Below are 144,179 nucleotides of genomic sequence, written 5' to 3'. Positions count from 1 at the left end.
CTGAGCAGTACAATTCTTTTGTTTCCCTTAGAGGAGTCTGTTACCATGAGTTATGGGATTCTGTTTGAGTCCACAGGGACAGACCCGTTGTAGGGGACAGGGTTTATGGTTCACAGTTTCACTGCAGGCAGAAGAGAAGCATCACCAGAGCTCCCTGAAAACACAGCGAGAGCTTAGATTTAAACTGGGTCATAGGAACAAGGCACACATCTGTTTCACGGGCACGTTTCTTCTCCTGATTCTTAGATCCATAGTTTAAGGTATGCAGTTTTTCAGACAAGCTGATTTTCCCCCCAGGCCCAAATTGAGAAGAAATTAGAAATTGAGAAGAATGTGGAAATTGAGAAGAATGTGGTATTTGGAATCTCACACTTTTTGGATCCCAGCTTTACAATTTACTGGCTTAGACATACTTAAGCCTCCCTTTCCTCATATGTAAAAATAGGGATGTTTATTTCCCGAGGTTTATTGCGTTTTAAAGGACATCGTAAGTGTCGGGCACCATGTCTGGCGCTCAGTTTCCTCCTCCCTCAGCACAGCATGTTAGAAGGTGGGCTGAGAGTTTCAGTGCAGCTGAAATGGTCTTGGTGGGAGCCATGTGCCCAGTAGATTCTCAGTCGGTGTTCTCTGACTTGGCGTGCTCTAATTTATCCATGATCTAGGATGCCACAGTGAACCCTTACTGTCCAGGAAGCTACCCATTCACTCTTTTTTAAATTTTTATTTTTTGGCTGCGTTGGGTCTTCGTTGCTGAGCATGGGCTTTCTCTAGTTGCAGCGAGCGGGGGCTACTCTTCGTTGCAGTGTGCATGCTTCTCATTGCAGTGGCTTCTCGTTGCAGAGCACGGGCTCTAGTCATGCAGGCTTCCGTAGTTGTGGCATGAGGGCTCAGCAGTTGTGGCTCAGAGGCTCGAGCGCAGGCTCAGTAGTTGCGGCACACGGGCTTAGTTTCTCTGCGGCATGTGGGATCTTCCCAGACCAGGGCTCGAACCTGTGTCCCCTGCATTGGCAGGCGGATTCTTAACCACGGCGCCAACAGGGAAGTCCCAGCCCATTCATTCTTAGTCTGGATTTCCAAATGAGATGAATCGTCAGTGGAGGCCCTTGTGAGGAAGGTAGAGGAAAAAGCACCATTGATAGGGTTGTTTGACTTCCACTCTCCTCAAGCTTCCCGTGGACAAGTCTTATGCGCCAAACTTCTGATCTCGGGCCAAGGAGCGAAAAGGTGAGGCAGAACCTGGGCAGCATGCCTTGGGCCTGGGGCTGAGGCTGGAGTGGCTATCAGGAGATGGGGCCAGCAGGCCACCCCAGCCCACATGGCTGTTTGCTACTGTCCGCCAAAGCATCAGAAAACATCACTTTGCTGAGGTATCTCCAGGCAGCTCACAAGGTGACTTATCTGCAGGGCATGGTAATCACGGCTCACATCCATCAGCCTGTGCCCTGGTCACTCCCAGGCCCTGCTGTACCATTGAGTAAGGAGGGCTTAACAGCAATCCGATACATTAGAAAGGAAACTTTCCAAACAGGTCATTTAGATTTTGTGGGATAGACTAATTACTACATACAATTAGTGAGCTGAGTAGTGCCAGGGATACTGACCCACTGGCGCAGAGCGGGATACAGTGCCAGCTGGACACGCACTGTAAGGCACTGTCGCGACGTTTAATTATTGATATTTTATTGGTATTATAATGTTCTGACTGGGATGAATGCAGGCAGGTGACATAGGGGCCCAGGCCTGTCATGAGGTTAGCACCCAGCATGTCACACGTGGTTAAAATCCATGGTGGGAATAATCAGCCACGTTCTCATAAATTTAAGGAGGGAAATGTAAACAGCATAGGGTTGCTCGTCCTTCTAGCCGGAATGATGATTCCTACAGCTCCGTTCCTGGAGGGCGAACGAGGAACTGCAGACTCGCTGACCCTCATGGGGGAAGCACGCTCACACAGTAGAGGAAACCCTCCCAGGTCTGTTGCAAAACACCTGTGGTGCCGCGGCACCTGCATTTGTTGATTCTTGCTAAAAACGCTGTTGGCTAGGATTGCGACCCCATGGCCTTCGTGTGCTCTGTGCTGTGGTCAAAACTTGACCAGGGTTTGACTTGGTGGTCATCACCCAGTCGTATTGAGTGAACAGCAAATCTTTCATATAAGGGGCCTATATTTTCAAAAACTTGGAATGTGCTGCTTTAATTCCGTCTGGGAACTTTTTCAATGTTTAATTTAAATACCTAGTGTATTCTGGCTACAGGAGGGGACAGCAGAAGAGTTTTCTCTGGAGGGCAGCTGGCTTTCCAGTGCAGTGTCTGAGCATCGTTAGAAGCAGGCATCTCGTTAGCTAATACATTACACCAATCAAGGCGAGTTATCTTAAGCCACAATTAATCTGCTCCCTGGCATATGTTGATAGGAAAGCATCATGCTGTTTCTTAATTAAAAGCAAACGGATTAAAAATGATTAATAAGAGTATTAAATATTCTCTTAAACTAAAGGCTTTGGGATTCTTGGGTAAATCTAGTTTTTTTTCCCAAGAAGCACGCATTGTTTTCTTTTTTCCTCACCCCAAATCCTCATAGGTAAGGGCATGTGCAGAAGTCCAGATTACCATGATGGAGATGGAAATGTCGGCGTTCAGGGGCAGCGCTCGGGAGTGCAGGCGCACCCGTCCACATGTGGGGTGGGCAGGAGCTGGCACGCGGGAGCTAAGACAGCGAGCGCACTGTGGGAAACACCACCGCCCCACCCTGGTCAGTAGAGACGGATGTGCAAAACGCTTGCGCTCAGCCTCGAAGGTGCTGGGCAGGACGCGCAGCACGGAGAGGTGGGAAGGCCCCCTCAGCTTCGCACTGTCCGGGCCGCACCACCCTGACCAGGAGAGCTGATCTTTTTGTCAGTGATTACAAACAGATGGACAAATTTGGAGCAAGAAAAAGAACTGGACAAAAGAACTAGAAAAGGCACGTTGCTGATCCTTAATCCTGGGGCTCCTTAATCCTTCAACTGTGAAGGACTCCTTAAGGGTTGTTAGAAACGTGGACGTCAGTTACAGGACATGTAATAAACAAGCAGCCCCGGGAACTCGCTGGCCAAGGTGGAGATGGGGAAGTGAGAGTCTGAAAAGAAACCATTATTTTGAAAGGCCCGAAGTAGAACCTTAGGAAACAGCACAGCGCCCGGTCTCCTCCTGCGTGACGACTCTGGCGGGCACTGAGAACGCAGCTCCGTGCTTTGCAGGCCCTGGGGTCCCAGCCGTGGCTCGGGCGCCTCTGCTGGAATCCAGCCTTCCTGAGCCACCTGCCGAGCTCCCTAACGCACCCACCTATTAAATTACAGCGCCAAACTCATTGGCATTCTGACTTTGACTCGGTTAGTGATAACAGAGGAGGACAGCGCACCTTTAAATGACGAGCTTTGTGTTTAATTACCCAAACAAAATGACATAAATATGAATGAGCCCTAATGGCGGTACTTGGTTTTCCGGAAACCATTAACAAAACGATTCCTAAATGATTTGTAAAGAAAATGAGCGGAGACGAGAGCCAGGAGAAGGCTATTAGGTTTCTAACACACTCCTGAATTATTATGTAGTCAACTACCTGGGAAATGCTCAGCTAAATGATCTTGAAAGGAGGAGGTGAGAGGTGGTTTGTTGAGACTTTCAGGGTGATGGACATCCTGACCCTTCGGAAAACTCTCACAGAAAGCGAACTGGGGTTTAGGTTTCCGACCCGCGGCAGGACTCCCCTCACCTCTGGCCTCCTCCAGCTCTATGGCAGGAGGCCTCCACAGCCAGGCTGCTCACCTGCCACACACCCTGCTGGGACTACAGACTTAAATTTAGGAATCGTGACTCAGTTCCTCAAGAAGCACACATTTCATTTTAGAAACACCAGGTAAACAGCATTTCCCTCTCAGTCTGCACTTTACTAAACAATCGGTCAGGGGACTAAATTCCCGTAGCCTTTGTGGAACAGGTAGGGGGGACGGGACCAGCGTCCGTGTGAGCACGGATGCCTCTGGGGGGCCCAGGTGGACACTTCAAAAGCAGGGCAGGGAAGACGAGGAAGGCTCCTGCCTTGAGGCCTGCTTCCTCCTCCTGCAAAGCCAACAGTAATGGAGAGCTGGGAACGGCTTCTTTACGTTGAGTAAGCTTTTGCAGTGCACTTTCCAGATGTAGACTAGTCAGGGTGTCCAGCCTGGCCTGGGCCCTGGTGTCCAAGCAGGCGTCGTCTGTTGGCAGGCCTATGTTTGGGACAACAACAAGGATCTGGTGGAATGGCTGGAGAAGCAGCTGGCAGAGGAAGATGGCGCTCGCTCGGTAATAGAGGAGAACATCAAGTATATCAGCAGAGACTACGTCCTCAAGCAGATCCGCAGGTGAGAGCCGCGGGGGCAGGTGGGGGTGCTCCTGGGTAGAAGTGGGGCTCACTTCTCGGGGATGAGCGTCTCAAGGACAAACGGTGAGGTGATGATGCCTCATAGTCTTTGTGTCCCTTTCTGTTTGAGACGGCTGTGGTTGACCCACAGATCGGAGGAGCCCTGAAGCGCAGTTCTTGCTCAGCTGCTGGTCCCCAGGGGCACTTAGTAACGAAGGCTTAGTTCATTGTGCCCAGCTATTCGCTCCAAATGCAGATACTCAAACCGGATGAATGATTCTGTGAGGAAAAGCTGATTGCATCATAGTTTCCTGGGAAACTACCTCCTCCCCTCCCCCAGCCAAGAGTTAGTTGTGTTCTAGAGGCTTCCGTCTTCTCCACAGGCTGGGTGGTGGAGGCTGCTGGGGACATTTTTTAAACTTTTTATTTGGACACATTTCATTTACAGAAAAAACTGCAAAACTGAAAACAGTACAGAGAACAAATCTGTACCCAAATGTGCCTGGTATTTACATTTTACCCTTTTTGATATATCATTTGTGTGTGTGTGTGTGTGTGTGTGTGTGTGTGTGTGTGCGCGCGTGTGTGTATATATTTCTTTTTCTGAACCATTTAAGGGTAAGTTACATATGTCATGGCCCATCATGGCCCTTTACCCCCAAATAGTTCAGCATGCCTTTGCTAATAGGGATATTCTCTTACATAACCAGAGTAAAATGATTAATTTTTATAAGTTGAACATTTTATCTAAACCACCATTTGCAGACCATTGCTCCTTTTGAGTTTGTCTGATGTTACCTCACGATTAGATTCAGGCTGTGCGTTTGCAGCCAGAATATTACATCCGTGACGATCTGGCCTTCACAGGGTACCGTATCTGGAGGCACGTGATGTCATCTGCCTGTCCCAATGTTAGTTTCCATCACCTGACCAAGCTGTTACTCAACTTCTCCACTGTATAATTCCTGATTTTCCCATCCCCCTCGAACCTAATAAGCAGTCTGAGGAGAGACACTCCAAGGCCATGCAGATTCCTGCTCATCAGAATTTCCACCTAGATTTAGCATCCAGGGATGATTCTTGCCTGATCCAGTCTTTTTTTTTTAATTTATTAATTTATTTTTATTTTTGGTTGCGTTGGGTCTTCGTTGCTGCACGCAGGCTTTCTCTAGTTGTGGCGAGCAGGGGCTACTTTTGGTTGTGGTGCGCGGGCTTCTCGTTGCGGTGGCTTCTCTTGTGGAGCCCGGACTCTAGGCGCACGGGCTTCGGTAGTTGTGGCATGCGGACTCTAGAGCACAGGCTCAGTAGTTGTGGCGCACGGGCTTAGTTGCTCTGCGGCATGTGGGATCTTCCCGGACCAGGGCTCGAACCCGTGTCCCCCACGTTGGCAGGCAGATTCTCAGCTACTGTGCCACGAGGTAAGTCCCTGATCCAGTCTTTACAGTGAGGTTGCAAAATGACAGTGTTCCAACTCCTCTGCACAATCACATCTCACCACCCCAATTCTCCTGTAAGCAAAAGTCCTCTCTCCTCCTCCATTTATTATATATTCGTTATTGGTGTAGACTAGTGAATGTCTTTTTTCAATGATTTGTAATTCATTATTTTGATGCCTCACATGTCCCAGATTTAGCCAGTGGGAGCACCTTCAGGCTGGGTCCACTATCTTTGTGACATGACCCCATCGGGGTTTTGGGTTTTGCTTTTTGAGGTTACTTCCTCACTTTCTGACATAACAAAATGTTTTGGGTTCGTGTGGTATCTTGCTGCTGGGGACATTATTCACGTAGGAAAATGAATCAGGTGAGGCAGGGACTGCAGGGTCCGCAGTGGACTCTGGGAGCAGGTTTCTTGGGCAGTTCTGAAGCTACCCTGATCTAGGCACTGCTGCCTCTCTCTCATCCTCACTGTCCCGAATCTTCCCCTCCAGCTTGGTACAGGCCAATCCAGAGGTTGCCATGGATTCCATCGTCCACATGACCCAGCACATCTCGCCCACTCAGCGAGCAGAAGTCGTTCGGATCCTCTCCACAATGGACTCCCCGTCAACGTAGGAAGAGCTTCCTGCCCACCCCTGCCCTGCCTCCGGAGAAAAGGGCTAGAGCTGCCTTTCACACCTGAAGCCGCTGTAATTAGAAGGCACACGAGACCAGCACTGGAATCAAAGTGGCATTTTGCTTCCCCTCGATGTTTTCAGGTTACGCATGACATACCGGGACGTAGGGTCACAAGCCCCCACTCCAGCCCACCAGTCACACCTACCCCGTTCAGTATTTATTATTACCCTGGCTGTGACGGCAGTCCTCTCTCCCTGCCCAGGACCTAAGAAGGCAATGACGGGTACAAGCACCTACCAAGAGGTCTTACCACACGCCAGCAGGGCCACCCTCCCGTCCTGACCGCCCCTTGGTCTGGCCCCGGGAAGTGGGAGCTGTTGCCAGGCAGTCAGCAGCCCGCGCTCGCCCCTGGCCCTGTGAGCCTGCAGCCACCGGCAGCAGAGGAGGGCCAGGGCTGAGGCCATAGGCCCAGCACCAGGCGTGGGGAGAGGAGGAAGCCTCGGGTCTGTTGCTTCTTACCCCACACTCAGCCCGGTCCACACCAGGCACCCAGCTTGTGAAGAAAAATTAGAGCATGAACTCTGCAAGCTCCATGGAACTCAAAGATGAGGGCAAAACCACGACCCAAGAAGCAGAGAAAGCAGAGACCAAGTCACTGTCGTCGATTTAGGGGCCTCGCCCTGGGGCTCCCTTCTCAGAACAAGCGCAGAGACGGTTGACCTGCCACTGCCCCGTGTGCCGCTGCTCGGCTAGCTGAGATGCCCGGGGGTCCCACTGGCAGTACCGTAGCCCGAGTGGGCAGAGGAGGACCCAGGGGAGCTGCCCTTCCCGTCACTGATGGAAAGTAGTCACCATGCGACAGCGAGAGCGGGCCAGCCAGTCTCCCTTTTTAGGACGCGGGAGGTTGTTACTGTTAAGCCTGGAGCTTTGATAGTTACAGGAGGTTAACGGTGCCTACAGGGCCATCGTCTCTGTTTCTGGGGCCACTCTTCTAGCAGCTGACACTCTTACTTACTTTGGGTCTCGTCTCTTCCTTGAATGTACACAGGCACAGCCGGTCTCCCCACAGCCACGGAAAGGAGCCCTGGTGACATCAGTGCTCTCGGCGCTGGGAACTGGCCTTCCCCGCTTTGGGGAGGCTTCCAGGGAACACAGAATCCATGTGACCTTAAGGTTATCCACAACCCCATCATGGTGCTGCTGTCTTCCAGGCCCACGGGTCCCTCCCTGGCCTCCTCATGGGTGATGGAGAGTTTATTTTCAACAACCAGTTTATTCAAGGAGAGAGCTTACTGATCCCCCCCGTCGGTGTTCCTAAAGCAAGAGTGGCAGGTGATCAGGGCTGGGGTAGCATCCGGCTACCCCAGTGCAGCATCCGGTTCCTACAGTGCAGCTAATTGCATTTAGCAGCATTTGTCACTGATGACCAAGGGGGAAATCACTAAGACGTCTGAGAAGCAGCAGTATGAACACTTCCGTACGAGCTACGGTTTTGAGCCTTAACCCTACAGTTCACGCACAAGAAAGAGCTCCACTCCTCTCCTCGGGAACTGTTTGTGCAGATGGGCACCGTGCGGCTGGATGGGTTGCCACCTGCCCCCAGGAGCCTGGAGCCTCGGCCCGGCTGCCCTGCTGCGGGGGTTCGGCGCCATCCAAGCCAGGAAGGGCGGGAGAAGGTGGGGAACAATTTTCAGTCCAGGAAGCACGTCCACTGTTGCTGGTGTTCGCTTACCCAGCAAGCGTGGACTCACCTTTGACCAGATAATTGCTCTGCACTTTTTACAATAAATAAAATTCCACACACCTGCAGGTGGTGTGGAGTCCTGTGCTTGCCCTGGCATTCCTTCGGGGCAGAGGGCGGGTGACACTTGTTTACCTCCCCCCAGCCCCCAACAAAATTATGACACATCAAAGGAATACATTTAGTCTCTAGAACTTGGCCACGCTCACCACCCCCCCATCCCCAGGGCGCCTCACTTTAGGTCTTACCTGGACAGGGCCCTTTCCTATGGAGAAGTCAGGAAGAGACACGGCCCATCACACACACGAGGTCACCAAGGCAGGAGGAGGGTGAGCGATGTATCAGCTGAGACTCGCCTGAGCTAGGATCACCATGTTGTCCGCTCACTTCGGTCACAAAGCAGCCTTCACTTGTCTTACTGAGCATTCGATGTACGCACAGCCTGATGAGCAAGGAGCTTCAGTCAAATGTATCCGTTTCATGTTTTGTTGAAATAAACCTCCACATTTATAGATGAGTCACTGTGTGTCACTTCAGCCCACGCCCAGCACCTCACTCTGGTTCTACTCTGAGTAGGGGAGCTTTGTAAGGGTGAGACCTGCCCCTGCCGAAAGTAGAGCCAGTGTAAGGACCGTGGTGCACGGTGCTTCTGAAAACGATGCCATTCCCAGTTTTCGGGTCCACATACCCTTGATGGGCTGGGCAGTTTCATGGGTCTTGAAGTGAACAGGAAGGTATGAACCTCTGGGTTTGCATGATTCGTGGCATTTTCCGGGTCAAGTGAATAGCAAACCATTTTCAAAGACCACTTCGCGCCCCCTTTATGGAGAGGTTTTAGATCCTCTGAATAATTTAGCTACTTCATGGCTTTTGAATGCTAACTTTGGGCACAAAAAGGCACTAGGGGCAGGAAACTCAGGCTTGTGTGCTTTCAACCCTCTGCCTCAGTTTCTATGAATCCATGTGGTTGAAGCAGGAATAACATCTGCAAAGAAAGGCTCGGGCCACAAGAGAGGAGGGAGGGGAAGCACCGGCCTTTGCTGACTATTAAACTTGGTGCTGTGTCCGTCTCTCTCTTTTGGATGTACAGCAAAGCAAAGGGTGGCTTTTGGCAATTTACAAAATATTTATCAGTTTGAATCACCCTAAGCTAGATGTTCTAGAAAGGGGAGCAGGAAGGGAGATACAGGATCCAGGGGAAGGTGCCGCTTTTTGCCTCCAGCTGCTGCTCTCCATGGGCGGGGGATGCTGGGTGGCACAGAGGCCTTGGGCCTTCTCTCCCCGCTAAGCAGGCAGCCGAGAACCAGACCCCAAGTGTAAACTTGGCGCTATCCCTACTCTCAGCCAGCACCCGTTGGTGGTTCTCAGGAAGGTCAGCAGGATTAATGGGAAGATTCCACTGCTGCCTCTGGGAACTTGCCTGATACGTACAGTGCTTTCATCTGCTGTTGGGGAATGCCATTTCCTTCATCAGTCTTTTTAATAAAAGAAAGTTTAAAGCTTTCATTAGTATTACTTTGGGGTAATAAGGAAAAGATTGAACAGCGAGGGTTCAATCTTTTGGGAAATGGGATTCAAGCTGGGCCCACACATCTTTCCCCAACTGAAAAACAAGAACATAGTGACAAATGCCAGTGCCTCATGACCATCATAGGGAGGACCGTTCGCATGGTGAGAGGCCTGGAGAGGTGCTGAGCTGGAGGTGAACCTGCATTCAAATGCTGGCTCCTCAGCTTGGGCACAAGAAGGGTAAAGCCCAGGCCTGCCCTGATCCACATGGTGAGGCGGAGCGTGCTAAGGACCACACGAGTGTGCAGACAGTGAAGGGCTGAAGCCTGTGGGCAGAGAGGCTTCCAGCTGGGAGAGTAAGGCAGGTGCCCCCAGTCAAGCACTCGCATCTGCAGTTATTCAAGAGACACTAGGAATGGTGGCTAAGAGCACAGCAGTCATCTGGGAGAGGAGGGACAATGAAGCGTGAAAAGGCAAGTAGGCAACAGAGCATGATGAGCTTTAAGTGCTCGGCCAGGAGACAAGGTATGTTCCTGAAGAGAGTGGGTCACCTTTGATGGTTTGGGGGCATGGGAAGATTGGGTAAAAAGGTTTAGAAATCAGCCTAATTAAATGAAAAGAGCACAACCTTGGGTACCAAGAAGTCTGGCTCCAAGCTTAGCTCCACGTGTGTATGTCCCTGAGCTGCAGGGGTCACCCAGGAGAGTAAGCCCAGGCCACCCCAGGAAGCACAGAAATAGTAATGGGCGACTATCCACTATTTTCAATACTCCACAGATCCTACATATGCCTCAGTCAGGTGGCAAAGGCTCACCATGCTGTTGTTCTTCCGGTAACTGAGACATTTTCCTACCCAGGAGGTGGTACTGGCTTCCTCATGCTGGCCAAAAGCTCCAGTGGGCAGTTAATACTAATAAATAATGAAAACAGGACATCTTCATAAATGCGGTATTTCAGCAAGCAAAATCTTCCAAAACACAGGATTCCCTGTGGTTGGTGGAGGGGTGGAATAGTTACAGAGCCTCAGCTCTGAGGGGACTTGGACCCACCCAGTGGGCTCAGCCCATTAGGAACTGTAAGGAGATGAGAAAGATGGTCGGACGATGGGCCTAATCCCAGAATCCCCTGATTCTATGACTGGCCTTCTGGGGTGACCAGGAAGGATTGGGGTGAGGAGAGACGGAAACAAAGACATCCAGGCCCTGAATGAGGAAAAAGCTAACAGCATTTTTGCCCATACTAACAAGTACTTTTGTAGCCACGTGGGGATACAACAAGATGAACGCAACCTAGAAGAGAGCTTTCACCCTTGAAGACATTATGCAAGTGACACATTATGCCAGATACAAAATGGGAGATATTGGGCAATTCCACTTATATGAGGTATGGAGAATTATCAAATTCACAGAGACAGAAAGCAGAATAGGGGTTACTAGGGGCTGTAGGGAGGAGGAAATGGGGAGTTATTGTTTAATGGGTGTAGGGTTTCAGTTTGGGATGATGAAAAAGTTCTGGAGATGGACAGTGGTGATGGTTGCACAACGAAGTGTACTTAATACTACTGAACTGTGCACTTAAAAACTTAAAATGGTAAAGTTTATGTGTATTTTACCACAATGAAAAAAAAGAAATTCTGGAGTTGTAAAGTACAATAACAAATGAAAAATTAACTAGAGGGACTAAATAGTAGACTCAGGAAGGTAGAAGAAAGAATCTGTGAACTTGAAGATAGAGCAATAGAAAGTACCCAACATGAAGAACAGAAAGAAGAAAGAATGAAAAATGAACAGAGCCTCAGAGATCCATACAACATCAGGTATAACAATTGACGTGCAATGGGAATGCCAGAAGGAGAGTAGAGAAAGGGACAGGAAAAATATTTGAAGAAATCATGGCTGAAACCTTCCAAATATGATGGAAAACAACCTGTAGATCCAAGAAGCTCAACAGATGCCAAGGAGGATAAATACAAAAAGATCTATACCTAGACACTTCATAGCCAACCTGTTAAAAGACAAAGAAAGTCTTGAAAAAAGCTAGAGAAAAACAACTCATCATATATAGAGGAACAACAAAACAAATAATAAATAACAGATAACAGCAATGGAAGCCAGAAGGCAGTGGGCTGATATATTCAAAATTCTACAAGAATTTAAACAAACAACTGTCAACCAAAAATCCTACATCCAGCAAAACAAAGATGAAATAAAGATATGCCCCACCACCAACAACAAAGGGGAAGAATTCAGTGATAGAAAATTTGCTTTATAAGAATTAAAGGCAATCATTCAGATGATTCCAGATGGTAATTTGAATCTACACAAAGATATGGAGGCACTTGAAAAGGTAAATATATGAGTAAATATAAAAGACTGTGTGTGTGTGTTCTCTTTTAACTTTGTAAAAGAAATAAAATTATGTAAAACAATAATTATATTGCTATATTTTGGGGGTCTATAGCATATATAAATGTGATATGATAATTAGACAAAGGGGAAGAAAAATTGAGCTATATCAAAAACAAATTCCTATATTTTACCAGAAGTTAGTATTTATCTCAAATAGATTGTAATGTAACCCCTAGAACAACCACTAAGAAAATGACTTAAAAATATATAGTAAATGCAAATGATATATCTAATAGGGGGTTAATATGCAGAATATATAAAGAACTTCTACAATTCAACAACAGAAAAACCCAAATAACTTGATTTTAAAATGGGCATACAACTTGAATAGACATTTCTCTTAAGATTATATACAAATGGCCAAAAAGCACATGAAAAGATGCTCAGCATCACTAATCTTTAGAGAAATGCAAACCAATCACAATGAGATATCACCCCACACCCATCAGGATGGCTTCTATCAAAAAACCAGAAAATAGTGTTGGCAAAAATGTAGAGAAATTAGAACGCTTTGCACTGTTGGTGAAATTGTAAAATGGTGCAACCACTATGGAAAACAGTATGGAAATTCCTCAAAATAATTAAAAATAGAATTACCGTATGACCCAACAATCCCAATTCTAGATATATATCCAAAAGAATTGAAAGCAGAGAATATTATGCTTTGTGAAATAAGCCAGTCACAAAAAAGACAAATACAGTATGATTCCATTTATATGAGATATCTCAAGTAGTCAAGGGATTGCCCTGGTAGTCCAGTGGGTAACACTCTGCCCTTCCAATGTAGGGGTCATGGGCTCAATCCCTGGTCGGAGAACTAAGATCCTGCATGACGCATGGTGTGGCCAAAAATTTTTTTTAAATAAAAAATAAAGTAGTCAAAATGCATGAAAAAGAATGTACAATGGTGGTTACCAGGGGCTGAGGGAGAGGAAAATGGGGAGTTATTGCTTAATGGGTATAGAGTTTCAGTTTTTGCAAAATGAGTAAGTTCTGGAGATCTGTTGCACAACAATGGGAATATACTGAACATTACTGAACTGTACACTTTAAAATGGTTAAGATAGTAAATTTTAAGTATTTTACCACTATTTTTTAAAAGGAATACATAGTAAATACAACAATGGAATTAAAATGGCATACTACTTAACACAAAAGAAGGCAATAAAGGAGCAACAAATGGACAAAAAACTTATCAGTAACTAAACTAAGTTTGAAAGGACTAAACACTCCAATCAAAAGGCAGAGACTTAGGGCTTCCCTGGTGGCGCAGTGGTTGAGAGTCCTCCTGCCAATGCAGGGGACGCGGATTTGTGCCCCGGTCCGGGAGGTTCCCACATGCCGTGGAGCGGCTGGGTCCGTGAGCCATGGCCGCTGAGCCTGCGTGTCCGGAGCCTGTGCTCCACAACGGGAGAGGCCACAACAGTGAGAGGCCTGCGTACCGCAAAAAAAAAAAAAAAGGGCAGAGACTGTCAGACGAGATACAAAAAACTCAACTCTATGCTGTCTACAAGAAACACACTATAGATTCAAAGACAAAGTATAGAAAACCATATACCATATAAACAGTAACCATAGGAAAGCTGAAGTGACTACATTAACATTAGAGAAAATATACATTAAGATAAATATCACTACAGACAGGAAAAATTATAATGATTAAAGCATCGATTTGTTAGGAGCTACAACAATTATAAATGTATACACACCTAAAAACAGAGCCCCAAAATACATAAGGGAGAAATTAACAGAAGTAAATGAAAGAATAGGACTCCCCTGGTGGCGCAGTGGTTAAGAATCTGCCTGCCAATGCAGGGGACACAGGTTCGATCCCTGGTCCAGGAAGATCCCACATGCCACGGAGCAACTAAGCCCATGTGCCACAACTACTGAGCCTGCACTCCAGAGCCCGCGAGCCCCAACTATTGAGCCCGTGTACTGCAACTACTGAAGCCCGTGTGCCTAGAGCCCGTGCTCTGCAACAAGAAGCCACTGCAGTGAGAAGCCTGCACACCGCAACAAAGAGTAGCCCCCGCTCGCCACAACTAGAGAAAGCCCGCGCGCAGCAAGAAAGACCCAACGCAGCCAGAAAAAGAAAAAGGAATAAATAGACAATTCAATAATAACAGGCCTCTGGATCAATAACTTCCATCCTAAGAAACTGGAGGGAAAAAAAGAACAAACTTAACCCAAAGCGAGCAGAATTAATGAAAAAATAAGGACTAGAGTGGTAACGGATGAGATAGAAAAAAAATAGAGAAAAATTAATAAAACCAAAAGTCAGTGCTTTGAAAAGAATTTTTTTAATTGACAAGCAAGATGAAAAGAGAGAAGACAAAATTTCCAAAATCAGAAATGAAAGAGGAGACCCTACTATTGACCTTGTACTGAAATTAAAAGGATTATAAAGGAATTTTATAAGCCACTCTATGTCAACAAATTAGACAACTTAAATAAAATGTCCTAGAAAGACACAAATTTTCCAAAACTGACTTGAGAAAAAACAGAAAATCTGAATAGACCTTTAACGTTAAATTTTTTAAAAAAATTAGTAATTAAAAACCTTCTCACAGGGCTTCCTTGCTGGCGCAGTGGTTGAGAGTCCGCCTGCCGATGCAGGGGACACGGGCTCGTGCCCCGGTCCGGGAAGATCCCACATGCCGCGGAGTGGCTGGGCCCGTGAACCATGGCCGCTGAGCCTGTGCGTCCAGAGCCTGTGCTCCGCGACAGGAGAGGCCACAACAGTGAGAGGCCCGCGTACGGCAAAAACAAACAAACAAACAAACAAACAAAAAAAAACCTCACAAAGAAAAGCCCAGTCCTGGAAGATTTCACTGCTGAATTTGCTATCAAATATTTAAGGAAGAAATACCAATCTTTCACAAACTTTTTCGGAGAACAGAAAAGAACATTTTCCAATTCATTCTAGAGGCCAGTATTATCCTGATACCAAAGCCAACAAAGACATCGCAGAAAGGAAAACTATAGACCAATATCTCTCATGAAGATAGACAGAAAAATCCTTAGCAAATACTAGCAAATTGAACCCAGCAACATATTTTTAAAAAATTATACACCACAGCCAGGTGAGATTTGTCCCAGGACTGCAAAGTGTGTTAAAATATCCAAATGAATTAATGTAATACACCATATTAATAGAATAAAGGGCAAAAACCACATGATCATCTCCATAGATGCAGAAAAAGCATTTCGTAAAATCCAACAGCCATTCCAGATAAAAATTTTCTGGGCTTCCCTGGTGGCGCAGTGGTTGAGAATCTGCCTGCTAATGCAGGGGACATGGGTTCGAGCCCTGGTCTGGGAGGATCCCACATGCCGTGGAGCAACTAGGCCCGTGAGCCACAACTACTGAGCCTGCGCATCTGGAGCCTGTGCTCCGCAACAAGAGAGGCCACGATAGTGAGAGGCCCGCGCACCGCAATGAAGAGTGGCCCCCGCTTGCCACAACTGGAGAAAGCCCTCGCACAGAAACGAAGACCCAACACAGCAAAAATAAATAAATAAAATTAATTTTTAAAAGGGCAGAATAGGTGATAGTGTGCCCCAAGCACACTATTTAAAAAAAAAAAAATTTCTACAAACTGTGAAGAGAAAGGAATTTCCTCAACCTGACAAAGGGTATCTATGAAAAACCTCAACTAATGTCATACTTAATGGTGAAAGACTGAATGTTTTTCCTCTTAAGATCAGGAATAAGGCAAGAATATTAACCCTTGCCACTTCTACTCAGCATTGTATCAGAGGTTCTAGCCAGTGCAATAGGCTAAGCTAAATAAAAATTAAAGGCTTATATATTGGAAAGAAAGGATTAAAACTGTCTTTATTCACAGATGAAATGATCCTGTGGGAAGAATCCATTTTTTAAAACTAGAACCACCAAAAAAATCAACTGCATTTTATGTACTAGCAAGAAACAATCCAAAAATGAAATTAAGGAAAAACATTTCATTGACAATATCATCAAAAACAATAAAATACTTAGGAATAAATTTGACAAAAGTACTGCAAGATTTGTACACTGAAAATTATAAAACACTGCTGAGAGAAACTGATTATAAATAAATGAGGAGATATTCCATGTTCATGGATTGGAAGACAACATTGTTAAGATGGCAGTTCTCCTTAAATTGATCTATAGATTCAATGTAATCCCTATGAGAATCCCAGCCGGCATTGTTATAAAAATTAACAAATTTATCCCAAAATGTACATGGAAATACAGTGGACCCAGAATAGCCAAAATGATTTTGATAAAAATTTGGAGGACTGAAACTACCCAATTACGAAACTTTCGCTGGTGTAAAAACAGGCAAATGGAATCCTCACGTTTATGGTCAATTGATTTTCTACAGAGGAGTTAAGGCAGCTCAACAAGGGGAAAAATAGCCTTTCCAACAAATGATACTGGGACAATTTGATATGCACATGCAAAATTATATTTTTAGACCCTCACATCATATGCAAAAATTAACTCAAAATGGATTATAAACCTAAATGTAAGAGTTGAAACTATAAAACTTCTGAGGAAAACAGGAGAAAAATCTTTATGACCTTGGGTCACGCAAAGATTTTTTAGATCTGATACCAAAAACAATCCATAAAAGAAAAAACTGATAAATTAGAACATCAAAACTTTAAATGTTTGTGATTCAAAAGACAACATTAAGCAAATAAAAAGGCTCACTATAGACTGGGAGAAAATATTTGTAAATCATTTTCTGATAAGAAATCTGTATTTAGAATATATAAAGAATTCTTACGATGTAATAAGACAAGCAACTCAATTAAAAATGAGCCAAAGATCTGAAAAGACGTTTCACCAAAGAAAGCAGATACATGAATGGCTAATAAACACATGAAAAGCTGTTCCACATCACTAGCCATTAAGCAAATAGAAAAGCCACAATGAGAGCCCACTGCTCACTAGAATGGCTATAATCACAATACAGACAATAAGGAGTGAGGCTGTGAAGCAACTGGAACTCTCACATTGCTGGTGGGAGTGTAAAGTGGTGCAGCCACTGTGGAAAACATTTTGGCCGTTTCTCAAAAGCTTAAACATAAACTTACCATATGACCCAGCAATTCAGAAACAAACACAACACTGTAAAGCAACTATACCCCAATTAAAAAAAAAAAAATTCCACACCTAGGTATCCAGCCAAAAGAAATGAAAACATGTTCCACAAAGACTTGTGATTGTTTATATCAGCTTTATACACAATGGCCCAAATCTGGAAACAACCCAAATGGTCATCAATAGGCAAAGAGACAGATAAAATATGGTGTATCCATACACTGGGTGCCAGTCAGCAACAAAAAGAAACAAATTAACCACATATGCTCCGCCGGATGAGCCTTAAGCTCAGTGAAAGAAGCCGCACACAAAGACTACATATTGTACAATATGATCTTATTTAAATGAAACATCCAGAAAAGACAAATCTATAGCTACAGAAAGCAGATCAGCCATTGCCCTGGGGAGGGGATGGGATGGAGGATGGACTGCAAACCAGCACAAAGTTATTTGCTGGGGTGATGAAATGTTCTAAAAATGGAGTGTGTTGATGGTAGCACAGCTCTACAAACTTACTAAAAATCCTGGAATGGGGCTTCCCTGGTGGCGCTGTGGTTGAGAGTCTGCCTGCCGATGCAGGGGACACGGGTTCGAGCCCTGGTCTGGGAGGATCCCACATGCCACGGAGCAACTAAGCCCGTGCGCCACAACTACTGAGCCTGCGCGTCTGGAGCCTGTGCTCCGCAACAAGAGAGGCCGCAATAGTGAGAGGCCCGCGCACCGCGATGAAGAGTGGCCCCCGCTTGCCACAACTGGAGAAAGCCCTCGCACAGAAACGAGGACCCAACACAGCCATAAATAAATTAATTAAATTTAAAAAAAAATCCTGGAATTGTACATTTACAATGAGTGAATTTTATGTTAAGTGAATTACACCTCAATATCAAAGCTGCAAAAAACTGTAACCAGCAAGGAGTAGGAGTGCACTAACCTTACCACCAACACCCAACAGCCTGCCCTCCTGCCTCTGCTGCTGTTTCCACAAACCCCTCTTCCGACACCCACTGTTCTCTGTGCGGAGACCCTCGCGGACTCCCCAGGGAGTGGTTTATATTCAGCTCACAAAATCGCTTGTGCAATGACTGTCTTCCTGTCTACCCTCCCATAGGATGCAGATCCTCCTCCAGGTCCAGAGCTGTGCCCACTAGCTCTTCCCTCCCAGTTCCTTGAGAAAGTCTTGTTGAGAGAAAGCAAGACCCCTGGTGATCTCTCATGCAGGAATAAAGTTTAAACTTCTATTCAGCAGCTAAACACAGAGACTGACCCTGGTACCTTTCTAAGTTAATCGAGTTACAAAATGATCTTTTTAGGATCATTTTCCTTCTATGATCCATTTTATTACTACTTTTCCTCCAAATCCATCTGGTCTACCACCCTCTGCTCTCACCCAACCAAGCCCTGCCTGTGTCTGAGAAGGCCTTGCTGGGACCCGGCAGGGGCCCAGCAGGATGACACCGGGGGTGAGGGCTCCAGTCACCTGCAAGCAACTTGGCCGTCACAAAACCTGGTACTCACATGCACGTTTCACAATAACCAGGCAGAGTCCTGCACTTTGTTTCCGTAACCTCAAGTCCCAGCAGAGCCCTAGCTGATGCTCTTCCCTACAAGCCACAGCCCTGCTCCAGGCCCAGGCTGGATTGATTTACTCAGCACCCGACAGGCATGTAAACAGTATTACATCACAGGTACTCCTGCTGGTCCAGACGCTGGCTGAGTGGTGGGGAGACCCTGAAGAGGGAAATTCGGGCTTGGCCGGCCGTCAGGGAGCTCCGCCTGGCATCACAGCCAGCAGTGAGGGGACTTCACACCTAACCCTGGGTCACAAGCGCACAGGCTCAACTAACCACCAGCGGGGCCTACCTGGGGCAGAGCAGGTGCAAACACTGCCCGGGTCGCCGACCCCTGTGAGCGGCGCTGCCTGGAGGGAAGGTGCCTGCCTTCCCACAGGGTCTCCCAGCCGCAGGAGCTGGACTGATTTGGCCCTGGGTGCTGCAAACACTACCTCCACCGCCTGATACACGCGCATACAAAAGTCAGCCACCCAAACCACGTCTAGGCACACACAAAAGCGCAATTATGGGAGGCAGAAACCTCTCAACTCCAGCCTTGCGTCTGAAACTCCACCCTAAAATATCTGCATGTTAAACGACCAAGGACAGTTAAGCTTTCAAAGGGAGAAGATCAAAGTGCTGTCATCTTTTAATTTAATCCTTTTGTTGCATCAATGGTCTTAAGAGGATGAGAGCGATCAGAAAAAAAATGGAAACAAACGGTATCTTTGTGGGTGTTGTGTTTTAGGCTTTTTTTTCTCAGTTTGGGCCACAAAATAGGTCAGCTCCATTACTGATCAGCCTTCCCACAAATATTTAAAACAAATTGAATTGCACACCCAATACCCATCACAATTACACCAGGCACAATAACTAAATTAGCAATTCAACAAAATAATTGGAAATGCGATTCTCTCTATCCCACCAGTCTCCCTCGAGGGTTTAGCCGATCTATGGGGGAAAACTCAGCTTTCCTAATTCTGCAGCTAATTAGAGACACACTTGTAAATGAAGTTGTTTGTCTTAAAGTTGAAATTCTCTTCTGGGGGTGGGGGAGAGGGAAGGAGAGAGGAGGAGAGTCCTTCCAGTCCGGAGCAAGTAGATAAACAGGTATCAAGAGCGCACGCCTGGGTTCTCAGGAGCAGCCCCGTCTACAGTTAATAAAGCGTCACTGTTTCGCCGTCACTTATGTGGTAATGAACGACTTCGTAACAGCCGGCCTGGCCGACGGCCTCGCTGAGAGAGGCGTGCCTTTTAAAGGCCCTCGAGACCGGTCGGGGGGAGCTGCAAGGCACTGCTATTTAGGGACCCTCAGGGCGACAGGAGGGTCAGCGCCGAGCCCAGGCGGCATCAGCGCGGCCAGTTCCCGTGTGAACCTCCCCGTTGGGACCCGAGGAACCAAAAGCTCATCCTCCCAGCTAGCGGAGGCTCTGGTGCCAAGCGAACCCCGCCCCCCCCCGCGTGGACGGCACCTGCGGGGTCACGTGGCCCGCCAGCCAGACGGTGACAGTCGGCCTCGGCCCGCTTGCTCGGGCCACTCCTGGAGAAGCAATCTTAAGGTTTCAATTAAGCTGTCCTTGGCCTCTTTTTGTTCCTTCAGAAAGGCACATCTCGGTTTAATTACATAACTGAGAACTAGGCATTGCATTCGTCCCCTTACCCTCCTCCACGAAGACCAGGATGTGAGCTTCACACGCAGACTCTCCGCAAGGCTGCGCTCCCCTCCCCTCGCTTCGCCTACCCTCCCCTCCGGCAGGCGCACACCTGGGCCCGCGCTCCCGCCGCGAACAAAGGCCTGACCTTAGCAGCGAGGTCAGCAGATGAAAAGCCTCCGCTGCCTAGACCCTCCCGGAACATCACAGCGCCCAGGTGAGGGGCGAGGCGGCGCGGAGGCTGCGCGAACGCCGATAAGTGAATTCAAAAGCACCTGCTCCTACGGCTTATCTCCCCCAACAATATGAACTCGGAGTTATCACATGGAAAGTGTTCCGCATTAGCCTTACGTTTAGCTCTTGAAACCAAGTGCAGTGCGCTACAACTTTAAAGGACACAAGAGTCAAACTGGAAAATAATTTTATGGCCTCAGGGGGTCCGTTCCCGGCCTAAACCCTCAGGAGGAGAGCGGGGCGGGTTCGCTCCCAGGCTACCCTCGGCCACGCTGGGCACCGAGGCGGGAAACCCCTCGCTTCCTGCCCCCTCGTGAGCCCCAGGTCACACTCTCGGCCGCCGCCCGAGCCTGGAACAGGGCCCCCGACCCGGCTGGGCCCCTCGGCCTCGGGACAGCGGCAGCTCTCGCCGCCCCACCTGTTAGCACTTACCCGGCTCCAGCTCTGCCGTTTGCTGTGACTTGTGAAGGGCTAGGAAGTACCCGCATCGACCTCATCTAGCCAACCCGGTAGCCACCAGCCACGCTGCAAGGGCTCAAAAGCCATACGTGGCTGGTCAAATACTGACTAGACTGGGCTCCCATCATCCCCGGAAGTGCTACTGGACAGCTGTGGTCCTAGACCCTCTGGACGCGCGTGGGGTTAAAAGAGGCTACCCAGGAGGGTAAGAGGGGAAGGCAGCTGGCCACGAGGGCAGCCCTAGAGCCCGGAGCCGCCCTCGCCGTGGAGGCGCGGGAGCCACCGAGCAGCGGCCTAGGTGCGGGGCGCTCAGCGTCAGCCCCACCTGCGTACTAACGCCCCTGGCCATCCCGGGGTCGGCGGGCTCTTGGAAGCCCACGAGCACCAGGGCTGCTGCCCTCCTGCCAGGCCGAGCTCTCGCCCTGTAGAACCGGAGCCCTGGGAGAGTGATGCTGAGCCTGAAAAACGGCCACAGCCTGGGCTGCCAGCAGTCCCGCCAGGACTAACAGAGGCAACTCCAGCGCAGGTAATGGGCCTGATCAGACCGAAGTAAGAGGATTCAGGACTCACTAGACTGAAGAGGGGCACAGAGCCCCACTAGAGACCAGGTCACCTGCCCAAACAACCCTGTGCTCTGTAAACCTCCCCCAGAGCCTGCCACACAGCAGGAGGTCAACACATACCTGAATGAATGGATGGGAAAAACATTCCTGCATCGGTGCTAGACCCAAGCTGCCTTTCCATAGAAACAGCTGCTTTAGGACGAGGAGGTCCTCAGGAACCAGCGTGGCTGACCCTCACAGTACTGAGGAGGACCTCTGAGCCCCAGAGGTCAAGACTTCCTCAAGGTCACACACCCTGGCAGGTCTCATTTCTGATCCAAGGTTCTTGCCACTACGCCACCTTCTGTTCAAATCTGTCCTTGACTCATCAGCCCCCTCAAGGATGAATTCTGTGCCCCCAAGTCTCTGTGAGAGCCGGGTAACACACCCCTAAACACCTCGGGGAGGGTAGATGAGGGCGGCAGAAGCAGCCAGCACCACGTGGTGGGGAGCCTGCCGGCCCAGGGCAGCATGAGCTCATTTCCAGCCCAGCCATAAAGAGGAAGACAGGGATGGAGGAGGGTGGGCAGGAATCTTAATGTGTTACTGTCACCGTGCCTATTGGGGACCTTATATTCTTTTTCTACCCTATCTGTAATGTGGGATTGTTTTTTTTTTTTCCTCTACATTCTTTTAAATTCTCTTTTCTGAGAATTCAGTGTCCTTGACCTCAACAAATGAAATGAAAACCCTGAACCAAGGAAATAAACCAAGCAAACTTCTCAGGAATATAAATGCCGCTGAGGCGATGACCTTATTAACAGACCCCACACGATGGGCAAGGAAGGCCCGGTAAAGGAAATCTACAGATATGCAAGAAAAACGAAGTTAGATAAGGCATACTCACTCTGCATTTGCACCATTCCCCTCCTCTCCAGACAAGGAGCAGGTAACGAGGGCTTCATCAATACAGCTGTTGGACAAACTGCACATATGCAAATCAGCGGGGCGATATGGATCCCCTGGACGTAAGAATTAGTTAATGAACTTACCAAATTACTGGCAATTATTTTTGAAATGTTATGAAGAAAGACAAAGCAAAAAAAAAAAAGAAAGGAAATGAGGTAGATAAGATTTAAACAAACAAAAAATGAATGACCAAGGCAAACTCAACTTAATGCCTAGCACAACCGCCCCCCCACCCCGGTACACAAACACACACATAAATCAAAAAGTAAAAACACAAACTCAGATGCAGAAAACAAGGTTCATTCACTTTAGACAAGGCTCACTGCTTGTATTTGCCTTTCTTAAACGCCATGTGCACAGGGTAGCCTATCAGGGTATCAGCAGACCTGGCATAGAACACCCACATTTCTGCAGCCGCAGCCTCAGGCTTCTCCATGACACCCTTTACCTCCACTCTCTATATTTCTGCTGAGACGCAGCTGCCTCACCTGTGAGCCTGGCCCAGGGAGACACAGATCTTGGTGTCCCACATACACAGTGACCCCTCCGTGGTGGTGAAGGTTGACGAATGTCCCATTTGGATCCATTGAGCCTCAAACTCAGCTCCCTTCGGATGAAATGGTAAGAGATAAAGAGGCAATAACCTTGGAGAAGTCATATGCGGAGACCAGGAAAATCAACCACTGAGGAAACTACTTTTTCTAAACTGGAGGTGCAGTGTCTGTTGCTGAACTGGTCGGAGCTGGCTTTCCCTGGTGTTCTGTTGGCTCTCAGGGTTTCCAAATGATGCACAACAAGCGTTCTTGGTCAGTGACCTGGAAAGAATGGCTACGCACCAAAGACAATATGGGGAGAAACATAAACCCATACAAGGCAAGGAAAACCCACCGGAGAGATCCCCAGGATGAAGGCACGGAAAGCAGCAAGAGCATGAAAACCAGTGGGGAGGGTGGAGAGAAAATGATATGCGATCTAGCAGCCAGAAACCAGACAGGAGGGTCGGGGAGGGAGAGGATGGTGTCACTTCCTATTTGTCCACCACCTTTCATTGGAGCATCTCAAAGCACATTACAGGCAGCAGCTCTTTAATCCTCCCAGAGGAGGATGCTGATTTGAAGGGTTCCCTGGGGAGCAAGAAATAAACCACAGGATCAGACTCCAGGGCCAACCTCCTCTCTGCCTTTCAACACCCTTTGTTGCAGATGGTCCCGCCTAGGGCAGGTGAGAAGTGCACGGGCCCTAAAACAAGCCTCCGTCATAGGGACCAAGAGCCTTTGAAATATTTGGACTCTTTCACTCGGTTCACTTTACTCCCAAAAATCTATGCCAAAAAACCCAATAATTTTCAAAGACAACAAACAAGCTTTATGCACAAATATTTTCCTATAACATTATTCATAATAGCAAATAATTATAACAATTTAAGTGTTCAACAAGAGGGGATCTGGTTCAGTACTGAAGAGACACGCCCCCAATGGAATTATCAGTTAGCAGTTAAAATGCTTCAATGAGATCTGCAAAAACGTGGAAACAACCTTCCCCTCTACTATTAGTATTAAAATGCAGAATACAACGTACCACTGGTTCTCAACGGGTGGTATATGTGTGTTATGCGGAGGGGGACATGCTGCACGGACATTTTGTTTTTACTGTTTTAAAAAGGGTAACATTTCAAACAGTCCAGAAGGAAAAACGAAGTCTTCCACCTGCACTGCTCCCTGGGCCCTCCCCCCAGAGAGGAGTCTACTGGGTATCACAGCATCTACACTGAAGAGGGCTACGAAGGAATACAGGTTAACTACGAGAAGGGGATCTTTCTGAGTGGTGGAGTTACAGCCAAGTCTTATTTCCATTTGTTCCTTCCACTTTCCTGTAATTAATTTTTGACGTAAAATAAACTAAGATGAGAAACCAGCCTTAACTTCTCTATCCCGAAGGGCAAAGCCCACGGCCTGCTTCCGGCCCCGGGTGCACACCTGGGCTGGGTGGGCCCTGCGGTTTCCTCGCTGCTCTGATGGTGTCTTCAGGGGCTGTGGTTTAGGAGGGTCATGTGTGAAGGAGTCAACTGGACAAAAAGAAAATAAGCCAACTCCGCACAAAAGGGAGGAATGCTTCAGTCAACACTGAAAAAGGGCCCTGGATTGAAACTCTTGATAACAGTTCTCAACTCATTTCAAAATCAGCATTAGCCACCAAAATGTAAAGTATTCGTTTTATTAAAATGCAAATCAATCAACTAATCTGTCTTTCTAGTAACAGTTGAATTGCAGTATCCGTGTCAATTAAAATAGTTTCCAATTTACTCTTGGCTGGAAGGAGGGTGGTCCTCTGAATTTTAAAATGCAAGCCTCCCTTTACTGAAAATTCTATCCGTTCTTTCTCATCTCTCCTGATTTTAATTCATTTTAATTAAACATGATGGACTCCAAATATTTTGAAGTACCTGCTTAAATTTTTTCTTCATCAGGTAGAGAGTGACTGTGACAAAGGTTCCATCTCTTTAGGAATCGTGGGTCTGCATCATGCTCACGGGAAGTGCCGCGTTAAGAGGTTACTTACTTGCTGTTCTAACGTGGGTTTATCTGGGATCCTCAGGCTAGATGGATGGGGTTGGATGGTCTATATTCGAGTGACTGTAGGGGAAATCTTCTATTTCCGTTGAGTGATCTTTTAGGTAACTGGAGACACACTGAAAATTAAACGTTTCCCTGACAATCAAGCCCAAGAGGTTAACTTACCAAGACAAGAAAAACAGAGCAGGATGTACCAAGGTCCAATTAGTGTGAGATGGAGAAATCCTCCTCCCCCCATTTGCCCCGTCCGAGCCCAGCAGACACACTCAGATGTTAATACTAAACTGTGATGCAGATTACATTCCAGACTCACTTCGTTTGGAACCCAGCCTCTGGGCGCTGTGTCGCAGTCCACAGACACCACGTCAATGACACGTGGGATTCCTGGGCACAAAAATCTGTCACTTGGTTTTGACATTTTAAAACAATACCAAAACCTGACTCTAAAAACAATGACTAGTTATTAACTACAACTGCCCTCAGATGCCTGTACGCAACATTCCTTTAATTCCATAGCTCAAAATACAGATTTGGGCAAAGGACCCGGGAGACGGTCGGCCTTGAGTGCGGGCACGCACACATTACTTATGCAAGATCATCTCATTGCATACTGACCACAGCAGGCCAATAAATCCCCCTTATGGGGATTTAATTTCCAGCTTTTGACCTTTCGGATGAAAAACAAGTGAATCATTTCCCCCTGCTAGATTTACACCACAGCTAATCTCAATAAAGTGATTTAGGAATGGTGAGAATGGAAAAGGACTCTGGAAGAATCTTTATGGGTGAAAAGAGGAAACAAGAAGTCAGAGATCTGTATTTAGCAACAAGTAGGCAGATGCCTCCAAGCTCCAACGCCTCTGGGGCGCAGCTGACAGGTTTTGGGGGGCTCCCTGCTCCTCACAGCTGCGATCAGTCGCTAAACACGACTCACCCCGAAAGCCACATCTACCCTAGGATTATTCCTTCCATGAAGTATTTTATATTGTGAAAGAAGGCCATTTGGCTGGGAAAACAATGAAAACCCTCCCAAAGAACCTGTCACCCTGTGGGAACGCTATATCACTCACTCTGTGCTGCTTAAGGAATCGAGTGTGGCAGGGGCGGCGACAGTAAAAACACTCTTTATTTGTGGTGGTTCAAGGCCGTGGGGGGCGAGCCCTTTGCACACGGACGCACCGGTGACACAGATGCTGGATTCCAGGTTTCCGGGCACTCGTCAGGCCCGTGTTCTGAACAGCACACGTTCCCGGGATTTCCCGAGTTCCTCTATGTGGGGCTGGGTGTGCGGAGGTCCCGCCTCAGGCCCCGGGCCACAGGGAGATGGGCGCCGTCAGTCCCCGTGGCCTTCGTCGGGGGGTTGAGTTGGCCAAAAAGAGATCGATACAGCTCTGTCCTGGAAGACAAACAAAACAAACTGGTTAACACGTTGGTTAACTTTTCAAGGTTAAAAAAGGGGCTTCCCTGGTGGCGCAGTGGTTGAGAGTCCGCCTGCCGATGCAGGGGACACGGGTTCGTGCCCCGGTCTGGGAAGATCCCACATGCCGCGGAGCGGCTGGGCCCGTGAGCCATGGTCGCTGAGCCTGCGCATCCGGAGCCTGTTGCTCCGCAACGGGAGAGGCCACAACAGTGAGAGGCCCGCGTACCGCAAGCAAACAAACAAACAAACAAAATAAAGAACCAAGAAGCTGGGAAATACCCCAGTCTGATTCTTCAATTGGAAACACAGCCACATAATTAAAAATGCATCCCACAGCTCTTATTCGCAAATACGAAGGAGGGCAGGAACCTAGAAGCGGCCAAACAGCAGAATATGTAAATAGTCCAGAGTGGCTGGATACCCTGTCTCCAGGGAACGAGTTTTCTATAAGTTTGCCCTTTACACACAGGCTCTTCAAGTAAGAAAACAAGATTGAATATTTTAATAGGATGTATGAGACTGCCACATGAGGAGGATTCAATCAGACATGGGATGTAGGGGATATAATTCAGTTTTCATACATTTTCTTGCACTTGGCAGTACTTGAAAAACAATGAAAATGACCCAGCAACAAGATTCCAATTACCAGCACACGTGCAGCTGCTCGGGCGCCAAGGGTCTTCCCCACGCCCCGGCCCTTCCACTATTCTCCATCTAATAAATAATTCGATTGGCTAATTTATTTCTAAAGCTGGGTCTGACATTAAAAAAAAAAAAAACCCTAACATGCCAGGGTCTTGCGTCCCTGAAAATGAAGTAAATGACCACCTGCCGCCTCTGTTTCCACCACCACCTGGCCAAAGGCACCTGTCGGGGCGGGCGAGGCCCTCCCAGCACCAGCACCGAGCCCACAGCTCCAGAGCACTTCTCTGGATGGAGGGCAGTCTCCCTGCAGAGATGCCAGGAGCCAGGAGGGTCCAAGCAGGTCAAACCCACAGGGAGGCGGGGACCACGCCCGTGCCCTCGGGGAAGGAGGGCAGGCACCTGGGCGAAGGCCATGGACCAGCGAGTAAACGACCTCCTCGGAGAAAGCTGTGCCTGCTCTGCTTATGTTTTCAAGGTCTACAGCCTGCCCTCCTTGTTAGGGAAACAGGCCTTTCCTAACAGAACCGCTCTCATCATCTGAGAGTCATCATCAGCAAATCTGATTTTCAAAACAAAACAGAAGACAAAAAAAACCCCACCTTCAAACAGCTATTTTTGGTCCAGCCAGACTCGAACACAAACACTTACAAGTCTGTTTTTGAAGTCACCTTACTACAGTGGTGTGTACCAAAAGAGACATTATAATTAGAAAACCCAGCAATAGGAATAGCATATTAAAACTTTTTGAAAGGGAAAAGTCTTAAAGAAGGAACCGCAAAAGCCATGGATATAAACAAATCTTATCATGCTGGGTCTCCTGTATTATTACAGGAATTTTATTGCAAGAATTTGCTGGTGCCCTCAGCCGACCACGGTGCCCCTGGACCTATAAACAAAGGATGCAGGTTCACCCGGAGCCCCAGGGTCTCTTTTGTTCCCGAGCTGTACACATCTGCCTGGCTCGGCCTTGGCCAGGCCCCGGACACGCGCGTACTAAGGCGGAAGGCAGCTTCAGACCACATGCAAATGAGAGGCAGGCAGCCTCCCTTCCAGAGGCAGTGGCTGCCAAATCACCAGCCCCATCACATAAAGGACTTTATCACGCGATGGCCCGCCTACTTGCCAAAGAGTACAAGTCTCTCTAGCCACTTCCACAAAGAAATTAAATGGTGTTAAGGGGAGAGTCGCCATGACAAAGAGGACAGTGTGGCTTCAAGGCTGCGACATCTGATGAGAGGGAGCTGCAGAGGCACCATGCCATTTAGCCCTTCACAATCATCCCTTCCCAGCCTCGCCGTGCTCGCCTGCACCAGAGCCCATCATTACCACTGAGCAAATGCTTCCTCTCCGCGCGGTGACATCAGCAAACCGCCTGGGCTAAGGCGGCAGTTACTGCCCGCAGCAGGGTTCACGTGTCGGGAGCAGAGAGGGAAATGCTGAAACCCATGTTTTGATAGAACATCATTTCACACTCAGGTGGGCAAAGCTGACAAAGATGCAGCTGTTCATGGCAAAGCAACCTGGAAAGCCGAGTGGTCTGCGTTCTTAAAGTAGCTTTACAGAAGAGAGAGAATATGAGTAAGGGATTATTCCAATCTAAGAATCCCCAAGCAATTTCAACTTGAAGTCTTCCTCACCCATGACCACCAATCAGTGACCATTTTTACCTTCAAAGTATCTCAAACTTGCCTGCTCCTCCAGGCTCCATTATTTCAGATCTTACCATCTCTCACCCAGAATGCAGTGCCAGCCTCCTAAGCGACTTTTCTGTTCCCGTCCCCTCTTCCCCCGCCTCCATCCCCCTCAGCCCCAACTCTAAGGACTCTAGAGATGGACAAAGCAGACCCTCCTGGGGTCCAGGAGCACCACCAGGATGAAGACCCCCAGACTCCGGCTGCTCAGCTAGGCCCCAGCCCCTCTTTTTCCCTGCGGAGGACCCGCCGGGGACAGAGCTGGGAAAACCACGGCCACGAAGGGTGGGGTCCAGGGTCTGGTCCTCGAGCCTCTCTGCGTACCCCCTAACAGAACTCTACAAAATCCCGCAGCCCCTGCACACATTTTTAAGTTGATATATGAAATTTTTCTTGATGAAGTTAATAGTCACAAAGGATATAATTACCACAAATCTGTGAATACCAGCTTTTAAAATAACTCTTACATCCCTTTTGTAATACACCCAATGGAATCTATATGCCAATACTGATCTGATACCCATCATCACTCACTTAACACATAAACAAACTCTTTAATTTGGAAAATTTATAGCATCTTTCTCTTTTTAAACTTGTATTTCCATTTGATTTTTCCCTACAGATTTTTGTCCTAATATAATTGTTTTATGCTTGAAAGTTTTTATTGATCACACACTTCTTGGCCACAAAAATAAGTATGCAAATTGAAACACTTTTTGAAATTTGAAAAGTTGAAATATTTTAATTTCTTGGGACCATAAGGCTCTAAGTAATTTTTAAAAATTACTTCTGGACTGTGTTATCATTACAATTATTATTAGGATACAACTGATATATACAATAACAATATAATAAAGTGTAGTATAATTTTGGTAAAATTTTAATATACATGAATATGTAAAATGTTACTGGAAATGATCTCTCAATGATATGGATGCGGCTTTCCCCTCCATTCCCATTCCATGGATGAATATAATTTATTGCTAGAATGAAAGAGGGTTCAGCACCAATTCTATTCCTATTTTTTAGTTCTTGTAGACAGAAGTGATGAGAAACCTTGCCACACAAACAAGCAGACGTGGGAATGGGAGAGTTTTGTTATAGCAATGATACTCAATTCTTTTAATTCCTTCTGAATTAACCCCCCCCCCAATCACAGAGTGATCTACCACCAAAACTTAGTTTTAATGATCTACCAGGCTTACAACTCAATTAGGTTCTCCTGCAATTTTGCTGAGAATAAAGACCTGGAAGCCACCTGACCGGCAGGGCTCTGTTACCCAGTCCTGGGTCACAGCCGGTCGCAATCCCTACACCGTATTTTGACCGGTCCTTCTGTGAGGTTCCCCACTCCAGAGTAACGTCCCATGTCAGGGTAAGGAGGGGCTTCGTGTCTGGAAAGGACAACCTGAAAGGCGAGGGAGAAGGAGAGCTGGCAGCTCCAGCTCGGGCAGGCTCTCAGGCAGGGATGCTGAGAGCCTCTCAGCAAAGAGCTGGAAATTTGATTCCTGCCGCCTCTCTGTGTCTCCTTTCCGGTAGGAAGATCTCTGCACGGCCCAGGAGAAAGACTGAGGCGGAGGGCGTCCTGAGCGTTGCCCCAAACCCAGACAGATGCTAGACCTGGGGTCAGTGCTCAGGGGAGAGGGAGGCACCTGGAAAGAAACAGGATGCGTCCATATCCCTATCCCATCCCAAGGCAGGAATACAAAACTAAAAACAGAACTAGGTAATGAGAAGCCACCATGGGACAGAGGGTCGGATGCCTTCTGCTGCACAAAGCATTCTCCCCTGCAGCACCCTTCCTAACCGGGATCGAGCCACCCAGAGAAGCTAAACTATCAGTCCTTCAGGTTAACCTCATCTCCATCCGATTCTCCAGGGTAAGTGTACAGTTTAATACCTGAGGTGCCCTTAAGGCTATGCATAATGAAGTTGGTTTTCTAAATATATAATTCCTGCTCCCTATCACATTAAGAATCAAGATTTGAATCACTGAGCTGAAAGGCCTTCCCCCCCACCCGTCACCCTCCCCCCACACTCCTGGCCTCAATGTAGAAAATGTATTAATGTGGGTATCATGCGGGAGAATAACCTACAGAGTAATTAACAGGACTTGGACCTAAGGTAGAAGGTCGATAGCAGGGGCTCTTCCTTGAATTAAAATTTAACTTACCCTTTATTGCAACCTACAAAAGCAAGTAATGAGCACTAACATTTTTATTTCTTTTAAACTGTCATTTAGGCTATAGAGGGGATAATTACCTATCTCTAATGTAGTAAGGTTTTATAACCCTTAGTGAGGCATTTTCTAATTTAATATTTTTACTATATTATCATAAAACCTGTTTCTGGAAAAAAATGATCATGGATTAGCAGCCATCTTCCATAAAGACAGAGAGTGTGTGTGTGTGTGTGTGTGTGTGTGTGTGTGTGCGCGCGTGCGTGTGCGTGTGTGTGTGTGTGTGTGTGTGTACTGGGATTCAGCTTATTTATTATGTGACTCTTGTGAAGAGACTTAAGCGCGCCCAGTAGAGCTGGCTGTGAGATGCCATCACTTGAGTGGTGGGCGAGGTTTGAAGCAGCCCTAAACGAAACGCGGTGGACGTGTGTCACGGTGCCGTCCAGCCATGCGCACTCCTCACTGACCGCGACACAGACCAGGGGCTTTCACGCCATCATCGGGGCAGACACTACAAAGCAGCACCTGAACCCTGCAGAGGACCTGTGCGGGGGGCGTGGGACTGAAGGAGCCGCGCAGGCCTCGCCCCAGACACCCCACTCCTCCTCCCCCTCCTCTGGCTCGGACACCCCCACACTGCACCCACCTGGCCCTGTGGCCAAAGGCGAGCAGACAGCAGGGAGAAAGCAGCCAGGCCACCGCTCCCTAAAGAAACCTGCACAGCCTCCAAAAGTACATCCCATTCTCCAAGCAAGTACGATATGCAGGGATTTCAGCGTGTGCCCGTAGAAACAATATCGCTGCTTTCCTGATTAAAACTATACACAGAATTTGTCCTTGATTAATTTGAGATTGTTCATTAGTTGCTTCACTGGGGGGGTGGTTGTCCTCCCTAAATATACAAGACGCATCCCAGAGTGTGCGGGGGGAGGGGCCTCCCTCCCCCATAATCCCCTTCCCTTCCCTGCACACCTGAGGGCCCTGTGCTGCGTGCTTCTGCGGAACTTGATGTCTTAGACATACATTTGAGAATCCAAGGGTGACGAAACACACAAAGGGAAAGTGAGACTAAGGGCTCCAATTCCAGCAGCACTCGTGTCCAGCAGAACCTTGACGAAACCCGAATACCTGGGAGTCAGTACAGACACAGCAAGAACAGAAACTCACACTGACCACTGTGGTTGCCGACTGCAGATGTACTTTTGTTTTTTGGGTTTTTTTCCGGTACGTGGGCCTCTCACTATCGTGGCCTCTCCCGTTGCAGAGCACAGGCTCCGGACGCGCAGGCTCAGTGGCCATGGCTCACGGGCCCAGCCGCTCCGCTGCATGTGGGATCTTCCCGGACTGGGGCACGAACCCGTGTCCCCTGCATCGGCAAGTGGACTCTCAACCACTGCGCCACCAGGGAAGCCCTGCAGATGGACTTTTAAAAATCAATGGCAATGTTACTGATGCATGCTTTTTTTCACGTTCGTGTTTGGAAAACATTTTACTTAGTAGTGCTGTAGAAGCTTATATATGTGTATTAGGTGAGGATGGTCTCTGGCCTCAAAGTATAACACAAAGGTATAATAAATTCATAAAATACACAGGACTGCCTATTTGCTGTGCTAGGTTTTCGTAGGATTACAGAGACAAGAATGACGCGGCAGAACCTGCGTGGGGAAGGTGAACGTTATCAGTTAACTCTGTCTGGACAGCCCCCTCTGCTCGGAGAGGTGGCAGTGTCCTCCCTCTCGCCGGGCACCCCTCTGCTGCTCTGGGACCCCTCCCACAGCCCAGTCCTCCAGAGTTAGGACGGACAGCTCCTTGATCCTCCCCGTGGCAGCGTTTCAACCACTGCTGCCTTCCCCTGACTAAATCTGGTCTCTTCTGGGTGAAAAGAAACAGTTCACTCCATTCCCGCTATGACAGAGCTGGAGTTCTCCTGCTGGCCCAGTGGAACCCCTCGGAGCCCTCCAGGTTGCCGAAGAGCTGACGGGGAGGCCCTCGCTCTCCGAGCCCACACCCACGTGTCTGGACGGTCCAGGCGGTCCAGGTGCATGGGGCGAGCTCTACCACCTCCTCTGTTCTCAGCCCGTCCTTTCCTGCCCTCACAGAGCTTCCAGTCTCTCTGTTCTGCCTGCCAACGTGCCCAGGGCATCCCAAGTGCCAACTGAAAAAGATATCTTGCCAGTCATCACCTGGCACCAAACCAAGGGGTCCTCCCAACCTAACCTTCTGGCTGCTTTGAGGTCCGCTCCCCAAATACCAGAGATGAGACAGCACCTCCCTTAATCTTTCATTCCTTCTGCTTCCTCTGACCCCAATCCATTCTACTCTGTATCAGAGACTTTACAGGCGAGACAAAGATGCCTGAGAACTGTTTCTATGACCTAAGAGGGGAACTACATTGGTCCAGGTGGCAGGAGGCTGCCCTGCGCTCCTGGCGGCCGCATGCACATCACAGCAGCGGATCAGAGGCAGGGCCCCCCACTCCGGGCCTTCATCTCTCAGGAAGCCTGCGTTGTGAGGAAGACAATGCAGGCGAAGGGACAGAAGTACGTCCTGTAAGGAGGGAGCATCACATAGGATGACGTAAAAAAAAAAAAACTACGAGTAGAAGACTCAGAATTCTTGAATGCAGCCGAAAGGCCAGCACTTAACAATAAGTGGGTCTCGGGCTTCTCTCCCGAAACGCCGGCACAACTGCATACCAAAAAATCACACACACACACAACACCAAGAAACGTGAAAAGAGAAGAAAGCGACCTTCTCTTACTGAGGTCTTATTTCTTAACAGGATCAAGTTAGCAAAGTAACAGTGACTCAGAGAATGCCCTCACCTATCACTAATTACCTAAATCTGGACGCAAGGCAAATCTCCCATCAGAACCAGGCTCAACTCTTCACAAGCTCCAAGGCAGCCCACCGCAGCTGCCCAAATCTGCCACAAGGTGGCAGCACACGATGCATTTCTCAGTGGACCAGGCAACTAGCAAGGCTCCCAGCAAACTGTGGCCATAAATTACCTAGAGTGTCTGCTCTCCTTGCCATCCTCCCCAGTGCTTGAAGGAGACTCGGGAGGGTCTGTTCCATTTCGCTCCTTCGGTCAGGTCAGAATCAGGTCCTTCAAACCTCTGCAAATGCTTTTAGCCCTACAGCTTTAAATTACAGATGATGACACGGCCTCTGGCCCATCTCCTAAAGATCAGACCGACTCAAGATTTATAAATGTTCAAAGATGCAGGTTCAGGCCCCAAACAAAGGAACTGAACGGCTGGGAGGAGGAAGGAGAGGTGAGAGGGAGCGAGGGGTGAATCTGTAAAGGTTTGCTCCCCACTTGCGCTCCCTCCTTGCTCCCAAGCCAGTTAACAAATTCACTCCACTTACACAAGGAAGAAAAACACTTGAAACTTCCATCATCCCTACCACTAGTTTCAAGTCTTTCAAATTCTTTTAAAGAAAAATAATTTACCTTGGTGGGACTTGCAAAAAAGTGGAGGGGGGTGGGAGGGACTACTGACAAAAGGGATGTCGCCTCCTCTCCTGTGCATTAATAGTCCATATTCCTGGGATGATTTCCACTTTCACAGTTTGACTGTTTTATAACAGATTTGACGCGAGAGAAGACAAATGGCCTCACAAAGGAAAGACGACAAATCATCTCACCGCTTTTAGCAGGGTCTTCTCTTTACTTTTATTTATTTTTATTCTGTGGCTGGGCTGCGGAGCTCTCTGCCTTGCTGGCGATGTTTAATATTAACGCCAAGCCCCCGCGATGCTGGCAATAGAGTTGGCCCGTGTTGTGTTTGTGGCTTTGTGACTGCTGGCTTCAGGAAGATGAAGCTCCTTGTCCAAACAGCAGCCCCTCTAACAGCTCCTGTTAAAAGCCAGGGGATGCTTCGCTGCTTAGACGTGAATCACTTCCTTCAACCCCAGGGAAAGGGAGGCTGACACTGAGTTACATTTGTATCCTTATCAGGACCTCTGCCCAACGACGCAGGGCCGGGCGGGAGCGGGCGTATGACGCTTCTCTCAGCTCCAGTTTAAGGCTACTCCGAGGGGGTCAAAACACACAGAAATCAACAAGGATATCTGTCCTCAACCCACAGAGTTTCAGCAAGGCATTCCATTACTTCTGGTGATATATTGGAGGACTAACTTTACCAAAAATACCCAGTCCTAATCCGAACATAAAAGCAGCAACTACCGAGCACACAAACACTGGCAGTACCTCTGGGCGGCCGCGCCCCGGGCTGGGCTCAGCCTGCAGGACACAAAGGCCACCATCCACACGCTCCCCCCAGGGTGCGACCGCCCCTGTTCTGTTTCTGTTCTGCCCTCTTGGTCTTTTTTATCTTCCTCCCATAGCCCTTGTCCTGGGTTCTGTTCTAGGCCCTCCTCCCTTCTCTCTCGACCCCTCCCCTGGCCAACTCATCCACGCTCTCAGCCCTGCCCGTCTCCTGGGTGCAAAAGCCGCCTACAGCCAGAGTGCCCACGTCCCACCTTGGCACTGCGTCCAACTCCAGTAAACTGGCCGCTGACAGCACTAGGCCCTGCAGGGCGATTCTGCCGCCTAAACTACCTTTGTTAATCATGGCAGCAGATTCTCTGTCTTCCATATGTCCAACACTTAACTGTTTAATGGCAGGAAGCTACAAAGTTATAGGTACCAACATCACATTTTCTGATTAAAAAATAAAATCCTCCCTGAGATAGGGATCTTGTTTGGACAGTTCACTTACATTAATTGACAGAATGCAAACTGGTGCCCTCCATCTGTCACTCTTTCTTGGTTTTTAATGGTTTCCTTCAAAGAACTTCCTCCTCTCCACCGTAAATCAGAGGAGAGAAATTTGGAAAAAAGGTTTCTCCCAGACACCTGCCAGGGCACCTGTCCCCAGGAGGAGTGCCCAGGAGCCCTCAGCTTCCGGGTGTCTGCAACAGGGCCACCCCCCACCCACGCACCTCGGTTCACCAGAGTCGCTTCAGTCAGCAATCTGATGACCTCGGCCAGTTATGGGACTGGTTTTTAAAAGCCTGGCTGCTCTGTGCAAAACGAGTGGTTTGCGTTTCTGCCCCTGGAAGCTGGTGACTCTGTTTTGCTGCCCGGCTATGTGCCTCCCCTGCAGGATGGAGAGCTGGGCGAGGACAAGGAGGCTGAGCGCCGCCAGCGCCGGCAGGAGAAAATGTGTATTGATTTGTCCCTCCTTTTAGAGGAGCACGGAGCGTTGAAGAACAGCTGCTCCTCTCTGCAGCCTTTCACATTACACGCGCCACAGAAGGCCCAACCCCCACCCGCCTCCGGGAAGCAGAAAGGGGTGGCTCCTGGGTGCCAGCGGCCACTGGGCTGCCTGGTCCACGGTGCGGACTCCCAACACCCCAGGCCAGAACGCCTCCCCTTCCTCGGATCCAGTAACTTCCCTCTCTGGGCTGACGTTTCCTCATCTATATTGGAGAAGAAAGAGCCTTCAGTCTTATTTACCTTTTAAGTGGAGGTACCCAGAGGGTAAAACAGTTAATGTTTACAAAGTGTTCTGCTCCCCAGAGGAAGACAATGGATAAAACACAAGGTGTGGTTGGCTCATTCAAGACCTCATTTCCAGGGTAGTTAGTAACAGCTTCCCATTACAAATGCCCCGCTTCCTAGCACCTGGAACTCAAAGTACACTCAGGCAATGCCCTTTATCTAAATATCCTTTTTTGCTGTGACACTTAATACCAACACTAAAAATAACAAAAGGAAATCAAGGACTATTATGCCTTGTTAATGCACATACAGGAGCCATTCCAGAAATTTCTTCTTCTTAAACCAAACAAATCCTGAGAGCATTCCAAAAATGCTGACCTACAATGAGAACTGGTCATCACAGAGCCCTGTCTGAACACTCCATGTTTCCACAGTAACTAAAAATTTGTAGAAGGGCCACCAGAAACCAAACCCGGTATGGTTATCACAGCCAAGATGGGCAGGAGAAAACCGACAGTATGATACAAGTTTGTGGTGTACACTCTTGGGAGCAACTGCAAGAGTGTTCTTGAAAGACCTTTTCCCAGGGTTCATCCTAAGTTAAAAGACCTCCAAAACTCTCTAAGTAAAGGATTGGGCATGACAAGTCCCGGAGCTGGACTCTCCTTATTTCTAGGGCTTTTCCAACGTGGCCAGGAGCGAAGAACAAACTATGGCGCCGGCTCTCAGGCGGTGCGACATCCTCGCGGGGAGACAGAGCCCGCAGAGTAATCGATTAGGGTCTGCACTGCCGGTGAAGTAACGTGTACAGGGTGCCGTGGGAACAGAGGAAAGTGCGGACGGCCCCTGACTTACACCAGCTCGACTCAAGATGTTTCCACTTTACGATGGTGCAAAAGCAATGTGCACTTATTAGAAACTGTACTTCCAGTTTTGAACTGTGACCTCTCTCTTCCCGGGCCGGGGATGTGCGGCAGATCCCCTCTTGTGATGCTGGGCAGGGCAGCCCCCGGTCAGCCACACGATCACAGGGGTGATCACAGGGTGATCACAGGGGTGGCCACTCTGTGCCCAGACAGCCCTCCTGTTGTTCACTCTCAGTACAGTATTCGATCAATGACATGAGACACTCAACACTTTATTATGAAATAGGCTTTGTGTTGGATGATTCTGCCCAACTGTAGGCTAATGTGAGTGTTCTGAGCACGGTTAAGGTGGGCGAGGGTCAGGCGTGATGTCAGTAGCTTAGGTGTATTTAATGCATTTTCGACTTACGTTATTTTCAACCTGCAATGGGTTTATCGAGATGTAACCCCACTGTAAATCGATGAAGATCTGTATATTAGAGTTAGATGACTTGGAGAGATTTTAGTAAAAGAGGCAAGAAGCCTTTGTTCATTCATCTTATAGGAATTGTTTGCAAAAATAATCTTACCAGCAAATTGCTTACAAGCAACAGACTCATAAGCTGAAGGCCTTTAAAGGCACTTCAGACAGGAGACCTACAGCCAACTCTTCTCAGGTTTGCACAGAAATGGGTATGTCTGCGTTGCAGGCAAAGGGACAATGACATAATATGTACACATGGGAAAATGTAAATTTTGTTTATTTACCTATTTGTACAGATATCATTAAAACAGTCCTTCTCAGAAACAAAAAAATTACAAAGAACATTTCATTCTCAAGAATCTAATGAGCAAGAAGAACTATTTTCACTTTATAAAGAAGGAAACCAAGGCCCAGAGACAAGATTTCTCCAAGGTCACATTGTCTGTGAGCTGGGGCAGAACAGGTGCTCAAGGATCCCGAGTCAGTTCTCTAGCCCAGAGAAGGCTGACATCAACTGGGAAAAGACTTAAATTGTTTTGCAAATAAAACTTCTGCTACAAAAATGCTATACAGTAAGTAAGGTAGGATTCAATTGGAATCAAAATATATTATTGCAAATGTATGAGTATAATACCATACATTTTTACTAAAATCTCTCCAAGTCATCTAACTCGATAATACCAAACACAGGATTATAGTAAACATACGCATACTATTGTACTTTGACATATAAATGAAGCATTCTTAGCAAGAAAAAAACCCGAATAAGTGTTTTTGTGAATCATAATAAGTACTGTTAGAGAGTAACAAATAAAACAGGGGTTCCCTGGTGGCGCAGTGGTTGAGAGTCCGCCTGCCGATGCAGGGGACACGGGTTCGTGCCCCGGTCCGGGAAGACCCCACATGCTGCGGAGCGGCTGGGCCCGTGAGCCATGGCTGCTGAGCCTGCCCGTCTGGAGCCTGTGCTCCGCAACAGGAGAGGTCACAACAGTGAGAGGCCCGTGTACCGCAAAAAAAAAAAAAGGGGGGGGGTTCAAGGACAAAAGAACCACACCTCAGTCGGGGGTAGGGAACCATTAAAGGCTCTCTGAAAAGGCTGATGTGTACCAAGGACTACAAACCCTGCAACAGGAAAGGATACAGACAGGGCAGGGGTGAGGAGATGCTCCAGTTCCCATGAGCAGAATTAAGAGACACAAGAGGGAGGAGGAGGGAGTGTGTCCTGGGACCTCAAGGGCCGGCAGGACAGCACAAAGAAAGTGCACACCAAACCAGGTGATGAGGAGAGAAAGGTATCAGGGTGACAAATCACTGCAGGCCTTGAGTGGCAGGTTCGAGTATGGCTTTTACGCTGTAGGCGACAAGGAATGGCATTTCCTAAGTGGTATTTTAGGAAGGTGCAATCTGGCAATGATGCACAGAACTAATTAAATCAGACGGGGGGGTCAAGAGGCTGTTTGTGTTAACAGTCTATGTGGGAAGAAAAAAAATCTGGGCTCACAAAGAAGCCGTAGGACTGGAGAGTAGAGACCACTGAATGATATACGAAAATAAAGTGCCAAGCAGACCAAAAGTAAGAAATCAGAAAAAAGTAGGAGAAAGTATCAGCGAACAGCTCATCCTGGGATCCAGGAGGGAGTGCCTAAGCATAAAAGCAATGAAAAACACTCCTAAGAAACAGGTGTTATATATTAGATCACATAAAAAGTAAAACTTACATATGACCAATAAAGATCGTTAATACCAACAGGTGAGCAAACGGGGAGAGCTACAAAAATAGGAAATATGGTATATAATCATAATATGTAAAATTCACACAAACTGCAAAGAAAAATTAAACCCAAAGAAAAAATGGGACAAAGGATAAAAACAGCAATACAAATGACTAATAAATATACAGACTCTTCAAGGCTATGATTAAATGCGAAAATAAACATTAGATACTTAGCCCAGTGCCTAGCACACTGCAGGGCCTCAATAAAGGGTCACTGTTATTGAACTCTCCATATCAGCAAAGGTAAATGACATGAGCCTCAGGTGGGGGGAGGGGGGATGTTAATCAGTACAACCTATCACGAACCACTGAAAGTACATATATAACTGAATCACTTTGCTATACACCAGAAACTAACACGACATTGTAAAACAACTATACTGCAATAAAAAAAATTTTTTTTTAAGTTTTTGCCTTTGACCCAGGATTACCCTTCTACTCCTTAGAACCTATTCTAAAGATACAAGCAAAACCTAAAACATGGATTTCTATACAAATATGTTCACTGCAGCATTCCTTAAAGAGAAATAAAAACAATCAGAAATAACCTAAACGTCCAAGAATAAATATTCCATAACTGAATATTATAAAGTCATTAAGATGTCTTTAAAATATTTAATGGTATTAAAATGCTTATAATATAAAGTTAACTGGAAAAAGGGATTCAAACATATATGAATCTATCTTTAAAAAATATACACATAAAAAGTTCTGTAAGAAAATATATTAGTAGTAGTAATAATATTCAATTCCCAGTAGCAGATAACATGAATTTCCTTTGCGCTTTCAGTATTTTCCAAATTTTCTTCCATAAGAATCTGTTTTTGTTTTTAAGATTTTTTTTAAATACATTTATTTATTTATTCATTTTTCGCTGCATTGGGTCTTTGTTGCTGCACGCGGGCTTTCTCTAGTCGCGGAGAGCACGGGCTACTCTCTTCGTTGTGGTGTGTAGGCTTCTCATTGCGGTGGCTTCTGTTGTTGCTGAGTACGGGCTCTAGGAGCATGGGCTCAGTAGTTGTGGCTTGCGGCTCTAGAGCGCAGGCTCAGTAGTTGTGGCGCACGGGCTTAGTTGCTCTGCAGCATGTGGGATCTTCCCGGACCAGGGCTCGAACCCGTGTCCCCTGCATTGGCAGGTGGATTCTTAACCACTGCGCCACCAGGGAAGCCCAAGATTTTTTTTTTCTTTTTTTTCATGTGGACCATTTTAAAGTCTTTATCGAATTTGTTACAATATTGCTTCTGATTTATGCTTTGGTTTTTTGGCCTTGAGGTAATGTGGGATCTTAGCTCCCCAACCAAGGATCGAACCCACATCCCCTGCAATGGAAGGCGAAGTCTTAACCCCTGGACTGCCAGGGAAGTCCCTTTTGTTTCTATTGTACGGGAAAAATGTAGTCTCTAAGGAAAGAAGGTGACAGACACCTGAACCTGGAAGAAAGAGAACTGTCAAGAGCAAATGGACTGAATACACTGGACCAGGTTTCAAAGCTAATTATGAGGTTTAGGGTCTTTGGAATCAAAGAATGGTGTAACCATAAGAGCAGGCCTGGAAATTCAGTGATTCACACTAGCCCCGTGCTCCACAACTACAAAGCCTGCGCTCTAGAGCCCGCGAGCCACAACTACTGAGCCTGCGAGCCACAACTACTGAGCCCGCGAGCCACAACTACTGAAGCCTGCGAGCCTAGAGCCCGTGCTCCGCAACAAGAGAAGCCACCACAATGAGAAGCCCGCGCACCGCAACAAAGAGTAGCTCCCGCTCAGCACAACTAGAGAAAGCCCGCGCGCAGCGACGAAGACTCAACACAGCCAAAAATAAATAGAATAAATAAGCTTGCTGATTTCTTGAAAACAGAGGCAGGGGTCAGAAGCCACACTCCCAGATGCATAAACCGGCTCCCCTACAAACTTGCTGTTTGTCTTGGGCAAATTACTCAATTGCTCTCTGCCTCAGTATTCTTATCATAGAACACAGATAATGTCAACCACTTTAGTGGTTTCTCATAGGACCGAATGAAAATACATATGAAGAGTTTAGAACACTGCCTGACGTACAGTAAACGTTCAGTAAGTGGAATGGGAGGGAGTTCCCTGGTGGCCTAGTAGTCAGGATTCTGGGCTTTCACTGCTGTGGCCCGAGTTCAATCCCTGGTCAAGGAACTGAGATCCAAAAAAATAATAATAGGGCTTCCCTGGTGGCGCAGTGGTTGAGAGTCCGCCTGCCGATGCAGGGGACACGGGTTCGTGCCCCGGTCCGGGAAGATCCCACATGCTGCGGAGCGGCTGGGCCCGTGAGCCATGGCTGCTGAGCCTGCACGTCTGGAGCCTGTGCTCCGCAGCGGGAGAGGCCACAACAGTGAGAGGCCCGCGTACCGCAAAAATAAATAAATAAATAATAATAATAATAATAAGTGGAATATGAAGTTATCATTCCATGCCATTTCACTGCCAATCAGAAATAGGGTGGCAGACTTAGGGTGGATAAATCAGAGCAAAGGATGAACACAAAAACTGAGATGATCTGCACATCTTAGCAACCCAAGCTGCTCAGGTGGCTCAGTGAGCACTGTGGGAAATGTATTCATAATATGAATGGACAACTAATCTAAATTTAGGTGAAAAACATTAGCTGCTGCCTACCTCCTTGCAATTTACTTCACTGTGACTAATACAGTATAAGATATTACATTTCAAAAGACAATAATAATAGAATACAAAAACTTAAAAATAATAATTCCTTAAGAGAAACATTTACACTCACTTTAATGAATGTGAAATATCCCTTTGGGAGAAGAATAAGATTCACAATCTTTTGAAGAAATGATGGGAATTTGCCTGCAGAAATGAGCACTATAGTTAAGAAACCCTATTCTGAGGAAAGATTTATCTGTTCAGCATCTACAATCTCTTTCTAGAAAATGTGCTTTTCTCTCTCTACAACCTGCTTGGAACCAAGCCTTGAATTTGAGAATGCAAATTCTTCAGAACTGTGTGAGGACTGCAAACCAGCGAACCAGGAAATATGGAAGAAACGAGAGCAGTGCTTTCTTTGCAATCAAATTTTAAAACTCTGGCCCAAGTGTCAGGTTTGAACTTGAGAACGTTCTCTTTGTCCTTTCTGACGTTTCTGGAGGAGGAAGGTCCCAGGCCCCCTCGCTCCGTGCTGGACGCCATCTTTAATGATGATATATGGGGTCCTTTCCCTTCAGCACTGCTGGGGGGTCAAACGTGGGATGCCGCCCTCCCGAGCATCAACAAGCAAATTATAAACTGTGTCAATCCGAGTTAATGCAAAGCTGTAATCCTCTTTAACAAGAGATCAAATCACTGCCATGAGTTATGTTCATTCTGTAATCTGATAAGGAAGAGAGGGAACCTCTAATAAAAGAGTAATGGGAGCCTTTAATGACGCTGGGGAAAGACAGCACCAGTGCAAGTTTCCAGCTCGTTCCTGCTGATTAGATCAATGTTGCATATTTGCTCGGGCTTGTTTCACCTGTCAGAACAACCTAACCTGTGTCTTTTTAGGAGATAAGAAGCCTCAGAGAAAACATCTATATCTTAACCATTCTTGCTCTCAAGTTTTTAACCAACGAAAAATGCTCTGTGGAGGGTAGTTCTGGGGTTATTAGCTGATGTGTTCTCAAATGCTGAGCAAACTTCCTCAGAATATTTCACCACGATTCAGTGCATTATGGTTAATAAAAAAGGGTTTGTGTGGGGGGGCGGTAAAGTAGGTAACGGGGAATCAAAAATGGTCTAAGTAACCTCTGGATTACCAATTAGGGAGAACAGAACACCGTCAGGAGAGTGGTAGAATGTGCCCATACTTAGGGTACAGACCCACACACAAAAATGGCACGCGGAAGATAAATTGCCTGTACAAATTCTATTATACCGCGGCACCTCAAGAACAACGTGGCAGTGATGTTGACAAAGCACTTTACAAGGCTGGATTACATTTGTACATTTCTAAAACTCCAGATGTAAAACAATAATGTATTTGGTGCTTAGCAGTTATCATTAAAGGATTCTCTCCTTGTTCTTTCTAAAGCCAGTAGCTTTACAAAAGGAGAGGGGAAAGTGGTTTTTTATCTGGGGGCAGAGAGTGGGGGTTAAAATGAAAATTTTTGCTGTTCCTACTGAGAATTTAAGTTCTTTGCAAAGGAATGGAGTACCTACAAAATGTTGATATTGCTATCATTTTTGTAATAAGAAAAAAAGCTTCTTAGGAAAGAAAATACAATAACCTACCCTTTCAATGAACAGTACCAGAACTGGGTTTATCTAATAAATGCTCTCTGAAGCAGCAGTAAATGCAAGGCAAACACCAATTTTCTTAGGCACCAGGCTGACTGCTGCCACTTAGACCTGTTCTGTGCTGACTACAAAACCCACGCTGACAGAGTAAGCACTCCCCATCCCAAATCTGGGGTGGTGGCCAGTTTTGAGGAACACATCTCGACCTGTCTCAGAGTCTTACTCAGAATTTACTTCTCCTACTTGTCACACTAGCATTTTATTATCTGACCTACATCTACCCAGCAAACGAAAAAGAACGAACTTCTTTAAAAGTCTGCCTCAGAGGGTCTTTCAAAAACAGAGGCAAAACCCCAGATGATTATTTCCACAACCGACAAATTCATTTTGTTAGAACCATAATAAAAGATCACCTGGATTTTCACTTTACCCTCCCTCTAGTCTAACAGCACTCCAGGGCTTTCACACCATGTAAAGTGAGCTCTGCTTCTAAAATGTCCTTGGTAAGCTTAGAATAACTTCAATAGTCAGAGAAGTGAACAGCAATCCTGTAAATCACGCAAGTAACACACTGACCTGTTCTCAGTGGTGACAATATGCTTAGAGGGATTCTCTGCCAATGAGACATCAAGCCCTTTGTCCTCCTCAGCCCACTGATAACTCTGCCTCTACAGCATCACATGACACTTCTGCCCTCTTCGCACAGATGACTCTGAAGGGCAAACAGGAGCTGCTCTGGGAGATGATGTGCTGCCCCGTGCCAAGAGTACCTGAGGGTCCAGCAAAGCCAGCAATCCTTTGTAGACTCGTGGTAACCCCTCTCTCGCACGCAACACATGATACAGGGGCAAAGTTGAATTTCTTTTCTTTCCTCCCAGTACTGAAAGGCAGCTATGCTAACCACCATACCACCAACCCCTCTCCTCCCAGTACTGGGAGTGTTCATCAGGCCTGCAATAGAAACCACCTGCCTACCTCCTAATACCAGACCAGCAAAAGTGTCAGGGGTCACATGAGACTTTCACTAGCAAAGGAAACCTGAGGGCCTGTAAAGGCATTTAAATCCGTATGCAAAGCTTACCTAGAGACGCCCCAAAGGGAAATCTGTAATACAGGAGCAAACTGGGCTACTCTGCATTTAAAAAGACTTTTTAAAACATAGATTGCTTGAAGAGAAAATTTCCTAGCATGAGAAAAGAATATGTATCAGCAGAAATATGAAGATGCCACTACCTTTCTAAAGATCCTTTTACAGACAGTACTTCTTCCTCCACTAAGGGTATTTTAATACCCTGTGTTAAAGACCTCTGCTCTCTCTCCCTTAATGAGAGCTATGTTCCAGTCTCAATTCAATTTGACCAAGTCCAAATTTGAGCTCAAACTGGACAATGGACATGGGGGATTCAAGGATGAGTAACCATACTGGGATTCCCCCCTTCTCCTCTCTTTATTAATACTGGGTATTAATCCAACTTAGGCACATGCGTGGAACAACAAATTGGACCCAAGACACAGAAAGAGAAGGGCTTCTCTCTCTAGACCTGGGTATGTTAGGAACCACAGGTAGAGTGGCCTCTGAGAATAAGAAATCAAAAGGGCTGGAGGGGCTTCCCTGGTGGCGCAGTGGTTGAGAGTCCGCCTGCTGATGCAGGGGACACAGGTCCGTGCCCCATCAGGGGAGATCCCACATGCCGTGGAGTGGCTTGGCCCGTGAGTCATGGCTGCTGAGCCTGCATGTCCGGAGCCTGTGCTCCGCAACGGGAGAGGCCACAGCAGTGACAGGCCCACGTACCGGAAAAAAAAAAAAAAAAAGGGCTGGAAATTTTGTTATGTAATTTTTCACCATGATTAAAAAAGGGGAGGGGTGGGCTGGGACAGAAGCTACTTGGGTATTCAAAAGCCAGTTTTATCCAAATGGCTCACAGGGCAGAAGCCTTAAGGCAAAGAAGCTCTTTCATTTATGTAATACTTCAATAGAGAAAATCAGGACCTTCCCACCTCCTCTTTATATTATAGATATAATTTTCAAAATGAACATGTCCTATTCTGTTGATAAAAAGCAATACAAATTTATTGTAAAAAAAAAATCAAATACTACAGAAATAATAGACTAGAAAATAAAATGTGTCTTCTACTCCACCCTGCCCAGCAATAAACATGTGAAGAGTTTGGTGTACACTGTTTTCAGAGTTTCTTATTTTTTTTAGTGACACTTAATATGAATGCATCCTCATGGCAGGAAATTAGAGCAAAACAGAAGTATGAGAAACAAAAAAAGGTGGAAATCTCCCTTTGCCCCTTCCTCCTCCCAGTCCCTTCCCTGTAGGTAAACATTTTAAATATTACTGATGTGTAACATATCCATACATACGTATACATACACAGCTGTTTAATATTTATTTTAAAAACATAAATGGATATTACATAAATGGATGTTTCTTTTTCTAGTTAACAAAATAACCTGGAGATCTTGCCATGACAGTATAATATATTTTTTTGTAAGGCACCACTTTTTCTTCAATCGTACACATTTATTTACTCAAAAGTAGGATTATGATATAGTATTCTGTAGTCTACTTATTACATTAAACATTATATTAATATGTACAGCTCCACTTCCTCCTTTAACAGTTGCTTATAACTTCAATGAATGATTTTCTGTGATTTTATTTTAACTAGTTCCCTATTGATGGTCATCTGGATTGTTTCTTATTTTTCCCCATTATAAACAATGTTGCAATAAAGATCCTTGATACAAAAATATTTGCTAACTTGCTATTTCCTTAGGTCTCCTTAGGTCAATTCCTAAAAGTGAGATTTCTCTGGGTCAACAGATACATTTACATTTAAAATTTTGAAAAACATTGCCAAATAGCCCTCCAAAATGATTTTGCCATTTTACATTCCTAACAACAGTAAATGAAAGCGTCTGTTTCCTCACACCATCGACATTAGTGATTATCACTCTTTTAATGTTTTCCAATTTAATAAGAAAAAAATGAAATCTCATTATTTTAATATCCATTTATTTGATTAATGAGATTGACAGTCTTTATATTTTTTGGCCATTTGCGATTTTTCTTTTACGATCTCTAAGTTTGCTTGTTGACACGCTTTACCCATTATTTTTATTGGGATATTCTTAGAGATCTGTAAAAACTCTTTCCATAGCATTCTTACACAGTAATGTTACATTGAACTTTTTCTTCCCAGTTTGTCATTTACTTATAACTTTGTTTTTGGTATCTTTTTCACTGTGACTCTTATGTAGTCATAGCTACTAGTACTTTCCCCGTGGTTTCTGGCCTTCGTGTCATGCGTACAAAGCCTTTCTCTACTTCAAAATCATAAAGAATTCTCTATTCATACATGCACACCAAGAATGACATATCTGTAACTTTGTTCTACTCTACCATAGATACAACTATAAAAATGGGTTGAATTTTCCCAGAAGTTTACCTTCAATAAATCTATATCATTGTTTAAAAAAAAAAAAAAAACAGAATGATATATCTGTAACTTATCAAAACCAGAACTATTCACTTGGAGAAAAGTATCAATAGTATGCACTGATGCTGAAATGAAAGTTTCCCATTCCTCAATATTTTGTGGCGTACAAAGTGAGAAACCAAATAGAACAGTGCTAGATTATTCCCAGTTATGGAATTACCTAAACAAAAAACAAAACAGGCCAAGCTATGACGGGCTCCTTCTTAAGATATAGTTTTAAAAAAAAGGATACTACCTAACACTACCTATGGGCCCTGGAATATTTGATACCAGAAGCAGAAAGAGCTAATACTCACTTACTCTGTCTATAGTTAGTCTGGCCTATTCAGACTCTGGAGCACAAGCAGTAACGTGGATGTCTGCCTCTGTGTCCTTAAGAAACACAATGCAAAGGGAGCGTACTTGGTAAAAACAAATGCTCAGTTCTCCAGCTGTAACACTCTTATTAAATTCCTTGTTACAAAGTGGCTAAACCAGCGGGAGAACAATGCTGATAATTAGCAGCGTCTACAAGGGATAGCTTTTCCCCCCACTAACACCAAATGCCACACAGTTACCCAGCAAACACATTCCCAACCCCTCCTCCCTTGCCTGCTCTACCTGAAGTGGCAACATAACAGAGTTATGACCAATGAGATATGAGAAGTTGTTTTTGGAGGGCATTCTGATAAAAGAAAATCAGTATGGCTGACACCACTCCTTTCCTCTTCTTCCTGCCTGGAATGCATACTTGATGGCTAAAGCTGCAGCAACCACCTTGCAACCACAGGGGGAAGACCAAGGTATGTTGGCCTTAATACTACTGAGAAGGGAAAAGCCACTGCCAGTAATTACCTGCCACCCCTAGGAATATTCTGTTAGAAAAATAAACTCCCATTTGCTTATACCTCTGTAGTCATATTTTATGTTTCTTGCAGACCAAGCCCAACATAATCCTAAATAATAAAGTCGTTTTCAAATAAACTTTATGTCTAGCATATAGTAGACCCTTAAAAACTATGAGTGAATAAACAAGATTCTGGGAAACTAAGTGTCCGGGGGTATCAGGTGATTCAAGAAAAATCCCAGCTAGGAATGACAATCGATTTCTAAATGATCTAGTAGTACTATATTCAAAAGATGCCACCAATACTTAAACTAGATTTCACTTTATGCCTGGGATAATAATGTTACCTTAATGGATTTTAGTTTTTAAGTGCCTAGTTTTCCTTTTCTATTGAAGTAATTTTTTCATGTCATCCTGACAGAGAACCTAAGAAGCATTCATTTTACTCTATTATTTTTTTAATTTGTTTTTTCTCTTGCTTTTATTTATATATTTATTTACTTATTTATTGGCTGTGTTGGGTCTTCGTCGCTGCACGGGCTTTCTCTAGTTGCGGCAAGCGGGGGCTACTCTTCGTTGCGGTGCACGGGCCTCTCGTGGTGGTGGCTTCTCGGTGGCTTCTCTTGTTGCAGAGCATGTGCTCTAGGCGCACAAGCCTCAGTAGTTGCAGTATGCGGGCTCAGTAGTTGTGGCACGTGGGCCCTAGAGGGCATGGGCTTCAGTAGTTGTGGCGCGTGGGCTCAGTAGTTGCGGCGTGTGGGCTCAGTAGTTGAGGTGCATGGGCTCTAGGACCCACAGGCTTCAGTAGTTGTGGAGCGGGGGCTCAGCAGTTGTGGCTCTTGGGCTCTAGAGCACAGGCTCAGTAGCTGTGGTACACGGGCTTAGTTGCTCTGGCATGTAGGATCTTCCTGGACCAGGGCTCGAACCTGTGTCCCCTGCATTGGCAGGCGGATTCTTAACCACTGCACCAGCAGGGAAGTCCCTCACTCTATTATTTTTAAAAACAGATCAGACCCAGAAATAAATGGAAAAACAAACAAACAAAACCCAGCCAGACAAAGGCATTCATTTGCAAAGCACAGGAGAGTGCAGGAAGTCACAAAGATGTGCGTATAAATGGACTCAGCGCCACCCGTAAGCTATTTTGTACTCAAAGCACTGAACAAATGCAAACAAAAAATTGATCATCGTGTTCAACTAAACTTGCACATCTACTACTTTTCAAGCAAGGGGGGAAATCTGATGGGGTTTATTAGCAAACTAAATACTCTCAAATAAAAAGGTTGAATGTAGCTTGAGGGATAAAGCTGGCAAAACCCACCATATGCCTACATTATGACCAATAATTTCACTTGGTGAAGACTTATGTTTTAAAATGTCTATCACAGCATTACAACAATGATAATTAAAAACAATTTAAATTTCCAAAAATTAGTGAATGGCTCAATAGGTAATATTATAAAAATATTACACAGTCACTTAAATTTTTGAATAATTTTAATGACATGAAATGGTCACAGTATACAAAATATTTAAAGAAAAAATCACAATACAGAATATAATTCTGTATTGTTGAATATAATTTTAATTATATAAAAATAAAAACAAGAACATACTAAAAGGGGACTCAAAGACTGAAAGGAAATATTCTGAGATACTAAAAGTGGTTGTCTCCTATGTATGGGTATGTGTGTACACACACATTTCCTACCTCCTTCCTATACGCTGAGAGAGCCTATGAACAATGACACCCAGAACAATGAGCACCCCAGCACCCAGACCTTAGGTTCTAAAAACCACAGTTCACTAAAAAGAGTGAGAACTCCCTGGAGAAAGACTGACTCCAGGGCTGGAACAGAGAAAATATAAGATGAGCCTAGAACACCTAACTGTGGTGGAAAGTAAGGAAGCACTCAAGGAATAACTAGGGACATCTCACCAAGATGCAAGCCAGCTTGAAGGGGCTTCTGTTAACCTGAGATAATTTTAAATCAAAATAAATAATGACAGTAACAGATCATAATTAACTTGAATAAAATAGGAGAGCATGAATCCATACTGATATAAATGAATAAATAAATGCTAAATAAATCAAGGAGAAGGAATATAGATAGATAAATAATATTATAAAAATATTATGATGTAGTAGAATGCCAACTAATAAATACAAAAGGAATGATTCTTTAAAAAGTGGTTATCTCCGAATTGAGTACACGTATACATTTTCTTCTGTACACATTTCTAGTTTCAGCTTTGTAAAATGAGCACGTACTTCTTTTGTAAAAATACTCAAAATAAAAAAAAACCTCAACAGCAGCCTGAACAAACACAACATAATGCACACCTCTAGAGCAATCTCTAGACCCATTTTTAAAAGGAGAACATATGCATAAAACCCCCAAACACATGAAGCAAGTGTGTGTGCTGTCCTAACCCATCTGTCTAGAGAAGAGCTCCGATGTCCTAGGCAGGTGGCTAAAGTTAAAAACAAAACAAAACAGCAAAAACAAACAAAAAACCCACCAGAGGCAGCACTGAGATTTACGGGAATTTTGTTTTGGTCTTACAGTAATGATGGGAATGAAGAGATGTGACGAGGACCCTTGCTATGATGCCAATGACAAATGGTTCACTGATAAGAAGAAATGGAGAGGGCGACAGGCTGTAGAACAGGTCAATATCAGGCTGTCATGAAGCCATTTGAGACATATAATTAAATCTATTACTCACCTGGCATCATCATTCATTGTGGTATGGTCAATAGGTGCCATGAAGCTCAGAAGCCTGCTAAGGACGTGAAACCTAATAAAGTAGGAAACAAACAGGCAGCAACATTAGTAACTATTAACCTAGAAAAGGAAATACACCCTACCAAGTAACAAACTCCAGAACTGATCACAGGTATACCTGGCTCCAGAGTGCAACAGGGAACAATTCATAGGCACGAACCACTCACGACCATAAAAACACTTTTTCCTTAAGACTACAGGAGAAAAGTGTGATAAAAGCACATTGTGAATGACAGTAGCTCAACAGAGCTCCAACGCCCAAAAAATGAGTAGATAGACCCGTGCCCTTGAGCAATCTACTAGCCCTTAAACATCACTCCAGACAAAGACAATGAAGAGATGACTACCTCATCTTCCCTCCTCTACACACATCTTAATCATTTTTCAGTGTCATTAAAGCTACCTACTGGCAGTAGCACAGGTAGTGGCATAACATTCAAATGGAACACCTCACCACCACCATCACTCACTAGCTCCCTGAGTCAGAAAAGGCTTCTAGAATCACCTTCACTCACTAGCTCCACCAGGTCTTTCATTTCACCCTTTTTTTTTTTTGGCTGCATTGGGTCTTCGTTGCTGCACGCGGGCTTTCTCTAGTTGTGGCGAGCGGGGGCTACTCTTCACTGCGGTGCGCAGGCTTCTCACTGCAGTGGCTTCTCTTGTTGCGGAGCACGGGCTCTAGGCGCGCGGGCTTCAGTAGTTGCAGCACACGGGCTCAGTAGTTGTGGCTCACGGGCTCTAGAGCGCAGGCTCAGTAGTCGTGGCACACGGGCTTAGTTGCTCCGCGGCACGTGGGATCTTCCCGGAGCAGGGCTCGAACACGTGTCCCCTGCATTGGCAGGTGGATTCCTAACCACTGCGCCACCGGGGAAGCCCCTCACCCATCTTCAAATGACACGTGCAACTGAGTACATAAGAAGTCTGATCCTTAGATCTTCAGTCAAGGTGTTACAGAAATTTAAGTTATGTCACCTCCATCTCCCACCAATAGAAAAAAAGGGTATTTTTGTACAAAGTGCTTTGAGATCCTCTGGTGAAGGGGGGCTGAACAAATATTTGACCTTATACAGAAGAAATTACACCAAAGAGAATTCAAAGAAGGTATCCCTTTCTGTTCATTATAAAAGGAGAAGCTGAAGGACAATATGCACAGTATATTTGTTGGCCAAAAAGTTCATTTGGGTTTTTCCATGTTACGGAAAACCCAAATGAACTTTTAGCCCAGCCCAATAAAATTCTAACCAGAAAAACTTGTTCTTGGGCAAAACACTATCCACAAAAAAATATGATATAAATATTTTCACATGTGTAATGTTTTACAGTTTTAAAAACATTTTTACACACATCAAAGAATTTGATTCTCTACTACACCACCAATAGCCAAGCCTCCCAAATTTCATTCATTTTTTTAACAAATGAATTTAAAAGAATAATAGTGATGAGATTTTTCCCATTATAAGAGTAATACAAAAAGCATTAATTCATTACAGAAAATTTAGAAAACAAACCAACTGAGCACACACAAAAATACATACATAGGGGCTTCCCTGGTGGCGCAGTGGTTGGGAGTCCTCCTGCCGATGCAGGGGACACGGGTTCGTGCCCCGGTCTGGGAGGATCCCGCGTGCCGTGGAGCGGCTGGGCCCGTGAGCCATGGCCGCTGGGCCTGCGCGTCCGGGGCCTGTGCTCCACAACGGGAGAGGCCACAGCAGGGAGAGGCCCGCATACAGCAAAAAAAAATAAAAAATAACATACATAGTTCTTCCACCCAGAGAAGAACTGTTATTAATATTTATTATTAGTAGTAGTTTAATATTTTGGTTAATTATGTTCATTTTATTTAATTAATTAATTAATTTTTTTTTTTTTTTTTTTTTTTGCGGTACACGGGCCTCTCACTGTTGTGGCCTCTCCCATTGTGGAGTACAGGCTCTGGACGCGCAGGCTCAGCGGCCATGGCTGACGGGCCCAGCCGCTCCGCGGCATGTGGGATCTTCCCAGACCGGGGCATGAACCTGTGTCCCCTGCATCGGCAGGTGGACTCTCAACCACTGCGCCACCAGGGAAGCCCAATTATGTTCATTTTATATAGAAATCCATACACACACATAATTTCATATCTTTTTTTTTCACTTAGCATTGTATCTCAAAGTTATATACAAAATTCCAGGAATGGAAGTACCATAACTATATTTTCATATACTTGAACATTCATATTGCTTCCAATTCTTCACTTTTTATAAGATGCAACAAAATATCTGTTCACTGTACATTTTTTAATGTCCCTATCTCCTAATTATAAAAAATAATATATAATTTCAAATTCCAAAATGTATAGAGAGCTGACAAGTTCCCTGTAGTCCTATACCCCAGAAATAATCACTGTTAATTAAATCACTGTTAATCATTGTTAAGTTTGTCTGTGGCATTCTCCATTTATAAGACAAATATAAACTTTATATATTTTCACATAAAAATGAGACTGTAAGATACTTAATATTCTGCATTATGCTTTTTTCCACTTTGTCATATTCTATTCTTTTTCATAGTTACAGGATATTCTGTCGTGTCAATATAATTTATTAAACCTCCTACTGATAGGCATTATACAGCCTATCTCCTTTAAAAACCATATTAAACAGTGCGAAAGTGAAGACTTTTTAAAACTTTTAGAAATTTATTTTATTGACACATAGTTGATTTACAAAACTGTGTTAATTTCTGCTGCATAGCAAAGTGATTCAGTTACACACACACACACACACACACATTCCTATTCATATTCTTTTCCATTATGGTTTATCGCAGGATATTGAATATAATTCCCTGTGTTATACAGTAGGACCTTGTTGTTTATGCATTCTATATATACTAGTCTGCAACTGCTAATCCCAAACTCCCAGTCCATCCCTCCCCCACTGCCCCCCATTTGGCAACCACAAGTCTGTTCTCTATGTCTGTGTCTGTTTTGTAGTTCATTTGTGTCATATTTTACATTCCACATATAAGAGATATCACATGGTATTTGTCTTTCTCTTTCTGACTTAGCTAAAGTGAAGATTCTTTTCTTTTTTTTTGTGGTACGCGGGCCTCTCACTGCTGTGGCCTCTCCCGTTGTGGAGCACAGGCTCCGGATGAGCAGGCTCAGCGGCCATGGCTCACGGGCCCAGCCGCTCCACGGCATGTGGGATCTTCCCGGACCGGGGCACGAACCCGTGTCCCCTACTTCGGCAGGCGGACTCTCAACCACTACGCCACCAGGGGAGCCCGAAGATTCTTATATATAAATTATTGCATGTTTGTTCACACATTTCTATGGGATAAATTTTGAGATGTGGAATTGCTTTGCTGGTGAATCGAAAAGTATGCATATTTAAAATTGAAAAAGTAAGCTAAATGCCCTCCCAAAGGTTACGTTAATGTACAAGAATATAATTATTTACATAACCTTTTCATTTAAGTATAAAGTGTAAGTACAATTAATAAATATATTTTAATGTCTTTAGGCTTCACCAAACTTCACTGTTCATCTGAAAAAATGAAAACTGTTCTTGGCTGTGTCCAAAAACAGGTTTAATTTACTGTCTAGACAAAGACTATGAACTATACCTTATAGTTGTGTTGTCCAATCCGGGAGTCACTGGCCACACGTGGCTACTGAGCACCTGAAATGTGCCAAACTGAGATGTGCTCCAGATTTTGAAAACTTGAGATGCAAAAAATGTAAAATATATCACTAATAATTTTTAAAACAATAAATTGTTGAAATAATATTTTTTATATATTGGGTTACGTGAAATATTAAGTTCACTTGTTTCATTTTTTCCCCTTTTCAATTGTGGCTACTAGAACATTTAAAATTACGCAGGTAAAGACATTTTTATTGGATGGCACTGCTCTGTGGAATACCTTTACACTTTAGTAAAATATATTCAATAACTATTAGCTGCATGATGAAAGACAGGCTTTAAGAAGTAATCAGATTTAGTAATGTGTACTTAATACAATGCATTTTACCTAATCTCAGTGCTACTGAGGATGGATGCATGTTTTAGTATTAAAATACCTTTTACCAACCATACTAAGAAGAGATAAATATAATTTTGTTGCAGAAGAATAGACAAACACAAAACACAGTATGACACCTCATTATTAAAGACCCGAGAGCTTCATTCATTTACATTATGAATTCTGCTTAAATCATGATCAAATCCACTTACAGATAATGCTGAGTAAAAGACTGATAATCAATAATTATAATTACTTCCCAAAACCAAAACATTTCTTTTTTTTATAAGTTATTTTCCAGCATCCAACTAGCAAATTGCCACACCCAGTCTGACCAGGATGATGCCACTGACCTGCTACCATTTAAACTAAGGTTTCCACAAGGTGATGTTCATCTTTGCTAGGACATTTCTTCTCTCTCCAACCATATCACACAGAGCAAAGCTTGCTCACTGGTGGAATCTAGTACCAGTGATGACAGTTGGCACATCCCACCAGCTCTTCTGGGGGTCTAATTTAAGGAAGTTATTTATGCTATTCTCATCTAGCCTGGGCCCCTTGTTAAATCCATCATGGCAGAATTCTAATGTAGCCAAGGTACTATTTTGGTGTCTGCAAAGGTCCTGGCCAGAGAAACAACTCAATAGCCACAGGTTAGAAGCATGGGCTCTGGAATCAGACCAATTAGCTCAAATCCAAGTTTGTGCTTGCTAGTTCTGTAACCTGGGCGAGCTACTTACCTTCCGAACTACTTTACATGAATTAGCTAATTCAATCTGCATAACAATCCTATGAGATGTGCCTTTTATCATCATGCTAGGTTGACAGATGAGGAAACTGAAGCACAAAGATGTAAAGTATCTTGCCCAAGGTCTAAAGGCCAGTAAGTGAAGTGTCAGATTTCAAACCCAGACAGTTTAGCATTAGAGCCTATGCCTTTTCTACCTCGGCATGTAAATTGCTTTGCAGTGCCCAACAGAGTTTTATAAATGTTAGTTGTTGCTATTGCTAACAAGATCACTCTGATTCTGACCACATCCCGCACACTGATGTTCACAAAGAGAGCCAGGTGAATACTGATGATAAAACTGCAAAACAATTCAAAGCACATGACCTTATTTATTACTTTTCTTTTTACCTCTTATTTGGCAGTAATTTTAGGCTTATAGAAAAGTTGCAAAAATAGTGCAGAGAACTCATGTATATCCTCACCTAGCTTCCTCTAACGTTAACAGCTTACACAAGTATAGTGTAATTATCAAAATTAGGAAATTAACATTGGTACAATACTATTAACTAAACCATAGACCTTATTCAAACTTCACCCATTTTTACCCTAGTGTCCTTTTTCTTTTCCAGGATCCAACCTAGGACCCCACATTGCACCTAACTGTGGTGTCTCCTTAAGTCTCCTCCAATCTGTGACAGGTGCTCAGGCTTCCTTATTTTTCAATGACTTGCTACAGTCTATAAAGTCTGAATTCTGAGCTTGACCACAATCTAGCGCTCACTTATTCATACAGCCTCATCTCCTGCTATTCCCCCATACTCAGTTTAAGTCTCTGCCAAAACAAATGCAGTTCCCAAAACGGACGTGTACACTCTCAAGTCTGTGTTTTGGCAAACATTATTCTTTGTGGCCTTTCCCTAGGCTAACTCTTCCTAGTCTGCTCACTTCACACTGTGAAGTGTGGATGCTGCATCTTACAGAAAGTCTTACCTGACAAGCGTGTTAATTTTACTGTTATAATCATCCAAAAACATGTCTATGAGGCACTACGGTAGACGGTTAAGGTTGGAACTGTCTTGAAAAAACAGTGCAATACTTGCCCTCAAGGGACACACGATTATAGCTACTTGCCCTAATAGTTTTAAAACTCATAAACATATGATAATGTAAAAAAGGCATTTTTGGCCACTCTCAGTTCTTTTGAAGAGCGTATATTTGCAACAGCAACGTCAACAGATAAACACAAGAAACCAAAGAAACTAATATTTTCGAATGCTTCCTACTTACCAGACATATTCACCTTGTTTTAATCCTCAAACCAAATCTATAAAGTAGGGATTAGTATCTCCACTTATTAAATGAGAAAAGTGAGGCTCAGAGAATAAAGAGCAACCAAAATCATAGAGCCGGACAGAGCCAGTCTCCTGATCTGAAATCTTGGGCTCCTCCCTCTAGAGAGCATTTAAAGCCTCACAAAGCTATTAATTAATTAGAAGTACAGTTGATCTACAATATTATTAGTTTCAGGTGTACAACACAGTGATTCAATATTTTTATAGATTATACTCCATCTAAAGTTATTATAAAATAATGGCTATATTCCTTGTGCTGTATAATATATGCTTGCTCCTTATTTATTTTATACACAGTAGTTTGTGTCTCTTAATCCCATACCCTTATCTCGCCCCTCCCTCCTTCCCTCTCCCCACTGGTAAGCACTGGTTTGTTCTCTGTATCTGTGAGCCTGTTTCTGTTGTGTTAGGTACATTCGTTTGTTTCATTTTTTAGATTCCACACGCAAGTGATAACATAGAGTATTTGTCTTTCTCAAAGCTATAATTTTAAAAGCACCGTACTGAAGAAAAGTCTAATCTCAAAATTAAAGAGTAGGTATTTAATCAGCCTGGTCAATTACAAAGTACTAGTAATAACATTCTTCTTTAAATCCTTCCAGGCCGAGGCGGGGTGGGGGGGTGGGGGTGGGTGTACAGAAGAGACAGGTACAAAAGAGGCATGTATGTGAGTGAGTAAGTAAATGAACGTTCCAGGAGGAGACTGATCCAGTCTTGGAATAATAACAGCAATAATAATGATAGGAATGATGGCAACAGACACGTATATAGTGCTTGCTGTGTCTCTGGCACTGTTCTAAAAGCTGTATATATACTTACTCATTTAAACCTCACAGCAACCCTACAAGTCTCGTACTATTATCATCCCCATTCTACAGATGAAGAAACTAGCACAGAGAGTTTAAGGGTCTTGCTCGGAGTAACTACTAGAGTGTCATATCCCACACTGTCAAAGCTGGGATTCAAACTCAGGCAGTCAGGCTCTTGAGACCATGCTCTTAACCAGTACACTGAAAACAAACTTGGAGAAGTATGAAGACTTGGAAACTTCAACATATGAAAAAACATAAACAAATTATAACAATTTAACCTGAGATTTAAGAAAGTGACTTTCAATCACAAGATGATGAAAAGCTACTTTGCACTTCTGCAAAGTTTAAGAAAAATAAGCATTTCCTGATGAGTTTTGTTAAATACTAAAACAGGTTAATTGAAGTAGTGAAATCTGCTTCTCTGAATATATTTAAAAATGAGACAGATCCACATTTGTCTAAAGGGAATTTAATGACAGGCAGGCTCTAATAAGGATGTGGGATTAGCTATCTGCCTAAAACTGTCCTAACACAATGAGTTTAACATTTTTTTTTCAGTGTGCACCTGAATTACAAGTAGTTTCTTTGACACTGAGGCCCTGTGAGAGTGGTATTATGTAATATATAAAAATAGTTACAAGGAATCTAAGTCTGAAAGCATAGCAATGTCAATTCTACTCTTGCCCCATCTTTTGTCTCCATACTTTTAAGACTCCTTCAAGGGCTCACAGGGTTGAGGGCTTTCCTACACTCAGAAATGTCTCTCTGTTCTCATACAAATTATATTCCTCATCTCATTTAAGCACAGTGTTAACATTCTCTGGAATCCTTCATTTTTACCTTTTTAGCATATTGCGTACATGTATGGCATCATGAAAATGGACCAATATAATTCTATGTCTAAACGACTCCAAAGTACAATTTTTATATTGTTCTAAAGAAATCATTTTTTAAAACTAAGGCAATTTCAACGATCTTGTCTTATTTCCTTATTATTTCTCTTTCAGGGAAATGCAAATATCATTTAACCCATCCATTCACAACAGTAGAACAAGAAGTAACTGAAACTCTTTCCATTACAGAGTAAAAACAAAACCGGAGTCTCAAAAAAAGCCTCAAATATTGCTTTAGTTATTTTTCTGCTCCTGAAAAACAGAATCATCAAAAGAAATAGAAAAATGATGTAATAGCCAACATGCAAGAGAAGAGATATGGATAACAACACACAAGATTAACAGTTTTTCTAAAAAGTAACTCACCGAAGTTTCCTTCCTTTGCTGGCTTTCCTATCTACTTTCTTGTGGATTTTGCTTCTTAACTTCTGGATTGCAAGCCACTGCCTAGGAAATTCACAAGCGATGTTATGCATCATCACTAATGGAAATAGTTACATGTATCGACAAATCGGAATTTTTCTCACTAACAACACTGCAGAAAGAAATCATCAACCTACATCAACTTCCTCAAGACAGTCTGGGGCCACAGAGACTAATCAACAGACGAGGATTTGTGCAATGGCTTAAAGAAACAAAAACAAAAACAAATGGCAGCTGGGAAATTCTACAGCAAATTTGGTTAACAATGCTCCTTAGTATTTGGAGTTACTGTGACAAGCACTAAATCTACCAGTCTGCAGGAAAACCCATCAAACTGAGTATAGCTGCTTGGGTTTGCTTTTAATGTTTTAGCTGCGCGGCCTGTTCTATGACTAATATTGCAGCTGCTGTTTGGTTTGAGCACGTGAATTCTTTAAATCTAATTTTCCCATTGTTAATGCCCAACTGCTTTTTCCTGTGCTTTCCACTTTTCTAAGTGTTAAGAATTATCCACTATTGATACTAGTTTTACAGTCATTTTATTTATTTAATTTTCATTTCAGCTATAATATTTCAGAATGTGTTGTTCAAAGGTAAGGGCTTTTTTTCCCGCAATATAATCTCAATACCAAGAGCCCCAATATAATCTCAATACCACTGTCACACCTAAAAAAAGTTGACAATAATTCTTTACTATCAAATATTCACTCTAAATTTACGAGGTCGTCTCAATTTTACAGTTAGTTTGCTTGAATCAGGATCCAAACAAGATTCATATATTCTGCAGTCATTTTATTTTACTTTTATTTTTTTAACATCTTTATTGGAGTATAATTGCTTTACAATGTTGTGTTAGTTTCTGCTGTATAACAAAGTGAATCAGCTATATGTATACATATATCCCCATATCCTCCCCTCTTGAGTCTCCCTCCCACCCTCCCTATCCCACCCCTCTGGGTGATCACAAAGCACCGAGTTGATCTCCCTGTGCTATGCAGCCGCTTCCCACTAGCTATCTATTTTACATTTGGTAGTCTGCAGTCGTTTTAGATTAAAAGAAATTAATTTTTCAAATAAAAGATACTGGGCTAAGAAAATCTTCATATATTGCTCATATGAACAAATGTGGGGGGAAAAAAGGAAAAACAGCAGCAGCTACTCATCTTACCTGATTTACACAATGAAAATTTAACATCAAAAAAAAAAAAATCCAGGGAAATCCAATTACTGTAATCTTAATATAATCTTAATTACCATAATCTATTTTATTGTAAAGTCAGATAAATGTACAATATAATCATCACTTAAATGCAATTTGCTCTATCACATTAAATTTATGGTGAACAGCTCTCTATAGCATTCCAGAGATATACAAAATATCAACATCCTACCCTAAAATTCATGTTTTACTCACATAAAATTATTTCATCAACACAAATTTTTCATTGTGATCTCAAAATGCTGCTCTGCCCCAGAATCCCATTCTGATACTTGCAGCTTTTGTTTCCTTTCATGCTTTTGCAAATTATGGCTCATGGCTATTTAAATGTACACTATTCATTAGGTAGCACTCTCAATGTCCTTTTTATTTTCCAGCCACAGGATGAAGCATACACAAGGGCCTTCCTTCACTACTTTCCATTCTACCCTGACATCTGGGTAATGCCGCCACGTTCCATTTCTAATTGTGCCACAGCTTTCACTGAAGGGGTGGAGGTCTAAATTAGGGCACACTCTCCCAGAGCAAGGAACCTGTTGTGCACAGTGCCACGTCCTGACAGCGGAGAGCATGCATCTGGGTGGATGCTTTTTACCCACTGGTCAGAGATTGATACAGATAAAATCACAGCCCAATCCAGAGAGCAAAGAGATTAAGAAGGACTTTGTGAAACAAACCCTAAAATAAACACCTATAGGCGTTTTATAATCTCTTATTCAAACTGCACTTAAGGCAATGTAGGTAGGGTAAACAATTTCCATCACTCTGTCTGTCTAGTTCTTGTTATCTTGCTTAACTTTTTTTTTTTAATTTGGCTGTGCGGCATGACTTGTGGGATCTCAGTTCCCTGACTAGGGACTGAACCCGGTCCACAGCAGTGAAAGCCCGGAATCCTAACCACTAGGCCACCAGGGAACTCTCAACTTTTATAATTATAGGACCAATCGTTGCCTTGGAGGCTGAATTAAGGAGACTCAGAGGGTGAAACTATTACACAGGCTACTTGCATGAATAGAAAGCCATATCTAAATTACCTTCCCATGGCCACCTGATCGTTGGGATCCAAGGAGCTGGTCTTCCGTTCTATGAGTTCTCGAAGGAGCTGGGGAAAAAGGAAAGCAAGTGATTTATTTATCATCTCCCAGCACCAACTGACTTTAAAAGGGCACAGGAGGAATTCTGAATGGCATAGTGACAGCTCTAAACTACAATCAATAAGGGACAACTCAGTGGCAAGAGCATGACTGAATTCCCATTAACCCTTTCATATTTATATATCTTTAAAAAGAGCTATAAGCAATAGCTGAGAACAAAGTCCATTTGAAAGACTTATTGTACTGCAGTTCATTTCAAATGGATCAATGAGTATGCAACATTCCCTTCATTGTTTTTATGATTAGTTTTGTCCACCTCATCGATATCAGTGGAGAATCTATAAAAGGTCAGGTGGGAAGGGCTGGGTGGCAAAGAGGAACACGCATCAGCTTCTCACCAACAGGATAATGGTACATGGTTAACTTCTGACCTATAACCTCCGGCAGTCAGGAAGGTCTTCCTTAGGCAAAAAGCCTTTATTAGATATAACTAAAAGTGTGGACTTCACTCTCTTGCTTTCCACAGCTGGTACCCTAGCATGCTTACTGATAAATAACTTAACCATATATGACACCAACACATTCACAGCCACAACAACTTTAATAAGGAACCTAAAGAAAGTCGTATGTGCATACTGGAAACACAACACAGACAGCCAGTCTCTCAGCCCCACAATTAACTCCAGGGGAACTCTAAATCACTCTCCTACTCTCCTCTTAATACTGGGTATCCCACCGCATGCAATCAAAGCCTAAATCTGTATCTTACACACAGACTGAAGAATTTGCATTGGATCTTAAAGTCCCACGTGAGAAGAAGCAATGGATTTAAAAGTTAAACACTAAAGAAGGAGAATTTTAAATTACAATAATAAACTAGATATCATCTCTCCTACACAAGTGCTATATACAGGGAAATAGCAACAGAGATTAAAATTCCAAAAATCTTCTGAGAGGGACTTCCCTGGTGGCACAGTGGTTAAGAATCCATCTGCCAATGCAGGGGACACGGGTTCAAGCCCTGGTCTGGGAAGATCCCACATGCCTCAGAGCAGCTAAGCCTGTGCGCCACAACTACTGAGCCTGCGCTCTAGATCCTGCGAGCCACAGCTACTGAGCCCTCGTGCCACAACTACTGAAGCCCACGCGTCTAGAGCCCACGCTCCACAAGAGAAGCCACTGCAATGAGAAGCCCGCGCACCGCAATGAAGAGCAGCCCCCCTCGCTGCAACTAGAGAAAGCATGCGCACAGCAACGAAGACCCAACGCAGCCAAAAATAAATAAATAAATAAATAAAAAATCTTCTGAGAGAAATCCAAGAGAAGACACTAAAATAAACTCCTTCCTGCTTATCACCTGTCAATAACACAGGTTTGACTTTAAAACTTGTTTCTTCACAAAAATAAGTAATTATTTTGTAGGTAAGGCATGGGAGCAATATAGATAGTTCATCAAGTTAAACAGCCAAAGTCTGTGGGAGGATAACGAAGGAGGGATAAATTCCTACGAAAGTAGTTCACTCTCTAATTGTCATTTGTTTATGTAAATAGGCACTGGAAGAAGCAAAACAAATTTGTAAAAATACTCATTTCCATATAGGACAAAACTTTATTGCAAAAGGGAAAAGGATATCTCAATCGCAAATAAAAAACCTCCTGTGATGTTTTCTCATTTGCTTATTTTAGACATTATTACTACAATGGCAATTACATTTAAAAATGCGGGGACCAGAGGCCTCTGGTTTATTATCACTAGAAAACAGCAAGCTATTTCTCTGCCCTGTTTATCTGATTGACTCCCAACATCTTTCTGACAGCCAATCTATCAGTTTATCTCCCCTACTTCATCACAGTCACTTCTGGCAGCTAAATACAAGATCCAAATCCAGTGTTACACAGACATACGACACAGGAACCCTATGTAACACCGCTACTCTGTAAACAGCTGCCCTTAAGGCTAAGCCAAAATGGGCTCTGGTTCCTAGCCAACATCCTGTCAAAAGCAAGGTTAGGGGAGGCGGGAGGGGGGGATGGAGAGGTTAACAAAAAGAATCGTTTTTTCTTTTAATAAAAAAGAAGAGAAAACAAAATAAAAAAGAAGGAAAATAATGGGATCACTACATCTCATTGCCCTTACCTTGTTCCAGCCACATAAGAGATAACAGCCACGATTCCTGGTTTTCCTAATGATCTCTGATGCCTTGAGACTGGGGCCATCACGGCCACTGGGAAGGAGCGCTCAGGGAAGGCTGCCCCAGCACAACGTGGGAGGCTGGAAACGGAAGCCGCATGACCGCAGTGGGTCTGTTACACTCGCGTGGTCTCTGCAGTTCCAACACCAAGCTGGTGCAGCGTTTAGTCTCAAGCACCCTGTGTACTTTACATATTCTGGGTTGCATTTTCACTACCCAAGTGTCTCACAGCTATTCTTAGTCATTCATGGTTAGGAAGAGAGTTTTATTCGTCTATCTGGCCGAGTCTAGTTTATTCAGTCCAATGTTTCAGAAGACCCTGTTGTGTGCAAGGCAAGAATAAGAAAGTAGCACGAAAATAAGTAAACAAATGCTTCTCGTGGCTATTGCTATTTCCCACAGCTCTATCACTGGGCTTAAATTTAATTAGGAAAAATGCTTTCAAAAAAGTTGCCGAATAATGAAGTTTTAGGGATACTGCTGAAGAACTTAGCTTTGCTTCTCAGTTCAATTTTCAAAGCTTAACTTTATGACCAAACTTTTCCATTAAAATTCCAGTTTCTGTTAGTTACTGGAGCTTTTTATTTCAACAATAATGATACAATAGTCCTAATTTTCTATGTGATTTGGAAAATGGAGAGATATATGAAATATTTTTGTTCCAGCCTGTTATAATTCCTCCAGAGAGTCAATTCAGAAAGGCTTGATTGTTTCTCTAGTTCTAGGGGAAAATCATAGATGTAGTTGGGTTTCCAGGCCAGCCCACAAAAACCTATTTAACCCATAACAACATATGTGAGGAATGGCACCGACAGTACTATTCAGAATCGAATCAACATTTATAATACTCTGCCTGGAAAAATGCACGCCAGAATCAGTTAAAAATGGCAGTTTGAACACATTAGTCTATCTCTTCTCCCTTCTCAACTCCTCTAAAAGACAGTAGAGGGAAAAAAATAAATGTATTAACCCGCAAGAAAGAAGAGAAAAGGGAGAGCTAATGAGAGTAGCTTTTCACAACATTTTCAAAGACAGGAGATGAAGGAGTAAAAGGAAGTTATCACCCAAATGTCCAGAGGGAATAAAGGTGAGGGTGGAGCTAATGAGGCCCACAGAATCCCTGTGAGATGAGCTCTTGGCGGGCAGTTACCCTGAAAGGTGGAGAATGGGGAGGCGGCAGAACCATGGGCCTTCTCCATTATCCCACACAACCAAGTGACTACCCCACAGGGAGAAAAGAAGCTTTATTCTCTGGAAAAACTGGGCCACAAAAGCTCCAAACTGAGAGATGTGAGGCACGTAAGGCTGAGATGGGGCATAAGGGAAAGGCTCGATGCTCAACTCTAGGACCTTCTGTCTCCTTCCCCCACCCTCTACACAGAACGCTAGCACCATGTGTAAAATTTCCTAGGCAGGAGAGGAGAGGAGCCTTTTCTGGAGAAACTGCATGGTCGTCCCCTGTCTCCCCGGAAAATAAGATTTCCAAGTTCTAACAACCAAGACATTAGTTCACAGCAAAATTATATATAAAGGAGCCAAAAAGCTATGCCCAGGTTCCAGAGATACTTTTGAATGCCTTACTCTGAAACACGAAGGGACAGTTAAGGATCACCAACATCTGAGGAAAGCCTCAGACACAGACCAAAACAAACAGAAAAAAAAGGGACTCAAGAAAGCAACGCAGAGAACAAACGAAACAAACGCACAGAAAAAAAAAGAAGAAAGAAAAGAGAAAAGAACTCACGATGGATGACCTCAGAGAAGTGAGAGAAGACACATTTCCACAAGAACAGGATGCTATGAGAAAAGAGTAAAACAAGAAATTAAACGCAAAACAGAAATGTTTAAAAATTTCAATAGAATAACTGGAAGATAAATGTACAAAAATCTCTTAGATATGAAACAAAAGGCCCAAAGATGATACCCCCTGATTATTTGTGAGAGAAGAAAAAAACTTAGAGGATAATCCAGAATGTCAAACACCTGCCTAACAAAGGCTAGGAGAAAATTATTAATGAAATAATTTTTAAAACTTCCCCAATCAAAGGACAAGAATGAACCCACCACAACCTAGTGCAACCTAGTGCAATGAAGGAAAAAGGACCTTTTGTAAGATACATCATCGTGAAATGTGGAACTCCAGAAGCAAAGAGAAGATCCTAAATGGTTAGAGGAAAAATAGGTCACATGTAAAGAGGATGACCACATGGCCCCAGCTACCCCAGAGAGTCCTGGTTAATGCCTGCTGTCCTGCTATTCTTTCAGGCTAGCACCTCAAGGGTTCTAGTTTTGACAATGAATTATACAGTCACCCTAAATATTAAGGACTGTAAATCTAAATGGGATTAGACATCTCAGTAGCAATAACAGATGCCAGAGGACAGCAGAGCAAGGCCTTCAAAATTCTGAGGAAAATAACTTTCAACCTCAAGTTCCATACACAGCCAAAATCCTAACCAAGTATGAGAGTTACATAAAGCATTTCACATAGGCAAGGACTCAACAATTTACTTTCCACACGCTCTTTCACAGGAAGATGTGCCTCAGTAAAATGAGAGCACACGGCAAGAAGGACGAAGACAGGAGATGTTAGAAAACAGGTCTACCTCAGGAAAGAAGTGAGGCAAGTCCCAGGACTACAGATGGCACAGCCCCAGAGAGTCTGTTCCAGAAAGGAAGAGTCCAGGGAGCTCCAGGAGCGAGCGCTCCAGGAGAAAGGGGGAAAATGATAGGTTAAGTACATCTTTTAAAAGCGGGTATTATTCGCTCTAGGAAAAAACAAATTTGTAAGGAAATGTAATCATAGTACATCACTTGTGAACATTTATTTAATCATATATTGGAAACAACTGTTTTCACAAAACTGCGACAATAAGTACAAGAGAAGAATGGAGAACTGAAGTATTGGGAGTGAGGAGGGAGCAGGGCCTCACTACCACAATGGGAAATCAAGAGAGGATTTCAAAAATGATGGACATCAATAAATCAACAGTCATATAAACACGTTATTTAAAACCATGCAAGTAGGACTTCCCTGGTGGCGCAGTGGTTAAGACTCCGCCTGCCAGTACAGGGGACACGGGTTCGAGCCCTGGTCCGGGAAGAGCCCACATGCCACGGAGCAACTAAGCCCATGTGCCACAACTACTGAGCCCATGTGCCACAACTACTGAGCCTGCGCTCTAGAGCCCGTGAGCCACGACTGAGCCCGTGTGCCACAACTACTGAAGCCTGCATGCCTAGAGCCCGTGCTCCGCAACAAGAGAAGCCGCCGCAATGATAAGCCCGTGCACCGCAATGAAGAGTAGCCCCTGCTCGCCACAGCTAGAGAAAGCTCACGTGCAGCAACCAAAACCCAACACAGCCAAAAAATAAACAAATAAATATATTTTTTAAAAAAATCTCTTATGAATATCTTTCTGTTCCGTAAAATAAAACATGAAAACATACTAGAAATAATACAAATAACATTTATTTTGATTTGCTGCAGATAATGCCAAACAACTGTTTATAACTTTATTGAGCTATAATTCACTTACCATACAATTCACCCAATTCAGAGTGTATATAATTCAGCACTTTCTAGTAAATTCAGAACTGTGCAATCATATTTAATTTTAGAACACTTTCATCCCACCTAAAAGAAACCCCATACTAGCTGTCATCCCCAGTATCCACCAGCCACATACCCCCAGTAGCCCTAAGCAACCACTAATCCTTCTGTCTTTATAGACATGCCCATTCTGGACATCTCATATAAAGAGGATCATATAATATATGGCCTTTTATGACTGGCTTATTTCACTTAACAGATTTTCAAGCTTTATCCACATTGTAGCATATGTTGGTACTTCCTTCCTTTTAATGGCTGAGTAACATTCCTTCGTGGATGCCGTGGCATCGTCCATTGCTGCATGGAGCCACAGATGCAGAAAACAAGCTTACGGTCACGATAAGCGGGGGGTGGGGGATAAACTGGGAGGCTGGGAATGACACATACGCACTACTATATATAAAGCAGATAATAAGGACCAACTGTATAGCACAGGGAACTCTACTCAATACTCTGTAATGGCCTATATGGGAAAAGAATCTAAAAAAAGAGTGGATAGATGTATATGTATGACTGAATCACTTTGCTGTACACCTGAAACTAATACAACATTGTAAATCAACTATACTCCAATAAAAATTCTTTAAAATTTCATATGTTTGTAATAAAATTGATCAGAGTATTTTTGTATGATGTGCATAAAAAAATATTCCTTTGTATGTATATACCACATTAAGTTTAGCCACTCACCATTGAGGGACACTTGGGTTACTTCCACTTTATGGCTATTATGAATAATGCTGCTATGAACATTCATGTACTACTCTTTGCGTGGACATATGCTTTCATCTCTCTTGGGTTTATACTTAAGAGGAGAATTGCTAGCTCATGCAGTTAACTCTACATTTAACATTTTGAGGAACTGCCAGACAGTCTTCCAAAAATGCTGCATCACTTTACCTTCCCACTACCAGCATATGAGGGGTCCAACTTCTCCACATCCTTGCCAGCACTTGCTATTACCTGTCTTTTTCATTACAGCCACCCTAGTGGGTGTAAAGTATTATCTCATTGTGGTTCTGATTTGCATTTCCCTGATGGCAAATGAAGTTAATCACCGTTCTGTGCTTACTGGCCATTTGCGTATCTTCTTTGGAGAAATGTCTATTCAGATGTTTTGCCCATTCTTTAATTAGGTTGTCTTTTTATGATTGAGTTTTAAGAGTTCTTTATATACTCTGGATACCAGTCCCTTATTAACGCCCATTCTGTGGACTGTCATCGAAGTTTTTAACTTTGATGTGGTCCAATTTTTTCTTTTGTCATTGGTGTATTTGGTATTGTATTTAAGAAGCCACTGCCTAACCCAAGGTCATGAAGATTTACTCCCATGTTTTCTTCTAAGAGCTTTATAATTTTAGTTCTTATATTTAGATCTAGGATACAGTTTGAGTTAACTTTTACGTGTGGTATGAGGTTGGGGTCCGACTTCATTCTATTGCATGTGGATATCCAAAATGCACCACTTGTTCAAAGACTATTCTTTTTTTTTTAAACAGCTTTATTTTTTTTTATAGATTTACTTTTATTTGAATACATTGTTTTTTGTGCTTTCTTTTTGTCTGCGTTGGGTCTTCATCGCTGTGCATGGGCTTTCTCTAGTTGCGGCGAGCGGGGGCTACTCTTCGTTGTGGTGCGTGGGCTTCTCATTGCAGTGGCTTCTCTTGTTGCGGAGCACGGGCTCTAGAGCGCAGGCTCAGGAGCTGTGGCGCACGGGCTTAGCTGCTCTGCAGCACGTGGGATCTGCCCAGATCAGGGATGGAACCCATGGTCCCCTGCATTGGCAGGCGGATTCTTAACTACTGCGCCACCAGGGAAGTCCCTTCAAAGACTATTCTTTTCCCCATTGAATTGTTTTGGCACCCTTATCAAAAATCCAAGTAATTTTTAAAGCATTTGGTTTTATAGCCTCATATTCCCAGGCTTTCTGAATTTGTAACCCACAGTTACTGACTCCTACCTCTCAGGTTTCCATGGTTCATAGCCACAGATGCCTGAGATGGAAAAAAGGTTGGGGCAACCCTGTATGTAACTTACTTAGCCTCGTCAAGTCAGGATTTTTCAAACTCCCTCCCCAATACATAGAGAGCACATGAAAGAAGTGCAGTCAACCCCTCTTACATGTGTTTCAGCCCCTCCCTTAATGATAGATATAAAAAGTGGCTTCATAAGGCTTGGGTTTACTCTCCCTTCAGCTTCCTCTCTAGCTCCCACAAGAATTCTTAGTGAAGAAATATTTCTGCTCTAACTCCTGCTTTACTACCCGTTTTTTTTTAGTTCTCAGATCTCCAGTCTTTCAAATTATACCCAAAAGGATTCATTTGCAATTTTCATACTATATTTGAAGCATACAAAAGATAAATCCACATATACTATATTGTCCACACCTATAGTATAAAATAGCCACAAGGTGACCCACTGTCCGTAGGTAACTATTTTTTCTCTGTCCCCTTTGCACATTGCCCACTCACTCCTCAACCAACTCTGCACCACCCAACAGTTCTGGCTCCATTATTCTACTCAAACACCTCAGGCCCAGGTCTCAAGATGCCCGTCTCTAATGAACATCTGTCACGACTCATCCTTCTAGACTTCTTGAAGCAGCAAGTGACGCTGGACATTCTCACCTTCCTGAAACACCCTTTTCTTGGCATCTTTGAGGCACCTTCGTTTTACGCCATATTCAGCCAGCTCCTCTACCCAAACATTAAATGCTAACATCCCTCAAGACTCAGTTCCAAGCTTTCTTTCTTTTTTTAATTAATTAATTTATTTATTTATTTATTTATTTTTGGCCGTGCTGGGTCTTCGTTGCTCTGCGCAGGCTTTCTCTGGTTGCAGTGAGCAGGGCCTACTCTTCATTGTGGTACGCGGGCTTCTCATTGTGGTGGCCTCTCTTGTTGTGAAGCACAGGCTAGGCTTCAGTAGCTGTCGCATGCAGGCTCAGTAGTTGTGGCTCACAGGCTCCGTTGCTCCGCAGCATGTGGGATCCTCCCGGACCAGGGCTTGAACCTGTGTCCCCTGCATTGGCAGGTGGATTTCTAACCACTGCGCCACCAGGGAAGTCCCAAGCTTTCTTTTCTTCTTACTCCATATGCTCCCCGCCAAGAATTTCATTCTATTTTCAAGGCTTCAATGACCTAAGAGTTATCCCTGGAATTCCTTTTCCCTTACACTCAATATCTAATCTATCTCCAAGACTTATATATGTGATCCACCAATTCATGAACCTGTCTATTTTTCTCTGTCTCCATTGCCTGTATAGGCTGTTATCATCTTCATTCACTCCATAAACATTTAGCACACTGGAGAAGCAATGAAGAATGAAAGAGACGCGCTCTCACCTGAGTTAGTGTAGCGGGCTCCTGGCATCTGCACCTGCCCCTCCTTCATTTTGTTTTGCTCTGTACAGTCAGAGTAATGTTTTCAAAATGCACATACGCCAGAGTATACAATTCTTATTGCAGCCTAAAGGCCCCTTTACCCACCTCTCCAGCCTAACCTTCCACCTCGGTGCTCCAGTCCCACCAGCACTCCTTTTGTACCTGAAACGCTCCCAGGCTTGCTCCCACCATGCAGCCCTTTTTTGGACCTGCAACTGCTTGGAACATGCTTCCCTAGCCATTAACCGGCTTACATCCCACTTTCTCTCCTCATTCGCTAATTCTCAGCTCAACCACCTTTTCCTCAGGAAAGCCTATCTTAACTGCACCCCTCGATACACATTCACATGATGTTCTTGCTGTACTTAATTTACATTTTACTGGCGGATTACATGCCTATTGTCTATTTCCTCCACTGGCCGACTGTCTGCCTCACAGAGAGCAGAGAATGTATCTGACTGCTCACCACTCTATCCTGTCCACTGGCCATAGAAGGAGCTCAATAAATATACATACACACAGAGGGGGAAAAATTACTTCTGGCAGAAAATACCAAATTTTTGTTTATTTACCACACACACACACACACACACACACACACACACACACACACACTCCTTTTGTTTTTAAACAAAAGAAATACCCTGCCTCTAATCCAGAGCACCACTACCTACCCAAGCAACTGAGGAACCTCCTTGTTTTTATCACTACCGATTACCCGCACCTCCTCCTCCTGAAACAATATTCTCCTTCTCTCACAACTCACACGGGGCCTAGAGAACTGGGTGGTTTAAGTGGGTAGGAATTACCCTTTTTTTAACCATCCCAAGAGTACCTGAATTAACAAAAACAAAAAACTATTTAATCCAAATGAATGGAAAGATCTTAAACAGCTCTCATTATTTTACTGTTAAAATGATGTAGATCTAGCCTCCCTCTTGGGTCTCATTTCCCAAAGGAAAAACTTGGTTCTTCTCGGGAAGAGAAGAGAGGAAACAGATCTTTTGTGCTTCCTCTAACCACTCCCCCACACCCTGACCCCTTCCTGTAGTAACTTCAAGTTGGTTTTTTACTACAAGAAAGGTGTCTTGACATCTTTATAATAAAGATCTGAATTAATTTCAGTATAGTGTTTTCTATTTAAATATCTTTTATCTATGAAATAGGTTTGTCAAATCTCAGTTGCAGGTTTCCATCTCCCATTTTCTAAGATCTCATGCTTCCGGATATGAGCTTTCAATTCCGTGAGTGAGTGCGCCCCATGGTTCAATGTAACTGTAAACATTTGCCAATGAGTCCGTAAAATGCCAGGGCTTTGGAGTCTGACACATCTGGGTTCCGAATTCCAGCTATGCCCGTTACTAGCTGCGTAGTTTGGGACAAGTTATATGACCTCTCTGAGTGACACTCAGTTTCCTCATAATAACTGTACCTCAACAAAGTTGATTTGTGATTTTAAAAGATGATAAAAGTAAAGCACTTAGCAAAATGTAAGTATTTCAATAAAGAGAAATACTGTCAACATCAGATAACAATACTCATCAGATAATCACAAAATGCAATTTGGGACAAAAAAATTCAACACCTTCCAGAGCTGAATCACGACAGCTGCTAACAACAACAATGAACAAGTACAGTAATTCAATGTTTCTTTCTACTGGTTGTCAACAGTGGATAACAAATAAGATATGAAATGAAGGAAAAGCAGAGTGGAAGGAAGAAAATGTAAAAAGCACAGAAGATTCACAAAAAATAGTGAGTCAATACTTGCAAAGTAGGCTATTACTTGCAGAGCTTTCCCAAACTAGGCCATGCTAAATTGGGGCAAAAGCGATGCTCTCCCTTATCATTTATTCTATTAGGACAACTAACTGCTCTTCCCTTTCCATGACCTGTGACCACACCCCCACCCCTGCTCCCACAATCCCCTCCTCCTCAGCCTGCCCCTCAACCTCACCCTCCAGATCACCCTCTCTATCCTTTTGCAAGGGCCTGGATCAAACGTCATCTCCTCCCGGCAGCCTTCTCTAATTCTCCCAGACTGTTATTAATCTCTCCCTCTCATGAATTCTTTATCACTCCCTGGCCAAGCACTCTGGTTGTCTATGTTCATGTCGTCTCCCTTGCTTGGCTGTAAGTGTCTTGTAAGCAGGGTACGCTCTCACTCAAATTCTCTCCTCCCACAGAACTCCGCGCACAGCCTTGTACACAGTGACTATTCAATGATATTTCTAAAAGGAAAGAGTTGAGTTCTAGATATTGTGATCAAAGATGAAAAGCACCCAACTTCTGCAGTGGCAAGTACAATATTTACCAGAATAATAACACAGGGAAGAATGGAGGGAAATCAGGGTGTATGAATAAAATCCAAGTGCACCTTACTACTGAAGTTATAGATAACCCACCTTTGCTTACTAAAATCAGAAAATGTACAGCTAGAGGCTACCACTGAAAAAGTCAGCCTAACTCCGCCTCACTGTCCTTGGTCTCTAAGGATTTGATTAGTTTTTCCACTTTTTGATTCAGTGTTGCCTCGTGCCTCCACTCCAGAGCTGGAGCTAAGGCCTGTGATTTGGAAGGGATGATAAATCCATCCACTGAATAAAGTCACACTGTTTTCTCAGCACAGTTCTAAAATATTTCAAAGGCCATGATATTTCACTTGGCTTGGCCATTTGGGTTAAAATGTATTAGTCGAAACAGAAAACTTTCTCATCAGACCCCATACGTTCCATTAGGTGTGATATATAGTGTCTCCCAATGTCTAATTATTAACTAGAAGGGTAAGTAAATCACTATCAATATTAGGCTCTAATGTGTGAAGACAGAGTGAGAATTAGGCAATTCGACTGCTAAAGAACTTCTTTTTGCCAATTTGCTTTTCCTTTCTTTTTCCTACACATAGAAAGAATTGTACAAGGACTAAGTGACTGCATTAAGCCACTCTTCCTAATCTATACCAAAAGTAACAATGTGCCAGGAGTGCTATTGTTTAGAACTTCCAACAGCCCCCATTTCCAGTATTCTGTCCCTTGGTCACCAGGCAGATGTCCTGGTGTGTGTATATATATATATTTATTCTATCTATAAAAAAGGTGAGGAGAGGGCTTATATATCCTTTGGGACACCAGCTCAATCACTATTTCTGGACATTCTTTGGCAATGATTCCTTTAATGAAAGAATACAAACAATATATCGTTTGTACCGAAAGAATAAAGAGGGAGTCATTCAGAACTAGAGAAGATCTTACTAAAAAGGATTCACAAGTAAGAAACCAAAAGGGCAGTACTAACTTGTATTCTGTAATTATGCCCTTTAAGGATTAAAAGCCCAGCTGAAACAAACCTCAACCTCTCTTTCCGGGATTCAGACTCCAATAATTCTTCAGCCCCACCAGGATCGATAACCCATTGATCCTGCCACCTTTTCACATGCCTCCTCCTCTCCTCACATGCTCCCTTCTCTCCTTACTCAGGTGCACGTGATTCCACAGTCCATCAGAATAGTCACTCCTGGTCAACATCCTTGACTCCCCTGCATGCTGTCCCTTTGTCATACAGATTCACAATCCCTTGAGGATTGATGTGTCTTGGAATCCAGAACTTTTTCGATTTGGGGGAAGGTGATACAGTGTATATACCATAAACGTCCCAGTGAAGCCTGGGGCAGCAACCCGAAGTCAAACACATTAATATATTTATGCATGCGGCTTCCCTGGTGGCGCAGTGGTTGAGGGTCTGCCTGCCGATGCAGGGGACACGAGTTCGTGCCCCGGTCCGGGAAGATCCCACATGCCGCGGAGCGGCTGGGCCCGTGAGCCATGGCCGCTGAGTCTGCGCGTCCGGAGCCTGTGCTCCGCAGCGGGAGAGGCCACAACAGTGAGAGGCCCGTGTACGGCAAAAAACAAAAACAAAAACAAACAAACAAACAAAAAAAAACCAAAAAAAATAAATAATTAAAGACAACACAGTCCATGGGGGGAAAAAAACCTAGTATAACCAAAGCTGAGTTCCAGATTTCTCCTCCAAACTAGCTTCTCTCACTGTTTTTCCCCATCTCAGTAAACAGCAACTTCATCCATCCAATTGCTCAAACCAAAAACCTTAAAGTCCTGGACACCTCTTTCCACACTCCACACACAATCCATCAACCAATCCTGTCAGTTCAACTTTCAGCATAAATTCAGAGTCCAACCACTTCTCAGCAGTCCCTCCAAAGCATCCTAGTTCCAGCTACCACCATCCCTTACCCAGACTATCATGAGGGTCTCCTATTTCCTGTTTGCCACCCTGCCTCCTTAGAGTTTATTCTCAACACAGTCCTCAGAGTGATTCTTTAAAAATATTAGTCCAATCTTGTCACTCCTCTGTTCAAAACCCTCTAGTGGCTTCCCATCTCAATCACAGTGAAAGCCAATGCCTTACAGTGGCCTATGAGGTCCTTCAGAACCTGGCCTCCCATTACCTCTCTGACTTCCTCTCCTATCCCACTCTTTCTTACCTACTCACCCCAGTGGCACTGGCCTCCCCGATTTTCCTGGCACATGCTAGCCTCTGCAATGTCTCAGAGACTTGGCACTTGCCATTCCCTTTGTCCCCAACGCTCTTCCCCCCAATACCTACATGGTTCTGTTGCTCGCTGCCCTCCCGGCTCTGCTCAAATATCACCTTATCCCCGGGCCACCCTATGTGAAAACAGTAACCATCCCATCCCCACCCTAGACCCCCTTCTTTCATCGTTTTCCACTGCAGGGTCACACTATCATCCTGTCTCTAAGCTAGAATGAATGCTCATGAGGGCAGGACTTGGCTTTGTTCCAGCCCCTAAAAGAGCTCCAAGAGACCTTCCTGTGACGCTGGGAATGCTCAGTGTTTGCACTGTCCACTGAAGTGGCCACTAGCACATGTGGCTGCAGCACTTGAAATGTGGCTAGCGTGACTGACAAACTGCATTTTCAACTTTACTTTAATTAATTAACTACAATTTAAGTAGCTACACGTGGCTAGTGGCTACTGCATTAGGCAGCACAGCCTAGAACAACAGTTACTCAATAAATATACAGTAGGTACTCACATATTTGCTGAATCAATTAATGGAAGAAAGAAATCTGAAGGCTTTTCTTCTCCTTAACTTTTTATTACAGAAAACTTCAAAACTACACAAAAGTTGGCTACAGCAAAATGAACCCTCAAATACCCATCAACAACCTGAATATGCTCTTTTTTTTTTTTTTCTTTTTTTGGGGGGGAAGAAGGAAGGATTTATTATTACTTGCAGCAAGTAAGGAGAAGACCAGGGATCTTTCCCAAAGCAGTGTCTCCCTGAATGCTCTTCTTCTTCTTTTAATATTTATTTATTTATTTTGGCTGTGCCAGGCCTCAGTTGCGGTGTGCGGACTGCTTAGTTGCGGCCTGCGGGATCTAGTTTGCTGACCAGGGATCGAACCCGGGCCCCCTGCATTGGAAGCACGGAGTCTAACCCACTGGACCTCCAGGGAAGTCCCCTGAATGCTCTTCTAATCTGAAATAGGTTTCAGTGGATACCGGCATCTCAATACTGGCTTCTAACAATGACTATATGCCTGGAAAATAGTGAATTTATACTATTATCCAGAGTTTATATCTAACAGCATCTCTTAGAGTCTTTTACAGGTTATTGAGACATGACTTTAGGAATTAGATCAGGTGTCTGTTGAGGGAAAAACCTGTGTGCTAACGAATGTATGAGGCACATCTGTGATAAGACAACACTAGGCAACTACATGTACGTTTTTATATCAAGGACCTGATTGCTCTCTTGTACCATTTATTTCCTCCACTTAAATTTTACCAAAGTCATACTTTTCAAGAGGAGCTGTGTGACTATACAAAATTGAGGAGAATCTTGCTCTTGTTAGATGACACAAATTCCTTGGGCAGGGGTTTTCTCTTATTAGTCTTTGTAAACCTAGCATCTGGTACAGCAGTTGTTAAGTGAATGAAGTTCATAATTGCACAAAAGTGGTAACATGTGAACTGTCAGAATGCAAACAGATACACTGGATCTCCAATTTCCTAAACAGATACAAATCTGAAAAGGAAACGCTCAAGTGGATTTTTAAGTGTGTCAGATCAAAAGGCGGCAAAATACGCTAGAAAGAAAATCAAACTGGGAACAAGAGCACATGGGTTTCAATGTCCTAAATGAGGTGATCGTATCCTAGTCACTTACTTCCTCTAGGCCCTAGTTGGTAAAAAGTCAGTTTGGCATTGATGATTTTCAAAGACGCTATCTAACTTTACAGCAACTAGGTTCTATTCTAGATCTACAATACACATACATATTTTAAGATGCTTATTAACTTCCCCTTTCTATGCTAAGTCATGGTCCATATAATTTACTTTAAAGGAGCTATACATTGAATATAATTTCACAAGGAGACTTCATGCCCACTTTAGTAAACACGTAGTGTTCCCCATTTCTAAAGTGCTAAATTCTTTACTTGGGTCTACTAAAATGCTGCTAGAGTGCTGTGTTTAATTTACACCCAGCCAGCTGATATTGGGCTTATTAGTAGTACAGCAAAGGCAATTCTGGCCACATATTTGCCTAGTAAACTGCCAAGGTACCCCTTGTGTTCGAAAAGTTTCTTCGAGAGTTCTAAGCCAATTCTTATCTCTTTCCTAGCTGGCTCCATCAAATGAACTATTTTAGGCTTTGTTCTGAGGTTTTTTTACCTTTGTCTAAATGAAGCAGTAGTACTGAAGTCAGGCTCTGGTGTTTTTTAAAGCAAGGAAACTGAAAGAAATCAGGGCCAGTCGTGTGTGCCTTCCCCTGACGCTGCCGTGTGATGAAATTTCTCGACTTTGCATTTAAAATGTGACTTTTGGGCTCCTGTTCTGTGCAGCCTGCACAACAGTGAGCCCACGCTGACAATCCAATGCCATCCAATGCCAATGCTGATGCTGTATTGGGTCTAAACATTGACAGATCAACAACAGCAGCACAGGAACTAGAATGCATCTCAATAAAATTCTTACACATGGTCAAAAATAATCTTGTAATTATTAAAACTGAGGTTTAATTGGACATTGATATTGGTTTGGAGTTTAACACCTTTATTATGTCTTAAGAAATCTAACTGATTAACTCTCTTCTGTAACTTTTTTTTTTTTTTTTTGGCTGCACTGGGTCTTTGTTGCTGCACGCGGGCTTTCTCTAGTTGCAGCGAGCGGGGGCTACTCTTCATTGTGGTGCACAGGCTTCTCATTGTGATGGCTTCTCTTGTTGCAGAGCATGGGCTCTAGATGTGCGGCCTTCAGTAGTTGTGGCTCGTGGGCTCTAGGCGCGCAGGCTCAGTAGTTGTGGCGCACGGGCTTAGTTGCTCTGCGGCATGTGGGATCTTCCTGGACCAGGGATCGAACCTGTGTCCCCTGCATTGGCAGGAGGATTCTTAAACACTGCGCCACCAGGGAAGTCCCTCTCTCCTATAACTTTAACTGTAACTTCAATCTTCAAATTTGTGTACTTCACATTCACGTCCTCTCTAAAGTCACCATAAAGGTCTATATGTAATAAATGTTATCAAAATTTTAAGAAACATCATCCACATCTCAAATAACAGCAACATTTCAAAATCAACCTAAAAATGAAATACTGCTCTGAACAGAAGGAATCTGTTTTCCAACAACAAATTAAAAGTAGGAGGTTTAAATCAAACTTTAAAGCATACTCTTAGCCATCAATTGAACCACTGGAAAGATACATGCCAACAAGAACACAGTATTGCCTTAACCGTAGGAATGGCTTCACACATCCCTTATTCACACTACGACCTAAATGCATACTATTAAAGCCACGACATCAGCCGTCCATATTAATCACTCACCAATTTAATTAAAGTAAACCAGCTTGTCAGAAAGCTTGCCTCTTCTCTATTTCTTAACATTATTGACTTTTAATAGTTCACTGAATTAGTAATTACTTGTTTATGGCATTATCAAATGTCTTGGACACAAAAGTCCAGCGTGTGGCAGGGTCAGTTACAGACATGTCCTGATGGCAAATGAAAGGAGAGATTTAACCCATCAAAGTGGCCATCTAAAGAACAGAACCTATTATGCCTTTCTCCAGACGCTCCTGGTTAAATTCAAAGTGACAGGACAAACCAGATCAAAACTAAACAGAGCTAGAAGCAACATACAAAATCCTAATGAACCCTCAGAAATCCAGGAATCAATCTGTCAATATCTAAGCTCAATTAGTCCTTTCAGAACAAAATACCTCACGAGGTAACAAGAAACTAGTTTGAGGTCTTGGCTATGAAAAGAATAAAACCGGTCACTTTACTGCACAGCATATTGCTAAGTGCAGTCATACCTCAACATGGAGATCTTGGGAGGATTAAATAAAGACGTGAGTCAAGTACCCGTCTACTCAGTCCAGAAGCTGGCACATAACTAGTGTTCAGTAAACGTTAGTCCTTCCTCGATCCTTTAAGAACTCAGGCCTATCAAGTCAAAATCAATGGATGGTTTAAAAAAAGCAAATCAAAACAAACAAAAACTTTAAATGGAGATATAGACAACACATCTTAAAAGCACTTAATGTGGGCTTCCCTGGTGGCGCAGTGGTTGAGAGTCTGCCTGCCAATGCAGGGGACATGGGTTTGTGCCCCGGGTCCGGGAAGATCCCACATGCCGCGGAGCAGCTGGGCCCGTGAGCCATGGCCGCTGAGCCTGCGCATCTGGAGCCTGTGCTCCGCAACGGGAGAGGCCACAACGGTGAGAGGCCCGCGTACCGCAAAAAAAAAAAAAGCACTTAATGTTAAAAAAGTAGCAAATGGGATTGTGAAAATGAAAAATAGATACTGAAAACATTTCTGAATGGCTCATCCTTCATGGTCATTTGCAACCTTCATATTTTGTGAAATCATCTTCAGGGATGAGCTCTGACAAGAGCTAAGCCAGATGCAAACTGATTCCATCAGGGGGTGAGACTTGGCAACATTTGCAGCCAGTGAAGTTTCCCTCCTGAAACCGTCACCGCTGGGCACACTTCGGGCTTTCAACAACTCCAGTTTCCAAACAAACCAGTAACACAACTAGAAGGCTAATTTTTTCATTAGAATTGTTAAGAAACCAGGAGTTTAATAAATCATTTGCCTTCAAAGGGAAAAAAATTACTTTCTAACACACATAATATTTCTTCTGGTTCTAAGAAAATGAAGCTTAGTTATTTACGAACTGAAAACTGTAATACTATAGTGAAGTCTTTTATGGCTCACGAATGAAACGTTTAAGAAATAAAGGTATGTGAAGAACAGGACTTGGCCTAAGCAGTCTTGAGGTCAAGTACTAGTGCTGCCATCTACTATATGACTTGCAGGAAGTTACTTAACGTCTCAGGGACTCAGGTTCTTGTGTGGTTCTTTTCAGCTCAAAAGCGGTATGATTACTTACAATATCTGATACTCCTCAGTGCCCCTCTCTCTCTATGTATATGCTTACACACACATATACATGTACCTTTATTAAATAATGCAGACATATTTTTTAAGTTGTAGTAACTTAAGGCCCACTGTGAAACAAAGAGAGTGTGTTCGTGTTGGGTGTTCTGACCCTGAATACCATTCTCAATGGTGAGGGCATTTACAAAGGCTTGTGACACCTGAATTAACCAAGTAAGCCTTTAAACCCTTACAATGAAACATTAAAATTCAATGTGGCTATAATCTCTTCCTTACAAAACATGGACCCAAAGAGTCTGGCTTCAAGTATGGTTTCAAAAAAAAAAAAAAAAAGGCAGATGTATTATATTCACCACCCAGCTCTTCCCTATGACCACATAAAAAAACACAAATGAAAACTCACAGGCCCATTGTAATACATTGTACCACTTCTGAATGCAACACTTAGCTCAGGCTTACTACCCTGACAAATAAAGGAAAGCATTTTATGAAGCCAATTTAATTGGGAGGTGACAGAAAACATACAGCCATTTTCTTCAGCCTTATCATTGAACTGGCTTCAGCTCCAATCTCTGGCAAATCCCACTCAACAGAAGAAATTAACCAGGTCAGCAGAACAGGTGCTACGTTGTGTCTGTCAAGGGCCTGGCATCACCACAATTACTTGCACACAATGAAGCAGTAATCTTTACAGATCATCTCTCCCAAGAAGCATACTGGGGAGGGGGAGAAAAACTGAAGGGAGGAAGGCAGGGTCGGGGCAGGGGGGATGGTAGTGGGAAGAAGAGGAATAGGAGGCAAAGAGAAAAGGCAAGAAAAGAAAATGAATGTGCAGCTGCCTTGCGGCTCAGCAGATGTCGGGATGTGATGTACGAGGCTGGGATAAGCTGTCGTAGCCTGCTGCCAGAGAGTGGTAAGTGATTAAAGCCTGCACACTTCTAAGCACCATATTTAGAATCTGCAGGGTTTCGAGACTTGCACCCATTCCTTGCTGTGCTGCCAGATGTTGGCAACTGGTCCAGTTCCTACTGACTGTGCATGGATGGCAGCAGTTGGTACGGCAGCAAAGCAATCTGGAATGCTTCCGGAGATGCTGTACATTAACAAGTGTCACCCATCATTCACCTTTACAGAAGGCTGAAACAACTCCAATTTGCTGCCACTTCCCTCTTGGGAAACAGCCAAGATAAAGTTGCACCTGGCAGCCCCATTTGTTTCACTCAGGTGTTTCAGCTGCCTTGCTGACCTCTATTAGTTTAAGTTTTAATTTAGATTAACCCCAGCACCCCAATTAACCAGCAAGGGTAAAAGCTAAGATGTGACTAGTCATAACTGAAATCAGAATTTATCAAAGTTAAAATTATTAATTGGGATGAAGGGCCAATCAAGTAATGCTATTTCTTTTTCAGCAGACCTCCAGGCCTAAAATATATATATATATATGTAAATATATATATCTTTCAGACTAAGGATTGCCAGTAGAAGCAACTTCCCCCCCCAGTAATTTCAGTTTATTTTATTAAGCCTATTTAATTTATGATGCACTTCCCACTGAACAACGTACACTTCAATTAATGAAGACTGGAATATTTTTGATTGTCTCCCATGATCTCCCACAATTATACAGCATTAATATCCCATATCAGGTACTTCCTTAAGACACTCTAGAACAAAACAGAATCCCCTACTCTTCTGACAAATGGATATAATAAGAGAAGAAAAGGAAAAAAGAATCAGGACCTCTGACTAGGAACACCTGGGGCCACATCAATCCTCTTTCCTATACCCTCTCATCATTACTTTTGAGACTTACAGCAATAATTTTATTGAACATCACAGAGTGAATAGCAAGATTAATAAAAAGTCTCTCTTTTTTTTTTTTTAGGGCAAAACCAGAGGCATCCCCAATGTAGAATCACTTGTCCTACTTGCTTCACAGGGTAATTTTCCTAAGTTCCTTCCTTCGTATTCCATATACTACACAGTACTGTCATCATAGCTAAACCTCCAACAAGCACCTGTAAATTCTTCGGCAAAAGTTAACACTAAAAATTCAGCAGAGGAAAAAAAAATTCACCTTGATAAAATAATGGCTCAATCAAAACTGGTTTATCACTGCTGAGCAGCATCCTCAACTCTCCAGAGCTAGAGAGGGTACATCCTGAAGCACATTTCATTAAGAAGTATGACTTAACAAGAGACCCAGGATTACAGGAAATTATTTTAGTTCTTTAGAACAGCCCAGATGTTTAGTCTACCTTAACGGTCACCACCATCATCAAAAAGAGCAGCACGACAGCAGATCACAGCGTCAGGGAAAGAACGGGGGAAATGTTTGTGAAGAGATATTGAGAACGGGACTAGATTTCAACCTCTAGCAATTCTTTCTGTCTTCAAAGCACTACACTATTATTATAATCAACAGTAGCAGACAATCTCAATAAATATAAATACTTAACTGATGTGAACATGCACACATACACAGAAGTTTTAAGAGAATAGACTTAATAGGTTAATAGAACCAGAAGTGCAGTTCAAGAATTCTGGGATCCCAGCCCTTCAGCTCCATATCCTTATCTAATAGTAATAGGACAAGAAACCAACCAACCAAACAAAATCCTCCATTAACATCATCAAAAGCTGCTGAGAGAGAATAAACCACCTGATGCAAAGAAGTTGAAACTGTTTTACAAATAATTCACACTCTGCATCAACTAACAACATAGCTGTAGCTATATTCATTTCAAAAGGAAAAATATAAAAGTAAAGCAATAAATCCAGAACTACACAGTAAGTCAATTCTGAACACTAGAGTTCTAACTCCCTATCTGACTCTATCCTTCCAAAGTAAGCTACCTTTTGGTCAGAGAATTCTATCAGCTGTTTTAAAATGCTAAAGCCTGATTTATAACAAAAGAAAAGAGTGTAAAAATCATACCTGGTGGTAAAAGTCATCATCATCAAAGATTTCTTCATCCAGGTCCTTCAGGTGGGCACTGGCAGGGGCTTGAGGAAGGATCTCCTATATCAATGAGAAGGAGTGAATCCCAATGAGGTTACCAAAGTAATGCAGCTACTATAAATAATGTGTATAACAGTCAAAGCACTATTTTCCTTAAGATATAAAGAGCTCTTCAAATTAAAGAACAAGGACTTCCCTAGTGGTGCAGTGGTTAAGAATCCACCTGCCAATGCAGGGGACATGGGTTCAAGCCCTGGTCTGGGAAACTCCCACATGCCACAGAGCAACTAAGCCCATGCACCACAACTACTGAGCCCTCATGCCACAACTACTGAAGCCCATGTGCCTAGAGCCCGTGCTCCACAACAAGAGAAGCCACCGCAATGAGAAGCCCACGCACCGCAACAAAGAGTAGTCCCCGCTCGCCACAACTAGAGAAAGCCTGCGCACAGCAATGAAGACCCAATGCAACCAAAAATAAATAAATTAATTTAAAAAAATTGAAGAACAAAAACAATGCAATTGAAAAATGGGCAAAACATTAATAGGCACCTGACAGAAAAAAAACACAAGCAGTCAACAGTTATATAAAAATATGTTTAATCTAATTCTAATTAAATACATGCAAATTAAAATGAGAAGACACCATTTTTCACCTCTAGAACTGGCAATCTTCAGTAGGAAAACACAGCTGGTAGGATTGGAAATTAATGCAGACTTTTTGAGGCAATTTTACATCTATCAGGATTTAAAATGCATATTCTCTTTGATTTAACATTTCCACTTCTAGAAGTCTATCCATATGTTCACACAAATACAAAAATAAAAATGCTCAGGAATGTTTCCTATAGCACTGTTTCTAAAACTAGAGACAACATAAATATCCACTGTTCAAATAAATTATAGTACACATCCATACAATGGAATACTCTAGCCATTAGGAAAAATGAGGTAGATCTCCATGTAATGACATGGAAAAGTATCTAGAATAATTTAGAAAGTTGTAAGATTTTACATATAGTTTATAACATTTTATATATTTATACACACACACACATATATATCCAACCCATTTAGTTAAAAAAAGACAACCATATTTTTGTAAGTGCGTACGTGTTATATGCATGCGTGTGTGTGTGTGTGTGTATTTATATATATAAATAGAAAATACCTGAAAGTGTGTTACAACTATGAACATTGGTTAAACCTGAGGAGTGGAGTTTTTAGACTAGGGGGAATTTTACTTTTCATTTTAAATTCTTCTGAACTTAAAAAATATATTAAGTATATATTCCTACTATAAATAAAAGAGTTTCCTTTAGACAGAAGAATCTGCCTATTTCAATTCTGGATCCTCTTCTGGAGCATCTAAACATCCAAAGGAAAGCCTAAAGTACACGCTTGCTTCGATACTGGCATTTCTAAAGAAAAAACTTTAAAACTGAATTTAAAAAATTGGATTACAGGGCTCCCCTGGTGGCACAGTGGTTAAGAATCCGCCTGCCAACGCAGGGGACACGAGTTCGAGCCCTGGTCCAGGAAGATCCCACATGCCGCGGAGCAACTAAGCCCGTGAGCCACAACTAGTGAGCCTGCACTCTAGAGCCCGTGAGCCATGACTACTGAAGCCCACATTCCTAGAGCCTGTGCTCTGCAACAAGAGAAGCCACTGCAATGAGAAGCCCGCGCACTGCAACGAAGAGTAGCCCCCGATCACCACAACTAGAGAAAGCCCGTGCACAGCAACAAAGACCCAACACAGCCAAAAATAAATTTTAAAAAAATATAAATTTATTTTTTTAAAAAAATTGGATTATAAATGCTTCCATGACCAGACTCAGATCAAACTCAAAATTAAGAGAAGGCTACACACAATAATAGCTTCATTTTTAAAAAACTTTCCCCTCCCACATATCCTCAGTTTCTCAACAATCTAGGAAAATAGTGCTTTTTTCCCTTTCTTTCACTGACTTCTTATACCCAGAGGAATACCTACAAGGAGATGATAAGATTTTTCAGTTAATTAGCCTCCTAGAAACTGCTCCCATAATCACCATGCATCACAGTTCTTACCGGCTGTCCTGGCAAACTCTCTGGGACAGGCTGGGCTGCCGGCTCAGGTTTGCCAAGAACTCGGTAGATAGAGCGCTTGGTCTGTGTCCTTCGAAGTAATCTTTCTTTGTCCATCAGAATATGATCAATCTGAGTCAAGATTGAACGTTCAAAGGCACCAAAACCCTGCAACAACATTAACCAGTGTCAGATAACATGGAAAGTCTCTGCTGAAGGCAGCTACGTTGGTTTCCCTATTTTTCTGTGTCAGCAGAGAAACAGACAATCCTCCTTCCAGGAGGTACTTTCTGTTAAAGACCGAGTTTGTGAATGGCTCTAACTGTTCTCAGAAAAAAAAAAAAAAAAATTAGTCCCTAAGCAGGTCATATTAGTTTCCTATACCCAGAGATTAACCTCTGCTCCTTTAATAATAATTGTCTTAAAGTCCATTTCTTTAAAGTATTTGTACTTCCAACGCTTACAAGACCACAACTTCTAGAATAAAATACTTTTTCTAATAAAGTTGAAATCCCATGCCTGAATGGTATAAACCCCAATGGATTTGGGTTAGGGTTAGCGTTAGGGTTCAGTAAATTTTTCTACAGAAATGACTGATTACTATGACACTGAGGCATCATCCATATAAGGGAGCTGTACTTCCAATTTCTCACAGCTGCTTCAGGTTGCCATGACCTGCCTTACACACATGAGTGCACACACTTGCCTTCCCCAGTTTTCCAGAAGCCAGCTTGGTCTTATCATGCCACTTCTGGAGCGTACGGTTCCTGTAGACGGTGAAGTCGGCGAAGCGCTTCGCTATGAAGCTGGGGTAGTCCTCAGTCTCCAGCTTCCTCTTTGCTGGGGCCCTCCTCTGCTGCTGCTGCTTCTCTTCTACGAGCTCTTCATCTTCACTGGAAATCTCCTCCTCACTGGAAAACCAGTAAGAACACTGAGTCCAATGTAAATAAACGTTACCTAAATAAAAACTTAGGCGTGGGACTTCCCTGGTAGTGCAGTGGTTAAGAATCTGCCTGCCAATGCAGGGGACACGGGTTCGAGCCCTGGACTGGGAAGATCCCACAGAGCAACTAAGCCAGTGCGCCACAACTACTGAGCCTGCACTCTGGAGCCCACGAGCCACAACTACTGAGCCCTTGTGCCACAACTACTGAAGCCCACGCACCTAGAGCCCACGCTCCGCAACAAGAAGCCACCGCAATGAGAAGCCCATGCAACTGCAACTAGAGAAAGCCCACACGCAACGAAGGCCCAATGCAGCCAAAAATAAAATTAATTAATTAATTTTAAAAAAACAAAAACAAAAAAAGCCTAGGCCCACATGCAGTCAAGAGTATTTGGGCTTTCCCTATGCTGTCTGCATCTTAAATAGCACGGGAGACGTGAGGACGGCTTTTTTGTTGCTGTTGGAAGAAAACATTCGTGAGGTCAAACAAAAACTCGTGTATCTTTTAAAATAAATATAAAAATAGATGGTTTCAAAATATTTTTTAAAAAGTAAGCCAACTATAAAAATAAATGAGGTTGTTAAAAACATTATTAGAAATGCACATGAACCAGGCCTATACTGCTACAGGAGGGTCTTTAAAAATTAAACATATAATCATACTTTTATGACCTCAATCCCCAAATCAATAAGGGAACTATGTCTCCCTGTAACCAACTACTCAGGAAAGCTGAGTAATATTGGTTAAACCAAACGAAGAGAAGCAGAATGTGAAGAAAACTCAAAGGGGTAGGCCACAGAATCCAAGCTAGGCTGTAATATCCTCAACTGTGTGAGAGAGCACGAGAGCCTACAGCTACGGAGCCAGCTACACTGCCTGCACTACCGACCCCAGCGCACAGGAAGTGCTTACTAAATGTGAGCTCCTCTCCTTTGTCATTCCAACTAATTCAGCAGAAAGGTATGGAGCAGAGGGGAAGCCCAACGGAAAACAGCAGGCAGGTACCCTATGCAGCAGGCTCAAACAAAGGGGGGAGGTAGAGGAGAACCTTCATCAACTGTGATAATTTCAGGAAGGGAAAAAATGTTTTCTTCTACTATTTCCTGAAATTTTTCCACCCTTCGCGATAACTGCTTCTTCCTTCACTGAAAAGTCGACAGTTGTGACTGGTAATTCCATGTATGGGCAACAAAGTGCTTCATAAACATTAATTAAGCGTTCATGTTAAAAATGTGCTTTCACCTATAATCTCACTAGATCTAAAAAGAAGGCAAGATTTTTGCAGAAGCTTACAAAGAAGCTTAGGCACAACTATGCATAAAAATCCAAAACCTAATTCCCAATTTATGTGTCATCCTGGCCACCAATTAAACATAAGAGGCTCTTTCTATTTTACTAACATTAAGTCCGGTATCTGCCTGGAAAGGACGTGACTTTCTTTTTCATAAATAATGGGAAACCATTCAGATGAAAAGAAAATAAGCAATTCCATAGTTCCATTCCCTCCTTACCTTTCTGCTTTGGGCTTTGTCCCATCTACTAGATATCTAGTGTCTGGATACTGGAAAAGCAACTCTTCCTGAAGATCTACCAATGACCTCAACAATGCTTTAAGTGCCTTGTGACCTGGGAAATAAAGCAGAGGGAAGGAACAGTTAATTATCTACAGTTCTCCAAAGTAGGTGATGCCTATGACGCTGGACTCCTGAGCAGTACTGGCTGAGGGGGTGCGCAAAGGGTACGCCGGGACTGAAAACTCTCCGAAATACAGAATTCCTGAAAGGAAATAATAACAGTGCCTACCTCATAGGGTCGTTGTGAGGAACAAGCAGGGTAACAATGTGTAAGGTACTTAGAAGAGCGTCTGCAGTAAACTGTGAGTTCTTAAATTTAATAAGTTTGACACACTCCTTCCCTGCCTGTCATAACCAATAATTTTTTTCCTTTGGTGTTTCTTTCTCAGATATTTTTCTACAGGTTACCCATTGACCTCTTGGATTATCCCTTTACTGATCAACTCCTTAAGCAATTCCTTCTCTTCTGAAGAGCACAGCTTAGTCCTGGGGTCCCTACCACCACCACCACCACCACACCCTCCCCCAGGAGATCTCCTTTGCCTCTGGTGTGAGCTACCACCTCATTCATTCAATCTCCCAACACATACCCTTAAGGAAGGTTCCAGTTCACGAATAGAAACCCAAGTTAATGACTTTCTGTTTGCAGTACAGTCAGCCCTCGGTATCCTCAGGGGATTGGTTCTAGGAGCTCTCCCCCAGGATAATGAAACCCATGGATGCTCAAGTTCCCTATATGAAAGGGCCTAGTATTTGCATGTAACCTACACGCATCCTCCCACATACTTTAAATCATCTCTAGATTACGTACAACTAGTACAATGTAAATGCTATAAAAATCGTTGTGAATACTACGTAAATAGTTGCTAGAGTGCTGCAAATTCAAGTTTTGCTTTTTGGAACGTTCTGACATTTTTTCTTTCCAAGTATTTCTGATCCAAAATTGGTTGAATCCACGGATGCGGAACCCAAGGATATGGAGGTTCCATTGTACTGAACTGTGTATTAAAATTCTGCACACCAAGAATATGTTCTCACCTGATTCTCCTCACGACCAAAAGGATGCACGTGTAATAAAGCTGGTCAGGATTAAGTTTAAAGTCTATGACCAAGAACTTTCAGAATAAAATCTGGCCCGCTGAGAACCAAACTCCTACCTTCTTTATCAGCAAAATCCTACTAAAGGGGCTAAATAGACGTGGATAACTACTAGTTAAGTTTTGACAGCACTCAGACATCTCGCTTTATAATCAAAACTTTCCCATTTCCAGCAACTGCCAAGAAAATCTTCACATGGATGCCCCATCACTCCCTCAAACACCATGTCAGAAACAAAACTTTTTTCTTCCAACCTAATACTTCTCCTTTGTCTGATTCTCTCACCTCTGTCTAATGTTTTCACGGGAGATCACTGACATTTTGGAGCCCTTATTCAATATGTTCAGTCAGTTGCTAAATCCTGTGGTTTCCATACTTCCTATCACTAACAGTTGTCCATCTGTCTCTGGCTATGCTTCGATCACTCCTTCCCACTTTCCTTTAAGTAACTGTAATCTTCTCACAAGCATCCTTACTCTCATTTAGCAATCCCTACATTCATTTTTATTTTATATTCTAGACTAACCTCAGCCCACACGAACTTCAGTTTAAGTGATTTTTATGAATTTGATTCTATCTCTTCGGCTTCTACCTTGCGCAGCATGAGTAGCTTCCTCACTATTTTACATCTCAACCTATTTCATCAATGGGACACCAACACATGACTCAGACAAGTTCTCCAAACAGATCACACTGCAGCATTCCATTTCAACATACGGCTAAGAGCTTACCTGAGAAAACCTCTGCAGATTGGTCAGAAGGAACTCAATAACCCAACAGCTACTTTGCATTCCTCCAATAATCTCCGTATAAGACTATACAGGGACTTCCCTGGTGGTCCAGTGGTTAAGAATCCGCCTTCCAATGCAGTGGACCTGGGTTGGATCCCTGGTCAGGGAACTAAGATCCCACAGGCCTCGAGGCAAGTAAGCCTGCGCGCTGCAACTACCAAGCCTGCATGCCCTGGAGGCCACACGCCACAACTAGAGAGAAGCCTGAGCGCTGTAACTAGAGAAGCCCGTGAGCCACAATGAAAGATCCCGCATGCCACAAATAAGACCCGTCACAGGGACTTCCCTGGTAGCACAGTGGTTAAGAATCCACCTGCCGGGCTTCCCTGGTGGCGCAGTGGTTAGGAGTCTGCCTGCTGATGCAGGGGACGCGGGTTCATGCCCTGGTCCGGGAGGATCCCGCATGCCGCGGAGTGGCTGGGCCCGTGAGCCGCTGAGCCTGCGCTCTGCAGCGGGAGAGGCCCCAACAATGAGAGGCCCACGTACCGCAAAAAAAAAAAAAAAAAAAAGAATCCACCTGCCAATGCAGGGGACACGGGTTCAATCCCTGGTCCGGGAAGATCCCACATGCCGTGGAGCAACTAAGCCCATGCACCATAACTACTGAGCCTGCACTCTAGAGCCTGCAAGCCACAACTATTGAGCCTGCGTGCCACAACTACTGAAGCCTACGCTCCTAGAGCCCGTGCTCCGTAACAAGAGAAGCCACCGCAATGAGAAGCCCGCACGCAGCAACGAAGACCCAACACAGCCAAAAAAAGAAAAAAAAAAAGACCTAATGCAGCCAAAAAAAATAAATTAATAAAAATAATAAAATAAAATATTGTTCTTGTAGCCAAAAAAAAAAAGGACTGGGGCTTCCCTGGTGGCACAGTGGTTGAGAGTCCGCCTGCCAATGCAGGGGACATGGGTTTGTGCCCTGGGTGTGGGAAGATCCCACATGCCGCGGGGCAGCTGGGCCCGTGAGCCATGGCTGCTGAGCCTGCGCGTCCGGAGGCTGTGCTTCGCAACGGGACTGCAACGGGAGAGGCCACAACAGTGAGAGGCCCGCATACCGCAAAAAAAAAAAAAAAAGGACTATATAAATACAACTTGCTTATTTAAATGTAACAGAAGATCCTTGACCACATCTTTTCTAAATCCCACATTCTAATACTTTTATAATCAGTACATACCCACACCACTTGGGAGGACCTGCAATACCTAAATATTACCTGAAAAAAATCCAAAATTCCTTGTGGTCTAAACCCAGGTTCTCCACCTGTTACTCTGAATCTTAACAAAACAAACAAACAAAAAAACCTTTCCACCAAATATAAAAATAAAAAGTTACTCTCATGAAGAAGAAAAAAGTATCACAGAATTATTCTTCGGACAGTTTTGGGGAAATGGATTAGGCACAAACAAGATGAGAAGTAGGCAAGTAGAATAAAAAGAATAAAGATATAATAATTTTAAAAGAGAAGAATTACTTTAAATGTGCTAAGTGTGTAACTAGGATAATGCAAAATTATGTATATAAACATGTAAATTTTTAAAGTAATGAGGAAAGCAGAGAATACAAATAACTACAAATATTAGGTTACCACAAATGATCATCTATGAAAAGAGCTGAATATTATAAACAGAGATTCCATATAGCTAAGGTTCTGAAAGTTATGTTACAGCCAGAACCTTAAGAAAATAGAAGAGACACTAATACTTGGAAGGAAGCCCATGAAAACGCCGAAATCTCCTCTCATCCAAATTCTGTGCAAATATGAACCATTGTTTTTACCTCCTTTTCTAGAAACAGCTACATCTTAAGAGAGCCCACGTTCTCCAAAGTGAAACTACAAATCAATTTTGCATTTGCAAAGTAGTCTTCAAAATTCCCAAGCCTAAACCTTGAAAATATTAGGCTATGTGAAATAAGTCAGTTGCAAAAGGACAGATATTGTGTGATTACACTTATATGAGATATCTAAAAAAATGGTCAAACAGAAAATAGAAGGGTGGTTACCAAGGGCTGGGAAGAGGTGGGAATGGGGACTTATTGTTTAATGGACACAGAGTTTCAATTTGGGATGATGAAAAAGGTTTTGAAATGGACAGTGGTAATGGTTGCATAACAATGCAAATGTACTGGCTACTGAACTGTACACTTTAAAATGGTTAAAAATGGTAAATTTTATGTCATATCTATTTTACCACAATTTTTAAAAACACCTTAAAAAAACCCTAAGACCAAAGTAGTAATAATTCTACCATCCCAGTCTATCTCTCTACAGAAAAAAATCGTCTACATTCCTTCAACCTGGAGCCTAGTCCAAAAGAACAATGGAATATTATTCAGCCTTAAAATGGAGAGGAGGAAAAAAGAAAAAAAAAAAAAAAAATGGAGAGGTGGGCTTCCCTGGTGGCGCAGTGGTTGAGAGTCCGCCTGCCGATGCAGGGGACACGGGTTCGTGCCCCGGTCCGGGAGAATCCCAGATGCTGCGGAGCGGCTGGGTCCGTGAGCCATGGCTGCTGAGCCTGCGCGTCCGGAGCACAGGCTCCGCAACGGGAGAGGCCACAGCAGTGAGAGGCCCACGTACCGCAAGGAAAAAAAAAAAAAAGGAGAGGAATTCTGACACATGTTACCACATGGATGAACCTTGAGGACATTATGCTAAGTGAAATAAGCCAGTCACAGAAGGACAAATCCTGTATCATCCCACTTATATGAGGTACCTAGAGTAGCCCAATTCATAGCAACAGAAACGGTGCTTGCCAGGGGCTGGGGCAAGAGGGAAATGGAGATTTGTTCTTTAATGGGTATAGAGTTTTAGTTCTGCAAAATCAAAAAGTTCTGGAGACTGGCTGCACAACAATGTGAATATATTTAGTACTACTGAACTGTACACTTAAAACAGGATAGTAAATTTCATGTTACGTGTCTTTTTACAATAAAAAATTATAAGAACAGGAAAATCAAGTGCCTGTCCCTTACTTCCTCTAGTACCATGTGTCCATGATCTAAAATATGAGATCAAGAACCATGCAGGGAAGAAGCTGCAAAGCAGTTCATAATGTTTATGGCTGCTTGCCCCCAACAAGCAAGTCATAATTTGACTCTCTAATGTAACATAACCAAGAATTCTGAAAACGTCCAACAAAAAGACTACTACTTTTAAGGGCCACTTTCAAGTAGCTACACAAGCCCTTTTTTTTTGTTCAAGTCAGTTTTTAAAAATCCATCGCAGATATATTAGACAGCATATCAATCCAACAAGAAAGCAGAGAGCCAATATCAGTAAATCAAAGTGTGCCTTTCTGTTAATACTCTCTCATATGTTCTCATTTTATACACCCCTTCACCCAGTCAGAAAGTAGCCCTAAAGTATTTAAGCTCCATTCAGGGATAGCACCACCATGCATCAAAGTGTCAAGAGACCTACCAGAGGTGAAATCTGCAATTCTGTGCTGCTAACCACCAAAAAAAAAAAAAAAAAAAAAAGTTTATCAAAGTCAAGTCACCAGTGGCCAACACATGGACAACCTCCTGCGAAGAGATTTAGAAGCCAGAGCCCAATTCTCGTTTCTCTGTGATATTAGGGCCACATCTCCTTCTAGTAAAATTTTATGTAAAACCTGAAGAGACGATGAGCAATCCTCTGCTGGTCGCAGTAGGCCTCCTGGAAGCCACAGCTGACGAGGATGAGGAAAGACTCTCTCCCAGAGGCTCAAATCCAATAGTGAATTCTTCGCAGCCAAAAACCAAACCAAAACAAGCAACTCTCTTTAGCATTCATATAGGGCTGAATTCTATTTGTTCAACCCTACGAATGTGCAAGGGAATGGAATCAACAGTTTCTAGTTCACCTCTAGCTTTTCTCCCAATTAGCGTCAGAGTTAAAAATTAACAAAAGCTGCAGATACTTTCTTCTTGTTCAAACGAACAAGCCCAAACAGTAATACTGACAGAATTCGGAATTATGATACAGTGGAGCCTTCACGTAGTTCTTTGTTGAAGAAGTTAGGGCACCTGGCCACAAAACAAATGGCGACCGTCAAGGACATATATGCTTATTTTGTCTTACATGGTCCATTTCCAGAGGCTTTTCCCTTAAGAGGAGATTAAGAAGGACCTATGCCTCACCTTATTACCAAGATTCAACCCAAGCACCTGGGCACTGGCTTTAGGAATAATTTCCCAAGTAGAGAATAAAAAGAAAGAGTACTTTACTAAGGGTCAGGAGCCCTGTATCCTAACTGACACTATCACCAACTAGTCATTTTCCACTGAGTGGACCAATTTAATGTCTTCAAGTCCCAATGGTCTCATCTATAAAATGTAGATAATCCTTTGCCTGCTTATCTTACAGAATTAAGGTGAAAAATAGCAAATGCTTTTATATATTAAGGTATTCTGCCAATTTTTTTAATGCTGTAGAAAGAGAAAGTACATTACTATCACAAAATCAGCGTCTTTCACATGGTGAAAATCTCTAGCTCTGCCTGTTCTGATCTACAGCAATAGGACTGAACTAGTATATTCATACATTCCTATATTAAGTATTCATTTACACACTACCCATATGCAAGCATTCTATATATAAAATGTCACCAATCTAAAAACCATTTTCACTTAACAGCTTTATTTTTTTCCCTGATTCATCTAGGCTGTTCGATGTAAACAAAACTGTAGGCAGAGAATAAGTGTGGACATGGGCACACAGTTCATTAATTAGATTATAAGCCAATAAGTAAAACTTCTGGCAAGGGGATGGAGGGCAACGGGAAGAGCAAATGTATAAAGTAAAATAAAGCTCACCTTATCAGTTTTTAAATATCCACACCATTATTTTTTAAGTAAATATGCAAGCATACAATTATGTATGTGCAAGTAATATAAACTCCCACATTCCTATTACCCCAGATATATACATTGAGGTAGAATATACAGATCGCAAGAGCATTTTTTTTTTTCTTTCCTCCTTCTAAAGTAACTCTAGGACTGCAGCTAAACTATAGGTCAAAAGGACACACGATATACTGGCCTGAGAACAATACTTTTCATTCAAATCCATACAAGCCTGCCACTTGCAGCAGTCATCCCCGGCAATTAATCCCCCAAGAAAGACGTTTGATTAAATCTTTTCAAGCAAATCCTTTGCTTTGCTTTTGTTAGTTCACTTCTTGTCAACATCCATTAAAATATGCCTTTAATTCTCCCACAATCTTAAAAAACACCGATTCCACTGTCTTCAACTTTAATCAACTGTATGGCCGGCATTTTTCATTTCATAATAATGTGCTGCTTGGAATTCAAGAGGCAGGCTCAGCATCAATCATCTGGTAAGAATTTTTCCACTGCAATAAATATGCAAATGAGGAGAGCCAGTCAGTCGTATTTCAGGCCCGACTTGCTAGTGTTTTAAAAAAGACACAAATTTATTAATTGCCGGTGGCCAGAGGAATCCTATTACTTTGGGCATTGATTACAAAGCTGTGTGAGTGATTATTGTGCAACTCGCGGGCTACCCAGGCATGAGGAAAAATTATTAAAGCAAGGCAGAGATTATCAACTCGGAATAACAATAAGCCTTAACATTTAGGCCCTAACTTCTTCAACAAAGAATTACGTGAAGGCTGCACTGTATCATAATTCCGAATTCTGTCAGTATTACTGTTTGGGCTTGTTCTATATTCCCCAAGCAGGATGGCGTTACCAGTAAGAAAGAGCACTGCAGGTTACAAATTCCTTAACACCCACTGTGTGGATGAGTCACTATCATTTCCAGTGTGGGTGCAACTAGAATTTTTATATATCCATGTAGGTATACACATACACAGGTGTGGGCATGTATATAACCCCCCGATTTATTAGAGAAACAGATGTACTCTTAGGAGGACCATATTTCGACTGGAACAGTAGAAGTAGTTCTGTCCCACTCGGTTGGTTGGTTCTGTGAACCAAAAGTAGGATCTTTTTTTTTAATGGTACAAAATCACCACCAGGATAACTTTTCCAAAGCAGAGTGTGGGGACTTATATTCTAAAATCATGACAACTAATCCAAAAGCAGACTTGGGTTTTCCGACCTCAGGGAGCCCCATGTTAGAAGGCATGCAGTCTGTGCAGGGGTCTATGAGGAAATGATTTGATGGGCTAATTCTGAATGCAAAGTATTTTTGTGAGAAACATTCAGCCTAAGACATATTAAATCAAGTAAGAAAGAGGACTCAGTGGACAAAACTTATTTTTTCTCTTAAGAGAATGATGTAGGGAATTGGGGAGTAAGTGGAAGTTGAAATAAGGGAGAGGTGAAGAGACATAGGATAAAATATGTTGGGTGAGCCCCCTCACAGAAAGAAACCAAAAGGAAAAATCCTTCCCATTTTACATTACTGTCGCACTAAGTAACATGATAGATAGTGTGCATTTGAGTTCTGTGGAGGGACATCCCACTCAAGCTGTAATTTCTGACCAGGTATGAATGTGTAAGGAAGGGAAAAGAAGTGCAGAATTTCTTAGGTTTCCCTGAATACTCTCTCAAATACCTTGATGAAGTGTGTCAATAAATCCTTAAAAAGCCCTACAGGACACAGCAATCTAACTGATCAATGTACTTTCCGAAATCCACTAGCTACCTTCCGTTTCACAGTTCCTAGACAACCTCCATTGTTCCAGAGTACTTACCTGAAAAGGGAAATTTATTTTTCCCCTTTAAACAGAAAGGGTAAATGCTCAGAGCACTGAGGTACTTAAAATCCAAGTTTATTTACCACAGTAATTGCTTAAACTGTCTAATATAGGAGTTACCCTGGGAGAGTGGAGATACTTTCATTTTTATTTGATATACTTTTGAACTGTTTGAATATTTTATAAGCACATATTACTCTTACAATTTAAAATGCTATAAAGTTTAAACTCTGAAGTAAGGGAACTTGTTAAAAATAAAATTAAAACCACAATCCAAGTAACCTTCTGTTTCATATAAAATAGTCTGATCCTTTCATATTAAAAAGCCTTTAAATAAACAGGTAGTGAACTGTCCCGAACCAAGTGCCCAAATTCTCTATACAGTATGGGTCTGGAAATGGGGGTTCCCATGCAGTTAATCCTTCCTCTCTCAGTATCCTTCACAGCATTGCTACAACACATATTGTACTGTGCATGTTGTAAGCAGCTTGAGACACAGACCTTGTCCTGCCACTCTAGCAGCCAACACATCACTTGGGCCATAAAAAGTACTCTACAAATATTTCAGTTCCAGAGAATTGATGCCCAAGTCACATGACAGAACATCTAACTACACTATCATTTCCAAATCTAAATGCTGACAAGCAAACAAAATGTGGACTCCCTATCTGCTACCTTCAACAACTGTGTATCCTCAACAAACTGACCTTTTGTTAACAGAAGCAAGGTAATCAAGCTTAACTTTTTCCTTATTTGAACACGCCAACTATAAGATGTATAGGCTACTCCTAAGAGTCTCAAAACCACTGTATCAGATTTAAGAACTTACAAACATGAAAATAATTAACAATTTTTGTTAGGCATGTTACAATGCATTCTCATGAAAAGTCATTATCGCCACTTGGATAAACTGAGGCTCAGAAAATAAAAGATTATTTTATTTGCGTTCCTTTTAATATTAGCGAAGGTAAGCACTGCTTATTCATCAACCCAAAAATGAAACACGTTGAGATGCTGCTTTCATGTAAAAACATTTAAATGATGCTTAAAAAGTGGTTTACCTATCTCCACACCTTGCTGTGAGCATCCTGAGGCAGGGACTGAACCGCTCACCTTGGTATACTGGGTGTTGGCAAACGGCAGACTCCACACTGTTGAATGAATAACTGAATAAAAATGACATCCTAATATTCTTCCTGGCATGTGCTTTTTGTGTGTGCATTTCAAATCTCCAAAGAACTAACTATAAGTATAGTACCAGTACTTATTTATATAACCCCTTTAAGAAGAGGGAAACAAATACTGTGGCCACAGAGCTATAGCCTAAGAAAAAAACTATTACCACTATTACGATTAATAGCTAACGCTTATCAAGGACCTACTAAGTACCAGACACTAGCCTGAGCACTTTTCATGTAGTAACTCATTTAAATCCTCACAACAATCCTTTCAGGTACATACTATTATTATATCACCGTTATACAGATGAAGAAAATGAAACACTACTACAAGCTTTAAAAAAAAACTGCACATTTTTCATTTTCTAGATCAATGTACCTTTATGGGATATGTATCAAAACTACCTGGAAAACGAAATGAAATTTTCAATTCCAAAAAAATGACAAAACTGCCCTCCTCAATACCATGACACAATAAAAAGCACTAGTGAGGGGACTTCCCTGGTGGTCCAGTGGTTAAGACTCCATGCTCCCAATGCAGGGGGCCCGGGTTCGATCCCTGGTCAGGGAACTAGATCCCGCATGCTGCAACTAAGACCCAGCACAGCCAAATAAATAAATAATTTAAAAAACAAACAAACAAAAAACAGTAGTGAGTTTCTGTTAAAATGCTATATCTAAATTTGGTCCTCACACTTGAAAAAACAAAGTGGAGAAATTAAAGAAAGCCCAAATCATACGGATGGAAGGCAGGTCCTGTAAGACAAGATAAAAGAATATTTGCTTAACCCGAAAAAGAAAATGTTAAGAAATGGATTAATAGTCTCCAAAATTCAAATGGCCAAATACATCCAAAAAAAGATGCTTAGCCTTACTTAAAAAAAAAAAAAAATTAAAGCAATGTGATACTTTTCTGATAGTGCTTGATGCTGGCAAGAATGTGAAGGGGCACTCTCCATACACAACTGATAAGAGTTAATTAGCTCAACGGATCCTGAAAGCAATCTGGCAAAAAGTATCAAAGTTTTACAAACGCATGCCTCCTGACCCTACTATTCCACTTCTAGAAATTAATTCTAGAGAAATAATCAGATAAGAAAGCAAAGAGGTGGCTACAAAAACATTAATTTTTAGCATTATTTATAATAGGTAAAAACAGCAAACATCTTAAGTGCCCATTTATAAGGTATTTAGCCAAATAACTTTCTGGGCAGCTGTTGAAAAGGATAAGTATAAACAGAATTTGGTCTGAATACACTAAACCATAAATACTTTGGGGGATAACTGAAGTAATCTGAGTATGGAGTGGACATATTACTTAGGACTGTTAGGAAGTATTGATTTGGTTAGAGGAGATGACAGTGTTACATAGGAAACACTCTTACTTTTTAGAGCTATTTATAGAAGTATTTAGAGGCAAAATGACATGATGATGAGTACTTTAAAATACTTCAGGAAAAAAAATGAAAACAAAGATAGCATAGTATTTTTTTTAAAGAAAGAACAGGTGGGCTTCCCTGGTGGCGTAGTGGTTGAGAATCTGCCTGCCAATGCGGGGGACGTGGGTTCGGGCCCTGGTCTGGGAAGATCCCACATGCCACAGAGCAACTGGGCCCGTGAGCCACAACTACTGAGCCTGCGCGTCAGGAGCCTGTGCTCCGCAACAAGAGAGACCGTGATAGTGAAAGGCCCCCGCACCGCGATGAAGAGTGGCCCCCGCTTGCCGCAACTAGAGAAAGCCCTCGCACGAAACAAAGACCCAACACAGCCAAAACTAAATAAATAAATTTTTAAAAAATCTTTCCCTAAAAAAAAAATAACAGGTAAGACATATTTATTAACGTGGGAAGATGGTTTTAGTTCAACGTATCCTTATGATCTCATTTACAGTTTAAAAAAAGGTTAAACTGACATAAATACCTAGAAGAATATACACCAAACTGCTAGAGAGAGTTCTCTCTGAAGAGCACTATTAATAGAAAGGAAAAAGAGGACTTTCACCATCCATGTTACATATTTCAGGATTAGGTCAGGGGGAGGGGGATAATTAGTACTGTTTGAAAAAGAATTTTTTTTTTACTACAAACTTCACTTTAATAATTTTTTTAAAAAGCTGATTAAGATTAAATAAATATATTCAAGTACACAGAGAGGTCTTCTGAAGTAGATATAATTCTTCCTGTCAACAGAATAATCAAACAAAAAGACAGATTAAAATAAAAGCAGGAGAAATTAGAAGTAGCCATACATTTGATTGACAAGAAGATCACCCATCCCTAGAACTAATTTAAAATTTTCCCTGTATGGTCACAAAAGAAATATGAAAGACCAATAAATGTAAGGAAAAAATGTTTACCCTCGTTAAACACTGGGGAATGTAAATTTTTAAAAAATGCAAATTAAAAGAAGCAGAAACCATTTTCCACCTATCAAAGTGACAAAGATGAAACAAAATTATAATATCCAGGGTTGACAAGGATAAGGGAAACTGACATTCATATAAAGAAGATGAATATGTAAACTGATCCAGCTTTTCTGGAGGGCGACTTGGCCATACAGATCAAATGCCTTAAAATTGTGCATATCCTTAGAACACATACTAATTCCACACCTAGAAATTTATTTTATGAAACAAAGTTATCACAGATGTGAGTAAAGATTTAGTAACAATAATGTTTACTGCATTATTTATAAAAATGAAAAACTGGAAACAATCCAAATGTCCAACAATAAAGAACTAGTTAAACTACCCATATGATGGAAAGTCTCTGCTGCCATTAAAAATAATGCTGTAGAACAATATTTAATGACATGGAAAAATATTCATGATCTCTGTTAAGTAGAAAAAAGCACACTGCAAAACAGAATATAGAATATGGTTCCATTTTTGTTCTAACTACACACCCACAGAGGGAAAGAAAACCAGAAAATATTTATACCATATACCAAAATATTAAAAGTACATAACTCCAGCTGCTGAGATTGAGGAAGATTATTTCCTTACTTTCCCTTGGCCATTTTCTAAATTTTATATAATGAATATGTAGCACATTTATAATAAGAAAAACACATTTTTATCTTTTTCTTTATCACTTAAAAAAAGTCTTGCCTGCCTAGGGGAGGGACTAGATCATCTGATCCCCCAAGGGCCCTTCTAGCTCTCTTACTGAAAAAGCAGTACGAAGGAATGATCTTTAGAAAAACTGAAGGATACATTTACGATTCACACTCTAAGCCTTCTGTTTTACAACAAATTCATCTCCATCTCTCTCCTGCCTTCATTCCTTTAAGCTTTGGCATTTATTCCATTTCTTTATTCCCTCATACTTTCTTTAAAGGGAAGATTAAAAAAAAAAAAAACACAGATTAGAGTAGTTCAGACTATGTGCATAGTGATGGTCTAGAGCAGTGGTTCTGAAGCAAAGCAGACGTCATACTGGCCTTGCCTCTAACTGTGTGGCCTTAACCAGGTTACTTAACCTAAGACTTGATTTCCTCTTCTGTACAACATAGTTATCAGCCAGCCCCTATTTCACAGGCTGCCATGAGAACTAAATGAGACATTCGTAAAAACTTAATACAGTGCATGGGGAGTAGTGCCAACTAACAAATGGGAGCTATTTTTATTATTTTTAGAGGATAGTGGCATCCTGCATTGTACTTGCTCAATAAAATACCAAGACAGAAGTAAATTAACCAACCCGATTCTCAAAAGGTCACTTCTGATTTCTTTTCCCTCGTGTTCTTCTACCGCATGAGCCTTACTGAGGACACGGGAAATGCTTTCTAATCACTCGAGTTAGCACATTTGTCTCTGCCCTCTTCCAAACCCCCACCACTGCTGACATTCACGTAGCATAGATTATGTGCCATCTTAAGGACGAAAGAATCTTTAAGATTATCTGAACAGCCCCTCTACTTATAAAAATTTTCCTTGCATGAAACAATATGAATAGCTAGTAAAAACTCTTCTCAAAATAGTAGCATTTTGGACTTATACAGAAGCAAATTTATTCAACTGCCTCAAGAAAAACAGAATCTGGGAGATTTGAGACTAAACACCAAGCAAAACAATCAATATTACATGAGAGCAAATGAAAAATTACCAAAGAACTCAAACGAAAGTGTAGTCCAAGCACAACAAACTTTCAAAGCAAGTAATATGGGCAAATTTATTTGGGGACAGGTAATAAATTTAATAATTATAATAATCAAGAGAGAATTGTCTAAAGGTATCATGACATACTGACTTTCTCTAAGATAATTTATAACTAACATAATAATAGCCTTTGCTTTTATTCCCCACACCTCCCAATCTCCTCTCCTTGTCAAACTTCCATTAAAGCTTAATGGAGGGCTTCCCTGGTGGCGCAGTGGTTGAGAGTCTGCCTGCCAATGCAAGGGACACAGGTTCGTGCCCCGGTCCGGGAAGATCCCACATGCCGTGGAGTGGCTGGGCCCATGAGCCGTGGCCGCTGAGCCTGCGTTTCCGGAGCCTGTGCTCCACAATGGGAGAGGCCACAACAGTGAGAGGCCCGCGTACCGCGCAAAAAAAAAAAAAAAAAAAAAAGCTTAATGGAAAAATATATATAGTGGAAAAAAATATATATTAAATATATTAAAATATCTGGAAGAATACACTTCCATTGTTTTCTCTGAGAAGGAGGTATGGGAATTTGGGAAAGTGGAAGAACTTTCACATACATCTCTACTGTTTATGTATTTTTTTACCGTGAAGATTTTATATATACCTTTATATATAAAGATATATGTAAAGATTTTACATATATATTGTAATGGAAGAGTATAAGGACAAATTAAATTAAGTCCCATAAAAGCCCTAGCAAGTTTCATAAATATCAGGGGAAAAAAGGTCTCCACTCTTTCGAAAAATGCTTTGCAGCTTCTCATGGTATTTTTAAAGATGGACTAGCTACTGTTGGGAAAATACATAATAAGTAGGTAAGCATTAGCCATGGTTGAAACTGGAAAGCAGGAACCTGCTAAACCAGTGATCTGATTTCACATTTCCAACTGCTTTTATACCATCTAACATATCAAGATGGAGACCACCTCCAGCTTTGACCAAGGCGTCCAAAAGAAATGGTAACAACCCAAACACTTTGGAAAGTCATTTCATGAAAAAGAAACTCACAAAAGGAATATTATGAAACAGCATACTTGACATAAGCACAGGGGTATGTTCTTCTAGATGTCTGGGGTTATTTGGATTATGAAAGGCAACCTCATTTATCAGTACAACTACTATTACCAAGAGGAAAAAAAAATCTGCAAATTCAGAGTAAACAGAATTAGGCCTCCTACATTTAGCCAAGTGAAACAACCAACAAAAACCAAACACATAAATTCTCTATGTCTTTCAGAGGTTTTTTCCCCTTTAAACAAAGGATTTACTTTCTGCTCTTCCTGTGGCCCCCTACATTTGGATCCCTCTTTCCTACTTTGGTACAATGTATCCCTAAGCAGTTTCAATGAGTTGTGAATTAATTGTCATTCACAAGCCGAAAAAAAAGAAGAAGAAGAAAGAAAGAAAAAGCAGGATTAACTGCAATTGCCACTACAACGGAGAAACTTGCATCTTGCACTCTTACCATGTAAATAAGGCACAGATCCTGCAGGAACATGCCAAACACCAAGATTCTTAATTAATGGAGCTCTTTAATGTGCAAATCAGGAACAAATTGCAAGTTCTGACTTGCATTGATTATGAAAACATTAACTGAATGAGCAAGACCCTAAAAAAAAGACACAATCCTAAGTCTTCAAAGAGACCAAAAGAATACAAAGCTCTGGAAACCAGACAAGTCTGACCAATGTGTAAAATGTAAACCTAAAACTGAGGCCTGCTCACTAGTACACAATGAATTTAAAAACAAGAAACAAAAACCTCAACAGTTTAATCAGAAAGCAATCACCATAAAAGCGTCTATTCCACCAACATCTAGCATTAAGCAGAAAAATGACTGTTCACTCCAGAAGCTCACAGACACTGCTTTAATGAAAAAAAAACCCTTTATATATACACACACTTATATGTATATAGGTATAACAAAACAGTGCTGTCTCTTTAAAAAGAAATTCATCCTATATAAATTATAGCCATAAACTTTTCCTGCAGTGCAGTCTAATTAATTCTTGTTCTATACACAAAGGGAAATGCTGGGTGACAAATGGGTGTGAAGCCAGAAAGCTGCCAGGTCTGCAAAACATTTTCTACTTCAATTTATAAGCAATTTTGCAGTAAATCATCAACCAGAACCTGGAATCTCAGGAATCTCTGAGTGTCCAAACCACATTATATCACTTATCAAAGAGAGAAGGAAAAGGAGTTTAAAGACATCTCATTTTTCAGTTCTAACCCACATCAAAATCTAGAAGCTCTGCATAATCTATTATTCTCTTCTGGGTAAGGTTTTAGTACCAGAGATATATTTTTCAAGCAAAAATGACACTATAGGTTGATGTAGCCCATTCCTCCATCCCTAGAAGTACTGTATCATGTACCCATTACCATAAGAAATATTCCCAGAGTTATGTGGGAATAACCACATAACTATTTACACCCCTCCCTCAATCTAAGCAAAATGTTCACAATCAAGCCAAGCGGAAGGGTTCAGAGGCAAGCCAGCGGACAAAATTTAGGGATGAAACACTCCAAGGAAATGAGTCTACCGAAGAGGAAAATAGAAACTTACAGGAAACAAAGAAGAAAGCAGGGCTGCCCCTTTGTAGTCAAACCCTTCCCCCACCCCTAACCTCTGCCAGCCACTGATCTATTCTCCATCCCTTTAGTTTTACTTTTTCCAAAATGTCATATAAATGGAATGTTAAAGTATACATATAATATTTTGAGACTGGCATCTTTCACTAGCATAATACCTTTGAGATTCATCAGTGATTCTGCATTTATCAATATTTTGCTCCTTTTTATTGCTGAGTAATGTACCACAATTTATCTGTTTGTCTACTGAAGGACATTTGAGCTGTTTCCAGTTTTTGGTGATTATGATTAATGCTGCTATAAACACACACATACAAGTCTTTGTGCGGACATATGTTTTCATTTCTCTAGGGAAAATATCTAAAAGTAGGACTGCTGGATCATCTCGTAAATATACGTTTAACTTTATAAAAAAACTAGCTTTCTTCTACAGTGGCTATACCATTTTGCATTCCCACCAGCAATGCATGGAAGCTCCAGTTGCTCTGCACCCTTGCTGACACTTGATGTTGTCAGGTGTTTGTTTTTGGTCATTCTAATAGGTATATAGGGGCATCTCCTTGTGGTTTTAATTTGCATTTCCATCAACACTAATGATTATGTTAAATAAACATCTTTTCATGTGCTTATTTGTCATCATATATCTTCCTTGGTAAAGTTTCTGTTCAAGTATTTTGCCCTTTTTTTTTAAAGGGTATTTTTTATTGTTGGGTTTTAAGAGTTCTTCATATATCCTGGACACAAATCCTTTGTCAGATGAGTGATTTGCAAATATTTTCTTTCAGTCTGTAGCTCTTCTTTTCATTCTGTTAATGCGTCTTTCACAGAGCAAAAGATTTCCTTCTGATTTAGTCCAATCATCAGTTTGTTCTTTTAAGGATTATGCTTTTGATGATCTAAGAACTCTCTCTAACCAAAGGTCATGGAGATTTTTCTCCCATGTGTTCTTCAAAACACTTTATAGTTTTATGCTTAACATTCAAGTTGATGAAGTATTTTGTTAATTTTTGTATGAAGTATGAGCTGTAAGTTGAAGTTCACTTTTTTTGCAAATGAATGTACCATTGTACTAGCACCATTTGTTGAAAAGACTATCTTTCTCCACTACCTCTGCACCTTTGTGAAAAGCCAATTGCCTATATTTGTGAGAATCTATTTCTGAACTCTCTATTTTATTCCACTAGCTAAAATAAATTTAAAAGGAATAAACCCACAAAGGAAGGACAAAGTACAAGCATACCTTGTTTCATCGCACTTCGCAGATACCCTGTGTTTTACAAATTGAAGGTTTCTGGCAACCCTGTATCGAGCAAGTCTATAGGCACCATTTCCCAACGCATTTGCTCACTTCATGTCTCTGTGTCACAGTTTAGTTAGTCTCACAATATTTCAAACGTTTCCATTATTATCATATCTGTTTCGGTGATCTGTGATCAGTGATGTCTGATGTTACAGTTGTGACTATCTCGGGGTGCCACAAACCATGCCCATATAAGACGGTGAACTCAAAACTGATTGTTGAAATGACAACAAAGGATTTAGAACATGACATGAACTTAGCTGATAAAGCAGTGGGAGGGTTTGAGACGACTGACTCCAATTTTGAAAAAGGTTCTACTGTGAGTAAAACACTATCAAACAGCATCACCTGCGACAGAGAAATCATTCATGAAAGGAACAATCACTGCGGCAAACTTCACCGCCCCCCGCCTCCAGCAAACACCACCCCCCACGCCCCCAACACCCCCACCACCCCGCTGCCTCCCCGCAATCAGTCAGCAGCCATCAACATCAAGGCAAGACCCTCCACCGGCCAAAAGATTACAACTCACTGAAGGCTCAGATGACAGTTAGCATTTTGTAGCACTAAAGCATTTTTTAATTAAGGTATGCAGATTTTTTTTAGACATAATGCTATTGCTATTATACACTTAATAGTATAGTGCAGCCATAACTTTTATATGCACTGGGAAACAAAAACAGTCATGTGAGTCACTTTATTGAGATATTCGCTTTATTGCAGTGGTTTGGAAATGAACCTGCAATATCTCTGAGGTATACCTGGATAAGAGAGATGACAGAAACTAAGTTTTGTAAGCTAAAAAGCCAATGACTACACGGTTATTAGAATGTCTGAAATTAAAAAGACTGACCATACCAAGTGTTAATAAGGATGTGAAGCAAGTGGAACTTTTATACACTGCTGGGAGGATTATAAAATGGTATAACCACTTTAGAAAACAGCTTGGCAGTTTCTATGAAAACTAAACATATTTACCATGTGACCCAGCCAGTCCGTTCTTAGTTCTTCAGGAGGCATGAAGTATATGTCCATACAAAAGCATGCACACAAATGTTCACGGCAGCTTTATCCATAACAGCTAAAAACCAGAAACAAAACAAAGCAAATGTGCTATATCCATATACTACTACTACTACTACTCAGCAATGAACTGCTGATATAGGCAAAAACATGGCTGAATCTCAAAATAATTACACTGAGTGAAAGACAGACGAGAAGAGTACAAACTGCATGATTCCATTTATATAAAACTCTAGAAAATGCAAACTAATCTACAGTGACAGAGAGTAGATTAGTGGTTGCCGAGGAATGGGGAGGGACAGAGACAGAGATTACAAAGAGGCTGAGGAACTTCTGGGGATGAGGAATATGTTCGTCATCTTGACTGTGGTGATGGTTTCACGTGTGTACACAGAGGTCAAATTGTACAGATGCTGCTGACAGGTGAAGTAAGATGAGGACTGAGAACTGACCATTTAACTCAGCAACATGGTGGTCATCTGTGACCCTGAGGAGCAGTTTTGGTGGAGCAAGAGGGATACAGGCTTGACTGGAATGCGTTCATGAGAGAACAAGAGAAAGGGATTCAAGACAGTGAGTACAGACAACTCTTTCCAGGGATGCTGTTTACAGGGTTAGGGTTACAGAAATGGGACCTATACGCAGGTTACTGTATGTCAATTATAGCTCAATAAACCAGTTTTTTTTTTTTAAGCAGATGGACAAATAACTGACTTAGCAAACCTGAGCTAGTTGACCTTGGTGCTGGCAGTGAAGAAAAAGAAGCAATCCCCTCACGGTCCGCAAATACAACCCCAGAAGCTTCAAGAACTAGCAGTGCCAGGCACCTCTAGGAGAGGAGAGGAAGGTAGGGCTACAAACAGTCAACACACCTCTTTACTCAGGCAGACGTTTAGAGGTTTATCCCTTGAAGAGAGTTAAACATAGGGTCTCTGGACAGGGGGACACCAGACACAGTTGAGGCAAGGGCATAGTTCTCGAAACGGGGAATAAGCAGAAGTTCACAGACTGAATGCTGAGACCCCCAGCCTACCCACCTCCTACAATGCTGGCAGCCAGGCAGGAGATTAGAAGTTCTCTAGCAACTAAGATCCCATAAAGAACAAAGATCTAAAAATACTGACATGGGGGTTTCCCCACATGGCCCAGATAGAGCACTTTACAATGGAAACCACAGACAAAGAGCCTCATCCAAACATACAAAGCTGCTAATCAGCTTCTGAGTACCCCACTCTTGAAAGTCAACAGTGGACAAGAGAGCACCAAATATTTGAAGAAAGCATCTAACATATTACACCCAGGTTAAAACAAAAGAAAAGAAAGCAGCGTGGAGGAAACAGACTAATCAGGAAGAACTCTTAAGACTATACATACATATATACACCAGGTATATCCCCAGAGAAATAAAATGTATGACAAGAAATAAAAATACTCAACAGATGAGAAAATAAAGCCGAGGAAATGTCTTAGGAAGTGGTGGCGGGGGGGGGGGGGAGAGAAAAGAAAAAAAAGACAGAGAGAAAGAACTGGAAAACTGACGAGAAAAAAAAAGAAGAAAATCAGACGAAAAGTCTAACACCAAATGATAGGCCTTGCAGAAAAAGAAGAGAAAAGAGAGGGTAGAAAAATCACTAACAAAATAATTTCAAGAAAATTTCTGAGGACTGAAAGATACGAGTCTCCAGCCTGAAAAGGCCTGCAGACACTCTGCACAATGATGAAACACATCCACAACAAGGTGCAGCATCATGAAATTCCAGAATTCTTTGGACAAAGAATTCAAAACAGGGAGGAAAAAACATTAAGATCAGGGATCAGAATGGCTTCTGACTCACCAACAGCAACTTCAGAAGGTGGAAAGCAAAGGAATATTCTATAGACTTTTATACACAGTCGGCGAGTCAATCAATTGTGATGATAGAGTAAAGGTACTTTCAGACAATCAAGGTCTAAAAAAGTTTCCCTCTCATGCATCCTTCCTCAGCAAGCTATTAGAGGGTGTGCTTCACCAAAATAAGGGAATAAGCCAAGAAAGATCCTGACAAGGAGATCCACACAAGTGGGAAGTGAAGGTAATCCCTAGGATGGTGGTGCAGGGAGATCCCAGCATGACGGCCGGGCACCAGAGAAGGGTTAACAGTCCAGATTAGAGCAGGCCAAAAGGTTCTGGGAGACGGGGCTTCCCTGGTGGCACAGTGGTTAAGAATCCACCTGCCAATGCAGGGGACACAGGTTCAAGCCCTGGTCCGGGAAGATCCCACATGCCGCGGAGCAACTAAGCCTGTGCGCCACAACTACTGAAGCCTGCGCTCTAGAGCCCACGAGCCACAAGTACTGAGCCTGTGTGCCACAACTACTGAAGCCCACGCACCTAGAGCCCGTGCTCCGCAACAAGAGAAGCCACCGCCATGAGAAGCCCGTGCACCACAATGAAGAGTAGCCCCCGCTTGCCACAACTAGAGAAAGCTCACGCGCAGCAACGAAGACCCAACGCAGTCATAAATAAATAAATAATTTTTTTAAAAAAAAGTTCTGGGAGAGACTTCTTTAGGAAGGTAAGCTGGCAGAAGAGCTGATGCAACTGATTATCTTGAGGGGAGATTTAGACAACTAGAGAAAAGTTCAGGCTTGAATTACAGCATAGAAAACAAAATAAACAAAAAAGTAACAGTTATTAACTCTAGAAAACAAAACGATGTGTGAGAAAGGAAAAATAATCATGGCATATATATTACCCGGCTGAGCTGTGAACAGTGTTTACACAGACATAATAATGTAAACACTGACTACTGATCTAACCAAATTACAATATAACCAGGAAGGGACAGAAAGTGTGCATGAGTGTAGCAGGAACAAGGGCTAAATCCTCATTTTCATAATGAGGAGTCAATAAATAATGCCTAAAACTGAAAAATATAGTAGAAATGAAACATGTCACTTAGAGATACAGAGATAAATTCATGAATTCAAAAAATAATAGTAATAATTTAAAATATAATTGTTGCTTTAGGAGAGTGGGTTATGTATGGCAAGGTAGTGGAGTGTACAGTCAGCATACACTAGTTTTCATAACAAGCTCTGTAGAATTATTTGACTCTTTAAATTGTATACATGTGTGCTTCCCTGGTGGCGCAGTGGTTGAGAGTCCACCTACCGATGCAGGGGATACGGGTTCGTGCCCCGGTCCGGGAAGATCCCACATGCCGCAGAGCGGCTGGGCCCGTGAGCCATGGCCGCTGAGCCTGCACATCCGGAGCCTGTGCTCCGCAACGGGAGAGGCCACAACAGTGAGAGGCCCGCGTAACGCAAAAGAAAAAAACAAAAAAAAAAACTGTATACATGTTTAAACTTGGATAAAAATGTAAAAGAGAGGAAAAAAGTCCAGAGTAAACAAAAGCTGGTGGAGATAGGGATACTTCTAAGAACTAAAGTGAATATAAAACAAAAGCAAAAGAACTTTAAATGTACATAATATACTCTAAGTATATTAATTATATAGAAAAGGAACACTCAGAAAACAAAAGATCTTTTAGAGATTAAAAATATGATTGCGGGCTTCCCTGGTGGCGCAGTGGTTGAGAGTCCGCCTGCTGATGCAGGGGACACGGGTTCGTGCCCGGGTCCGGGAAGATCCCACATGCCACGGAGCGGCTGAGTCCATGAGCCACAGCCGCTGAGCCTGCGTGTCCCCAGAGCCTGTGCTCCGCAACGCGAGAGGCCACAACAGTGAGAGGCCCGCGTACCACAAAAAAAAAAAAAAAGAACTAGGAAATTAAACTCAAAATTTTTCTGAACACAGATACAGAAAATCACAGAAAGATGGAACATGTCAGAGAAAAAACAACACTAATCCAGTTTAATACCTAAAAGAGAGCAGAGATGATGGAGAGAAGGAAATTAGCAAAGAAATATTAGAAGAGATCTTCCCAAAACTGAAAGACCACACAATCTTAAGATTAAAAGGGCCCAGTAAGTACTCAACACAATGAATAATAAAGGACCCATACCTAGACATAGCTTCGGGCAATTTCAGAAAACCAAGAATAAACAGAAGATCCTAAACATTTCCAGAGAACAAAAACAAGTCACCTACAAAGGAATGAGACTCAAACCAGCAACCACCTTGGACAACATCTGGATGACAGAAGACAACAGGGCATGTGGAAGGCTGAACAATGGTCCCCAAAGAGGTCCACATGCCATTCTAATCCCCAGAACCTGTGAATACCTTACTTTACAAGGCAAAAGGACTTCTTCACAGGTGTGATTAAGTTAAGGCTCTGCAATGGGGAGAGGATCCTGAGTTAGCCAGGTGGGCCCAATGTAAACAGGAAGTCCTTACAAGAGAGAGGCGACAGGGTCAGTCAGAAAAGGAACACTTGGTGTGATGGGATTGCTGGTTTTGAAGATGGAAAAGAGCCATGAGCCAAGGAATGCAGGCAGCCTCGAGAAGCTGGAAAAAGCAAGGAAACAGATGCTCCCCCAGAGTCTCTGGAAGGAGCACAGCCCTGCTGACCACCTGGATTTTAGGATTTCTAGCCTCCAGAACTGTGAGACAATAAAGTTCTGCTGTTTTAAGCCACCAAGTTTGTGGTAATTTGTTGTAGTAACAATCGGAAACTGGGACTTCCCTGGAGGTCCAGTGGGTAAGACTCCAAAGCTCCCAATGCAGGCGACCCGGGTTCAACCCCTGGTTGGGGAATTAGATCCTGCATGCATGCCGCAACTAACAGTTCGCATGCCACAACTAAAGATCCCGCATGCTGCAACTAAGACCCAGTGCAGCCAAAATAAATAAATAAATAATTAAATATTTTTAAAAAACAATAGGAAACTAATACAGGGCAGTACTTTCAAGTTCTGAGCGAAAGTAATTTTCAACCCAGAAATTTATACCCAATCCATGAAGAATATATTGATATCAATGACAAATGAGGCAGAGCATTTTTAAATCTGCAAAAAATCAGATCATTTACTCCCCATCCATGTTTGGCACCAAACTGACAAACTGAGATACAGGAAGAGCCAGAACACAGCTCCACCCTAGAAGAGCAAGGAAAGGAAGTCCCAGGAGGACCCAGTGCGCCAGACCCAGAGAACAACCCTCTCAAACCGGGAGAATGTAAGAGGAGAGACCGCATGATTTAAGGTTTGGGGGAAGAAGGATTGAGATGATAAAACTGAGCCATCAGGGGAAGAAAAGAATATCTAGAGACCTAGGAAAAAAATGATATAATAGATAAACAGTCCAAATGTGAAGCAAAAAAGAAAAAGAAAAAAAACACAAAAAAATAAAAAGAAGAAAAAAACAAATCTGAAGCAAACTAAAATACAGCATGATTTTAAGCAACCGATGGAGGGTTATAAAAAATCTACTTGAACTAGGAACTAGGCACTTGTACTGAACTAGGAACATACTCCTACAGACAGGCCTCTGAACACACAGGAAAGAAAAAGTCATTTTCCAGTCCCTCCCTGCCCTGGTATTACACCCTTATTTACATGATAATAACACACTGTAAATGCAGTTGACTGGTTTTCAACTCCCAGGGTCAACATATGAATAGAGTATGGGAATCTTGGTTGCAGTTGCAGGGCAGAATGTAAAAACGTAGTGGAAGAAGAATGGAATGACTACCTCATACCTCTTCCTCCCAAATTTCTACCACCTCCTTCCTTACTCCTCATTCACAATTTATGACCTTGGTTTCTATTTCAAAGAAAACAGAACGATGAAAAGAGAATTTTCAGAGACTCCTACCTATCTGTGTCTACTCACATACTGTCTTCCCACCTGTCACTACGATTAAACTGTCCCCACTATCAAAGGCCACCATTCCCTAAGGATGCCCTAGTCCCATCTCACATACCTCCTCAAGGACATTGCTACAGATATCCACCCCCATCACCATCAATTTCCCTTCTGCTGCATCATTCTTGCCAACATACAAACATGCTGTTATTGCTCCCATCTCAAAAACAAAACACTTCTCTTGACTCCACATCCTTCTCCATCTAACCTCCCATTTCTCTGCTCCCTTCTAAAGTAACATTCCTAGAAAGAGTTGGCTATACTCACTACCTCAGATCCCTTTTTCCCGTCCTCTCACAAACCCATCCCAGTCAAGCCTGCATCCCTCCCACCCTACCAAAACTGCTCATCAAGGTAGAGGATGGCCACCATGTTGCTAAATGAAATGGTCACTACTCAGTCTTCATCTTAACCTGTCAGTAGCATTCTCATCTTTCATACCAGAGGATAAAGAAATCAAGAAATAGAGATCTAAACAAATTATTTAAAATTATAAAAGGAAAACGAAATAAAATGAGACTGAAAGTAAGGCAAAGGACTGTTGTCTTCCTGAATGCTTCTGTATTCTTTATCATATTCATGTATAATTTTAATAAATTGATTTAAGAATAAGTGTTAAGACACAAATAACAATAATAGAGTAGCATCTTTTTGCAGTGGTCAGGTTCTAAAGTGTGAGCATAAAGCAAAAATCAAGTTCTCACAAAACTGCTTTAAAAATCCCGAAAATTGCCCAGAAAGTACAGCACCACAGTCTCTGTGCCAGTCCAGCATGGTCAGTTTCTCCCCTCAAACACTACAGCCGCTGCGTCGATTAAACACAAGATGATTACATTTGGGGACCGTGCTGGACAAAGACTGCAGGCTGTAACTGTAACCACTAGATTCGCAGTCTGTCTGACGAGATGCTCACTGGAGAGGTACCCGGAACAAAGAATAACTACGGCAGCCACAGATTCCACCTGCCACCCATGCTTACTCCAGGGCATGAGCACACTGAAAAAGATGGCAGGCAGAATCACTGGCACTACTTAAGCTGTTTCTCTCTCCCTCTTTTTCTTTTGGCCAGGCATATATGGTTAAACGTGAGTTCATAAAATGTCCATATAAAGAGACTCCAACATACACTGATGTGTATGACTTCACTGTGAATCCAGCGGATAGGGCAATCCTACTACATATGTTACTACTACCACTACGACGATGATGACGACTACTACTTACTACTAGTACTACCTACTACTACTACTGCCTACTACTAGTACTACTACAAGTCCGGGTTGCTTCCTTATCTAACTCATCACAATTAAAGATTGTTTCAGGCCTGAAGACAACCTTAATTCCTAAGAAACCCAAAACAATAAAACAAATGTTCTGATGAGATTGGCTGCGGTAGTTTTCAAGCTTCCACAGCTCTGCGAGCCATCTAGGGCCCATCTTTTCAGAGTGGGTGAAAGAATCTGACACTCTCCTCCTGGGTCCCCCACTCAGTTGCTTTGGAAAAGCACTTGCTCTGTTGACCCTACTTTACTTTCTACATAGTATAAATGCCTAATTAACCACGTTGGACAAATTAGGTAGTAGCTCAACAGGGACCAAAAGTCTTCCTACATAGAACTCATTCTCTAAGAAACAGACCAAACATAGCATAGATTTCAAAGCTAAGTCAAGAGGTATTATGTAAATATCAAACAGAAAGTTATCAAGAAATGATTGCCTTCATTTCTCACCTACAGTTTAGGAAAAATAAGAGGATCAATAATACTCTGTGGTGGGAGTCCAGGAAAACAACTGCTACAGATGAGAATTAAATGGTTATAATTCTTCTAAGGGCCAACTTGGCAGTATCTTCCAAAAGCCTTAAAAAAGAAACAAAAGTACGAGCCCTTTGTCCCAGCAACTGAATTTCCAGGAACGTAAATCTGTGCTGTCCAATTCAGTATCCACTAGTCACATGTGGCTACTGAGGACTCGAAATGTGGTTAGCCCAAATCGAGAGGAACTGTAAATGTAGAATACGCTCTGGATTTCAAAGACTTGACATGAAAAAACATACATAAGATATCTCATTAGTATTTAAATATTGACTATATGTTAAACTTTTAATATTTCTTATATACTGCATTAAGTAAAATATGTTACAAAAATTAATTTTACCTGTTTCTTTTTACAGTTTTCTAAAAATTTGATTACTAGGAAATTTAAAATTCGTATGTGACTTGAACCATATTTATACTGGACAGTGCTACTTTTAGGCAAAATGCTTGAATATGTATGTACAAGAGTGTTTATCAAAGCATGCTTTATAAAAGTGAAAGGCTGAAATAAACCTGAGTATCCATCAATACAGACTGGCTAAACAAACTGCAGTAAGTCAATAAAATGGAATATTCTGTAGCCACTGAAAATGCTGGCGTACACCTAAATATACTGACATGAAATATGTTAAGTAGAAAAAACTAAGCTTACAAAATAGTACATACTTGTAAGATTCCATGTTTGTTTAAAAAAGTGTGTGTGTATGTGTGTGTAAACACAGAAAAAGGTCTGAAAGGATATTCATCAAAATGACAACTGTTGGTTACCCCTGGGTAGTAAGATTACAGGTAATCCTTATTTTCTTCTTTATGCTCTTATGTATTTTCTGAATTTCTGAAGTAGACATGACATGATTTTATAGTTAGAAGAGTAAAGCTATTTTAAAAAATAATAGCCATCAGCTGAAACAAAAAGATCAATCTTCCTCACACCATCCTGGCTAGATGAAGTCTACAGTAATAAGAGTCCTTAATCCTACACAATGCTACACTTGGAGAAGCTTGCAAGTGCCTTCGTCCCAAGCAATACTTAAACCTATCCCAAGTAATTACGGATATTCCAGGGTTCTACAGATCATTTGTGAGAACTCTGTCATGAACCCACAAAGCGTTAATCGAGCTAACACTGAAATAGATGTTCATGGATTTGTCACCTAAGGCAACTAAGTAATAACAAAGGGGGAATTTCCCTGACAATATTGGTTGCCTATGGGATAGGGGACTGGGTAGCAGGGGTACGGGGTGGGAAGGGGGATTTTCTCTGCAGAGTCATTAGCATCTTTTGAATTTTGAGCCATGTGAATACACTGCCTACTTAAAAATAAATAAAATTTAAAAAACAAAACAGAAACATTATCTATCAAGATTCCGATTGCCATGACTTACTCAAAATTTTAAAAGTTGTTCTTTAAGGTGTGTATTAGTGCTGTGGTCAAATTGGCATTAAAATACTTAGTCTATTCAAGTCAAAATAGTTGAGGGGCTGGGGGAAGGGCCACAGAGGGATGAGAGGGTGAACTCGAACTAGAAGTGGGAAGATGGGGGGCGGGCACAAACAAAACGTAACTTCTTAATAGTGGAATTTGTGTTTATACTCTTAAGCAAGTAAAAAATCTCAACACTTCCTCTATATTTATATTACATTATACTGTGTTCTTGGGGGGATTTTGCTTATAGGAAATATCAAAATGTCAACCATTGTTTCTATTAAAGGTCTTCAATGATATTGCATTTTAGACCTATAATGAAACATGGTGCTCACTGCAATCTGTACTGCATCTCATTAAATACATTAATAACATGCATTTCACTAAAAGGTCAACTTATTATGGCTGAAGTTTGGCTTTCCTTTAATCATTTCATTTAAAGCTATAGAGCAAACTCTGAAAAGACAATAGAGAGCGCCTGTTACAGGAATGCTCCCTCAATTCCCCATCCATTCAAACCAGTTATGTTTATTAAGAAATCACTGTTAGTGTTTTTGTGTGGGATAATATTGTGATTTTTTTTAAATGCTTTTCTCTTAGAGATCCATGCTGATTTACTGATAAAATGATAGGATGTCTGGTGTTTGCTTCAAAATAAAGCAGAAGTAGGGGGTGAGTTAGTATAAGTAGATGAAATAAGATACGCCGTGACTTGATAAGTGTTTAGCTGGTAAAGGTATATGGGTTCACTATACAATTCTCTCTACTTTTATATAGGTTTGATATATTCCATAATGAAAAGTTTTAAACAACTCATGCTGAGGTTTCCTTAAATAACATGCCTTTTTCCTTATACACTGCTGCTACCAACATAAAAGAACTGCCTCCTAACGCTACAGAAGTTTTTAAAAGAAAATCAGAGAGGAAAAAGCTAACCTCTTTAGAGGAATGGTTTTGTGCATGGAAAAATCCCTTAATTTTGCTAAGGTTACTTCATGACTTACCACTTATGCAACTACTAAAATATCAAAAAATGCCTCTGAAATTATTTCACATCGAGAGGTATCCAACATGTAATATCAGGGTGATTTGGGGACTAAGTGCGTTGGGGAAGAAAGGAGATATTTGTTTAGTTTCTGAAAAATAGAGTTTAAGGTGCTTAGGGTACAAAGGCATGCTGCTCGGGACTTAACGGTGGCTGAAATACAGCTGGAAGTCTGCTCTGTTCTAGAGACTACTGTTAGGACTATGAGAGTAAATGACAGAGCCAAGGAGAGAATATGCCAGGAAAACACAGCCTGAGAACAGGATCTTAAATGCAGTGAAACTGACACTGAGAGGATAAAAGAGGAGTCAGAAAAGCAGGAGAACCCACACATCACATGCAGTAGCGCCAAAACCCAAGGGAAAAATTTCAAGGAAAGGTTGAAAGCTTCATGGAGGCAGCAGCTGGGTCTGGCAATAAGGAAATCTCTGATCACCTTCTCACAGTCATAGAGGCCAAAGCTGAATTCTAAGTATTACACTAGAATATAACACTACTGGGCTTCCCTGGTGGCGCAGTGGTTGAGAATCCGCCTGCCAATGCAGAGGACGCGGGTGCGAGCCCTAGTCCGGGAAGATCCCACATGCCGTGGAGCAACTAAGCCCGTGCACCACAACTACTGAGCCTGCGCTCTAGAGCCCGCGAGCCACAACTACTGAGCCTGCATGCCACAACTACTGAAGCCCACATGCCTAGAGCCCATGCTCTGCAACGAGAAGCCTGCGCACCACAACAAAGAGTAGCCCCCGCTCAACACAACTAAAGAAAGCCTGCACACAGCAATGAAGATCCAATGCAGCCAAAAGTCAACAAATAAATTTATTTTAAAATAATAATAATAAAAGAATATAACACTACCCATTTTCCAGAACAAATGGTTAATTTAAATTATACAGGGAACCTGAACACTAACAAAAAGTCAAAAAACACTGGAGACAGTGGGAACGATGGTTAGTTACAGTGACAACCGTCATTCACAGGGCTGAACACTGCCAAATGCCTCTTTCTGCAGAAGAGAACACATGTACGTAACATTTGTGGTGTGCAGAGTGCCAGACACTGTGCTAATGCTTTATATCGATTACGTCCTTTAATCTTCACAATCATATTATCCCCATCTTACTGGGAAGTTAAGTAACTTGCTCCAGGTCACTCAGCTAATCCACTGCTGAGATGGAATCTAAACCCAGGCAGTCTGACCTTACTGTAAGACCAACCACACTGAAAAGAGATTTAATTAAAGAAATTAAGTTCCAGTGTTTGTTCTGGGGTCAGTACAAATTCAGCCTATGTTCCACACCAGCTATATAACATAGTATAAATTGTTCATCCACAGTAACGTAACCAAGAAGTTTTTCTTAAACTCTGCTCACCAAGATAGGGAAATACACAACATATTATATCATATTGTCATAAAGGTAGAAACAAGAATTAGCTACCCTTCAGATGCACAGAAATTCTGGTAACCAGAAAACGCTCCTAGATAACTAATAAGGACCTACTGTATAGCACAGGGAACTCTACTCAATACTCAATTCCACAATGGCCTATGTGGGAAAAGAATCTAAAAAAGAGTTGATATATGTATAACTGATTCACTTTGCTGTACACCTGAAACTAACACAACATTGTAAATGAACTATACTCCAATAAAAATTTCAAAAAAAAGAAAACTCTCCACCCTCCCACCTTAGAATATGTGATACCAAATAAATATTCCTTTCTTCTCCCTCTTCCGCTGCAACCCACCTAGTCAGATTAGGAGACATCTGTCAGATTAACTGGAATTCATCAACGAGGCAAAGAGGCAATTGGTTAAGTACAAAAAGAGATGGGGGAATACCCTGGCGGTCCAGTGGTTAAGGCACAGCGCTCCCAATGCAGGACACGTGGGTTAGATCCCTGGTGGGGGAACTAAGATCCCACATGCCACATGGCACGGTCAAAAAAATAAAATAAAATAAAAGTTTCTTTTTTAAGTGTTTAAAATGATCGGAACTGTTGCAAAATAAAAGTAAAATAACATTAAAACAGCTAAAAAACTGAACTGTACCCAAGAGTAAGAATGCGTCCCTTATACCGAGCACTGATAAAACCTTAAAATATCTACATTTTGAGATGAACCCCCAAAAAAGCGGGGACAGGGTTGGCTCAAGCAAGAAGAGTAATGAGTAACAAAATGGAAAAGGCCTTATTGTGAAACATTTAAGACATTTACTCTAGAGTAGTCTTGGTCTAGGTCTCATTCCAAAGGCATACCGGAAATCAGGGCACTAGGGCGTTAAAAATAGCAGAGAAGTGCCCCCAAAATCTCAAAAATGCTGAAAACCACCAAGCTACCATTTATTTGAGGGAGGAGGCGGGGAAGAGCTGGAGGAGGGGCTACAAAAGACCCACGCTCACAGTAACTGCAGGGTTCCTGACTTCAAGCATGTCAAGACACACAATCTAAAGACGGGCCCTTGGGAAGTAATTCCTAATTAAACCAAGTAGTCCCCGCCAAGAAAGGTTCACACAATTCCTTACCCTAGAAATCCCACCCATTTATCTTAAATGGTTTAAGGTGATTCTAACCAAGAGGCAGAGCCAAATCAGACTGATGTCCTCCTCAGGCCCCTTTCTCAGGCCAACTCCACGATATTATAAAAACAAGTTTGAAAGAGCAAATGACAACACTAAGTCTCAGCGTGCAAGTAAGGGGTGGAGATTCCAGCCTCTGTGCGCTCACCCCGCATCTCTCTCCTCGGCCCCAGTCCTCTGGTGCCACTGGGCACCCAGGAGGCAGCCCCTAGATCGTAAGGCAGAAAAGCTGGGGGAGGCTGTCTCTGCCGTGCATGATCGAGCTCTCTAACTTTGGGCGACTCATTCTCTTTGGGCTTTGGCTCTCTCCTCTGTAAAATGAGGGAGTTGGGAGCCAAATAATTGCTAAATTCCTTTGCTCTTCTAAAATTCTTGGACTTTACAGCCCAGCAATTCTCTTTCACAACTCTTTCCTCCCTCTGCGGTCACCATCCTTCATCATCCTCTGTAACCCAAAGGGAGACAGGAGTAAGGTCATCTCAGCATTTTGTTCTAGAAACCACCCAACAAAGAAAGGCATCCTTTAAGCACGTGATATACAAGTTAAACGAACTGAGGTTAGTCATTCACTGTCTCCCTTTCATTCTATGCCAGTGGTTTTTCCCTGAGCACTAAAGCAGTAGCTCAGAAAGCCAAGAGGAGGGGGAGGGGAAAGTGAGAGCAGGGCTGGAAAAAAGAGGAACAGGCATGACTCAAGCACCCAACCTGTTTCGATCAAAGTTGCCTTCATTTGATAAGAGGGTTATACTGCGATTTTTTTTAAGTTAAAAATCACCATTTTATACCATATTATGACTAAAGCCAAGTCTTCTCAACTCTGTGGTGCTGTGAATACAATCCCAGTATATCCCAATGAACCCCAGTGGTTCTAAGCATCCCAATATGCGATAAGTATTCTTACTGTTTTTCAAGGCGCTGGCAAATTCTGGGCCACCTTTGTCCTTGAAAATAGGGAAAACATCTGGTTGAGGAAGCTGATTGGTGGTCAGCAGAGCTTTTTGTAGCTTTATCCTTCCTTCCAAGAGCTGGTCCCACAGTGCTGAGAAAGAAAAAAGAATTCCATTCCTCAGTTAATAAAATCTTCCTGGGGCAGGGAGAGGGGGAGGGACTGGAAATCAAAGCAGTCCCTAAGCAGCATGGCTTTATCAGCTTCATGCCATGGAAACACTATTTATTACAGGAAATAAATCCGGTGTCTGGACGCAAATTGACTTGCTACATGAGAGAGAGAATGCTACAGCCCAACAAGAGGAGACGCCGCCCTTCCCTTCAACCTTCCACAGCTGCCAGAAGTACTAGAGCAGAACCAGCAAAGCAGCTGAGTGAAGCAACAGCAGGCCAAGCACAGGGGAACAGCGCTTTGGGCCTCTAGGTACGTGGGGCACGTCACCAACTAATTGGAAGGACACAGGAGACAGCAAACAGCCACAAACAAACAAAAAGGAGATCAAATGTGGACACTCAAAACAAGCAAACAGCAAGCCGTGTACAAACCTATCTGGTTCTTCACAGCTTGGCCTTTCTCCACTTCCTCGGAAACTTTGACCTCGGAGAAGGTCATCACCACCCCGTCGTCCTCACTGGTCCTGTCTTCGGCCTTGTCTTCCTCACTCTCACCTTCGAAGTCTTCCTCACCACCCCCTTCCTCCATACCACTCTCCTGCTCTTCGTCTTCCTCGTCCTCACTGCTACCGAGGTCATCCATTCCCTCGGTAAACTTTTCAAAGTCACTGATGCTCTGGACACTGAAGCCTGACGCCTTCCTGGAGTGGCTTCTGCTCCTCTTTTTCCAGGCCAGGCTACTGTCCCCATCAGCACATTCCAGTTCCTCAGCACTCATGGCATCCTCACCGGATTCCTCCAGGCCCAGACCCTCTGAATCTCCATCTCCAGACCCTTCCTCATCAGATATTTCTTTATCTAAACAAGGGACGGAAGAAGGAAAAAAAGAAAAAAAAGTTACCTTAAAACAAACACTAGGCCATATCTTTCATTTTAACTAAAGTATCATGACACCTATCCAAAAAAAAAAGTATTACCGTATTCAATGCAACTCAACAAATATTTATTACACATCTACTATCTCTAAAATGCTAAGGGAGAAACAAAAATGAATAAAACATGGGTCCTATGGGATTTCCCTGGCGGTCCAGTGGTTAAGACTCCACGCTTCCAATGGAGGGGGCTCGGGTTCGATCCCTGGTTGGGGAACTAAGATCCTGAGTGCCACACGGCGCGGCCAAAAAAAATAAACAAACAAAAACAAACAAACAAACAAAAAACAAGGGTCCTATCCTACTGAAAGGCTCTAGTGGGAAAGACAGACCCATAAAAACTATAATACAGAGAAGAATTAAAAGCACTTTGACAAAGTTTTGGTAATCAAGAGAAGGAAGAGATTTTAGCTGTGGAGCAAGTGAATTTAAGCAAGGTTATAAGAAAAAGGCAGCCTTTGACCTGGACCTTGAAAAATGGTCAAATTTCATCTGGTGTGAGGGAATTACTGGTTTCCCCAAACCTGCATCTGAAAAAACAGAGTTTATCACTAACTGTCCCAAATGCACAATCTCTGTCACCCTAGTGATGCCTATTAAACACTTATTAAGTACCTATTATGAACCAGCCATGGATAAAAACTAGAGACTGACAAACAGAATGTAATATCTGTGGGGGCGGGTTCACAGTCTGCTAGGAGTGGTGGATATGCATAACCAATAACTACATTACAAAAGCATTAGTACAGTGTATAGAGAAGGGTGAGAGATGGCTTCATGTGAAGGACACATTATAGTTTTACTTATTAAGCATAAGTAACAGGTCATCAGACAGAAAAGAGGGAAGGAAAGGAAAAGCAGCAGATGCAAAGGTCCAGCACACAAAAGTGCACTGGGGTACAGAATGCTGGGATATGAGGCCAGAGAGTTGCTCAGGGACCAAATCAGGAGGGGTCTTGTCTTCCACGGGGAGGAGTCTGAACTTGATCCTTCAGTAAATGGAATATTAGTTATGGCTCCTGATTTTACTTATGCTTGGGGTATCCTGACACTTACAGGTCTTTAGTGATTATCCAATCTCTTTCATGGTAGAACACAGGAAGCATAATCATACAGGGACCTGTTACCAACAACTTTCTTCATAAAATAAAGATTTTTATGAAAACATGATCTCTTAAGTACTTCTTTAAGTAACAATATATAAACTCAAGACAGAGAAGGCTGTCAAAAACATATATACAGAAACTAAGTGCCAAATAGTAAAGAGAAATAATCCTTTAAGTTCTTTAAATGTATGCCATTTCTCAGATAAAGAAATATTCACAGAGTAGTAGTTTAAAGTATAGATCTTAGAGTCAGACTGCCTTATTTGAGTTCCAGCCTGCACTTACTTGATATATGACCTTGAGCAAGTTACTTAACCAATGTGCCCCTCAATTTCCTTATCTGTAAAATGGGGATAAACAGTACCAACCTCACAGGGCTGTTGGGAGGATTAAATGAGGTAATACATGTAATGATATGGTGGTTAACATTTTCTGAGGACTTACTATGTACCAGGCTCTTAGAATTTAAAGGACTTACCATAGTGCCTGACACATGGTGAGAGCTCAATAAATATTATACTGGTCCCAGGACTGGTCTGTTTATCATTCTCTAAGCAAAGAATATGAAATGAGCTTATCATCTGGGAGCCCCAAGGACTGTATCAGGGACTAAACCATGGATATCACAGCATGAGTGACTGTTTCTTTTATATTATCTGTGGATTCTCAACATGGTCCCTCTGACCTCTCTAAAGGAAAGCAAATAGCATCCACTCAATAATCACCATACCCCGCCCCTTCTTCCACTCTGAGAAACTCACAATCTTTAGAACTATAAGCTCACATCCTCCTAACTGTTGCAGGGAACAGGGAAAGACTATGAAATTTCTACAGTGGCAAAAAAATGAGTGTCACAAATTAATATTATCCAGTGACTCGATGCAAGGCTTGACAAACCAACGGAAAAGGGTCAAAATCCATGAGTAGCGTGCTCATCAGACACAATGCTTTTTCAACACATAGCCCTCTCCAAAATCCAAATATGCAAATATCCAAATCCTTTTCTCTCACTCCATTTAGGGTGAGCCATTAGTGCCAACATTAGGAGTATAGCTACTTAATAGCTCCGGACTTCAGATTCCTTACCAAGTGAAATTCAGTACTTCAAAGGGCCCTTTCTAATGTCAAATCAGTGGTTTCTCCTAAGACAGTAAGTGGGGCATCCGGACTAGTTCTGCAGAGAGCATCAAAAAAAAAAAAAAAATTTTACCCCAAAAAATCAGGAAAGAAAGAGTACCATGGAAATACGTCTACTCACCAGATGAACCTGGCAGAGTCTGCTCCCAATGGTCTGCCTTCCAAGCTCTTCTAGAGGTGGTCTTGCCAGAATACCTCTTGTCTGTGTCCAAGAGGGAGGCTGATGCCAGCTTTCTAATGCTACCCACCGCCAGGAAATCATCTTCCCCATCTTCCCCTTCATCAAACCTGTCAATCACTTTGGCAGCAGTGGCTGTCGGGGGAGGGGGAAAAGTAATCAGAATCTCCTGGTTAGAACATACTTTAATGGTAACCCTGTTCAGTCCTTTAAATTCACGCTTGAACGTCCTCTACAAAAGCCCCACCAACTTCCAAGAACAGGGACCTCATCACCTCCCAAGGCAGACCACTTGCTACCTTGCTGCTACAGAAAGCTTTCCTGTACAGAAAGCTGACTCTCTGCATCTACTAGAAGGATATATTTCCATGCCTTGGATCATAGAAAACTAGTCTAATCCCTCTTCCATGTGTGACGGTCAGCTCAAATATTTTAAGTCAGCCATCATCATGTTCTATCCCACTCCAGCCCATCCCTCAGGGAGTTTTTTGTTTTGTTTTGTTTTTTTGCGTATCCTGGCTAAACAGCCCCAGTTCCCTCAACTAATTATTCCTAAGAAACGGTCCAGCACTCACATTTATCCCTCCGTATTCTCCCTTCCTCACACTTCTCTGACTCAAGCCTAAAGGAGGATTACTCCCAACTAGACCTTGAACATCAGCTTACAGATCAGAAATATCATTCGTCAGCCGCTAAGCAAGTGTGCTGAAGCCTGAAAAGGCTGAAACGGCACCATGGAAGCCTACTTCTTCCTTCATCCTCCAAGTAGGTTCTCAGGGACAGGCAGAGTTTTTTTAAAAAAAGGATGAGAATTTTTCTTCTCATTTCTAACGCAATGCCAGTAAGGGCATCCTGAAAGATAACCTCCAACCTGCTACCAGACTCTGGCTGCCCGCAACAGCACTGGATCAACAGTTAACCCAAGCCTGAGTCCTCCGGACACTCCGCCCACCCGAGCACCAAATCTAGAACGCGCGTCCGAAGGATTCCGAAGCCCTCCTCCCCTGCCCCGGGGGCCACCCTCCCGGGAAGCAGTTTTCCTCTGCGCAAGGGGAAGGAGAGTAGGCTAGGCGGCGAGGCCCAGCTGCTGCCGGCCCCTCACAAACCGCCCGGGTCCGCACTGGGCCCGGCCCACGGCTCCGCACGTGGCCTTGCCCCCAACAGGCCTCACCCTCCTCCGGGTCGGCCTCAGGATCCGCCTCGCGCGGTCGCGGGTTCAACAACTGTTCCAGCTGCAGCGCTAAAGACTGCGGCCCCGCCATGGTCACCAGGTCTCGCCCTGCGCCGCGCTTCTGAATGTCGCTCTCCCCCTTCCGAGTCCTCTCGCCCAGAGACTGAGCCCCAACACCTGCAACCTGCTCCCGGCCGGCAACTTCCGGGAGGCTCCCGGGAGAGGGCGGGGCTTGCGTCCCTACGTGCGTTGCTAAGATGAAGGCGGAAGCGCCCGGAAGGCTGTTGCGTGTGCGCGTGCGCGTGCGCCGAGGGGGTGTGTTGGGCAGCGCGGGAGCGCGCAAGGGCACGGCATCGCCGCTGGCCCGGAACCGAGACATCCTTGCGTGCAGCCTGTGTCCTCTTGTATAAAGTATGTCACAAGATTTGTCCGAGATTTGCTTAGAAATAAAGTGTAGTGTAACCGTGACCCGTGGTGGCTGATTTGGGAAGGAGGAGGAGTAAAGGGTAAGCGTCTCGAAGCTTACGTGTGCTTTAGGGCACGCACAGACTGGGACCAAAAGAAGGTTTGGCATTTCACAATTTGGAGGAGTCTGGGGCCGGACACATGCCTCTGGCCCCGCGATGGCCACGATTTGGAAATCGTGCCTCAGGGATGGGCATGTGTAAGTATGCCGTGCACTGCTGGCATTTTTATTAATAGGAATTAGCAAGCGCTATAGCTGTGCGTAAATAAAGATCGATTCTATAGCTTCTGCAAGTAGCTTTGTCTGTGCAGGGAAAAGAGGTGGAGTGGGGATTACTCTACTGCACACCCATCGGTATTGATATCCTTGCTGTTCAAGGATGAGGGCATACTCAGACACTTGAAAGTAGTGCACAAATGCGGGAAAACTCAGGTCTGCAGTTAGAGGGGCACAGGTAGACTCAAAATATAAAGACCCAATAGGATCAATTTAACTGCACCCAGGCACATAGAAAAATACAATCCCTTTATATGCTCTTTCCTTCATCAAGCATTCCCTGACTGCCCGCTATGTGGCAGGCACTGCTAAATGAGATACAAAGATGAGTAAGTTAGATTCTCTTCTGGCAGTGATCAGCCTAGGGGGGCAGACAAACATGTGAACAGAAACTGCAAAAAGGGATGATCAGGGAAGCAGAAAGTGGTCTATCCTTCCAGTATCTGTTTGAGGTCACCTGTAAAGACCTAGAAGCCCCTAAACGGACACTGCCTCAAATGGATCCAGGAAACAGGGTCAGGGGTGCCCTGTGCCCTTCCTGGGAACAGCCCAGGCCAGTTGGATACCACAGTTGAACAGCCTGGGGAACCCTCAGTTCTCCAGTGTCTCCTGTGGAACCCAAGGGACATGAGGGTCCCTGAATTCCCTAGTCTCCATACGCGTCCCCAGCATCAAGAGCAACAAGAGACCACTTGTTCCATGTCCCCTTACTAGGTGGCGGCAGGAAGCCCTCAGGGTAGATGCCCACAGACACTGGGAAGGGAAAGCACTCCAGCTAGGATGGTGGCACCGTAGGCAAGGCACTGAGGCAAAGAAAACTGCTTTTTACCACCTGCAATAGAATTCAGTCGAAAACAGCTTTAAAACAAAAACAAAACAAAACAAACCATATCCCCTGTAATTGCAGTCTGGTGCCTGCCGTCTGGGGCCTCCAGAGTAAAAGCAGGCTCCACGGACTGGGACAGGCATGGCCCCGGGCTTTGAAGGACAAAAATGTTTCCCTCACCCCACATTTAGGAAACTACCTCCCCCGGTCCTCTTCCCTTCCTATTTGGGACACTAATAAGGCTTAGGAACCTAGCCTTGGGGTAAAGAAAGGGGAGAAAAGGAGCCGGGAGGTGAGGCAAGGCAGAGAGCTGTCATGCAAACAGGACACTGCTGGATAATTCTGGGCAGAAAATGCCTGCTTCCCTACTCTTCTGTCTCTGTCCAGGCACCTACTAACTTGGGAAGCCTTTTGAGGAAGAAATCAAGACCACTCTACTGCTGTTGCACACAACCCAGGGCCCCCAAAATGCTTCCCTGGCTTTCTCACCCCATCCTGAGAGTAGGGAGGGGCCTCCAGGAGTGGAGGAAAGAAGAAAGAGTTCTAGGACTTAAGATGCAGCTCAGAGATGTGGAGGCAGGAGGCAGCAACCTCCTAAATCCCCTCTCTGGGGGATCCTCCCTACTTGATTCTAGTTTCTTGAGAAGGGAGGAGGGTTTTCCTGATGGGAGTGGGAGTGGAGATGGACGGTGGACTATGGGAGGGGCTATTTCAAAAACTCTACCTCTTAGAAGAAATGTAAACCCTGACTGCCCTTGTGATGTGAGCAGATGAGATGAGGAGGGGGATGGGAATAAATGCGAGCATGCTCCGAAAAGAACAGTCCTCTCCAGAGAAGGTCAGAAGGTCTCCCAGTTCATGGTCCCTCTGCCTAAGGGCTGCAAAGTGGCACACAGATGTAGGAAGAGCAGAGGATAGGCAGGGGTGACATTGGATACCACCCCCCCCATTGTCCCAATCTCCTGTCTGTTCAGGTGACCAGGAGTTTCAAGAGTTTAGGGAAACCATGTTCTTACCTTTCCCTCTTCTCAGATACTATCAGGGGTCCCAGGCCCTTTCCAATGCCTGTCCTGGCTCTCCACGCATCGCCCTCCCCCACCTTGTCTAGCCTTAAAGCAGTTCCCACTTTACCCCATCCTGGAAAAGAGAGGTGGGTGAGCTATGCTTCCCTCGTCCAGGGCAGATGGCAGCTCCCAGTTGCTGGAACCCTGAGGGCAGGTGGCTAGAGGCACAGAGGTGGCAGCTTTGAGATGGCTGCGGGGAGAAACCAGGCGGCCAAGCCCAGGCAGGAGAGGAGACTGCGTTGCGGGTCGGAGGGGACCGCCTGGGCGCTCCCCTCCCACCCGCACGCCTCTCCGGGAAGCGCCCAGGCGCAGTGCGATGGTGCAGCGCTCCTCGGTACCTCAGGGCCAGAGGTGGGCAGCACAGCTCTGATGGGAACAAGAACAGTCCCTGACATCCCTAGACCTCCCCGCCTCGGGCGACTCCACATTTGACTGCTGAAGTTTGCCACCTGTCCAGGGATTCGTTAGGGCTCTGGACACAGCTTCCAAGGGGAAAGACCGAGCTGCTGCCAGAGAGAAGTCAGAGAGAAAAACTGCGTCCACACCGAGCAACCAACTCTAAAATGCTTATCAAGTACCGGATTCCACAATAAGGCTGCTAAATAATTCAGCAGCCTTGATAGGAAAATGTGGCTTCCCAATGAGCATACGTTCAGTTAAATGAATGTCTTTAAAGGAGGCTGGCTATAATGAATAAGTTGGCTATGATTTAATGTATATAAATGCTAAAAGGGCAAAAACAAGGCGATCTGCATACAAAGCAGGTAAATGTGCTGCATGCAGAGGCTAGGAGTTTCAAAAGTCTCCCCAGTATTTCATAAATTTGGATTTCTGAAAGAACACTGTCACATTCCACCCCGATAGTCCTCCCCATTGAATAAGCTGTCATGTGGATGCAGGGAAATATTTATTTTAAACCCTTCTTAGCAAGAAAGATACACTTGGTCGTGTCTTAACAAAATATAAAAACAACACTGGAAATTGCATACCATTTCATGTAAAACCCTTGATTTAAAAAAAAAAAAAAGAAAATAAAGAATCCAGACTGAAATGTAGGTGACATGGAAAAGAAATTCTGGAACTGTGGTAGTGTCTGATAGTAAAACACACACATGTATTTCACAGCAGATAAAATATTTAAATTCCTTCCATGTTTAATGAAGACTTGGAAGGGACTGAACTACTTTTCAGAACCTTATGGCAACTCTCAGTTGAAATCTGATTTCTATATTGGTTATTTTTACTCCTCTTTCAGAGAAAGTAATATGTATCTTGTGCCAAGCAAAATCATTTTCCTTCTGGGAAACTTCAAATGAAACAAATACTATAAAACAACTATTTCACATCAGTTCTGTGAAAGGGATTAAAGTATTTCATTTATAGCTGTGCTGTACATTCATTTTATGTTATCTTTCAAACCACCAAGTTAGAAAGCAGGATTATCTATGGGAAATGAATTGAAATAGAAAAGGACCACCTCTAACTACCTATTTATAGGTAACTGACGTTCAGAAATCTGGTTTTGCCTGTTTAGAGGGGAGAGGGAGAGAGTGCATGGGGTCTCATGCTTAATGACAGACTGGGACCACTCATTTTTAGCCATGGATTTGATTTCTATTTCCAGTTCTATATTAACTTATCGGCAAACATCTCCTCAATTGTATCCGTTAAAATTCACAGAATGCAAATCTGTAGTTAATAACAGCAGGAAGGCACAGAGAAAAGCTTGGTTGGCATTAGCAAAGGGGTTCAACTACAGCCAAGGTAAAAACAGATCCACCAGTCCTGCCCCTCTTCCTCCTGGCTTCTGAGAGGTCATTCGGCTCCGTCACAGCTCAATTCTAGTTGTTAAAACATCAAATAACACACCAGTTATCTAAACATCAGATTTTCTATTTTTATTAAAAACTCACAAATTTATTCAACATGTTTTCTTTCATACAGTGAATGGTCTAATATGCACTGGAGGTCACACAAGCTTAGGTTTATCAGAACAATAAAAGACATACGAGAAATTTAATATATAAAGAAAAAAGTAGCAGCTGTTGACTGCATATTTGACCATAAAATTTAAATATTTTGGACTTTTATTTTAAAGACACAAAAATAAAACCTGTGTGGGTCTATATAAGTCATATTAACAATTCCATGAATGTTCAACAGGACTAAAAATTAGCAAAGATGTTTTTTTTTTTCAACCTTGTAACACTTTTTTTTTTTTAACACTTTTTCAGGTTGTGGTGCCAGGCACCTTTACAGTATTTGTGCTATAATTACTCTATTTGGCAAGTGTCTGAATATCACATTTTCTCTTTGCCTTGTGTAAACAACACCTTTTTACATACTAGCACAGTGAGCTGTAAGCCCTGTAAATCTGTCAGAACATCTACAGGAAAAGAAAATGAACAATTTTGGTTGATTGCTCAAAACATTTTGTTTTGAACAAGAGGTTTCAAAACAGGATATATTAGTAAAACACTGAACTCCTGAATTTAACGTTATACGTAAACAGTTGACTGTTTTTAGTTCAATAGTTTTTTTTTTTAATTTTGTGTGTGTGAAGGTAGAATACTTTTCTTGTACAGCTGATGTTCAAGTCATTTTACTAAGAGGTCTGGCTGGAGACCATCCTATTGTGTGTGTGTGTGCGTGTATGTGTGGAGCTTTGTGAAGGTAGAAGAGTTGATACTGAGGGCTTTACATTTAGAATTTTGCAATTTTGGCAAAAACAAAAAAACCAAAAAACCCAGAGAGACAAAAAATATATATATATATAGTCCCACCTGATGCACAGCAGGTCGGCGTTTCTGAAGCTATAAGTTTGTTGTCGCTGTTGCTGAACTCTGAGACAACACTAATAAATTTCCCAGAGCCAGAACCCTCCTGGCTGGCCCGGGAGCGCCCCGGCCGCTTCACCGTCCTCAACCGGCTGCCGGCGCAGCCTCCCTCCCCGCGGCTCCTGGCGTCACCACCGACTGGCCGCCTCCCGCGGCTGCCGTGGGTGTTTTTATGCAGCCCGCCGGGCTCTCGCTCACGCCGGCGGTGTCTGTCCAAGAATCCGGGTCCAGGTAGGAGGTGGGGAGAGGTCTGCGTTTCCCTGCGGGAGCCCCAGTTCTGCACCTTGCCAGCCAGCGCACGGATCCCAGTTTTACCTCCAGGCGGATTTGGATTCTATTTCGTGTCCCCCTTTCCCATCCGGTCTCCCCAGACGGAAAATGACCCCCCAAGCTGGAGGAAGTGGGGGGGATGACTTGCTTTTATGGTTTTTTTTCTTTTTTTTCTGTTTTTCTTAAATAAAGGTTCGTTTCTGTACAACCACGAACTCCGCGTATCGTGCGCGACTCCGCTACCACACGGCCGCCTCGTTCATTTCGGGGGGGTGAGACAGGTGGTTTCCGTAGCTCGCCCCGCCATTGACCGACAGCGACGAGAAGGGTGGGCTGGGCCCGAAGACCTCGGCCGACATTGAGTGGAGAGGCCCGGGCAGGCTGGGCTCGGGGCTGGGCGAGTCCCCGGGAGGATGCGCCAGGATGTCGGTGAACCGCTGAGCCTCGCTCGACGGGTGGTGGCCGGGCAGCGGGTGCTCCAGGCCACCCAGGGGTGTCCCGGAAGGCCCGGACGACGGCACGAAGGGCAGGTCTACTGGCGTCTGAGCCTGCGAGGACGGGGGGCCTTGCGGGAAGAAGTCGTAGTTGCCTCCGGGAGCGTAGTACTCGCTCTGGTAATCTGCGGAGCAGCGAGGAGGCTGTCAGGGCGGGGCCCTGGGTGGGGCAGGGTGACAGGGCGGGAAGGCGTGCCCGCGAGCCGGCTGGGGAGGACGACTCGGGGAAGTCGCCACTCGCCCGGCTCCCCTGCCGGGCCGGAAGGACGGACAAGGCTGGGTGCGAACGCTGGAGCTGCTCCCTACCTGCCCATTCGCCTCATTCAGGGTCGGGAATTCGGTCCGGTCTCACTACCTCCCCTCGATTTACTCCCCAGCCTCCACCCATCTCTTCCCTACTCTCCACTTCTCTATAGAAAGCCAGAAGCGCCTCCGCGCTGCCACCCGCTTCCGACGAAGCCAACCCCGCCCGCCCCGCCCGCCCCGCCCGCCCCGCCCGCGCCCTGCCCCTAGGCAGCGCACCCACCTCCATAGAAGGAGAAGGGCCCGTTGGGGATGAGCTCGCCCGGCTCCAGGCGGTCCACGAGCGGCCGCATCCGGCGCGGACTGCGGAAGAAGGCGTGGCGCCTGGCGCCCAGCGCGCTTAGCTGCTTCATCCTCCGTTCCTTGGACCGTCGGTTCTGGAACCAGACCTGAAGCACACACGCGGGGGGGTGGTGAGGCCCCGGAGACGCCACCTCCACCTCCGACTTCGGGTGCGCGGCCGGACCTGGCCCCTCACCGCTTATCTCGCGGATTCCGGGCCGTGTGGTGTGTCTGTGTGTTGTATATGGCGGGGGGGGGGGGCCGCGGTCTCTGAGTAGGACCGCGCAGGGTGGCCCTTGAGCCCATGGTGAACAGGATTCCCGTCAGAGGAACTGGGCAAGCCGCCCTGCTCAACATGAGGCAGTTGGAGTTGTTTCTAATAATTCCACCGACACAGTTACAGTTTCCCGGGGGCTGTACACACCGAGGCTCAACCTCCCCAAATAGTATCAGACACATAGCTTCCCTTTCAGGGACCCTGGCAGCCCCCTCCCCCGCATGATAGTGACAGAAATTCAAACAGCCTCCTGTTGACACTCAGTCTCCCAAAGATAGTGACACCAAAACCCACAGTCTCCTTTTCTACCCACGTACAATCTCCCAGTGCCAAACGTACTTATCCACAGCCTTTCACTGGTAGTGACAGACATGCAGCCTCCCCTTCACCTGCGCACAAGATCGCACAACCTTTCAGAGGCACAGGGCCCCCGTGGAGGGCAGCCTGAATAGTGTGCCCATGCACACAGCCTCCCAGGCACATCCACCCATACCCTCGCAGAGCCTCCAGGCACCGGACACCTAACCTCGGGCCCAAGACTCAGGCCCGGTTCACACGCAGTCTCAAGACCTCACAGCGGGCACCTGCGCAGCTGCCTGGATGGCCACCTCCCATCCCATGCTACTCTGGACAGGCCGAGGTACAGCTGACTCCCACCCCGACCACCTTCCCTTCAAACCTGGACAGCCCACCTCTCTTCGGAGGGGAAGTCTCTGCTCTGGGGCTTGTTTAACTGGGGCAAGAGACCCACAAAGTTGGGGGTGGGGACCCGCAGAGGGAGATCACGTTGTGCAGAAGCCAGCGGAACCGATTAATTCCGAGAGGCACAGTGACCTCTTAGCTCCTCCCGAACAGGGGTGGCAGTGCAGACAGATAGGTCCCAACTCCGTCGCAGTGTCCGACAGTGTCCCCTCCTCCAGCCTCATGCTCCCCGTCCCTCCCCCACCGTCACCACTCTCACCTGCGCTGGACCAGGAAGACAAGGAGGTATAGGGAATTCCAGATGCTCTACGAATCTGGCGACGCTTTGAAGTTTGAACCGGGTAGGGCTGTGTCTGGGCCTCTCCCTCCCCCTCCGCCAGCCTACAGGGACTCACTCTCCTCCTCAAAACAGCCCCCCGCCCCAGCTCGGCCTGCACGGAGTAGCGGTGTGGGCCTCTAGAGAACTGAGTGGCACGCTCGGGCCCTGACCTGAATGACACGCATGTTGAGGCCAGTCTCCTGAGCCAGCTGCTCGCGGATGTGGCGCGTGGGCTTGGGTGTAGCGGCAAAGGCGGCCTTCAGCGTCTCCAGCTGCTTGGCTTTGATGGTGGTGCGCGGCCCTCTCCGCTTGGCCCCCAGGTTCTGGTCGTCGTTCTCATTGCTGCCGCCTTCCTTGTCTGACACATTGGCGCTCTCCGAGTCCTTGGCATCGTCCTGCGACGGGTCTTGGGAGTCCGGAGACAAACTGGGGTCACTGCCCGTGGTGGCTGGGGAGAGGGAAGGGACAGGTGAGCAGCAACCTTGGCAGGCCTTCCTCCCCCAGGACCCACCCGCCCCTAAGGAGCCGGGAATTAGGGCCTCACCTGAGTGGAGGCTGTTCTCTTTGGCGACGCTGCTGTTGCTTAGGTAATCCTCTTTGCAGACGAACTTGTTCTCATCGATGATGTAGAGCTCCTCGCCGGTGGAGAGCTGCTTGTTACACATCATGCAGGTGAAGCAGTTCAGGTGAAACACTTTGCTCCGGGCTCTCCGCACCAGGTCGCTAGGGGAGATGCCCTGCGCGCAGCCCGCGCATTTGGTACCGAAACACCTGCAGGCGGGCAGGTTGGCGAGGGCCAAGGGAAGACAGAAACAGGGAGAAAGGCGATAGAGAAAGAAAGTGGAGGAAGAAGAATAGGAAAGAGGAAAAGTAGAAAGAGAGAGAGAGCCAAAAAGAGAGGCAGAATGCCGATTAAGCAGGCAAGAAGGCAGGAGAAAGTGCGGGGTACCAGTGAAAAGTCAGGGAGGAGATACACATGGTTAGAATGATGGAGTAAGGAGCTCAAGCTGCCCCCACCCCTAGCCTCACGCCCAGCGTTGTCCCAGAGGGAAAAAGCGCTGCCGAAGGCGGCAAGGTGGCAACGGGAAGGGAGAGGGAGGCACCTATTTTCCGATTAGATTCAGAGAACAAAATTAGAGCGCCATACAAATGCGTCTCGATCACCGCTTTTCTCTATATTGCCTCTCCTTCGTCGAAAAAGGCGCACACGGGCTCGGGGTTGGCAAGGTCCGGTCCAGCCGCGGGTAAACAAACAGCCGCGGAGAGCCCGGATGGCCACAGCCAGGCCGTCGCCACGTTCAAGCCCAAAGCCCAGCAGGTTGGCGCAAGCTAGACCGCATGGGGGCTCTAGGTGCCGGGCCGCGCTTCGCGGGAGCCAGGCTTCTGGGGCCCACTGGCAGTCGGCACCGTTCGCCGCTCCCTGGCTCGGCTCCCGCCGGTAGCGGGAGGCCCGGCAGCACCGGCCGAGGCCCAGAGGCTCAGCCTGCGCTTGCTCTCGGCAATACCAGCGGACAGAGCTTTGCTCCATGGTCCGCCGCTACCAGAGCCGCGCGTCCCGGGGATGCGCTGGGGACAGCGCGTCCCAGGCCTCTGAGCAAAGCGACCCGGGTGGCTTTGAACCCCCACTCTGTCCCCCAGTTTGATCTGTTACCACAAACTCAGAGAAAAGCAGAGACCAAGTCAGCCAAGTAAACTGGGAGATTTCAAACGGGCACAAGGGAATTTCAATTCGCGTTTGCTCCAGTTCTCTGTTGACTCGTGTGTTGTGTGGATTTGGTGGCAAGATAGTAACTTTAAGAGGATTCAATTAAAATGCTAAACGGAGGAGGGTTGTCGGGAGAAGTCCCCCGGCTCCGACGACCCGGGTCTCGGCTTTTCCCCAGGTTTCGGCAAGGAGGTGGCAGGCTGTGGCGGGCAGAGCCTGGGAGGGCTCCGAGCGGAGCCTGCGCCTCAGAGCTGAGGTCGACGTTGGGCGGAGGCTGAACCTCCCGCCAACCCAGGCAGCCGGGTAAGGTCTAGGCTACCGTGCAGTAGTGTGCCCAGGTCGGCGCTGGGAGGCCCAACCGGGTTTCAGGAAGACCCTGGGGCGTGCAGGATAGGCACCATGGCCGAGCGCTTCCCTGCCGCTGCCACCACAGGCGACTCAGACACTCCATGCAAAGGATCGGCGGTTCCCGCCAAGACTTCGCGGAGACAGAAGAGACAGTGGCATAGAGCTGGCCTGGGCTTCTAAGCTCAGCCTGGAGGACGAGCAAAGCCGGGAGGCCCGGAGGATGCAGTCGCTGGAGAGCTCTGCGAGGGGAAAGGCAGGAGCCGGGGCTACACCTCCTGAGGCTGAGCTACCTCTTTCCAAGCTTGGAGAGGCTTCTGGCTCAGAGGCGAGCTCAGACCCTTTCTTCCCAGCCACGTGCAACCAAGCCCGGACCCACAATTTCCAGGACGAAAGCAGGCCGCGTCCCGGGGAGCCCAGCGCGCCAGCTGGTGAAGAGGCGGGAGCCCCCGGGACTTGGCTGCCCTCTCCAAAGGCAGCTCCTAACGCGGCCGCCGCGGCCACGCTGACCTCTGATCCGAAGCTGGCTGGGAAGGGCCCGCGGGGAAGGAGCAGCAGAGGCGCGCGAGGTAAGTACTCACCGGAAGAAGTCGTTTTTGCAGTAGAGCTTGCCTTCCCGGGAGAAGCACTTCTCGGTCAGGTTGCATTTACATTCACAGCACTGGACGCACTTGACGTGCCAGGCCCTGTCCAGCACGTTCAAGAGGAAGCGGTCCAGGATGGGCCTTTTGCAGCCGGCACAGTGCACCATGGTCTTTGGTTTGGTCGGGTGAGGCCCGGAGAGAGAAGCGCAGGTAGAGCCGAGGGGATGATTCACCAAGACGACCGGCAGGAACTCCCCAGCCCCTCCAAAATGGGGAGACACACTTGGCAGTGCAAACCGAAACCCGCGCCGGAAAATCAGAGAGAGGGAGGAGGCTGATGGGGGTCGGGGGGCGCCTCGGTGGAGTGTGCAGCCCGACAGTCCCGGGGCCCCGGGGCACAGCAGCGCCGCCGCCGCTCCTGGGGCGAGGAAAGAGTGTCAGGCGGGCGAGAAAGCGACTCTTCTGCCCAGAGCCCGCGAAGGAGTGAAGGTCACCGAGAACGGCGACGGGAACGGAAATAAATAAATAAAACGGAGCCGGAGAAGGAAGAGGACGACACGGCGAGCTCGGCTTGCAGGGAAAGCGCCGCTGAGTTCTCTCGGGCTTGAGGTAGAGCTGTCAGAAGTCAAAGTGCATCTGCTTTTGTCGGGGTATGAGGGCGGGTGTGTGTGTGTGCAGGGCTGCCCGTCACCGGAATTTCCCCTCCTCTTTTTATAAAAAGAGAAGAACCACGCGAGTAGGGAAGCTTTGGATCCTAAACTGTCGGCCTCGCGCAACGGGTCGGGACGCCCTGGGAGCCTGCGGTGGGCCTGGGGGAGGGGGCGGGGGCAGGCCGCGGGGGAAGGGAGGGAGGGAGGAAAGGAGGAAGATCTCGTTGTTGATTGTTGTTGTTGCTTAGGTTTCCCCCCTTCTGGAGAAGTGTTTGTGTCAATCGAGAGTGAGAGGGACAACTCCGGGCGGACGCAGCCAGGTGCGCGCGCCCGCTCCCCACCGCCCCAGCCCCGTCACCTCGGCCCGTGGCCTGCCTGGCGGCCTCCGTCTCCTCGGGACGGCCCTCCCTGCGCCTGGACTCCTTCGGGGAGGGGGTGCCGTCTGGCTCCTCACCGCGCCTGGCCGTGCATCGTGGCTCCAGTAGCAACTCGCGGCCGCCTGGGCGCGCAGCCCCACATCGCTCGGCCCACGCTCCAGCTGCCTGCGTGCAACCCCACAGTCTCTCGACTTTTCTTTTCCTTTTCCCCTCTTTTTTCGTTGTGATGGCAAATCTGGGTTTCCTTTCTAGCCTCTTTCCTTCCTTCCTTTTTTTTTTTTTCTTTTCTTTTGCAGCGGGAGGAGTCGGGGGGAGGGGAGTAGCTTGAAGAGCTTTTTAAAAAACGTCCTGGTGCAGCGGCTACAGTTCTGTGCGGCTGGAACAGCTCGGCACGGGCCGCCGCTCTCGCCTTCCGGGCCGCAGTTCGTTGTAGGCTGTCCCCGGACAAGCGTCCCTCTGTCCCTGGTCTCCTGGCCCAGTCCGCCGCCCCGGCGCGTCTCTCCCCAGTTCCGGCGGCTCGGTCACTGCTCCTGGCTGTTGGCTGGGCTCTGGAAGCCCCCTCGCCTTAATGCAGCGCCCGCCGACGTCACGGCGGCCTGCGACCAATCAGCGGCTCGCGGTCCCTCTGTAAACCATTCTGCATCCCCCGGCTGGGGAGAGTGCCGGGAGACCGCGTTTAGAGGATCAGTGGCGGCGGCAACCGCGGCCCGGCGCGGTGCGGGCGGCGGGCAGCGAGGTGCCCGGGTCCCCTGCTGCTCCGGTAAGGCGTCGGTTTCGGTGGGAGAGACTGAGAGCGCGCGGGAGTAGGCGCAGGCCTGCTGGAGAAGGGCAGTAACCCAAGATCGAGCCTTGTTGGAGGTTGGGGTGCAGCTGGGTCCGGGAGCCTCGGCGGCCCAGGTGCACTCTTTGGCTTTGCAGTTCAGCGGGTGCTGGCTTTTTTTTTTTTTCCTCTTGCTTTCTTGGCCTAGAAGTTTGCCCCGGGCGCAGCGCTTGTCTTTGGGGGAGTTGGGCGGGGGAGGGCGTTTGGCAGCAGAATCTCCTTCCTCCGGTCCCTCCTTCTGTGCCCCCTCCTCCAATCCATCCAAAGTCCACAGGGTCCGGGTCTCTAGGAGATCTGGGTGTCTGTTTCCCGCAGCGCAGTCTTGGAAAGTTGATTCCGGAGGTTTCCTGGTGGGGCGGGGGAGACCGGAGGCGCGGCGCCGGGGCGGGTGGAAAAGAGTGGGTGGGGAAGCGCCTCGGGTGAGGAGTTGCAACCCCGGCGAGAAGTTGTGAGAAAACTGTGATCCGGAGACACCTTTTCCATACAAAAACAAAAGACTAGGCGGGAAACCGTGGGGCAGTAGCGGCGGCTGGGGGGTGGTGGTACTGACGGTGGGAACGGGGACGTCCTGGGGGCTCCACGGCAAGGCTGCAGGGGATTGGGGTGTGCAGAGTACGGGCCTGGCCGCCCTGTCCCCTTTTCCAGGCTCCGGGCTGGCACCAGCTTCCCCGGACAAGCGCAGAACAACCTCCGGTAGTTCACGTCTTAGGCAGCCTATACTTCCCTAATTTTGCTCAGGGTATAAACTAGGGACCACTGCCCACGGGGGCAGATTTTCCTAGAAGTAGGGGTCGGGTCCGGGTCCTGAGACTCTTAGCCTCGAAGAGTCACTCTAGTTCCGCGGCCCACACCCATCAAATACCAAATTCCGTTTCGACAGCACCATTTCTATGCCTAACCGGGACTTCTCCCCAGGTGAAATCTGAAGGTGGCAGGGCCGGGCAGTCCCGCATTTGCTCCTTGTTTTTGTTTTTGGGGGACAGGGGTGTTAGAAAGGCGCATTTGGCCTTAGTGTAGAAGGAAATAAGGATGGGCAGCCAGCCAGCAAGGTCTAGCCGGTATTTTGAGAATGGCCCTTTGACCCCCCACGCGGTGCTGGGTTCAGACATCTCACACAGGGCCGGCGCTAAGTTGGGGAAAATGCGCCCTGCAATGCAATTGTTGTGAACGTGGCAGGCAAGGAAGCCAGTTCTTTGCAAAATGGAATACCCTCTTCGAACGAACCGGTTAGCCACTACAGCGAATTCGGTTTGCGCTCCGTGGACTGGGACTTTAGGACTCTGCCAACACGCTTTTCCCTCCTCTAAGCCTCCGCCCGCCCAGCCCTGCACCCCCGAGGCCCGCCGGCAGCCCCCGCCTTGCCGCCCGCGTCACCTTTTCATTGGAAGCCGAAGCCAAGACCGGCAGTGAGGCTCTTTGGCGCTCCGCCCATCTTGACCTCTGGGCGCGAGGGCCCTTTCGCCTTCTCCGCACCCCCTCCACACACACCTGGCCTCTGGCTCCCCACTGCGGGGAGGGCGGCGTTGGGGCTGGTTGTCTCTTGCAACAGCCCCCTACGCGGCTCTCTCCCAGGCCGGGGCTCAGGGCAGAGCTGGGGATGCGGAGGGCGGTTCTCCAACCCAGCAGGCCGGCTTCGAAGGAGGCGACTTGGCTTTGTGCTCCTCCCGCGGACCCGGCATTTCCAGGAGCCAGCCGACCCGTAGCCCGCACTCCAGGACCCGGGGAGGCGCTAAGAGCTGCGTGGCGCGGGGTCCTCGCCTCCTCCACCCTGACCCGGAGGCACCTCCCCAGTCCGCCGCGCCGGGTGAGGCCCGCAGGAGGGGGTGGTCCTGTGAGCGGTCTCCACGCTCTCCCCACCACGCCCCCACACCCCCAGCTGTCTTGGTTCTCGCCGCCAGCGCCCTCAACTCAACCGCCCCTTTCTGGAATCTATAGCGGACCCTGTCCCGAGTGGCTCCACCCCGCCCCCGCCCCAGCTGGGCTCCTTCTCATGCAAAGCAGAGGGACCGCGGGGGTGGGGGGCAGTCGGCGGGGACTTACGGGGCGACAGCTGGACCCGGCTGCCGGCCCTTCCAGAACCCGAGGCCTGCCGCCTCCTTTCAAGTGGGCTGGAGGAGGTTTGCTGCAGCCGTTTGGGGGTGCGGGGACCTCGACGTGGGGACAAGAGGGTTCCCCCCTGCGGGCGGACTAGCGCGGTAAGGGAGTTGAGGGCGAGGGCAGGACGCGGACTCTAGACCATCGGGCTCTGAGGTCCAGATGGCTCAGTGTACGGGTCCACGGGAACTAACCCCGGTGTCTCGCAGGGCGTCGGGGAGAGCAACTCGAAGCGCGCCTCCTAGCTCCTGATTCTAGAAATTTGAGTCCAATTTTAACACCTCCAAGGCGACCGCACAGTAGATTAATATGTTTTTTTCCCCATTTCCATTGAGCTTTTATTTTAAAATGTAATTGGTCGCAGAGACATGGAGAGAAAACTGACCGCCTCCGAAGCTTCTCAGCTCAGCTCTGCTTTTAACCCCATGTCTGCTCAGCCAAGAGCACCAGCCTTGCCTCCCCGCCCTCTCCGCCACCCTTACTGCCTGCGTCCTGAAGTCCGCAGGCGCTTTCTCCCCAGAGCCCTCCACGTCTCCCACACCCACAACCACGCACAGCGCCCGGCTGCCAGGTGGTGTAAGTCCTGCACCGGGTGCCGGGAGGGGCAATTTGCCGCCCAGTCATCGCTCAGTGGCCGCAGAATCCTCTGAACCTCATCCCAGGCGCTCTTGGAAAAGACCCCAGAGGGCCCTGGAAGCGGCTTTCACATCACAGGTTTCTGCTATGAGAATCGCCTTGAGGATCAGCCCAAGAGGAGGGACCTGGCCCGGAAACGGGCCATGGGAGGGTTCTGCCAGCTCTTCCCAGACGCCCTGCAGTTGGGGGGCTGTAGGGTCCCCCTCCTGCACCCGCTTTCTTCCCGCCGCCTCCTTGATTCCGAGCCCTACATGGCCACCCTCCCCGACGAGTGGCTTGGGAGGCCCAAGGACCCGAGCTTGCCGACAAGGTCGGCTGCTGTTGGTCCCGATAACGCCCACCGCCCCGGCCGCTTCCCTCCTCGCCCAGGGCGCTCCTGTACAGCCCGCGGCCTCCAGAAACCGGCGGTGAGGCCGCGAAAGGGGGCGCCTGGGGGCGGAGCGGGCTCTAGATGGGTACCTGCGCCGGGCCGGCAGCAATAGGGCGCGACCAGCCGCCACCTTCCAGGAAGAGGGAGGTGGGAGCGAGCCGGGCGCGTCCGGGACCCTTCCAGTACCGGAGGCCACGCAAATTCCGCACAGACTCGGTGAGGACGCCACACGTGCGACGCAGAAAGCTGGGATCTGATCCGACCTCTCCCCGCTCTCTCCTTGCCCTCTCTCATTTGCTCCTGCCTCGGGTTGCCTTAATCTCACTCCAACACTCTCTCCTGGAAATGATCTACTTGCGTGCAGCACTTTACAGTTTTTATCGCAACCTGCCCAGAATCACATAGTAAGAGGGGGGATCGGTATTATCTCCTTCCCGGGGAAGAAACCCAAGTTAGGGGGTTTGCCCGAGATTCCTGGGTCAGTGCGCTACTGAAGGCGAGAAGTTTGGGGGTCTTGTCACCCTGCCCCTTTGTGTACTTGGCCCGGCCACGTTTCCAAGGCCCGGGTTGGGGCAGGTGGGGGACCTCGAGGCCGGTAAAAGGCAGCATCCGGCCGGGCCTTCACGGTGTGCGCTCGGGCTGGGTAAACAACGCCAGGCTTCCCACGAGGGCTTGGAGGCACCCTGGGCACGAAGGGGGGAGCCAGGTCGAGCGTGGTGATCTCAGATGCAAGTCAGCACCGCCGCGCGGAGCAAAGACAGGACATGGAGAGTCTGGGACGGAGAGTCTGGGCGCGACAGAGAGAGAAAGACAGAAGTGAGGGCAGGGGGATGGGAACAGCGAACAAGGGCAGAAACCCAGAGGAAAACAGAGAAGGACTGTGGAAAAGTAAGCGGGAAATAAAAGGAGGAAAGACATACTGGGGGAAATGCGTGGAGGAGTGGAGGAAAAGAAACCCAGCGACAAAAAAGGCGGCGGAGAGAGGCTCAGAGCCCAGGACCCAGCAGGTGCTGCGGGCGGGTCCTGGCAGTGACTGGAGGGTGTCTGGTGTGTGACAGTCGGGATCGCGGGCAGGAGAAAAGGAGGCAGCCTTTTTGGTGGGAGACTCAGAGCCCGTGGAAAAGCGTGTGAGCGGCTCTGGGCAGGAATCCAACAAATAAATAAAACGTCTAAGACAGCGTGACAACAATGTGTATTTGGGTGCGTGCCCGTGTTCCTCTGTCTGAACACACTCACACCCGGTAAGGAAGACAAACGGGGCTCGTGCCTCTGAGTAATTAATCCTCTCACTAATTGACTCTCTCCCCTTACCTAATGGTGGTGGTCACTGCTGATATCTGGAGAGACATCAGGTGGGGAGAGAGAGAGAGAGACACCCCAAAGCTAACCATCTTTGGGACTGGGATTGAGTTCTTTCTGGACTTGGCAGCTCTAAGACCCCCCTTTTGGGGGACAGAGTTCCATAGATGTTGCTGCCTCACCAGCTCCTCCATGTTTGCATTAATAAAGCTCTCCTCAGATTAGGGGTGCCCAGGAGCCCTACACACACACACACACACACACACACACACACACACACACACACACACACACACACACCCTTCATCAGTCTCAGAGGCTGAAACCACCCACTGCCCCTCTGCTGGACATCGCCTACCTCCAGGCAACACCAAAGCTCCCCCCTCCCTGTTGTTCCCCCAGGAGCCCAGATCCTGCACCCCCTTCTTTCAGTCACTACTTACTCTTCCCCGACCTGGGGTGTGTCCTGCAGCCCCTAGCAGAGCAGGCGAGGTTTCCAATGAGTTAGGAAGCAGCAGGAGGGATGAGGTCAGGGCAAGGATGGTAAGAAGCTTCTGGGGACAAACCCACTCAGACTTGGGTGGAGGGACACAAGAGGGGAGCGACACACACCTGGCAGGAGTGGGGCCTCTGGGGACAGAGGAGAAAAAAGGTGGCCACTATGTACCGTGGGAGAGAGTGTCAAGTGTGTGGGAGGGCAGGAAGGTGACCATGTCTGTGACTACGAGGGCGACTGTTCTGTCTCTCTGTGTGAGCACAGGGAGGGGCCCCTCTTATTTTCCCCACAGCACCCTCAGTTCTCAGGACTGGGGAAAGAGGCAGGGGAGAGAGGGTTGCACTGGGACGAGACCTCTGGTAGCTGAGTTGGCCCGGAGGGGCCCGAGGCCCACAGTCTGTCTGATGATGCAGCTTTGAGGCTTGGGTGTGGGAGGTGAATGTCAACTCTCACCCCTTCGGGGTGGCAGCTTTGCTCTGTTGGCTCCTTAGAGGCTAAATAATTGTCGAGATCCATAAACCACCCGGTCTAGGGAGAGGAAAGGGGGGAGGGCTGTTCCTCAGGAAAAAAAAAATGCACTCCCCCCACTAAATACATTTTTAATTGTCCCTTGGGAACATTTGTACATTTGACCAAAGCAAATCCCCAAGCAGTAACAGCAAAATCCATTCTAGGGGCTGGCAGTCCGGAGAGAGTTGGGGGTCTGGAGAAAAGGGAGGTGGGGAGAGATGGCGGGCATGTAGTTGAGAGAGTGAGAAACTTGGCTCTTCTCTCCCTGTTGCCCTCATGCTTTAGAAAGAAAGTGAACAAGAGGAATAAAGTTCCAGAGGAAAGAAAGAGAGGGCATATAAAAGGCACATCCAAAGCAGAAAGGAAAGAAAGTGAAGAAGAAAGAAAAAGACAGGGAGGTGGGGGGCAGAGACGATTAATAAAACAGGGTGAAGGCGGCCCCAGGAGGCTGGGCCTCAGTCCCAAACCATCCGTCTTCATTGTCTCCGTGTGTGCAAAGGCAACTCCGACATAAGGAAAAGCCACTATTGGAGCTGTGGCTTTATTTTATATCCTATACATCAGGAGGGAGGCAAAGCTTTATTTTCGCCAAGAGACAGATATTTTATTTCTCTCTTACGGTTTTATGTGTGAGAGATGTCAGGTTGCCACAATGGATGGCTGATGCATAAGCAAGAGGAAGCCGTGTTGGCATGCTGTGTGTCATGGGGTCTTGTGGGGGTGAGCGGGCCTGGGATTTAGGGCTGATGGGCCACTCTGGGGGATTTCTGCTAAAACATCTCTCTTCATAAATCCAGAAGCATGGTCAGCTCAACAGGGAAAAGAAGGAGTCTTAGAGGGAAAAGAGTTGGGCTTAGTAATAAACGGAACACACAAAGGAACCGCTTACCTTCCAACAGGGGCAAGGCAGCCCCATGGAAATGCCAGGACCCACGTCGAAATACACACGTGCCATTCACAGGGAAGTATTTTCCTATAGAATCCAATGTCGGTTTGCTTCCTTGTCCCATTTGATATTTTCCCACTCTTGTTTCTCCCTTCACCAGAAATCTTTTTTCACCTCCTCAGAGCCTGGAGTGGGGGGAGAATGATTAATTTGCAAATCATCTGATCTGTGAAAGGATCAAGATGCCTGTTTTTCACCACTAAATCCAATGTCTTGAGTGGACACACGTGTGCACACATGAGCCCACCGTGCTGTGAATCCTGGGAGTGTAGGTGCCAGATATGAATCCAAGGAAAGCACCTCCCACCCCGGCCGCCTCCCCTGGGACCTGTGGCCGAATTAAGCCTTAGATCCCAAACTGCATGATGTTCATATTTGTAAACCTAGAGAGAAG

The 144,179-nt window shown here is 44.6% G+C and overlaps 3 protein-coding genes and 1 non-coding gene across 5 annotated transcripts in view; 2 read left to right on the top strand and 2 right to left on the bottom strand.

Annotated features, from left to right (window-relative positions):
• LOC132511895 (acetyl-CoA carboxylase 1-like) overlaps nucleotides 1-7,807 on the top strand; it is a 23,821-nt gene extending 16,014 nt beyond the window's left edge. The window contains exons 5-6 of the mRNA XM_060135711.1: nucleotides 4,246-4,382; nucleotides 6,312-7,807. Of these exons, the coding sequence (XP_059991694.1) occupies nucleotides 4,246-4,382; nucleotides 6,312-6,435 (261 nt within the window). The 3' untranslated portion in view covers nucleotides 6,436-7,807. The remainder of the gene's footprint in view (nucleotides 1-4,245; nucleotides 4,383-6,311) is intronic.
• An 18,474-nt stretch (nucleotides 7,808-26,281) lies between these two features.
• AATF (apoptosis antagonizing transcription factor) lies at nucleotides 26,282-125,013 on the bottom strand. Of its 2 annotated transcripts, XM_060135663.1 has the most exons (12): nucleotides 124,838-125,013; nucleotides 123,610-123,801; nucleotides 120,746-121,171; nucleotides 120,153-120,290; nucleotides 87,710-87,824; nucleotides 85,958-86,162; nucleotides 85,255-85,419; nucleotides 83,158-83,241; nucleotides 61,523-61,590; nucleotides 59,213-59,293; nucleotides 50,993-51,064; nucleotides 26,282-26,569 (listed from the first exon to the last, which is right to left on the bottom strand). In XM_060135663.1, exons 1-12 carry the CDS (start codon nucleotides 124,926-124,928, stop codon nucleotides 26,443-26,445), a joined length of 1,764 nt encoding a protein of 587 aa, XP_059991646.1. In that variant the 5' UTR covers nucleotides 124,929-125,013; the 3' UTR covers nucleotides 26,282-26,442. The 2 variants fall into 2 exon arrangements, with proteins under 2 accessions (XP_059991646.1, XP_059991647.1); XM_060135664.1 differs by lacking the exon at nucleotides 50,993-51,064.
• TRNAW-CCA (transfer RNA tryptophan (anticodon CCA)) lies at nucleotides 98,004-98,076 on the top strand. Its single transcript has one exon. It is a non-coding gene; the product is annotated as a tRNA-Trp (tRNA).
• Nucleotides 125,014-130,815: 5,802 nt separating the features above from the next.
• Nucleotides 130,816-135,754, bottom strand: LHX1 (LIM homeobox 1). The gene is made up of 5 exons (XM_060134504.1): nucleotides 135,585-135,754; nucleotides 133,498-133,724; nucleotides 133,124-133,401; nucleotides 131,597-131,762; nucleotides 130,816-131,195 (listed from the first exon to the last, which is right to left on the bottom strand). Exons 1-5 carry the CDS (start codon nucleotides 135,752-135,754, stop codon nucleotides 130,816-130,818), a joined length of 1,221 nt encoding a protein of 406 aa, XP_059990487.1.
• Nucleotides 135,755-144,179: the final 8,425 nt, after the last annotated feature.

This window comes from Lagenorhynchus albirostris, chromosome 20, assembly GCF_949774975.1.
Source record: "Lagenorhynchus albirostris chromosome 20, mLagAlb1.1, whole genome shotgun sequence".
NCBI classification, from domain to species: Eukaryota; Metazoa; Chordata; class Mammalia; order Artiodactyla; family Delphinidae; genus Lagenorhynchus; species Lagenorhynchus albirostris.
Note: the sequence above shows the minus strand (reverse complement) of the source record. Positions and strands in the feature narration are given on the sequence as shown.

Bases quoted from the DNA above. Each gene is read 5' to 3' on its own strand.
- AATF (XM_060135663.1), bottom strand. From the start codon at position 124,928: ATGGCGGGGCCGCAGTCTTTAGCGCTGCAGCTGGAACAGTTGTTGAAC. The intron at 83,242-85,254 runs GTAAGAACTGTG...TCATTGATATAG, and splicing joins AGAGTTTGCCAGGACAGCCG to GAGATCCTTCCTCAAGCCCC. The intron at 59,294-61,522 runs GTAATTTAGATA...TGAATTTCCTAG, and splicing joins GATCAGGTGGCCATGGGAAG to GCAGTGGCTTGCAATCCAGA.
- LHX1 (XM_060134504.1), bottom strand. From the start codon at position 135,754: ATGGTGCACTGTGCCGGCTGCAAAAGGCCCATCCTGGACCGCTTCCTC. The intron at 133,725-135,584 runs GTGAGTACTTAC...GCCCGCCTGCAG, and splicing joins TGCAAAAACGACTTCTTCCG to GTGTTTCGGTACCAAATGCG. The intron at 131,763-133,123 runs GTCAGGGCCCGA...TGTGTGCTTCAG, and splicing joins TCAACATGCGTGTCATTCAG to GTCTGGTTCCAGAACCGACG.